The following is a 129,882-nucleotide window of genomic DNA, read 5'->3' as shown; positions in this document are numbered from 1 at the left end:
CCTGGTCTCTCAGGGCTTCCTGTATCAGTCTCTGGCATAGCACTCATCTCTTGGAATTCTCAATTGCTCAACTGTTTTGTTCTCTTCAATTGCAAACTATCAGGCGAATGGCTCATCTTTCCCAGGGCCCTAGGATCAAATATGACAGAGCTCTCTCTTCTTGTGTCTTCTTTTTTTTTTTTTTATGGTTTTATTTTTTAAATGTTACATTCAAAAAATATGAGGTCCCTACATACCCCAACCTGCCTCACCCCACTCCTCCCACATCAACAACCTCTTTCATCATTTTGAGACATTCACTGCATTTGGTGAATACATTTTGGAGCACTGCTGCACCACATGGATAATGGTTTACATTGTATTTTACACTCTCCCCCAGTCCACCCAGTAGGCCATGGCAGGACATACAGTGTCCAGCATCTGTCCCTGCAGTACCACCCAGGACAACTAACAGGGAGGTGAAGAAGGTCAACCACCACACCAAGGAGACAAGAGTGCCTACAACTGCAAGCAAGAGAATTGCATCCATCATCTATGTGGAATCTAAGCCCCCTCTCGATATAGAGGTAGAGTGGACATAACCATCCCAGGGTCCACAGGATGGAGGAATAGAGTATGGATTAGAGTGGACTTACTATTCTACTATGGAACTATTGTGATTAGTAATGGAAGGAATTGTAGCACTGATGTGGAGAAAGTTGCCATGGTAGCTGCTGAGGGTAGGGAGAGGGAAGAAGAGATATGATGTGGGGGCATCTTCTTATGTCTTCTTGAGTGCCTGTTCATAACAGCCCAAGGGGCTGGGAACTCAAACTGAGTCATGCCCTACTGACATAGTCAAATCACAAGCCCGAAATTGATTTCATCAAGTAAACTAAAAAACCTTTGAATTTAATAACCCAGAGAAATAGATTAGTTTACAAACATAATCTTTCTCTTTTAGGGATGCATAAATAACTTCAAACTGCCACACTCCACCCTGTAAATACCAAAAAGACATTACAATGTTCAAAAAAACCTTAAAACCTTTCAGTTAGCAATGCTAAGTACAAAATCACATCACAGTTATAGAAATACAGTTTGTCTTGGGGCAAAGTCCCCTCTGGCTGTAGACTTGTGAAACTTATAAAACAAGTTACCTGCTTCCAGCTTATAAAACTTATAAAACAAGTTACCCCAGAGGGACAGACATAGGATGAACATTTGTATTACTACAAGGAAAATTTGGGAAGGAAACATGAATCACAGGTCCCCAACAGTTCTGAAACCCTGCAAGGCATACTCCATTGGATTTCAAAATCTAAGAGTCATTCTTAAGATGATGGTTTCTTCTCCTCCTTGGGGCCTCAGGGAGACCCACCCTTTCCACAGGCATTCCCAATGCCATTTTCTAGGTTCCACCCTTATTTTCCACCCTTATCTGCATGGCAATCAAGCTCCAGACCTCACCCTCCAAGAGCTTTGGGGTGATGGCCTCACTTTCCCCAATCTCTGGGGTACAGTTTCAACCCCCTTACTATAGTGAGGTGGTGGCAACATTCTCCCGAATCTCTGGCATAGAGGCTCAACCTCCTCAGAACAGTGAGTTGGCAACCTGGCCTTCCCTAATCTATGGGGAACAGGCCCACCCCTCTCAAAGAATAATGGGGTATCAATCTCACATTCCCCAACCTATGGGGAACAAGCCCACCCCTGAAGAAAGTAGTGATAAATATGAACTTCGACTACATGATCAGTTACAGTACTTGTAATGGACCATGTAATGGTCATGAATAGATCTTCCTTTTGTTAGGAGTATGACTGTATGTGTACATAAAACGAATATTTTTGTTTTCTTTCTAACTTTTTCCCTTACCATATGACATAAGTTGTATTAGTTTCATGTTGTAATATTTAAGGATGTCAAGCTTAAGAGTGAATATTAACCAAGGACTTGAACCCTATTCTGGAAGGAATTGGTATATTTCCTGTTGTATCTAGGACAGTTAAGCACTGTTAGGCAGAAATATATATATGGGGAAGCGGATTTAGCTCAACTGATAGAGCATCCACCTACCATATGGGAGGTCCAGGGTTCAAACCCTGGGCCTCCCGACCCAGGTGGTGAGCTGGCCCATGCTCAGTGCTGATGTACACAAGGAGTGCTGTGCCACACAGGGGTGTCCCCCACATAGGGGAGCCCCATGTGCAAGAAGTGCACCCTGCAAGGAGAGCCGCCCCGCATGAAAAAAATGCAGCCCGCCCAGGAGTGGCACTGCACACATGGAAAGCTGATGCAGCAAAATTGCTCAACAAAAAGAGAGACACATTCCTGGTGTTGCTGACAAGAATGCAAGCAGACACAGAAGAACACACAGTAAATGCACACAGAGAGCAGACGATGGGGGGGGGGATAAATAAATAAATCTTTAAATATATATATTTTTAAAAAGAATATATATATGTATGTTATTGTTTTTATTTAGAGACTAAGTATGGTTTAAGGTGATGTGTATGGCTGTCAGGTTGACAAGGGGTGGACTGTGATGGTTAGGCTAATATGTCAACCTAGCCAGGTAATCATACCCACTTGTTTGGTCAATCAAGCACTCGGCTAATTGTACAAAGGCACTTATGGACTTTAATCATCACTGAGCTGATTGCATAGATGGCTGATTACATCTTCAATCAACCAAGGAGATTGCCGTCAGCAATTAGTGATATCTTATAAGTTGAATGCTTTAAAAGAGGAAGTGATTTCAGCATTCTGAGAGAATTCCCAGCTCTACTTCGGACAGTGTCTCCTGGGAACTCATCAAGGACTTTCATCAGAACCCTTGGTTTGCAGCCTGCCTGCAAAAGTTGGACTTGTGTATCCCAATGGTCATGTGAGAGAATTTTATAAAATCTGTCATACTATTTACAGAGTACAATGATGTAAGTCTCCTGTCAGTTGTTTCCCTAGAGAACCTAATACAAATAGTGGTACTAATATCAGACAAAACAGTTTCTTTGAAGGTTTAGGGTTTTTTTAAAATTATTTTTAAAGAGACTTTAGATCATATAAATGTTACATAAAAATATAGGGGATTCCCATATACCCCACCTCTACCCCTCACATACTCCCCCATTAACAACATTGCTCCTTAGTGTAGTACATTTGTTACAACTGATGAACACATATAGAAGCATTGCTACTAACCATGGAATATAGTTTATAGTTTAAACTCTGTCCCACGCGATTTTATAGGTTTTAACAAAATGTATCCATCATTACATGTCATGCAGGCCAATCCCAATGTCCAAAAAAAGCCCTCATGTTACACCTATTCTTCCCTCATCCTCCCCTCAGAACCTCTAGTGGCCACTCTCTTTAAATCAATGATATAAGTTCTTCCATTGCTAGAATAATAATAAGTCTACAACAGAGTAATACTAAGTCTATTTTCATACATTATTCATTCCCCAATCTTGAGAATTTTGGGATGGTGATTCCCACTCTGTTTCTAATTGAGAGTGGGCTTACATTTATTAATAAAAGGGGCAATTCACCAAGAAGAAATAACATAATAAATAGTTATGCACCTAACCTGAGTGCCCCAGGATATATTAGGCACACACTAGCAAAACTGAAGAGAGAAATAGATGTCTCTATAATAAAAGTTCTAGCAGTGTGATCAATTTATGAATTCCAAAGAGATAAGGATTGTGTTTGTAAACTGGTCTGTTCCTCTGAATCTAAAACCCTTTGATTATATTAGAGTCAGCTGAGATGGCTTTCATTAAATTATGTTAAGATTAAGGCTTTGATTCAACCATGTCGGAGGGTGTAACTCAGGTTAAGTCCCCGCCCCCTTGGTGAGCTGATATAAATGGGCACTCACGAAGAACATACAGAAGAAGAGAGAACTTCATCAGTCTTGATCCTGGAGCCCTGAGGAGAGATGAGCAATTTGCCTAATAATTTGCAGCTGAAGAGACCAGAGTCAGGTGAGAAGGCCTGGAAAGAAATGAGCCCTCCAGCCTACAGCTGAGATTGGAAGAAGCTGGGTCACACAGCCTTAAGAGGAATAGGAAAGTTGAACCCTCGCAGAGATCAGCAACAATCTTGCTTCAACATGTGGCAACAGACTGGTGAGAAAATACCTCTTATTGTACCTTGAATTGGACCTTTAATGTCTTGTAACTGTAAACTTTTACCCCAAATAAATACCCTTATAAAAGCCAACAGATTTCTGGTTCTTTGCATCAGCACCCCTTTGGCTGCCTAATACAGTTAGACATTTTAATACACAGTTCTCAGTATTGGGTAGAACATCTGGACAGAGGATAAATAAAGAAAAAGAGCACTTGAATATGAATAATGAACTAAACTGAACAGACATTTATAGGGCATTACAACCCAGAACAGCAGAATATACATTCTTTTCAAGGGCTCATGTATTATTCTCCAGGATAGACCGTATGTTGGGTCACAAGGCAGATCTCAATAAATTTTAAAATGATTGAAATTATACAAAACATTTTCTCTGATTGTAACAGAATGAAGTTCAAAATCAATAACAGATTGAAAAAGGGAAAAATTCATAAATATATGGAGATTAAACAACACACTCTTAAATAATCAGTGGGTCAAAGAAAACATTGCAAGAGAATTCAGTAAACATCTTTATATGAATGAAAAGGAGGACACAACATATCCAAACCTCTAGGACACAGCAAAGGAAGTACTGAGAGGGAAATTGATAGCCCTAAATGCTTACATTTAAAAAGAAAAAAGAGCTAAAATAGAAGACCTAATTGCATACTGGGGGAACTAGAGAAAGAGCAGCAATTAATCCCAAAACAAGCTGAAGAAAAGAAATAAAGATCAGAGCAGAAATGCATGAAATTGAGAACTAAACAAAAAATTGTTTCTTTGACAAGTTCAACAATATCAACAAACCATTAGCAAGACTCACAAAGAAAAAAGAGAGAATATGCAGATAAATAAAATCAGATATGAGGAAGGACATTACCATACCACTGACCCCACAGAAATAAGAGAGATCATAAGAGGATACTATGAACAACTGTACACCAAATAAAACAGACAATATAGATGAAATGGCCACATTCCTAGAAATAAACATGCATCCCCTACTGATCCTAGAAGAAAGAGAAGACTTTAAAAAACCAGTCACAAGTAAAGAGATTGAAACAGTCATACAGTCATCAAAAACCTACCAAAGAAGAAAAGCCCAGGACCAGATGGCTTCACAGATGAATTCTACCAATCATTCAAAGAAAATCTAATACCAATCTTGTTCAAGGTCTTCCAAAAATTGAACAGGTAGCAACACTACCAAACTCATTCTCTGAAGCCAACATCACACTAACTGACCAATATCTCTAATGAATATAGATGCAAAAATCCTCAGCAAAATACTTGCAAACCAAATCCAAAAGCACATTAATTATGCACCATAGTCAAGAGGGTTTTATCCCAGGCATTCAAGGGTGGTTCTACACAAAAAAATCAATTAGTGTAATAAACCACATTGTTAAACTGAAGAAGAAAAATCACATGATCCTCTCAGTGGATGCTGAAAAGGCATATGACAAAATGCAGATGCCTTTCTTGATTAAAAAAAAAAATTCCAAAAGATAGGAATAGAAGGAAGGTTTCTCAATATGATAAAGTACACATATGAAAAACCCACAGCTAGTATTGTACCCAGTGGTGAAAGACTGAAAGTTTTCCCACTGAGATCAAGAACAAGACAAGGATGCCTGCTGTCTCCATTGTTCTTCAGTCTTGTGCTAAAAAAGTTCCAGCTAGAGCAATAAGGCTAGAAAAAGGAATTTAAAAGTATCCAAATAGGAAAGGAAAAAGTAAAATTGATGCCATAATCTTATATCTAGAAAATCCTGAAAAATCCAAAACAAAGCTACTAGAACTAATACACGAGTTCAGCAAAGTGGAGAGATACAAGATTAATACGTAAAAATCAGTTGTCTCTATACACTACTAATGAGCAATCTGAAGAGGAAATCAGAAAAAAAATCCATTTATAATAGCAACTAAAATAATCAAATATTTAGGAATAAACTTAACCAACAACATTAAGGGCCTATATGCAGAAAACTACAAAACATTGCTAAAACAAACTGAAGAAGACTTGAATAAATGGAAGGACATTCCATGTTCATAAACTGGAAGACAAAAAATCATTAAGATGTCAATTCTACCCAAACTGATTTAAGGATTCAACAAAATCCTAACAACCTTTTTGCAGGAATGGAAAAGCCAATTATCAAATTTATTTGGAAGGTTAAGGGGCCTCAAATAGCAAAAACCAAAAAGTCTTCTAAAAAAGAATGAAGTTGGAGGACTCTCACTTCAGCCAGTGGCTGCCATTTGGGCTCCACCCCCAGTCTGATGGGAAGCCAGAACCGAAAATCACAGTGATGGTAGGAACTGGTTTCTTTCACCCAGATCAGCCTGCAGCCCTAGCCTAGGCTTCAGTCACACCTCTGGCAGAGAGGAGGATGGTGGGCCCTGCACCAGCCTATCCAGGTAACTGTGGGTACCTTTGGCTGGCACAAACTGAATAATCAGAAGTCTGCCATGGCAACCACAGTCATCTTGGACCCGCACTGCATAGATTGCAGCCCACACCTGCAGCTCCATCCCTACCCCAGGCAGGGGAAAAAGGAGCGTGAAGCTTCATCGGTCTCTCTGGGCAACTATAGTCTAGACCTGTACAATTTGGATTATTCCACACAGCTGTGACTCTGTCCCTACCTCTGGCAAAGGAGAAAGTTGGGAGAAGCTTCATTGATCCCTGGGACAATGAAGGCAACTTAAGTCTCCACACTTATAGCACCAATTACATCCATAGTTCATACCGCACAACCAGCAAGGGAGAAAAGGCAGGAAGTCCTAAACTAAAGAGAAAACTACACCCAGAATAAATACTCTAGTCAACCAGATGCCAAGACCCCAACAAAAAATTGCAATCCACACCAAGAAACATGAAGATATGGCCCAGTTAAAGAAACAAGATAAGCCTCCAGATGACATAAAGGAGTTGAGACAACTAATTATAGATGTTCAAACAAATCTCCTTAATAAATTCAATGAGATGGCTAAAAAGAGATTAAGGATATTAAGAAGACACTGGATGAGCATAGAGAAGAATTTGTAAGCATACATAGAAAAATAGCAGATCTTATGAGAATGAAAGATACAATAAATGAAATTTTAAAAACATTGGAATCATGTAATAGCAGATTTGAGAAGGCAGAAGAAAGAAATGGTGAGTTTGAAGAAATTACCTCTGAAAGTGAATATATGAAAGAACAGATGAAGAAAAAGAATGGAAAAAAATTGAACAAGGTCTCAGGGAACTAAATGACAGCAAGAGACATGCAAATATATGTGCCATGGGTGTCCCAGAGGGAGAAGAGAAGGGAAAAGGGGCAGAAGGAATATTTGAAGAAATAATGTTAGAAAATTTCCCAACCCTATTGAAGGACATAGATATCCCTGTCCAAGAAGCACAGCACACTCCCATCTGAAAAAATCCAAATAGACCAATTTCAAGATAAATACTCATCAGAATGTCAAATGCCAAAGACAAAGAGAATTCTGAGAGCAGCAAGAGGAAAGCAATGCATAACATATAAGGGATATCCAATAAGATCAAGTGCTGATTTCTCACCAGAAACCATGGAGGCAAGAAGATAGTGGTCTGATATATTTAAGATACTATGAGAAAAAAACTTGCAGCCAAGAATTTTATATCCAGGAAGACTCTCTTTCAAAAATGAGGGTGAGGTTAGAATATTCACAGATAAACAGAAACTGAGAGAATTTCTAAGCAAGACACCAGAATTTCAGGAAATACTAAAGGGTGTTCTAGAGCCTGAAAAGAAAAGACAGAGAGAGAGGCCTGGAAGAGAGCCTAGCAATGAAGATTCTATCAATAAAAGTAATTAAAAGTGTCAAAAGAGTGGGGAAAATAAAATATGACAGATAAAACTAAAACAGTCAGGAATAAACTTAACCAACAATGTAAAGCAATTGTATTCAGAAAACTGCTACTCAATGTTAAAAGAAATTTTAAAAGTCCTAAATAACTTGAAGAACATTCCATGCTCATGAATTGGAAGACTAAATATCATTAAGATGTCAGTTCTACTCAATTTGATATACAGACTCAATGCAACCCTGATAAAAATTCCACCAACATTTTTTTTAATTGAAAACATGAGTATCAAATTTATTTGAAAGGGTAAAGAGTCCTGAATAGCCAGAAATATCATAAAAAGGAAAAGTGAACCCTCATCTCTGGACTTTAAATCATATTACCTAGCTATAGCGGTAAAAACAGCATGGTTCTGGCATAAGACAGACACATAGAGCAATGAAACCAAATTGATGGTTCAGAAACAGACCCTCACATGTATGGTCAAATGATTTTTTACTAGCCTGTCAAACCCACACAGCTCAGACAGGACAGTCCATTCAGCATATGGTGCTGAATGAACTGGACATCCATAGCCAAAAGAAGGAAAGAGGACCCCTATCTCACACCTTATACAAAAATTAACTCAAAATGGATCAAAAACCTAAATATAAAAGCAAGAACCATAAAGCTTATAGAAGAAATTGTAGGAAAATATCACCAAGCCCTGGTGGTAGGTAGGGGATTCTTAAAGGAGATAAGAGGAGGACTGAGATGGACTACTGATGTTTAATGTATGTAGAGGTTTTAATTAGCTTAAATGTAAAAGTGTGGAAGTGAATAGAATGAATGGTAACAAATAGTGAGTAACAGCTAGTTTATAAATGGGGATGTGGCTGAAAATGGTAGTTTATGTATGTAAATACCAATTGACAGAATGCTAGAGAATAATCTAGGAACTGAATAGCACAGTAAACCAAGAGGTGGATGAGAATTGTGGTTGATGGTAGAGATGTGAGTGTCCTGTGTGACCCAGAGCAAATATACATCACTACTGCAGGGTGGTGGGAATGTGGAGAGGCATGGGAAAAATACAACTGGAGTTACCTATGGACTGTAGTTAGCAGTAGTAATGTAACATGCTTCCTCTATGCCAAAAACGCACTGTGTTGATGATCGGGCAGTATGGAGAATGTGTGCCAAATGTCCACTATAGATGTGGTAACAATCAGATGATACTTTATCTGTAACAAATGTTCCACCACAGTGTGGTATGTTGATAAATGGATGTTTGGGAATTTTGAACATGTGCATGATTGTTTTATAAGTTTACAACTTCTGTCATAAAAAATATATTTAAAAAATAATAATAGGGTGGGTTGGGGAAGAAATACACCAAATGCAAGATAAGGACCATAATTAGTAGTAAGATTGTGACAATATTCTTTCATAATCTGTAACAAATGTCTCACGACAATGCAAGGTGTTGGTGGAGGGTTGATGTTCACAACCCCTGTATAATGTTACACATGTTTCCTTTGTAAGTCCACAATTTTACTATACACTCATTATTTATGTATGTTCATATATAAATGATATACAGATAATAGGGTGGGTTGGGGGAAAATACTTTGGTTAGTAGTAACCTTTTGACAATGCTCTTTAATCATTAGTTTAAAATGTTTAACAACAATACAAGGTATTGGTGGTAGGGTGAGTTATGAGAGTCCTGTATGATGCTATATATGTTTGTTTTGTAAATTCACAACTATTATTATTTTTATGTTTATGTATGTTTATATGTGAGTGATATACTTCAATACATTTTTTAAAAATACATTGACCAATGGAACTGAATCAAGAATTCAGAAACAGACCATCACATCTATGGTCAAGTGATTTTTCACAAGGCTGTCAAGTTGCCCCACCTGGGCCAGAACAGTCTATTAAATAAATGCTGCTGGGAGAATTGGATATCCACAACCAAATGAAAGAAAGAGGGCCCAATTTCACACTTTATATAAAAATTAACTCAAAATGGATCAAGGACCTAAATATAGAAGGTACAATCATAATAGTCCTAGAAGACAATGTAGGAAAACATCTTCAACATCTTGTGGTAGGCGGTAGTTTCTTAAACCTTACACCCAAAGCACAAGCAACAAAAGAAAAAAATAGAGTAAATGGGATCTCTTCAAAATTAAATACTTTGTTCTTCAAAAGAATTTGTCAAAAAAGTAGAAAGGAAGCCAACTCATTGGGAGAAAATATTTGCAAACCATATATCCGATAAGAGTTTGATATCTGTGTTATATGAAGAGATTATACAAGTCAATGATAAAAAGACAACCAACCTAATTTTTAAAATGGGCAAAAGACCTGAAAAGAAATTTCTCAAAAGAGGAAATACAAATGGCCAAAATATTAGGGAAATATAAGTCAAAACTATAATGAGATACTACTTCACACGTTATAGAATTGACATTATTAAAACACACACAGAAAACAAGTGCTGGAGAGGATGTGAAGAAACAGGAAGACTCCTTCACTGTTGGCGGGAATGTAGAATGGTGCAGGCTTTGTGGAAGAGTTTGGCTGTATCTCAAGAAGCTGAATATAGAACTTCTGTATGATCCAGCAATCCCATTACTAGGAATATATTCAGAATAACTGAAAATAAAGACACAAACTGACATTTGCACACCAAAGTTCACAGCAGCATTATTCACAATTGCTAAAATATGGAACCAGCCCAAGTGTCCATCAACCAATGAATGGATAAGCAAAATGTAGTATGTATATACAATGGAATACTATTCAAGTGTAAGAAGACATGAAATCAGGATGCCAATGACAACATGGATGAAACTAGAAGATATTACATTGAATGAAATAAGCCAGACTCAAAAGGACAACTATTGTATGGTCTCACTAATATGAACCAAGTATAATGAGTAAACTCATTGAGGTAATGACCTAGTTATTTTAACAAATAAATGGCATGACAAAGGAAGGAAGTTATAAACTGTTATAGGTGAAAAGACACTTAGAGACCTATCAACCAATTTCAATTTGGGATCCTGATTTTAACAAACTAACTATAAAAAACATCTTTGAGATAATTGGGGAAGTTTGAATATGGAGACTAATAGATGATGGTAAGGAATTATTGTACATTTTGTTTGAAGTGATGAGGGCATTATGATTACTTTTTTGAACTCTATACCTGAAATATAAAATTATTTGAAGTATGGAATTAACTTTATAATGATCAAGTGGTGGTTTTAAGGGGGTGGTGAGCTGGGGAAGGAGGGCAGAGAAGTACAAGCTAGTAGAAAAAATGGAAGATCGATGAAACAAATTTGGTCAACTACTGATAATCATTGAAGCCTGGTAAATAGTCAATAGTGGTTCATCATTCTATTTGTCTACTTTTGTGCATATTTGAAATTTTTCATAAGAAGGTTTTCTTTAAGGCACATATTTGAAATGTTTTAAAGGAATGTGCTGATCTGTTTCCCTCATAACTAAAGGGCATAAGAAACTGGGTTAGAATGTAGCCCAATGTTTGCAAATAGAACAACCTGCTGTACAGTGATGAAGGAAGCAGGTTTTAACTAGTTAATAATTGGAATTTCTTTCAAGTTTTATGTTCTACTCGCAATCTAATCCAAATATAAGATAATTTCCTTAAACCTGAATCCTAGCATTCAATTTATATATTCCCATGCTGAAATCAGAAAATGTTGACCATGAAAACAATGATGCTGAGACATAATTGAAATTCTCTTAAAGAAACACATATGAATGTAAAATAGAATGCAAATCTTAGCAGATTAAATGTCCTTTCTCCAATTTATCTATTCTTCAAAATACTTTTGGAACTTTCCTCCTAGAACCATCTTCAGAGCCAATTTCTCAAATCTTGCTCCTTCATTAGTCTAATTATTTATAGCCACATCTTGTAAGTTAAAACTAGACCTATTTTTAAGTGCTTTCCTTCATATACAAGGGTATCACTACAGACACCACTAAGTACATATCTTAATGTTACTGATTTTTATTTGGGGTTGGGGAAATAGATCAATCACATTCTCTGTACACAGTTTTGTTTTTATGTATTGGTTTATCTCGTTCTGTTTTGTTTTTCACAAAAAGGGAGGCCTAGTGGGCCTACTGATGAGGAATGTAGTCATCTAACCAAGTGAAATAACCAGCTCTGATGGAATTTTTAAAAATAAAAAGGATTGAATTTATTTGATTACTAATGATTTATAAGATTGCAATTTTTATTTCTGAGGATTTCAGTTAGAAAAATAACCTAAACAAAGTTGCATTTCTCTTTTTACTTAAATTACTAAAAAGGGAAAACCATGTGCCTTACTCCTAAAAGAATACCTAAAAATGAAAATTCAGCTACCCCTCTACAAAAGGATTAATTATAGCTTCTCCATAAATACCAGGCTCTCATGTGTCATTTTAAGTATGGTTTAATTTATATAACTACATAATAGGTCTACTGGAAAATTAAGATATAGCTATTTTAATTGGCAGTTTATGATCATGTCCTAACACTTTCTAAAAACAAAACTCCACTGACTTCAAAAGGTGGAATCAGCCCAAGTGTCGATCAACAGATGAATGGATAAAAATGTGGTATATCAGTACAATGGAATATTCTTCAACCATAAAAGGAATTAAGCCCTGATATATATGCTACAACATGGATGAAACTTGAAAACACTATACTAAGTGAAATAAGCTAGACACAAAAAGACAAATATTGTATGATTCCACTTACTTGAAATATCTAGAATAAATAAACTCATAGATACAGAAAGTAAATTAGAAGTTGTGATGGAAAGAGGGGAGTTATTGCTTAATTGGAAAAGAGTTTCTGTTTTTGGTTAGGAAAAAGTTTTAGTAAAAGAAGGTGATAGTAGCACCACATTGAAAAAAATAATTAATGCCACTGAATTGCACACTCAAAAAACGATTAAAATGGCAAATTTTATATTATGTATATGTTACCACATACATAAAAAATTTCCATCAATCTCAGGTTTTCTATTCTGTTATAAAATAACAATTAGTTTCTGAGCTAGTATATCTTTCATGAGTCAAAAATTATGAATACATATATGGAAAGAATCTGATCAAAAAGGATTATCAGAAAAGGCTGATTCAACAGCACTGTGGCTTCAGTTATTAGTTAAAAGAACAGATTTGAACCTTAATCTTCTAATCTGAGTCATTCAATTTTTTTTTTTTTAGGTACCAGCTCCAGGGATTAAACCCAGGACCTCACATGCAGGAGGCTGTACCAACCACTGAGCCACATCAGCTCCCAAGCTGGCTTTTTCATTTGCTTGTTTACTGCTTTTTTTGTTTTGTTTTTAGGAGGCACTGGGAACCCAGGACCTCAAGACCTTGGGACCTTCCATGTGGAAAGCAGGCACTCAATAACTTGAGCCACATCCACTCCCCCTGAGTTTGCTTTTAGCTCATTTCTGAAAGTCATTCTATTTCTTGTTCATCTTGTGTTATTCTCTCAGTTGATTTACCATCTGCTCTACTAATATTTCACATCATTTACAAAATTTGATTTATTTTAAATTCCCTGAAGTTGGAGAGATAAATGACATATCTACTTAAAATGTTCAGGGTATTAAAAATTTAGATACCAATCTCCTCCAGATTTTTCATTAGTTACTTATATCTTTTTTTTTTTTCAATTTGGCTACTTTTTCAGCTCTGCCACAACAAGTAAATGAAAGAAAATTTACAAAGTGAATACCATATAATTGGTAATCAGCAATTGACATATGTTCCTATAATTCAAATGACTTCCAAGACTAACTACAAGTAAACTCAAGTTTTCAGAGGCAAAGATACAATGTGTAGAAAATTAAGGGAATTAGGAAGAAGCACCATCATAGACTTGTTTTTTTTTTTTTTATTATTTTTTAATTAGAGAAGTTGTGAGCTTACAAAACAAGCATGCATAAAGCACAGACTTCCCATCCATCACCCCTCATCATGGTCTTTCTAGTACTAAGAAAGGTGATATACCTTAATTGTCATGGTGGCTCTCACTGAACTCAGAGAAATCACTTCATTCTATTGCCATCTATTAGTTTTCCCTCTTTAAAATTATTATAATATCCATTTCTCTTGGGTATGTTGCAAGAATTACCCAATTGTTAGGTTGTAAAGCTCTAAGGAAATTTGCAAACTCTGCTCTGAACATTCTGAGTGTATGCTATCACATAAACACACCATAAAACTGAACATTAACGAATCTTATTTTGCTTCTATTTTGTTCACTGTCTGAGGATATCTGACAGTAGTAGCCTAAAGGAAATAGCATATAGGAAAGTATGTCCAGACTATCCATTTGTGGGAATAAAATATCATTACTCTTCCTCTGGAATACTTTATTCATATACCACTGTGGAAAATATAAATTTAAAATATCTTTTATAATTGTTAGAGAAATATAGAAATATAAAATATTTGGGTGTAATTAATAAATATTTCCTTCAAGATACATTTAACTTCTAATCTCATTGAAGGCAGAAATCATGTTCATATATCTTGTATGCCCCCACAGCAACTGAAACAGTGCCTAGTACATAATATGAGGCTACACAAGTATTTCTTAAGTTGTTCTCTCTGTTTAGAGCTGGAAATAGAAGATAAGTCAATGTTCCTGCTCTCAAAGAATGACTCACACACTATTAAATTGTCTTAGATAACTTTAACACAACCTGCTAAAACAAAGGTATGTACAATATACATGAGAGTGCAGAATAAGGAAGAGATTATCAAGGAATCTTCAGAGAAAAGGTAACATTTTAGCCTCAAAGACAAGTAAGAATTTACCATCCACAATAAGAGAAAACAGGTGGAGGGAGCAACATAAAGAATACCTGATATATATAAAATTCAATGAGGAGATCAATGTGTAAAACACAGAGGAGATGGTGGTGAGTGTGGTAGAAGAGACCGGAAATGTAAACCAGAACCAGTTTGTGGAGAACCTTGTATGCTATATCAAAGAATTTGGAATTTATCGTCTAGAAAAGTGGCCTCCAAAGTGCACTCATTCAAGTAAAATGATCCAGGGGGAAAATCAGAATATATATTTGTTTTCTCTTCCTTTCTAATTTGGGTGCATATTTAAAATTTTTATTGATGGAGAGTACCATTTTTTAAAAGGGGATACCAAGGGAATAAGTAACCATTGAAGGGTTTTGGGTTTTTTTTGTTTCTTTGTTTTTAAGATTTATTTATTTCTCTCCCCTTCTCCCCCAACCCCGGTTGTCTGTTCTCTGTTCTCTGTGTCTATTTGCTGCATCTTCTTTGTCCGCTTCTGTTGTTGTCAGTGGCACAGGAATCTGTCTTTTTGTTGCGTCATCTTGTGGTGTCAGCTCGTTGTGTGTGCGGCACCATTCCTGGGCAGGCTGCACTTTCTTTCGCGCTGGGCGGCTCTCCTTATGGGGCACACTCCTTGCGCATGGGGCTCCCCTACACAGGGACACCCCTGCATGGCAGGGCACTCCTTGCACGCATCAGCACTGTGCATGGGCCAGCTCCACACGGGTCAAGGAGGCCTGGGGTTTGAACCGGGGACCTTCCATGTGGTAGACGGATGCCCTAACCACTGGGCCAAGTCTGCCACCATGGGTTTTTTAAAAGGAATATATCAGAGCCATATTTTAGAGAGATTACATTGAAGTCTATGTAGATGATAATTTAAAAGGAGAAAGTATTGCAAGAGGAACACATTAGAGTGGGAAGAAAAATTAGACTTAATGGAAAATTCTCTATCAAGCATATCTTTCCAAAATATCTTAACACTCCTTTTTAAATACTTACATTAAAGCATTGTCAGAAACAGATGTTGCTCAAGCAGTTGGGCTCCCGTCTACCATATAGGAAGTCCAGGATTTGATGCCCAGGACCTCCTGGTGAAGGTAAGCTGGCCCATATGGAGTGCTGGCCCACACAGGAGTGCTGCCCCAGGCAAGAGTGCCAGCCAATGCAGAGAGCTGGCACAGTAAGATGACACAACAAAAAGAGACACATAGGAGAGACAGTAAGAGGCATAGCAGAACAGGGAGCTGAGGTGGCACAAGAGAATGATTGCTTCTTTCCCACTCTGGAAGGTCCCAGGATCGGTTCCTGAGAATACAAGCAGACATAGAACACAAAGTGAATGGACAATGGGGGGGGGGGCTGGTAAATAAATCTTTAAAAAAAAAAGCATTGTCATAAACTATTTGTGTGGTAAAGTTTGAGTGATTCTCCTTTGCATAAAGTTGCATGCTGAACAAATATTTTTATTAATACTTTTGTGAAAGTAACAAAGACATTAAGGAGAAAAAAATAATCTGTGGAGTTTAACAGGATTCTCCAAGGGAAAGTTCTCCAAATGGTGACATTGTTCATCATGCATAATAATGTGATATTGCACTATTTTAAGAAAATCTCCCAGAGATTTAATACCATAAAATGATAGAGACTTGAGAAATCTACCTGAAGAAATCAACTATCAGATGATTAACTGTGAAATTTGGTAATAAAAATAATAAATTGAACAAAAATTTCACTAACCAATATATTTCAACCATCACCATAATTTCTGATATATTTATTTTAGAGGAAAATCTAGGATAAAGAAAGTTTGATTGTATAGGAACACATTGTTCATTCAAAGATTCCTTTACCAGTTTTCCCTTGTAAATTAATAGCCCAAAAATTTGTTCTTCCATTCAACTTTTCACTTTCATATATTCCTGTCAACTTGAATCCTCATTTCAGTAGATTCACCAAGGACAACATGATGAGGCACTGTGAAATATGATAAGTAAGATGAAAGAACTAGTATTCAGAACTGCTCAGGTTACAATGATAAATAAGAATTGGCCCAGCTTCCAGGAAACCTACAGTTATAAAAAGGAACCAAAAGTTATTTGATAACTGCAAACTACATAATTCCAGACAGAATGCGACATGTCTTTAAAAAAAAAAGTAAAGCAAAAATAGAATGGGAGTTCCTGAGACAAGCTCATTTTCCAAAGCAAGCTTAATAATAATGACTAACATCTATTGAGACTTATGTAGCAGTTTGATATTACTGATGAATTCCAAAAAGAAATATTGGATTATGTTTGTAAACTGGTCTTTTTCCTCTGGGCATATATTAGCGTGTACTGGATTCAGAGATTTTACTTTTACTTGATTAAATAATGATTAAGGCTTTGATTGGGCCACGTAGTAGGACATTGCATCCCCACCCCCTTGGTGGGTGGGGACTCACAGAGAAACCACATTGCAGAGAAGGGAGGTTGGAGTTTTGATGTTGGAGTTTTGATGCTGGAGTCAGAAGCTAGAGCCCTGGGAAGTAAGCACACAGAGGAGATTGGTAGTGAAGAAAGAGAAAAGGCCCCAGGAAGGAAAACTAGCCATTTGCCTAATATTCTACAACTGGCCTTGTGGAGATAACAAAGCAGTTGAGCCAGGAAAGAGGCAAGCCCCAGGAAGAGAGGAACCCAGGAAGCCTGAACACTTGCAGATGTCAGTAGCCATCTTATCCCAACATATGGTAACAGACTTTGGTGAGGGAAGTAACTTACGCTTTATGACTTGGTAACTACAAGCTTCTACCCCAAATAAATACCCTTTATAAAAGCCAACAGATTTCTGGTATTTAGCATCAACACCCCTTTGGTTGACTAATACAACTTATCATCCACCACGTATTGTAATTTATATGCATTATCTCATTCAGTTCTTAAAATGAGGTTACTTCTATTATTATCCTCATTTTACAAGAGAGGAAACTGAGAAAAATGGCTAGACACTTCTGAGGTAGGTCTTGCAAGATAGGACTCTGGCAGGTAGATAAAAGAAAGAACTCTTTCCATGTGAAGCATATGGCAAAAGAATAGTGGGATACAAGTATAGAACCTGCTTAGGAACTACTGGTTTATGTGACATATGGGATAACTCTCTGGGGAGTAGTAGAAGAGCCTAGAAAGAAATGTGGGAGTCAGCACTTACAGGATCTTCTTGAATGCCAAGCTAAGACCTTTAACTCAATATAGTAGAACGACATTGAGGAGCTTCTGAAGTGTTTGAGTAGGAAGAGTGATAATAGAAAACTATATTTAGGAAGGTGAATCTTAGAACAGAAAGCTCCCAAAGGAAAAGTTAGCAAAAATGACACTAGTTAGAGGGCCATGTCCATGAGCTACATGAAAGAAAATGAAAGCCTAAACTAAGGAGGCAGCAATGGGAAGAGAGGGCATGAGTACTAGAGACTGGGACAGTCTATAGCCAGATCTTAATATAGTTATGAAAACAGAGTATATGTAAAAATTTCAAGATCATAAATGGAAAAGTGGACAAAGGTCAGATCAAGAAAGGTCTACCATATGGTACAGGAAGAAACAGATACTGGAAGAATATGACTGTGGTGGAACAAAAGTGTTTCACTAAAAGTAGGCCCTTGAGTGCTGCCAGGACCCCTCCTCAGGCCCAGGTATAAAAGTGAGAGGCTCCTAGTTCTGAATGGCTGTGCTCATTTATAATGACCAATAATCTGTGAGGAACCAGAAAGGCATTAAGAAACTGCCAGGACAGATGTATAATAGCTCAAGCGGTTGAGTGCCTGCTTCCCACATGGGAGGTCCCAGGTTCAGTTCCTGGTGCCTCCAAAAAAAAAAAAACAACAACAACAAGTAAAACAAATGAAAAAACCAACTCAGGAGCCACTGTGTCTCAATGGTTGAGTGCCAGCTTCCCACATACAATGTTCTGGATTCAATCCCTGCCTGGTACCTAAAAATAAAAAAGAAAGAAACTGTGCCTCTCATTCATTTATGTCATTATCTTAAAAGTCTGTTGAACTTGTTTGCTGACTTAGCATATGAGTATATGAGAGGAGTTGAAGCAAGTTGTTTTTTGTAGCATAGCCTGTCTCAGAGTCTAATATTCTTGCAGGAATAGAGGAAAAAGATTCCAAACCTAGGAAAATGGTCATAGTACCATTAGCATAAATAGAAAAGATGAGCAGGAAATGAATTGGGATAGAAGATGTTGAAGACCCAGATCACATTCTTAGCATGGTATAACAGGATCTTTCTGAATCAGACTCTTGCCAACCTTACAGATCCACCTCAATCCATTTTATATGCCATGCCCTAACCAAAGCAAACTCTTATTTCCTTGTATACCTCACATTCCTAGACATTCCTACATCTTTAAAAATGCTGTTCCCTCCACTAGAACGTCAGTATTCCCTATCCATCTTACTCTAACACTGCTCCCTCCTCACCTATTTGCTCCTCAATTCCTTACAATCAACCTCCACTTCCTAATGAAACTTTTTTCTCAAAGGCAGGCACCAATGACCCCTGAAAGGGTCAACTCGGACCAGCAGAATATCTCAATCCACATATAATACCAGGAGTTAAAAATGCTTTTTGACCTGAATCAAAAGGGGAAATGGAAAGGACAAATGAGTTTACATGGCTATGAGTCTCCAAAAAGAGCCAGGAGGTTATCAGAGGGTTTGCCCTTATGCACACCTCAGCAGAGTCCCAGAGACAGATAAAGTAGATACAACCCCAGGTATTGGTTCTTCTGAGGGCTGCAGAGACCCACAGGTTCTATGGTCATGGCAGATGGAGTTCAGTGCCATCTCAGATGGCCCTACTTTGGAGTTTGTGTTTTTGTGTGATGGAGCTGGACTCAGATGTAATCTTTGTTCACAAGCCTGTCCTGTTACTTTTACCGGAACTTTAGTTGGTGCTGGGGTTTAATAGATACCCAAGGGACCTGAATCTCTGGACTGACCATATGATAGCCAGGCCCTGAGCCTCAAGACTTCAGCTCCTACACTCTGGTTTATTGGACTTACCCCACTCAGCTAACATGGAGGTGAAGAAGGTCAACCACCACACCAGGGAGCCAAGAATGCCTACAACTGAAAGCAGGAGGATTGCGTCCAGCATCCATGTGGAATCTAAGCCCCCTCTTGATACAGATGTGGAGTGGACACAACCATTCCAAGGTCCACAGGCTGGAGGAATGGAGTATGGCTTAGAGTGGACTTACTGATATTCTATTCATGAACTATTGTGATTAGTAATTGAAGAAAATGTGGCATTGGTGTGGAGAAAGTGGCCATGGTGGCTGCTGGGAGTAGGGAGTGGGAGGAAGAGATGAGATGTGGGGCCATTTTCGGGACTTGGAGTTGTCCTGGGTGGTACTGCAGGGACAGTTAACAGACATTGTGTGTCCTCCCATGGCCCACTGGGTGGAATGTGGGATAGTGTGGACTGTGATGTGGACCATTGACCATGAGGTGCAGCGGTGTTCAGAGATGTATTCACCAAATGCAATGAATGTCTCATGATGATGGAGGAGATTCTTGTTTTGGGGGAGGAGTGGGGTGAGGGAGGTGAGGGGTATGTGGGGGCCTCATATTTTTTGAATGTAATATTAAAAAAAATAAAGACAAAAAATAAAATAAATCCATTGGTCTTTTCTCAATAGTCTTCTTCCTTAACTTCTCCTGCTGTACTATCACCCTCTGTTAGAACTCTACTCTCTTACATGACACTTTACTCTCCTTGCATTTTCCTTCATGTTCTCCTCTTTGTCTTCTAGCTCAGAAAGATAGTCATGATGTGGAAAAATATCAGGGTGAAAGGCCACAAATCAAGGAACTCAGGTCAAGTCATCTCTATCATCCCCATGAGTACAAAAGCAAGAACTTCTCTTGAAAGCAAAAAGCCAAGACCTGGACTGAGAACTAAAAGGTACTGAGGAAGATCTAGATCAGCTCCTGAGGGAAATTTTACATAAAGTTAATACAGGATAAACAAAAGAATTGAAAGGCTGTGGTAATAACTTATTTGAAATTGGGTGGAATCAACATGGTGGAACCAAATCAGCACATTTGATTATTTTTTCCAACAATGTCTAGAAGGGAAGACAGTAGCCTCAGAGGACCAAGAAAGTCAAGAAATTAAATATAAATAAATCTATGGAGACAGAATTAGATTAGTGTTTGTGTAGGGCTGGGGAAGGATAGAGGGAATGAGAGGGAGGTGACTGCTAAAGGGCATGGGGTTTTTCTTTTTTGGAGTAATGAAAATGTTCTAAAATTGACTGTGGTAATGAATGCACAACTCTGTGATTATACCGAGGGCCGCTGATGGTACACTTTGGATGGATTGTATGGTATGTGAATATATCTCAGTAAAACTGCTTTTTAAAAAAAGAAAGCCAGGAATTATAGGTTGGGAAGTGGATGTGGATCAAATGATTGGGCTTCTGCCTACCACACAGGAGGTCCCAGGTTCAGTTCCCAGTGCCTCCGGGAGAAGGCTAGCTGGTACAGCAGACAGGTACAGCAAGCTGACACAACAAGATGATGCAGGAAAAGAGGCACAAAGAGGAAAGACAATGAGAAATTCAACAAACCAGGGAGCTGAGGTGGTGCAGGTGATTGAGCCCCTCTCTTCCACATGGGAGACCCCAGGTTTGGTTCACAGTGCCTCCTAAAGAGAAGATGAGCAGACACAGAGAGCACACAGCAAATGGACACAGAGAGCAGACAGTTACCTCAAACAACAGGTGGCGGGGGGAGGGACAGGAATAAATAAATAAATCTTTTTAAAAAAAGATTTATATGTTGACAAGATTTGCATTAAAATGCAAAAAAGTGGGATTAAAAAGTGGGATTTAGGCTGGATTGAGGGGGGTAAGTACAGTTGCAATTTAAAAGGGCAAAGGAGCTAAAAAGCTGTAAAGGGATAAAAGCATCAACAGCCTTAGAGTCCCTAAAATTATTTTTTTAATTATTACAAAAGTAATATAAAACAAACAATCCAAATATCTATCTAGTGATGGCTGGATAAACAATTTGATATATCCAGACAATGGAATATTATTCAGCCATAAAAAGTAATGAAGTACTGATTCTTGCTACAATGTGGCTAAACCATGAAAACAGCACCCTAAGTGAAAGAAGCCAGGCACAAAAGACTACATATTGTATGATGCTATTTTTATGTTTTCCCCAAATAGACAAATCCATAGATATGAAAAATAGATTAGTCATTCGCAGGGGCTAGGGAAGGGAGGAATGTGGAGTGACAATGGGTATGGGGTTTCTTTTTGGGAGGTAAAATATTCTGGAATTAGATAGTAGTGATGGCTACACAACTTCATGAATATACTAAAAAACCACTTCAAAAGGGTTGATTTTATGGGAAGTGAAATATATCTCAATTTAAAAAGAAGTAATAGAAGACAAAGCTCATGAATAAGCCCATCACTGAACAAACACAATTAAGATTTGGGGTCTGTCCTAATTTTTTCTCTGCACAAATATTTTTGAATTTAACAAAAATGGAATTACATTGCATATACACACTTGTTACCTAATTTTTAGACCAAACAATCTATTAATAGGAGTATTTTTCAATGTAATTAATATTTTTCTACAACATCAATTTCTAATAGTTGCATGGCATCAATCCCCAATAACTGGACATTAAAGTTGTTTTCAATTTTTAATCATTATAAACAACTGTTCTGAACTACTTTGTAACTAAATAATTGTGAGCAGCTAAAGCTAGTTCCTTGGGATAAAACTTGGAGGTGAAATTGCTAGAGCAAAATAATTGCCAAATAAAAGGGTTTTGATTTATACTGCCAAACTGCCATCCAAAAAATTGCTGTAACAAGTTACATTCTCACCATTTATGTGAATGAGAGCTTATGCTTCCCTTGCTAATAGGATTTTTAAAAATACATTTTTGATGCCTTTAATCATTAGGACACTTTTGATGTGGTTTGTGCAGAAAGGGATTATTTTCTTGACAAATGTCCTCCAGGGGATCAGAGCCCCCTATACTCCTGTAGAAGGGAGGAAGCTCTGAGGAGTGAAGGGACCTAAGAAAAGCTCTCCCCCATTGTGCTTTGCCTGTAGTAGCAGAGAAGTTGGGTGTACATGGTATGGAAGGCCAGGACATGAGAACTCTGAGAAGGAAGATGATCTATTTTGACCAGCCAGACTTGGTGGACTCCCATCCTGATAAAAACCAAGCCTCGAACAGAATTTTGGGTTCCCTTTTATACAGAAAAGATACAAGGGTGGGGAGTTAAATGGTGCTTTTATGAAAGAAAATGACTTTCTTTGTTAGTTAAGTGTTTGTCTGAGTACCAGATAGGTTTTGAATTAACATATTCCCCACATTCCAGGTAAGCATGAATTAACATATCACCTACATTCCATCTGGATGCAAACTTGAATACACATCCTTTCTGAACATTCAAAGTCTAAAGGGCCTGTATTACTTAATTGGATTTCTAGGCACATGTGGCTACAGAATAAGATAATTTTGAATTCATGCACAGGCTATATTTTATTCCCCCTTTGAGGCCAAGCTTAAGTTTATTTAAGCTTTGGCATCACTATTGTCAGAGTCTCTCTGGACTGACTGGTATGTATATAGAGTTTGCACTGCTAAGTTGTTTTCCTGGGACTGGAGTCTTTGCCACGGTTACCAAGGGCAGGGCTGCAGCTTCTCACTGTTGCACATGCACAGCTCAGGACACATACAGCTCAGGTTATCTATGAAGAGATGAACAGCCTCCGACCCATAGCCCACATCATTTTCCCCCCTTATACCGAAGCTTAACTTGCTAAGTTTTGGCATAATTATTGTTGGAGTTATGAGGTGGGTAGTTGTTGGTTGTTTTGATTGATTACTCCACCCATCAATTTTTCAGTGAGGACCTAAAGACAGTTCCTGGGTAGCATACAGGGTTGATCCTGTTTTTAGAAGAAGTTTTCATCCCAGACAGTGGAATCCCAGGGGTGGGTTTCCCCTAGCAGTCATTCTGGGGGTTATTAGTGTCCACGTGGATTTCTTGCCAGGCTGCAGATCCCTCTATTAATTTTATTTTACCCTTAGAGAGTTTACACCTTTAATCTTAAAGGGGTGCTGAAGGAAGATGATCTCTTTTTTATAACTACTTCCTGCTGGTCATGGGTTGTAGTCCTTACCTAACAAGGTGTAAAAACTTTGTTATTTATTTTGACTGGAGGAAGAAGGATCTGGCATTCTGTATGAAGCTGGGTGAAGTTTTCATATGGCTAATAAGATGTTCATTCTGAAAGAAACAAATCCAATTAGAATTTTGGAATACCTGTTTTAAAAAGAGGACATTGGATTATAGAGGTAGACAAGGTTAGGTGCTCATAAAGATGGTACCCCTTTTAAAAATACACACACACATATTTTAAGTTATTTCTTTTCAGAGAGAAATTGTAATAGATAAGAGTATTAGGTACTTAGCTTTGTTTTGAAGACACATTTCAGGCTGTTTAATGGTTGGCACTCGTGCTTTATCAGATGCTTCTAATGAACTGGCACCTTTTGGGCAGTTGGTTCCATTCAGGATTAGTGCACCAAGTTGGAAATTCTCTTAGTTTTTAGCTGTGGAAGTGATCTGAACTACAAAATAAAGTTTTTTACATTTTGGTTTTAATTGTACTATTCCTGGTAATTTTGACTGTTCAACAGGTGACTCATCACTAGCAAGCAAGCCTCGTTTTACTATACAGTAGAGTACAGTAGAGTAGTACGGTGGCTGAGCCTGGTACCAATTAACCAGCTACCTGAAAGCCACTGGTGGCCCCAGCTTTCACCACCTTATTTTATAGACATGTTTATTAACTATTTAGAAAATGAAGTTACCAGGAATTTAACATGTCTAATGTACTTTTTGTACCTGATCCAGAATAGAAAAGATAACATTATAATTATTAAACATATATTTAGAACAAGATAAAAGTACAGCACTTAATATTAATTAATGTATTACTTAATGCATAAGGATTCTGAGTTGCGATTAATAGTTTTAAGCTCCAGGTTTGTAATACCTTACATGTTATCACTCCATAGGAGCAGGCCATAATGCCAATTGTGTTTAAGTTTTACTTACAGTATCCTGGTAATCATGGCTCCACTTAGCATATTCTTCACACAGTGAGCAAGTCGCAGCATCATCGATCCTAGAAAGAAGACAAGAAGAGAGGTTCCAGTATTTCACTGGCCTGGTGCACAGTGCTCTCTGGAACTATGGAACAGTGCCAGTCTGGAGACGATATCCATTGTACCAAGCCATCATTGGCTGCTGCAGGAGTTTGAAACTGCAATGTAGTTTCCATCAACTTCAGGAGCACAACCAGAGGCATAATAAATATTTTTATTTGAGGGGTCAGTGACCAGCCTAGCCAATAACTCACATGGAGAGGTAACCTGTAATTAATTATTCAAGGCCTGGTTTAAATGCACAAGAGAGTTTGACAATGTCAAAGTTTATCCTTTGGTTATATATATATTTTTAAACATTCTTAATGCAACACATTATATATCAAATGACTTTGTTTATTTTTTTACACTTTTACCATGAAGATACTAGCAGGCATTTTACCTTATTAGTAGAAGAAAAAAAAACTAGTTTTCATTGTTAAAATCAAAACGGAAGATTCCCAATAGAATTAAGGTAACTTTTCATTACCATTTACTTAAATATGCACCTTGCGGTGACCTTCAGACAGGTTTTATTATCACAAAGTTATTCTTTGCCATCAATACCAATCCAGGTTTTTAGTTAACAATGGCTTCTAGAACTAGAACCATTTAAATGTTTTCCTTCTGAAGATGTTTTTACAAACTTTTTACAATTGACCACAATTATAGACTGGAAATTTACTCCAGATTACAACTGGCAACCAATGGAATCTACCCCATGTATCTAAGAGAGAGAGGGAGCAGTTTTACATTTAATTTAATTTCATTAAACATGAGCTTACAGTTCCCATTATTTTAAAGATTCAACACATACACTGCTAACTTATTAACCTGGTATTTTATAAACCTAAGAGATACAATGTTAACTCATTAACCTGGTATTTTATAAACCTAAGAGATAATACTTAAGCTAAACAAGTTGAAATTGTTACTGATTAAACAAAGAATGTTTTCTTTTTTACAGGGGCTTAAAACCTTTTGTTTTTGATAATTTTAACACTGTGAATAATTTCAAAGCATACTAATTTTTAGGCTCTAGAATATAAAGCAATTATTTAACCTGTTTTAATTATAATTTAATGAAGATTTCATAGCCTTTTAACAGTTCTGTATATTTAGATTTTACATGATTTTTTATACTATCTAGTTTAATTTGGGTTTTAGAAATATATATATAACTTATATAACTACATATTTAATTTTAATAAATTGAGCAAATAGGCAGACATGAATAGTTTGATACAGAAACACCAATTTATTTAAAACCTCCCTTTTTACTTCTCTGTTTATAATTAAAGAGTTATAAACATGGAGTAAAAAAAGTATGTATATATATACATACAAGGGCTATAACATTTTTATATCCGCAGTCTGACCACTGGTGCACACAGACATAAACCCTCTAATATGACAGGTAACATTACATTAGTACAGATGGTATACATATACACATACACAAACATATAAATGAATTAAGACAACAATCAGAGGAAATGATTTATAGTAATTTCCCCGTGAGGTTTTAAACACATCAATTTATTTAATGAGTGCTTACTATGTATCAGGTACTAATGCAGGCAATGGGGTTGGGAGTGGGGTGGAGGTGGTGACAATGCCTGACAAAATTGCTGTTTGGAGGGAGCCTGGCAAGCATTTGGGCTTCTCTTTAGACTGGAAATAAACTGGGTAGTTTTACCCATTTTTTTTTTCTGAGATGGCCTGGCCTGAACAATGGAGATTACTTAGTAAGGTATGGTACACTGAGAAGAGTATTGCTTATTTTGGAAAACCTGGCAACAATTATTTCTGATTTCCAGTGGAAATGGCAAATCAGAATTAATTTATATTATTTTAAAGGTCAAGGAAAAGGACAGGTTTTCCTTTAAAAGGGTAAAGAGGAAATGAGAAGACCAAAAAGAATTTAGAATGGCACAAAAGTGATATGCACAAACCCCCCTTTTTTTCTAATTTAACTATAAGTTTTTAAAGTTTAATTATTAAGTTGAATTGTTAAGGGATGGGCCAGATTTCCAGCAGTCACAAGGAAATGCAGTCTACAATTACAATCACAATAGTTGAAATCCAGGGAAGTGGGTTTGGCCCAACAGACAGGGCATCTGCCTACCCCATGGGAGGTCCAAGGTTCAAACCCAGGGCCTCCTGATCCATATGATGAGCTGGCCTACATGCAGTGCTGATGCGATGCCATGCAGGAGTGTCCCCCATGTAGGGGAGACCCATGCTCAAGGAGTGCACCCCATAAGGAGAGCCGCCCAGCACAAAAAAAATGCAGCCTGCCCAGGAATGGCGCCGCACATTAAGCTAACGCAAGATGATGCAACAAAGAGAGACATGGATTCCGGGTGCCGCTAATAAGAATATAAGTGGACACAGAAGAACATACAGCGAATGGACACAGAGAACAGACAATTGGGGTGGCAGGGGAAGGGGAGATAAATAAATAAATAAACAAATCTTTAAAAAAAAAAAAAACAGGGAAACGGACTTGGCCCAGTGGTTAGGGCATCCGTCTACCACATGGGAGGTCCGCGGTTCAAACCCTGGGCCTCCTTAACCCATGTGGAGCTAGCCCATGTGCAGTGCTGATGCGCGCAAGGAGTGCCCTGCCATGCAGGGGTGTCCCCTGCGTAGGGGAGCCCCACGCGCAAGGAGTGCACCCCGTAAGGAGAGCCGCCCAGCGCGAAAGAAAGTGCAGCCTGCCCAGGAATGGTGCCGCCCACACTTCCCGTGCCGCTGACGACAACAGAAGCGGACAAAGAAACAAGACACAGAAAATAGACACAGAGAACAGACAACCGGGGGAGGGGGGGGAATTAAATAAATAAATAAATCTTTTTAAAAAAAAAAGGAGAGAAAAAGCAGCAGTCAGGAGCTGCAGAAGGAAAGATTTCCCTTTAAAAAAAAGAACAATAATTGAAATCCAGGCTACATTTACTCCATTGCAATAGCCCCAGCTACCAACTTACATAAATATATATACACATAAGGATACTTATACAATGATTCTAATTCTCAGCTAGTTTTTAGTATGTTTTTACCTTAAGATGAATTGGACACCTTTATTAAGTTACAAGAACCTTATCAGTAATAACCCTGCATCGTTTTCCTGTTGGGTTTTTTTTCTGCAGTATCTCATGACCCTTACTGCTGACTGTTCCCAGCCAAACCATTAAAAAGGCTACCAAGTGATTAGAGGTTTATTGTTTTCAAACAACAGCCTCTTTCCTTAAGACCAAGGTATTTTACCAGTTTACAGCTTTAAACATTTCAAAGCATTTCTACAAAGACTTACAAAAGGAGAGGTTTCCTTTACATCCCGCTTTCCAGGTAGTTCAGTGATTTGATAGGAATGTGGCTTACAAATAAAAGGTGTGGATTCACTGGAAAGGGCCAAGCTGCTCCCCCATCCCAGCTCTCCGCTTTTGTTATGCGTCCTACTAGAGGGAAGAGGGGAGGTAAGGTGATGGTAGCACATTCCAGGCTACTAAAATGGCTTGAAAGAACTTTTCAAATTCAGTGTCTTTCCCGGAGACTTCCACCCTGGCAGGGCTATGATTCAAGTCACTGGCTCCATCAGCCACCCTGACTAACCAGCTCCAATCAACTTGGGTGTGTGGCATGTACATCAACACCAACAATCCCCAAGCTCTGGAGAGCCAAGACAGTAGAGCATGCGCACACACATTCAGACACTGCGGTTTTGCTTTATAAACTACAATCAATTCATTCCTTTGCCTATGGCAAGGGAGGGTTCCAGCGTAACCAAATTTTACCACTTTATATAATTACACAATTCTAACACTAGCATTTAGCAGACAGACAGAAGCACAAAACTTATCAATCTGACTCACAATTTATATATATTTTTTCTTCCGCACGGGCTCCTACAGCCATTACAAACTTTAGAAAGAGATAACACTTAATATTAACATCTGAACAGGCTCTCCTGCTTTCTCTGGCTGTTTATAAAGCAAACTCATTTGCAATTCAGCACCATAACAAAAGATTCCAGCTAGACCTTTCACTTTTTAACTTTACACCCAGACTGAGCTTCACTAGAAAGCCAATTCATTTCCCTGTAACCAAGTTTTTAAAAATCCAGACCAATTTCCAGGATGTTATGACTCAAAGCTATAAACATCCTTTCTTATTATAATCAATACCTCCACTGAGGTATAATTCACTACCTCAGTGGAGACAAGACCAGAACCAGATACTAACATGCAATTAGACAAATGCAAACACCAGACTTTTTCCCCCTTTTCCTCTTCCTTCTGACCTGGAGGAGACAGCTTCTTCCCATATTCTCCAGAGTACTGGGACCTCCTCCTTTAGAGAGTGGATCAGGCTCCCTCCTAATTTTAGAATTAGGTTTTCCCTGCGCTATGCCCCTGGGAGTCTACTTGCCCACCTGATGTGTGGAGCTCCTCGCTTTGTTCTCAGGGGCTTTCAAACTCTCTGGTGCCTCTGGTTTGTCCAGGAGGGCTCCAGTGAATTCTGCAACCTCTTTCTGGACTCAAATGGGGTGTCCAGGGGCACCCAGGGCTGGGTTTCACCTGAGGCCCTCCTGGCCACCTCAGAGACATCGGGAGGCAAATAACCATTGCCGCCTCTGACCTTCTCAGCGTATCCCAGAGAAGCCCTATGTAGTAGCAGAGAAGTTGGGTGTACATGGTATGGAAGGCCAGGACATGAGAACTCTGAGAAGGAAGATGATCTATTTTGACCAGCCAGACTTGGTGGACTCCCGTCCTGATAAAAACCAAGCCCCGAACAGAATTTTGGGTTCCCTTTTATACAGAAAAGATACAAGGGTGGGGAGTTAAATGGTGCTTTTATGAAAGAAAATGACTTCTTTTGTTAGTTAAGTGTTTGTCTGAGTACCAGATAGGTTTTGAATTAACATATTCCCCACATTCCAGGTAAGCATGAATTAACATATCACCTACATTCCATCTGGATGCAAACTTGAATACACATCCTTTCTGAACATTCATAGTCTAAAGAGCATGTATTACTTAATTGGATTTCTAGGCACATGTGGCTACAGAATTAGATAATTTTGAATTCATGCATATTTTATTCCCCCTTTGAGGCCAAGCTTAAGTTTATTTAAGCTTTGGCATCACTGTTGTCAGAGTCTCTCTGGACTGACTGGTATGTATATAGAGTTTGCACTGCTAAGTTGTTTTCCCGGGACTGGAGTCGTTGCCATGGTTACCAAGGGCTGCAGCTTCTCACTGTTGCACATGCACAGCTCAGGACACATACAGCTCAGGTTATCTATGAGGAAATGAACAGCCTCCCACCTGTAGCCCACATCATGCCCAGATGTTCCTTTCCACCCAAAGACTGGATTGGAGGGGAGGGAGATAAGTTCTCATGTGGTCTTGAGCTATAGTGTCCACATGTGGCTACTGAGCACTTGAAATATGGCTGATCCTAATAGAGATGTGCTGTAAATATAAAATACATATCAGGTTTCAAACATTTAGTACCAGGAAAAGAGCACTGTGTATCTCACTAATAATTTTTACATTGATTATATGTCCATTTGATAATGTTTTTGATATATTGGGTATGTAACATATATTATAAGATTAATTTCACCTGTTTCTTTTTACTTTTCTAATGTGCCTATGAGAAATTTTTAAATTACATATGTGACTTGGATCATATTTCTGTTAGACAGCACTGGTCTAGAATAGTGGTTAAAGAAACAATTACCAAGCAAAAAATAAATAACATCAACAACTTCCTAAGGTAGTGTGTTGCCAGAAAGTAGATGGCAGATATGAGGAAGAAAAAGGTGTCATCTTACACTTAAAAAAAAAAAAAATCCCCTTGGGGAAAAAATTATAAAACAAAACAAAACAAAAACAAAAAAACAAAAATACCTCCTATGTGTCTAGAAGCAACCACAGCACAGTAGCAACAAGTACATCCAGCACCCAGATATTGGTTCCTAATACCATTCTCCCTGGAAAAATAGCAGGGACAGAGGAGCTTGGAGAAGATGAACATGAATATCTTGTAACACCAAAAAATAAGGTAGTGCTTAAAAAACACAACAATGGATGTACGTAAAAGTCTTGAGAGCCAAATAAAAGGGCTCCCAATGGCCAAATCTGAAACAATTTGACCAAAAAAATAAATAGCATAGTCTTGGATTATAACCCAGAGTATGAAATAAATATCCATGAGACCATACTGATATAAATAAATGATTGAATAAATGAGGGAGAGTAGATAAATCTCCCATACAGAAGAATTCTGCCCCCTCAGGGAGTAAGACTGAATGGGGGCTGTGAATACTGATTGCTTCCAAAGAGTTCAGTATGGAAAGGGGAAAAAAGGATTACCTTTACACTAGAGTCACCTGACAAGCACTACCTCAGCGATTTGATTAAGTTTATGGTCAATGATAATCATCAGTGATAAGTTCTGTTGATTGCAGGTACCCTTGAAATGATGACAATGGCACTTTACCTCTATAATATTCCTCCCCAAAGTCCATAACCCCAGTTTAACTATAAGAAAAAAACCATAAGACAAACCCAAAATAAGGGACATTCTACAAATGTGCTCAGTACTCCACGAAATTATCAAAGTTATCAAAAAGAAGGCAAGTCTGAGAAACTGGATTCAGAGTCCAGAGTGCTAATCTTTACACCATGGAATATCACTAGTCTGAGACACTGCCACAGTCAAGAGGAGCCTAAAGAGACATGACTATTAAATATACTATGGCATTGTGATTGGGATCCTGGGACAGAAAATGAATATTAGGTTAAAACCAAGGAAAAGAAGAGCCAACAAGATGGTGACAGAGTAAGGAACTCCTAGAGTCAGTTCATGCTACAGGGCAGTTAGTAATCACCCAGAGCTAACTAAAGCACCTGTTTGGGGGTTCCAGGACACCAGAAGAGCATACTGCAACATCTCTGAATGAATAAGGAGGAGGAGACTGCCCATCTGCAGAGAAAATTCGTAAGCAGAGCACTCCACTCTGCGGAGGCCAGTGCCCATTCTCCACTGGTGCCATAAGCTGCCTTGGGAGCTATTCCATGGCTGGAATTGGAAGCTCCATTTCCCAAAAAGGGGGAAGGAAGAGATGATTGGGCACCAACTTCAGCTACTGATTAGTAAATTTGGTGGGCTAAAGTATTACCCTAAGAACAGCTGAAGTTTGAGCCTGTCCAAGTCAGAAAGAGGCCAGGAGCCACCATTTTAACTCTGTCCCTGGCATGAGAGGAAGCAGGGTGGACTGAAAATCACAGTACTTGTAGGGACTGACTTCTTTCCTTCCAGATCAGATTGCAGCCCAGCATAAGCCCCAGCGCCAACTCTCACAGGGAAGAAGCTGGCAGGACCTGCACCATCCTCTCTGGTAACTGCAAGTACATTCAGAGGGCACATACTGAATACTTGGAAGTCTACTGAGGCAAATGCAGTCACTGCAGGGCATAAATTGCTGCCCACACCTGCAGCTCCATCTCCAACCCAGGCAGGGAAGGAAGGGGAGTGAAGTTTCATCAGTCTCTCTGGGCAACTACAGTCTAGGCCTGCACCACTTGGATTATTACACATGGCTGTGGCTCTGTCCCTATCCCTGGCAAAGGAGAAAGGGTGGGAGAAGCTTCATCCGTCCCTGGGGCAATGAAGGCAGTTTGAGCCTCCACAGCTTACAGTACTAACTACATCCTCAGCTCCTACTACACTACAAGCAAGGGAAAAAGGACAAGAAAGCCCTAAACTAAAGAGAGAAACTGCACCCAGGATAAATACATCAAGTAAGCCAGATGCCAAGACACCAACAAAAAATTAAAATCCATACCAAGAAACAGGAAGATATGAGACAGCTAAAGGAACAAGATAAGCTATCAAGAGGTAAAACTGGGCAAAGGCTATGGGGAATTCTCTGTACTCTTTTTGCAACTTTTCTGGAAATCTAAAACTTCTAAGATAAAAAGTGTGGTGTGTTTGGTTTTTTTAAATAAGTACCTTCTCTGGCTCAAACAGACCTTTTAAGTTAGCTGGAATCTTTATTCTCTGACCTATGTCCTCTATAATTTTGCTCTTCAAAGTGTGGCCACCTGGAAGCCTGTTAGTAATGCAGAATCTCCCAGACCTGCTGAATCTAAATCAGCATTTTAAAAAGATCCCCCAGTTGATAGCCTGAATATTCAAGTTTAGGCAATTCTGCTCTATAAGCAGAAACTAGAGTTTACCCTCAGAGAGTTTAAAATCCACATGGTAATTTCAGTAACTCAGAAACAAGGTTTAATTTGATATTTTAACGTGAAATCTCTGCTGGCATCTACAGATCCCTGAAGTTAGAGATACCCTCAGAAATGTCCACACTCCTCATAGGCAAAGGATGCTCCCCTCTGCTCCCACATGAACCTGACCCAGCCTCTTTCTAGGTTTATTGAATTACTGACTTGAGTCCCCCCACCCACACCCCCCATTAAGCACCAAGCTCTCTGAGGTTATCTACCACAATCTTACCTTTCCTATCTTCAGGCCTATGTTACCCATGATAACTGCCAAACTGAAGCCTGTGATAGGGACAGCAGTTCCAGAGCTCCCCACCAAGACAGGCTAGTATCTTTTCCTCAAAACCTGTAAAAGCTAGGAAAATCTGTTCCAGTTTGACATGCAAACACACACAAACACAGTAGAGGATTCCACAGGTTGGACTGCCAATATTGGATGGTTTTGCCTACAAAAGCAGCCATTTTATATAACAAAAACTAGTATGTTTCCATTTACTGTTTTTTCACCTTGAAAACTATTTTAGGTTCTGAAAGGAATTAAAGAAGATCCTAAATAAATGAAAAGACATTCCATGTTCATTGATTGGAAAACTAAATATCATTAACATGTCAATACTGAGTGATTTACAGATTCGTTGCAATCCCGATCAAAATTTCAACAATCTTCATAGAAATTGAGAAGCCAATCATCAAATTCATGTTTTGGGACTGCTCTCACCCACCCCAATCAAGATGGCAAAGTGAGATGCTTCAGGGCTCCATCCCACCACAGAAGCTTTGAACAACCAGCAAGAACTAGCAGAAACCTTTGTCTCAATGTTCCAAAAACAGTTAAAGGACTGTAGTAGCAGGGCAAATACCAAATCAAGGAAAAAAGTCTACCTTAAAAGTGGCATCCTGGCTGGCCACTCCCAGATCTCCTACTCACTGCAGGAGCCAGACCACACTCCCAGCACAAAGATCTCCAGCTCCAAAGGGAGAAGAGTCCTTGTGCCATTACTGTTTGGCCCAATCTATCTGGAAGTGGTCTGAAGTCCTCTCCATCCCAGAACACTGTGAAGAGTAGTTAATTCATGCTGCCTGGAGCAAGGCATTGCTGGGAAAGGACATACATTGCATCGCCCAGAATCATGAGGAAACTGTTTCCTAGGAAACAGGAACATTTATATCTGTGTAAATGGGGGAGTTCCTAGGGCCACAAGTGCATGCCTAAAACAAGAAGCATGCCCAGAAAGGATCAGGAATGCCCCTAGAAGTTGGTCTGGAGACATGCTCTCAACTCTTAAGCTCTCTGTATGGATAAGCCCTGAAGGAGAGCACTCCCACAGGTCAAACCCTCTTTTATTTATTTATTTTATAATGGTCACAACACTAGCAAGATACAAGCTATGAAACAGATGCCTCAGAGCCTAAATTCCAGAGATAAAACAATAAGATATCAAAATGCCCAAGTTTCAACAAAAGATTACAAAACATACATACAAAGAAATAGGAAATGATGGCTCAGACAATTGAGAAAATTAAAGAATTAAAAACCATCAATTGGGAAGCAGATGTGGCTCAGGTGATAGGGCCTCCACCTACCATATGGGAGGACCTGGGTTCAATCCCTGGGGCCTCCTAGTGAAAAAGAAGAAGAGAAAGTGTGCCTGCGCAGTAAGCCAGTGCCCACATGGCAAGCCAAGAGCCCAGATGGCAAGCTGAGTGCCCACATGGGTGCCCGCACAGCAAGCCTAGTGCCCACATAGTGAGCTGAGTGCCCATGAGAGCACCCATGCAGTGAGCTAAGTGCTGGCACAAGTACCTGCATGGTGAGCTGAGTGCCCACATGGCGAGCCAGTGCCCACATGGCAAGCCAAGTGCCTGCGCAGTGAGCTGGCACCCACGCAAGTGTGTCAAACAGCAAAATGATGACACAACAAAAGAGAGATGAAAGAGAGAGTCAAGGTGAAGCACAGCAGAAACCAGGAACTGAGATGGCACAATTGACAGGGAACCTCTCTTCACATCAGAGGTCCCCAGGATCAAATCCCAGTGAATCCTAGAGGAGAAAGATAAGAAGAGAAGACAGGAAAGAGAAAAAGATACAGAAGATCACACAAAAAATGTACACAGACAGCAAAAACAGCAGGAGGTAGGGGAGGCAGGGGAAGAAAAAATAATTTAAAAAAAAAATCAATGAAGAGGAGCAGAACTGGGCCATACCAGAATAAGATCTTTTTTTAAGTGGCCCTAGTTATGCTCAAAGTGTTAAAGGAAAACATTGACAAAGAACTAAAGGAAATCCGGAAAATGACAGTTGAACACAAAGAGAATATCAAAAGAGAGATGGAAATTATGAAAAGGAACCAACCAAACAGCTGAAGACCAGAATAATAGAAATTTAAAATTCCCCGGAGGAGTTCAACATCAGACTGAAGCTAACAAGAAAGAATCACTTAAGCTGAAGATAAGACAACTGAAATCATCCCATCCGAGGAACAGAAGGAAGAATGAAAAAAAGTGAACAGAGCCTGAGGAACTTATGGGACACCATCAAGCATATCACTATATGCATTGTGGAAGTCCCAGAAGGAACAGAAAGAGAGAGAGGTGCAGAGAGAATATTCAAAGAAATAATGGGTGACAACTTCCCAAATTTAATGACAGATGAGATAAATCCAAGATGTTCAACTAACTCCAAAAAGGATAAAGCCAAAAAGACCCATGCCACAACATATTATAATCAAATTGTCAAATGCCAAAGATAAAGAGAGAATTCTGAAAACCACAACAGAGAAGAAACACAAAAGCCTCAATAAGATTAAGTGCCATTTTCTCATTTTCTCTTCTTGTTTCCCATGAAGTAAAGAAGGAAGGAGGATGACATATTTACGGTGCTGAAAGCAAAAAATTGGCAATGAAGAATTCTGAATGTGGCAAAACTGTCTTTCAAAAGTGGGGAGAATTAAATAAAATATTTAAGAATAAGGGAGAGATTAAGACATTTCCAGATAACCAAGAGCTGACCAGCCCTACAAGAGATGCTAAAGAGAGTTCTGCACATTGAAAGGAAAGGGCAATAGACAACAAAGCAAAGCTGCATGAAGAAATAAAGATCTTCAGTGAGGGTAATGACATGGGTAAATAAAAATGCCATTACTATTGTATTTTTGGTTTATAACTCCACTTTTTACTTCCTACAGGATCTAAAAGGCAAATACATAAATTGTAAACAGAGGGAAGCAGATTTGGTTCAACTGATAGAGCATCTGCCTACCGCATGGGAGGTCCAGGGTTCAAACCCAGGGCGTGCAAGGGGTGCTGTGCCATGCAGGGATGTCCCCTGCATAGGGTAGCCCCACACACAAGGAGTGCACCCCTCAGAGAGCCGCCCCATGTGAAAAAAGCGCAGGCTGCCAAGGAGTGGTGCTGCACACACAGACAGCTTACACGGCAAGATAATCTAACAAAAGAGACACAGAATCCCAGTGCCACTGACAAGAATGCAAGCAGACAGAGAACACACAAAGAATGGACACAGAGAGCAGACAAAGGTGGGGGACGAAGGGGAGAGAAATAAATAAAAATAAATCTTAAAAATAAAATAAAAATAAAAATAAAAAAATAAAGACTCACTCCTATGGCCAATTGATTTTTTTTAGGAGGTACCAGGGATTGAACCCAGGACCTCGTACATAGGAAGCAGGCACTCAACCACTTGAGGTACATTCTCTCCCCACCAACTAATTTGTTTTGTTTTGTTTTGGGCGGTTCATTAATTTATTTCTCCCCACCCCCTTGTTGTTTTTCACTTGCTATGTCTATTTATCTTGTTTTTTTTAGGAAGCACCGGGAGCCAAATTTAACATGAGAGGGAAGTGCCTAATCACTTGAACGACCTCCATTCCTTACTTTGTTAGGCTTATCATTATGTTTTCCTCCTTATATCTCCTGTTGCATCATCTTGTTGCCTCAGTTTACCACATCTGCTAGTCGTGTCAGCTTGCTGTCTTCTTTAAGAGTTATCGGGAACCTCTACTCCCTTTGTTGTGTCTCTCATTATGTTTTTTCTGCTTGTGTCTCTTGTTGTGTCAGCTTGCTATGCCTGCTCATTGCACCTGCTTGCAGTCTTTTTTTTTTTCAAGATTTATTTTATTTATTTCTCTCCCCTTCCCCAGTTGTCTGTTTGCTGCATGATCTTGTCCACTTCTGTTTTGTCAGCAACACAGGAATCTGTGTCTCTTTGTTGTTGCGTCATCTTGCTATGTCAGCTCTCCGTGTGTGCGGCACCATTCCTGGGCAGGCTGCTCTTTCTTTCATGCTGGGCAGCTCTCCCCACAGGGCATATTCCTTGCACATGGGGCTCCCCTATGCGGGGACACCCATGTGGCACGGCACTCCTTGCGCACATCAGCACTGCACATGGGCCAGCTCCACACGGGTCAAGGAGGCCCAGGGTTTGAACCGCGGACCTCCCATGCAGTAGATGGATGCCCTATCCACTGAGCCAAATCTGATTCCCCCTCGCTGTCTTTTTCAGGGATCTGAACTAGCAACCTCCCATGTGCAGGAGCCCAGTCGCCTGAGCCATATCCACTTCCCCCACCAACTGATTTTTGACAAGCCTACCAAAACCACTCAATTGGAAAGAATTCGCTTCAACAAATGGTGTTGAGAAAACTCAATATCCACATGCAAAAGAAAGTAGACCCCTACCTCACACCATATACAAAAATTAACTCAAAATAGATCAATGACCTAAATATAAGTACTAAAACCATAAAATTCTTAGAGGAAAGCACAGGGAAACATTTTCAGTATTTTATATTAGGCAATGGATACTTAAGTTTACACCAAAAACTTGTGCATCAAAGGACTTTATTAAGAAAGTAAAAAGATAACCTACAGAATGGGAGAAAATATTTAGAAACCATATATCTTATAAAGGTTTAGTATCCAGAATATATAAAAAACTCCTACAACTTAACAAAAAGACACACAACTTTAAAATGGGCAAAGTCCTAAATTTCAGTAGAGTTGCAACACCTGCTCTCCAGTTCATTAGATTCACAGAGGAAAACTAGCAAGATGATGATGGACATGCCCATCCCAAGGAACAGAGAATGTCTGCAACTGCAAGCAAGATCGTTCTATCCATCTGCCCCATGGGATCTAAGCTCCTTCTCAATTAAAAGCAGAGTGGGCAGCACCATTCCAAAATCCTCAAGACTGGGTAGGAAACAATGGACTAAAGTAGATGTATTTTCAGGACATTGGAGTTGTCCTGTATGACACTGCAATGACAGATATAGACCATTGTATATTTTGTCATAACCTATAAAACTGTGCAGGACAAAGTGTAAAATATAATGTAAAATGTAATCCATGGTTAGTGGCCATGCTTCAATATGTGTTCATCAATTGTAACAAATGTACCACACTAATGAAGGACGTTGTTGATGTGGGAAAGTGTGGGAGGGAGAGGGAGTGGGGCATTTTTATATGTAACATCTATGTAATCTAAAGCTTCTTTTAAAAAAATTTAATTTTAAAAAATTGGCAAAGGACTTGAACAGACACTTCTCCAAAGAAGACAAACAAGTGGCCAATAAGCACATGAAAAGATGTTCAATATAATTAGCCACTCAAGAAACACAAATCGATACGACGTCAAACTTACTAGAATGGCTATTACTTTCCTCCCTCCACACTCACCAGTCTTGGGAGCTTTCCAGTATAAGAATCCCTAACATTTCCTTCTTCTGGAGTCCCCAATGGCCTGTTCTGCATGCCTCTCAATATGGATCCTCCCCTCCATGCCATGCCCCTATTTTGGATGTCTATTCTCACCCAAGACAACCTTCAAACCCTTGTCCTGCAACAGTTTACTGACTGTGCTCCTGAATACTCCAGCAACCTGACGAAAAATTTGATTTGGAAAGCTGAGACTTACAGGAACATCAGTAGAAAGGGATCCGAAGGATTATAACCTGGCTGTGTCTCTAAGAAATAAAATTAAGAGGAAGAGGGAAAAGAGGATTTATTTAAGGACAAAATTAAATCAATTAAAAAATTTATTCTAAGGGGATTTAGAGGGGAGAATTAGTTATATTTGGACTGATAAAGAGGACTAAACTGATGTTTTTGGATCATGGATGGAGGTTCTGAATAAATTCTGGGGAGAAGACAGAATGTCTAGACTATAGAAGTGCTTTAAATGTTTTTGACAGGAAATGGACTTTGGCCCAGTGGTTAGGGCGTCCATCTACCATATGGGAGGTCCCCGGTTCAAACCCCGGGCCTCCTTGACCTGTGTGGAGCTGGCCATGCACAGCGCTGATGCACACACGCAAGGGTGTCCCCCGCGTGGGGGAGCCCCACGCGCAAGGAGTGCGCCCGTGAGGAAAGCCGCCCAGCGTGAAAAGAAAGAGCAGCCTGCCGAGGAATGGCGCCGCCCACACTTCCCTGCCGCTGACTACAACAGAAGCAGACAAAGAAACAAGACACAGCAAATAGACACCAAGAACAGACCACCAGGGGAGGGGGGGGAATTAAATAAATAAATAAATAAATGTTTTTGACAGGTAGCATAGTCTGGTTCAGCAGGATCCTGTGGTATATACAGCATGGCTATTATTTTTAAAGCAGGGATAAAAAGTGGGGGCAAGAACGCAGAAAAATAAGAACCCTCATGCATTATCAACAGTAACGTAAAATGATGCAGCCAGTACATAAAGCAGTTTGGAGGTCTTTCAGAAAGTTAAGTATAGAATTATCATATAACCCAGAAATCCTACTTCTAGGTTTATAACCAAAGGAATTGAAAGCAGAGACTAGAACAAATATTGTACACCAATGTTCATAGCAGCATTATTCACAATAGGCAAAAGGTGGAAACATCCCAAGTGTCCAGCAACAGATAAGTGGATAAACAAAATATGGTATATACATACAATATAACATTATTTAAAAAGAATCAAGTCCTGATACCTACTGCAACATGTTTAAACTTTGAGGACATCATGTTGAGTAAAAGAAGCCAGACACAAAAGGGCAAATATTGTATGACCTCACTCATATGAAATAACTGGAATATGCAAATTCATAGAGACAGAAAATAGATTGTAGGTTACCAGGTACCAGGGATGGGGAAAAGTTAAGGGTAGAAACAGACCTTAATGCTTAAAGGATACAGAGTTTCTGCTTAGGTAATGATGGTAGTGATGGCAGCACAACCACTGAACCGTATATCTGAAAGTGGTTAAAATGGGAAATTTGTTGTATAACAGTACTACAATAAAAATTGAAAGCAAAGCGAAACCAAAACCCCATAGAACCATACAACAGAAAGAATGAATTCTAATAGAAACTGTGGATTTCAGTTAATAATATAACTCGAACAGCACTGGCTCATCAATCATAATAAATGTATCACACTAATGCAAAATGTTTAAAAATAGGGAAAACTGTTGTAAGGTTGGATGTACACGGGAACTATTTTCTATGCAATTTTTCAGTAAATTTTCAACTGCTCTAAAAAAATTAGTCTATTTTAAAAGAACTATTTTCGGGCAATAGGTCACCCCGGGATACAACACCAGGGATATTAATATTCATGGTAATTAACTAACGACAACAAAGTTATACAAACCATTCACTTCCCACGACCCACCCAAGTCTCTCCTTAATTTAAGCGCGACTCAAGCGCAGACTGTCCACCTCCAGGCTCCCACTCATCCTCATTCCAGGAGGGGCAGCTTTCGTTCTTAGCAAAGGGGCACAGGAGCTTGAAACAGTCTTCCTAAAAACACCAGTGACCTAGTAAATCTACAGCCACAAGGGCGAGCTAAGTACAGGCACAACACTCGCCAGCAAGACAGAACTGTGTCCTCCTCACACAAAGCCAAGTCAGCGATGCCCGCACTTAAGATGGCGGCGAGGCGGAGTCGGCGCCGCAGCCTCTGGGCGGAGCCGTGGTAACGCGACTGGGCCGAGGGGCGGGCCCAGTTCCCGGAGCGGTGCTCGTGCTCGCGCCCACCCCGCCCTCGAACCGGAGCCCTTGGCTGTCTGGCTGGTGTCTATTTCTGGGCCAGGCGGCGCGCGCAACTGCTTCCCGAAGACGTTATGAGATCCCCGGCTCGCGGCTTGGCCGCAGACGACCAAGAGGAGGGCACGGACAGTACGCCCCTCCTGCCGGGCGTCCGGCGAGCTGAAGCCGGTGAGCGGCGGGGCCGCCGAGGGGCTTCGGGCGGGCCACCGGGCCAGCGGGCGGCGATCACGGGGCGCGCCGACGTGGCCAGAGCGCCAGCGCACTCGGTTGGTGCTTGAGGGGACCCGAGAAAGGGAACCATTCCGGGCCCCAATAAACCACCCCTGCCTCGGGGTCCCGCAAAACCCTCCCCGAAGGGGTGCGGGAGCGTGGTACCGCTCCGCACAGCTGGTGCTAGCTCCGCGCGGTTTTCCGTAGTGCAGAGTGAGGGACCCTGTGAAAGAGCGAACTCCGGAAGAAACCTCAGATAAGTGAGCAAAGGGTCGGGAAAAGCCGTTGTCTTTTCCGGTCACAGCTATGTTGTGTTCGGATTGGATCTGGGAATTCCTTGGGCTGGCAGGGGAGTAAAAAAAGAACTAGGGTAAACAAACATTTGTGGATATGCAAAGGACAATTATTGCACAACCGAGGGAATATCTTGAATTGTGCAGTAAGGGACTAAAAGTATTGAACGCTTTTTTTCTTCTTCTAGTAGTCTACGATTTAAGTCAGGAAATAATTGTTATCCTTGAGATAGGATATCTTTAGCATTCTAAAGGAATTTGACAAGTGTCTTGCAACAAATAGGAAAGAGGTACTTGCTTCACAGAGCATCTGCCCTGGATTTGGGAGATCTAAAATATTTTGCTATTTGTCATTTTTGTGATGTACTTTCTTTAAAAGTAGTTAAAATTAAAGAGCAAATCAATTAGCATTCTATACTTTCAAAGATGCATACATGAGAAAAAGAGTTGAATGGAAATTTGACTTTTCCTGGCCAAAAACAGGATGTGTGGTGTCTTTGTTTTTAACATTACCAGATGGTGGCAGTAGACATGGCAACATAACTCCGTCTTGCAACTAGGAGCTTGTTTTAGTCAGGGCGAAATGTAAATACTGTACTAAGTTGGACTTAGTTCCATAAATTGATCTTTTTTTGTGACTTATAGTGTTAGTACTCTATAATCTTCTATAAAATAATCTTGTATGGAAATAAACGTACCGTAATAAATAACACTCCTTAGAGACTGTATTCCATTGCGATTGAAAAAAAATTATATGTATAATCGAAACTTAGGTAAATGTTTAGCATCATTAATTATGAGCAAGGGAAATGCAGATTAAAACCTTAATGAGGTTCCATTACACACCCAGTAGAATTGCTGAAGGTAAGAAGTTTGAGGTTACCAAATGTTGACAAAGATATTGAGTAACTAGAACTCCTACAGTACTGGTAAGAGTGTAAAATGGTACAACTATTTTGGAGAACATTTTGGCAATTTCTTTTAAAGTTAAATATACATGGTTATATAACCACATAGCATTATTCTTATTAGTCAAAAACTGGAAACAATCAAAAAGCCTGTCCACAGATGACTGGATAAACAAATCGGTTTATCCATTCAGTGGAATACTACTAGTAATACAAAAGGAACTAACTATTGGTGCACACACAATGGTATATCCATTCAGTGGAATACTACTCAGTAATAAAAAGAAGCGAGCTACTGATACACACAACAATGTAGATGAATCACAAAAACATGGTGATTATTAGTGGATGGATTCTATTAAGTTCTAGAACAAGGAAACTATAGCAGAAGGCAGAACAGTGGTTACCTGTAAGCTAAGGGTATTTGAGAGAATTGACTGCAGAGGGAGACTAGAGAAATATTTGGGGTGATAGAAATATTTTATATGTTGTTTGGGATAGGCAGATGTATATACATCTATCAAAATGCATCAAACTGAACACTTGAATGGGTATATTTTGTATGTAATTGTAAATTATACCTCAATAAAGTTAATGCTTTTAAGAACAATCCCTGCTTGATTCGTGGGTTGAGAGTTGTCAATCTTAGACCATTAGCCCTGTCCTTTATAATTTTAGGTGGTTGTCTGCATTATGGCCATTTCCCTTCTTATTTTCATTCTTTACATACTGGAGAGCAAGTGAAATAGAAATAGCAGCACATTATTTTTGTTCTTTAAAATATGGTAAAGGTTTTGTAGATGAGAAGCCTACCAGTTAGTTACAGGGTATTACATTTGTCAACAATATTTTAAATTCTGTCCCATGTAATCCAAGTGTCTGCGGTGTTGTGAGGGGAGTATGAAAGAAGAGCACCAGGAGAGAGAAGGAAAAGACAAACATGGTTATAACAGGTAACAGCAGGAAGTGATAGGGACTATCTCAGTCACCGTTCCTAGCTTTAGTAATAACTACCATGTATGGTCTAATAGGAAAAACAAGATGACCCTTAATATTTGTTTTTTTTAGATTAAATTATGTTCTTTGAAAGTTTACAGATTTGAGAAGGTGTGGAAGTTTGTTTAAAAAAAAAAGTTCCATCAGAATTTTTTTATAAAGGTTTGGTGCCTGAAGGAGTAAATCTTTAGCAGTCCTTAAAACTTCCCTTTCCATATGTTTACATGTGTTTTCTTTACCTTTCCTGTTTGTTCCTAGAACAAACCAGAAAGAAATTAGCTGTACCTTATCCATGCCTAAATTTTGTTGTCCAGAAGAAAAAGGCTGTTAAAATGTCATTGCTGTACATTTTATAAACCCTCCGATGGGCCTGCTCTGTTTCCTGTCCAGCCCATTTTAGTTAGACTGTCATTGTGAAACCACTGACATTTTCATTTGAAATCTGTGAACCTCCACCTGGCCTATCCTTGGGTGGACTCTGCCTCTCTCCCCACCTTCTTCCCCTACATCCCTGTCACTGGTTGTTTTGTGTTAAACAATAGTGAACAGATTCGATTTTGAACTGGCCATGAGGAAGTGGGTCAGGAGTTGGGTGGGCAAGAGGGAGGGATGAGAGCCATTGGAGAACTGAAAATGAGGGTTTGTTTTTTTTTTTCCTTTTTAACATTTTTTATATTAATAAATGCACTGTAAACAAACCCCAAAAAATATCGTCATAGACCTTAGAGACAACTGTCTGGTGGAACATCAATTTCTACCCAGGCAACTGAGGGCCAGAGAGGTTAATTAAGTTGCCTAAGATCTGCGCATAGCTGTATTGATTAGCCTCACCATTTCCTTGAATTTTAGTCCTAGCCTCCTTCCTCAACACAACACTGCCACCTTGATGTTATATTTGAGAAATTCCTATTTGCAAAATGCTTAATCATTTTTACTTGATCCTTCACAAATAGGGGAGCCCCCACCACCACCATTAATAAGGGGCCATGATTTTAAATTATGCACAGTATTTCTTAAATAAGAGCTAAAATTAGAATATGTTTCTTTAGTGTCAGTAAGAATCAATACCTCTCATATTGATACAATAATATGACTCAGAATTCTTGATAAACTGACCCAACTATGGCTTGCCTCTCAAGCTTTTGCTTTTACTGGACCCAGTGAAATTCAGAGATGCACACCAAAATGATAGGGAATGGAGTGGCTCAATGCTAATAAACAATGGGAAGTCTGTAGGCTTTTCTACCTAATTTGGGTAGGAGGAAGGGAGGGAATTAAGCAAGGAAGAGCAAAGTTACCCTGTACACACAAAAAATTTTCAGTACGCACACTTTCTGTCAACTGAAGGTTTATTTCTCTTCTATAAATGATATGTCTCTTGTATCTGATGAAGTGAATTTTCAAAATACTGTGGCACAAATATGTTCTCATTCATGTAACAAGAAATCAGCATTAGGACTTCGAATGCATTACTTTGCATTTAAAGGCAGAGCTTGCATCTGGAGCCAGAGCATCTACTTGCCAGTCCCAGCTCTGCTTCTTACTAGCTGTGTGATGTTGAGCAAGTTATTTAATCTCCCTGTGCTTTCCTTATGTATAAAATGGGGGGAATAATATACTAACTTATAGGGTTATTGTGAGACTTAAAAGAGCCAATAAAAAGTGCTTGGAGTAGAACCCGGTGGCACTTAGCAAGTTTTAGCTGTTAGCATCATCACTATCATCATTAGTGAGGCCATTTGGCTTTTACATGCCTCATGAGAAGCTGTGCACCACACACACACAAAAAAAGTCCCATTCTTAACTGCCATGCTTTATTAGAACTTTCTAGTTTATAGTAGTGATATTCTCATGCATTCTGTACTTTGTTTTCTTTTTTCCTTTTTTTTTTAATTTTTAAAATTTTTTTTTGTTTTTTGCTTCTGTTGTGGAGGAAAGGATCTGCATTCAAGGTTCAGTTACACAAGGCTCGAGTTTCACAAGTATGCTTTGTGTATAAATATGAGGTATGGAGAGCCAATAGAGAACAGCCATATTACAGAATAAGGGGAAACAGCCTTGGGTCATTGTGTGATAATCGGTTTTAATATTGAAATAATAATATTGATTTGGTGTTCTCACATAATGGGTATTAATTTGGAAGTTAGGAATACATAACAGTTTATCACAGTTAAATTAAAAGTTTAATTATAAGGCAGGGTAAGACTAACCCTTTTTAAAAGCAAAACTTGCTATATCCATTTTAAAGATTTATTTATCCTCCCCCTACCCCCAGTCTGCTCTCTGTGTCCATTTGCGTATGCTTGTCTTCTCTTTAGGTGGCACTGGGAACTGATACTGGGACCTTCCAGAGTGCGAGGAGTTGCTCAATCTCTTGCACCGCCTCAGCTCCCTAGTCTGCTGCATCTCTTATTGTCTGTCCTCTCTGTCTCTTTATATTGCATCATCTTGCTGCACCAGCTCTCCACTCAGTCCACCTTGCTGCACAGGCCAGCACTCCACTGGGGCCAGCTTGCTTCAAAAGCCAGCTTGCCTTTACCAGGAGGCCCTGGAAATTGAACCGTGAACCTCCTATATGGTAGATAGGAACCCAGTTGCTTGAGCCACATCCTACTTCTCCTATATCCATTTTAGATTGAAAATGTTTTTTTCAATGCAGTATTCTGTCCACTGGAACCCACATGGTCCAGTGCTCACCCTCCCCTTGAGAAAAGCGTTGTCTATGTACAAGTCAGTGCCCCTAGACATGGATTCTCAAACTCATTCTCAGCCCTTCACTGTTCAGTACATCGTTGCTGTGACCCATGCCCATTCCTCCCCACTGCCAAACTCATCCATGAAGAATAAATGCCCCTACATCCTGAGGTCTTCACCAGCCTTTCCTCACTGTCTACACTTCCTTGCTGCAATAGAAACAAGCCCTTCTGGTGACACCACTCTCCCTGCTGCTTTCTCTAGAAGTGATGATTTTCTCAGACCGCAGGGCTAATTGATGGCTGGTTGATAACTTGTTCCACATTGATGCTTCCAGACAATTGCCCTTCTAGCCTTCTGCTTTTGGGCTAGACCATCTTTCCCCTTCACTGTTACTGTCATCTACCCATCTACCAGGCACTCCCTTTCATTCACCAGAGGCTTTGCCACCAAACACCTCCCTCTTCCTCACTCTGAGTCTTGGCATTATCTTGGGTATCTTCCCAGTGGCTATCTGTATTAGCCAAAGGAATGCTGATGCAAAGTACCAGAATTCTGTTGGCTTGTATGAAGGGTATTTATTTAGGATAGAAGCTTACAGTCACAAGGGCCTAAAGAGTCCAAATCAAGATTACTTCCTTACCAAACTCTGTTGCCACGTTTATTAGTCAGCCAAAGGGGTGCGATGCAAAATACCAGAAATTTGTTGGGTTTTATAAAGGGTATTTATTTGGGGTAGAAGCTCACAGTCACAAGGCCGTAAAGCATAAGTTACTTCCCTCACCAAAGTCTGTTTCCACATGTTGGCACAAGATGGGACGCACCGTCTCGAGGGTTCAGTCTTCCTCCATTCTTGTCTCTCTCCTAGGTCTCATTTCTTTCCGGGCTCAGCTGCTCTGCTCTCTCCACAAGCCCAGCTGTAAGCTATCTGGCAAATGGCTCATCTCTCTTTCCAGAACCTCTACCTTTCCAGGCTCCAGGATTAAAACTCCAACCTCTCTTCTCTTTGGGGTGGTGTTTCTGTGAGTCCCCACCCACCAAAAGGGTGGGGACTCAATATCCTAATGGTGTGGCCCAATCAAAGCCTTAATCATTATTTAATCAAGTAAAAGTGAAACTTTTAAATCTAATATAATCTAATATGCCCAGAGGAAAAGACCAGTTCATGAACATAATCTAGTATTTATTTTTGGAATTTATAAACAATATCAAACTGCTGCACTACGTGTTGAAGCAAAATGGCAGGCAACATCTGTGAAAGTTCAGCCTGCCTTTTTTCTCTTAAAGCTCCGTGGACCCAGCTTCTTCTGATCTCAGTTGTAGGCTGATATAAGGCTCTTCTCTCTTCCCAGGGCTCATTTCTTTCTGGTCTCAGCTGCTCTAGTGTCTTCACAAGGTCAGCTGTAGACTATCAGGATCATCTCTCTTCCCAGAGCCTCTGCCGTGTCTATTGAGCTGTCTCTATTCTTCTGTGTGCTTTTCTTGTGAGTCTACTTTCATTTGAGAGTCAGTTTTATCAACCCAACGATGCTGGGACTTAACACTGAGTTGCACTTTAATGACATGCATTACTCTTAATGCAATTTAATCAGACATCTCATCTTAATCTAATACAATCAAAGAGTATCGTGCCCAGAGAAACAGACCAGTTTACAAACATAATACCCCTTTTTGGAATTCATAAATAATATCAAACTGCCACACCATCCAACACCATGTCCCCTCAGTTCTCTGGACTCCTTCATGTGTAATGGCTTCTTTCACTTCATCAATGACTCCTCGAATTTTGTCATCTCTCATGACTGTGTTAACCAAAATTATGCTTCCACTGACCCCTCTAATTTTTGTGGGGAAAAGGTCACACATAATAAAATAGAAGAGTAAAATGAACCCCCATGTAACTAGCTTAAATAGTTATCAACTTTGCCCTGTCTTATTTCATTTATTCTTCATGCACACATGCACACACAGCTATTTTGAAGCAAACCCCAGGCATCATTCCATTTCATACATAAATGTATCAGTATACATCTCTAAGAGATGAATCTGTCTTTAAACATACTTGGACAACAAATTAAAATAATTCTTTATCATCAAATAATGTCAGTGTTCATATTTCCCAATTATCTCATAATATTTTCTAGTTCAAGTCATAATCTGAATAATGTATGTATATCTTTTAAATGATATATTTCTTAAATGTCTTTTTTTTTTTTAATGTCTCTCCTCTCCTCCCTGCCCCCACCCCAATTGTCTGTTCTCTATGTCTATTTGCTGCGTGTTCTTTGTCCGCTTCTGTGCAGCACGGGAATCTGTGTTTCTTTTTTTGTTGCATCATCTTGCTGTGTCAACCTCCATGTGGGCGGCGCCATTCCTGGGCAGGCTGCACTTTCTTTCGCGCAGGGCAGCTCTCCTTACGGGGTGCACTCCTTGCGCATGGGTCTCTCCTGAGTGGGGACCCCCTGTGTGGCATGGCACTCTTGCGCACGTCAGCACTGCACATGGGCCAGCTCCACACAGGTCAAGGAGGTCCGGAGTTTGAACCGCAGACTTCCCATGTGGTAGACGGACGCCCTAACCACTGGGCCAAGTCCGCTTCCCTTAAATGTCTTTTTTTTTTAATTTTTCTTATCTTTTTTTTAAAGGTGTATAGATCACACAAAATGTTACGTTAAAAAATATAAGAGATTCCCATATACCCCCACTCCCCGCACCTCACCCCCACTCCTCCTACATCAACAACCTCTTTCATTAGTGTGGCACATTCATTGTATTTGATGATTAAATATCTTTTTTTAATGTGTTTTTTGTTTGGTTGGTTTTTAAGGATATACCAGGGACTGAACCTGGAACCTCTTATGTGGGAGGCAGGCACAAAACCACTGAGCTACACTCATGCCATCTTAATTCTCTTTTAACTTATAGAGTCTCCCTCTTTTTTAAAAAAATTCTTCTTGTAATTTATTTGTTGAAAAGACTGGGTCATTTCCCACAGACCAAATCCTGCTAATTATATCTTTGTGTTGTTGTTTAATATAGTCATCTACCCCATGTTGCCTATAAGTTGGTGATTGGTAGGTCTAGAGGTTTAATCATTGTGATTCTGTTTATCTGTCTACCTATATGCTGTCAAGAGTTCTTTGTACATAGAATTGTATGCTTCCATCAGGAGACCCCTATCATTTTTTGTTTGTTTGTTTATTATTTTTATCCCCCCACTCATCCTGAGATGCCTCCCTCTCTGTCTGCTCATTGTCTGCTCCTCTTCTTTAGGAGACACCAGGAACCGAAACTGGGACCTCCCATGTGGGAGGCAAGTGCCCAACTACTTAAGCCACTTCTGCTTCCTCCTGTTTGCAGCATCTTGCTCATTCCATCTTTATTTCTTCTTTGGACAAATGTCTATTCAAGTATTTTGGGCATTTTTTAATTGTGTTGTTTCTCTTTTTATTGTTGAGTTGTAACATCTCTGTATATGCTGCATATTAAACCTTATCAGACATGTCATTTCCAGATATTTTCTCCCATTGACTCGGCTGCCTTTTCACACTTCTGACAAAGTCTTGTGAGGTGAAAAATGTTTAATTTTGAGGAGGTCCCATTTATATATTTTTTCTTTTGTTTTTGGGTATAAAGTCCAAGAAACCACCACCTACTACGAAATCTTGAAGATGTGTTCCTACATTTTCTTCTAGTAATTTTATGGTCCTGGTTTTATATTTAGGTCTTTGATCCATTTTGAGTTCATTCTTGTGTAGGGAGTGAGATAGGGGTCCTCTTTCATTCTTTTGGTTGTAGATATCCAGTTCTCCCAGCAGTATTCGTTAAGGAAACTGTTCTGTCCCTTTAACATGAATTTGGTAGGTTTGTCAAAAACCAGTTGCCCATAGAGGTGAGGGTTTATTTCTGTACTCTGAATCCTATTCCACTGATTGATGTGTCTGTCTTTATGCTAGTATCATGCTTTTTTTTTTTAAGGATTTTTATTTATTTCTCTCCCCTTTTCCCCCTGTTGTCTGTTCTCTGTGTCCATTTGCTGCATGTTCTTTTTTATCCGCTTCTGTTGTCAGTGGCACGGGAATCTGTGTCTATTTTTGTTGCATCATCTTGCTGCGTCAGCTCTCCATGTGTGTGGCGCCATTCCTGGGCAGTAATGAACTTTCTTTTGCGCTGGGCGGCTCTCCTTACGGGGCACACTCCTTGTGTGTGGGACTCCCCTACTCGGGGGGCACCCCTGCATGGCACAGCACTCCTTGCACACATCAGCACTGCATGTGGGCCAGTTCCACACGGGTCAAGTAGGCTCGGGGTTTGAACCGCGGACCTCCCATGTGGTAGGCGGATGCCCTATCCATTGGGCCAAGTCTGCTTCCCCCCAGTACCATGCTTTTTTGACCACTGTAGCTTTGTAATATGTTTCAAGGTCAGGCAGTGAAATTCCTCCCACAACATTCTTCTTTTTTAGAATGCATTTAGCTATTTGGATTTACTTTCTCTTCAGGATTTGGTAACTGCCCTTTCTACTTCTCTAAAGTAAGCTGTTGGAATTTTGATTGGTTTTGCATTGAATCTATAAATCAGTTTGGGTAGTATTGACATCATCATGATATTTAATTTTCCAATCCATTTGTTTAGGCCTTCATTGATGTCTTTTAGCATTGTTTTGTAGTTTTCTGCATATAGTTCCTGTACTACTTTGGTTACATTCTTAGGTACTTGAGTCTTTTTGTTGCTATTGTAAGTGGAATTTTTTCCCTGATTTCCTCCTCAGAGTGTTTGATACTAGTTACAAAAACATTACTGATTTTTGTGTGTTGATCTCTTATCCTGCCACTTTGCTGATCTTGTTTATTAGCCAAAGTAGCTTTGTTGTACACATTTTAGATAAATTTAGGATCATGTAATCTGGAAATAGAGAGTTTTACTTCCTCTTTTCCTGTTTGGGTGCCTTTAATTTTTTTTCTTGTCTAATTGCACTAGCTCAAACTTCTATTAGTAGTACAATGTTGAATAACAATAGTGACAGTGGGCATCCTTGTTTCCGATCTTAGGGAAAGCTTTCAACTTTTCCCCACTGAGTACAATGTTAGCTGTGGGTTTTTCATATATGCCTTTTATCATGTTGAGTAATTTCCCTTCTATTCCTATCTTTCAAAATATTTTTATCAAGAAAGGATGATGGATTTTGTCAAATGCCTTTGCTCTATTAATTGAGATGGTCATGTGGTTTTTTCCCTTCACTTTGTTAATGTGGTATATGAAGCTAATTGATTTTATGATGTTATACCAGCCTTGCATACCAGGAATACATCCCACTTGGTCATGATGTATAAGTCTTTTGCTGTGCTGTTAGATTTGATTTGCAAGTATTTTGTTTTAATTTTTGCATCTATGTTCAGTAGAGAGATTGGTCTGCAATTTTCTTTACTTGTATCTTTTTCTGGCGTAAGTATTAGGATGATGTTTGGCTTATAAAATGTATTGGGTAATTTTCCCTCATCTTCAATTTTTTGGAAGAGTTTTAACAGGATTGATGTTAATTCTTTTCAAAATCCTTGGTAGAATTCACCTGTGAAGATATCTGGTTCTGGACGTTTCTTTGCTGGCAGATTTTAACTGCATATTTGATCTCTTTAAATGTGATTTGTTAAGTTCTTGTATTTCTGCAGTGTGAGTGTAGGTTGTACATTTCTAGGAATTTGCCTGTTTCATTTAGGTTGTCTAATGTGTTGGCATATAGTTTCTCATAATATCCACTTATAAACCTTTTTATTTGTGTGGGATCAGTCATAACGTCCCCCCTTTTGTTTCTGATTGTATTTATTTGCATCTTCTCTCTTTTTTTCTTTGTTAGTCTAGCTAGGGGGTTGTCAATTTTATTTATCTTCTCAAAGAACCAGCTTTTGGTTTTGTTGATTTTCTCTTTTTTTTTTTTCTCAATTTCATTTCTTTCTGCTCTAATCTTTATTATTTCTTTCATTCTACTTGATTCAGGATTGGTTTACTGTTCTTTTTCTCATTTCTCCAGTTCAGTTAGATCTTTGATTTTAGCTTTTTATTCTTTTTAAATGTAAGTATTCAAAGGTATAAATTTCCCTCTCAGGACTGCCTTCCCTATATCCCATAATTTTTGTATTTTTCCGTTTTCCCTCCCCCCACCCTGCTAATATTGCCGTCTGTGTCCATTCACTCTGTGATCTTCTATGTCTATTTCTCTCTGTTTTTGTCTTCTCTTCTTGTTTTCTCCTCTAATATTCACTGGAATTCAATTCTGGGGACCTCCAATGTGGAGAGCGGTTCCCTGTCACTTGCACCACCTCAGTTCCTGGTTTCTGTTGCGCCTCGCCTTGACACTCCCCTTCATCTCTCTTTTGGTTACATCATCATCTTGCTGCGTGGCTCGCCACGTGGGCACTGCCTCGCAGCCTGGGCACACCTTTACCAGGAGGCCCTGGGGATCGAACCTGGGTCCCTCTGTGTAGTAGACAGAAGCCCAAACACTTGAGCCACATCCGCTTCCCCATATGTTTTGATAAGTTGTGTTCTCATTTTCATTTTCCTCAATATATTTACTGATTTCACTTGTAATTTCTTCGACACGCAGATTTTGTAGGAGTGTGTTGTTTAGCCTCCACACATTTGCACATTTACTCTTTCCTGTCTATTACTGATTTACAGTTTCATTCTATTATGATCTGAGAAGCTGCTTGTATAATTTTAATCTTTTTATTTATTGAGAGCTGCAATGTGACCTATTATTGGGTCTGTCCTGAAGAAAGATCCATGAGCACTTGAAAAGAATGTATAACCCTCTGAGTTTGGTTGCAATGTCTGTTAGGTCTAACTCGTTTATCATATTGTTCAAGTTCTCTGTTTCCTTGTTGATCTTCTGTCTAGTTGTTCTATCTAATGGTGTGAGTGGTGTGTAGGAGTCTCCAGCGACTATTATAGAGATGTCTATTTCTCCCTTCAGAGTTGCCAGAGTTTGTCTCATGTAGTTTGGGACACCCTGGTTTGGTGCATTGATATATTGACTGTTATATCTTCCTGGTGGGTTGTCCCTTTATTAATATATAATGGCCTTCTGTATCTCTTTTAGTTTTTTTGCATTTAAAGCCTGTTTTGTCTGATACTAGTATAGCTACCCTGCTCTTTTTTGATTACTGTTGGCATGGAGTAACTTTCCAACCTCTCACTTTCAGCCAGTTTGTTTCCCTGGGTCTAAAGTGAGTCTCTTGTACACAACATATGGATGGCTCATGTTTCTTTATCCATTTGTCAGCCTCTATCTTTTGATTGGGGGGTTAATCCATTCACATTCAATAACATTACTGTAAATGCATTATTTCCCCATTTTATTCTTTGATTTTCATATGTCCTATCTTATTTTCATCTGTCTTTTTGCTCTTTTAGTTATCCTTTTTTCTTTCTTCTATACTCTCCAGCAGGCCTCTCTCTTGTCTTTTTATTTCAAGCTATATGCATTCCTTTAATATTTCCTGCAAAAGTGGGTTATTTTTTACAAATTCTCTTAGTTTCCATTTGTTTGTGAATATTTTAAACTCACCTTCATATTTGAAGGATAATTTTTCTGCATCAAGAATTCTCAGATGGCAGTTTTTCTCTTTTCAGTTTCCTAATTGTATCATAGCAGGTGTTCTCACCTCCATGATTTCTGATGAGAAATCCATGCTAAGTCTTACTGGGTATACTTTGTATGTGAAGATTTGCTTCTCCTTTGCTGCTCTTGGAATTTTCTCTTTTTCTTTGATGTTTGACATTCTGAATAGTATGTGTTTTGGAGTAGATCTATTTGGATTTATTCTGATTGGGATACACTGTACTTCTTGGACATATAAGTTCATTTCTTTCATGAGACTTGGGAAATTTTCAGTTATTATTTCCTCAAATAATCTTTCTGCCCCTTTTCATATCTCTTCTCCTTCTGGAACTCCCATGACAAAACATGTATGTGTTGTGTTTAATGTTGTCATTCAACTCCCTGAGCCCCTGCTCAATTTTTTCCATCCTTTCCTCTCTTTTCTTTTCTCTCTACAATTTCAGCTGTTCTCTCCTCAGTATCACTTATTCTTCTTTCATTTCGAGCTTGCTGTTGTTTAATGTGTTTTTGATCTCACCTACCATGTCTTTCATTCCCATGAGCTCTGTTACTTTTCTGCTCAGGTTTTCAAATTCTTTTTTGTGCTCGCTCAGTCTCTTCTTGTCCTTTATCTCTTTAGTCATCTCATTAATTTGATTTTTAGAAATTTGTGTGCATTTTATTGATTAGTTGTCTGAAATCCTGTCTCTTCTGAGGCTTTGATTTACTCTTTTTCCTGGGCCATTTCTTTCATTTTATAAATATGGTTTGTAATTTTTGTAATTTTCTTAATATGGCTTGTAATTTTTTGCTGATGTCTAGGTATTTTATTAGGATAGTGATATTACTCAGATGCTCAATTTCTCACTCTTTTGTTGGGTTTTCCTGGCAGGACGCTGTGTGTTACCTCACATCTGATTCTTGATTTTGCCTGTTCTGGGTCTTTAGGATTGTCCTTGTTAGTTGCTCAAACCTGTGCCCAGGGCCCAATAATGGGTTGTGGACCCACTTCCTAGGATCTTGGGGAGGGAGGTTGTAAAGGCCTGAAAAAAGCCTACTTATTTTTCTGCACTTCCGTAGTGCACCAGCAGATGGTGCCCTTTTGAAGCCCTCTCAGTTCAGTGCCTTTCTGGAGCCTGTTTGCTGCAACAAGGACTGAATTCGTGTGACAGAGGTTCCTGCCTGGAGGCTAAGAGCCTCATTTTTCAAACTTTCTCTTCTCAGAGACAGTTCTTCAACCTTTGTTGGCAGCCCCCTCCCTTTAGCCAGGTAGAAAGTAACTCAGTTCCTGTCTGGATCCTCACAACCAGTTCTGGTTGGTAGAGAGGAAGATTGAGAGGGTCAGATCTCTTTAGTCCCTTCCCAGCATCCAAGATAAACAATGGCATAGCACCCCCAGTCTGGAAGGGCTTCTGGGACACAGCAGACCAAATTTGTGGGTCAAAAGCCGAATCAGCCTTAGGCTGTGTCCCTCTCTTTCCCCTTTCCTGGAGAGGTGGATGCCTGGGGTCCCCATTTTCTGTAGCCGTCAACCCTGGGGCCTGATAATTCAAGTGTCTGTGGTGTGGGGGGGTCCCAGCAGCTGGAGCTTGGTTTTTAACCCACAGTATTGCCATCGCAATTGTTTTCCTTTGCCTCTCTGTCCTCTGAGTAGTATCCAGCCTTGCCCTAGTGTCCTAAACCCTACAAGACTTTTTTCCAGGCCATCTGCCTGTCCTCTGGCTATTTTTCTGGGAGAGAAGAGAGTCCTGTGTCTTTATAGTCTGCCATCTTCCCCCTTCTATTTCTGAGCCACAAAAATGTTTATATACTAATTCTCCCAAGCACTACTCTAGGCACTAGAGATATGTAGCAGACAATGAAACCGACAAAAATCCCTGCCCTCAAAAAAAAAATTTTTTTTTAATCCCTGCCCTCATGGAGCTTTTATATTCTAGCATATATTCACCTATGCCATTTAGCCTCGTCCATTTTACACTTTCATCTTTATCTGGGTCAGAATCAGTCCTTCAGTTGATTTTCATACCAGTGAGCTAAATTCCCTTGGCCTCTGCTTTTTTCGTCTATCTCACTGCCAGCTCTCATTTCTCAGGGCCTGCCCCTGAGCACAAACATGTATTCCTTGCAGGTCATACACTAGAGCAGATTATGGTCACCTGTTTTGCATGAGCATCTACTATTTCTGCAAATCCTGTAGGTTTGGCTAGAGTCTCAGACTCCTGTTCTCTTCAGAAACTTTACCTTTCTCAATCCTAATTTCTCACTAATGAAAAATAACCTTGATTCCTAATAAATTACTTAAATTCTTAATATCCAGAAAAAGCAATATTATTAATAATTCACAGTTATTGAAGGCTTACTATGGCCTAAATACTGTTCTATGCATTTAACATCTACTAACTTGATTAAACCTCATAACAATCTGATAAAGATAAAAACATTTAAATGGGTGCCAGGTACCTAGTAAGTGGTCAGTAAATATTAACTATTAATTTTTATTATTAAACCAAATACCCACTATCCCATTCAGCAGTATTAGTTCTTAGAGTTACTGCAGTGACCCATAATCCAGCCATGTCAGATCATTTAAAGTTCCCTGCCCTCCCAGTGTCTTGTTATCAGTTACATACTTCTGTACATGCTACTGCCTTTGTCCAGATTCCCTCCCTCCGTTAACATACCTAGTTACTTCTTGCTCATTGATGAAGATCAGTGCAAATGACCTTTTCTCCAAGAGGCCTTCTGACCTCCCCCACAGACAGATTCATGTGTCAAATACTTTGCCCCCTATTACACACATGAACTTAAGCACTTTATTTTATTGGTATAACTTGTTCCAGGGTAAGCAAAAAAAATGAACTCACTGTTACTGAGTGCCATAGAATATACATTTACAGCCATAGAATATTTCATTTAATGCTAAATGGTGGAATCGCCATTTTAGAGCTGAGAAATCTGAGGTGGAAAACTATTAAATAACTTCCCCTCGGGGACACACAGCCAGTGAAAATCAGAACTGAGATTCATTGCCAGGTCTGCTTCACTCTAAATTAGCCTGTGTTCTTTCAGCTACACCCACTCCGTATTCTGAAGCTTAAACCATATTTTAGAAGCTGATGTTTGTTTTGATGGGCGCTCCATTCGTCATGCAAGCATGATTTTGCTTTGAACTTGCTTTCAACATGGTGGGTGCTCAATAGATGTTCTTGCTCTTTGTCATACAAGAATGGTTTTGTTGAATCAATTCCAAAGAGTATCAAAATTCATAGATTCACTTTGCTGTACTGCCATTCTTTCTTTTTTAAAATGTATATATTTTTTTTTTTGAGAAATTGTGGTTTTTCAGAATAATCATGCATAAAATACAAGATTCCCATATGCCACCATATTATTAACACCTTGCATTGGTATGGAGCATTTGTAACATTTGATGACAGCACATTTTTATAATTGTACTGTTAAACTATAGTCCATGGTTTAATTTAGGATTCACAGTTTGTGTAGTGCATTTCCATGGATTTTTTTATTTTATTTTATTCTATTACCATTTTACAACCTAACATTTCCTTTTTTAACCACATTGATAAATATTACAGTGCTGTTAATTACATTCACAATGTTGTGCTACCAGCACCACCATTCATTACCAACATATTTCCATCATTATAAATAGAACCCTTTATATTTAAGCCTAACTTCCCATTCCCTATCTCCACTCCTTCCCTCTGGTAACCTGTATTCTAGATTCTGACTGAGTTTGCTTATTTAATCATTTCATATCTGTGAGATCATACAATATTTGTCCTTTTGTGTCTGGCTTGTTTCACTCAACACGAAGTCTTCAGGGTTCATTCATGTTGTTTCATGTATGAGAACTTCATTCCATTTTATAGCTGAATAATATTCCATTGTATGCAAATACCACATTTTGTTGATCCATTCATCATTTGATGGACACTTGGTTGACTCTATCTTTTGGCAATTGCGAATAATACTGCTTTGAACATCAGTGTGCGAATATCTGTTTGAATCCCTGCTTTCAATTCTTTTGGGAATATATCTAGTAGTGGGATTGCCAGATCATATAGAAATTCTATACTCAGCTTTCTGAGGAACTACCAAACTTTCTTCCACAAGGGCTGTACCATTTTACATTGCCACTAGCAATTAATGAATGTTCCTATTTCTCTGCATTCTTTTCAACACTTGTTATTTTCTTTTTTTAAAAAATAGCAGCTATTCTATGGGGTGTGAAATGTTATCTCATGGTATCTTGCCTAATTGTTCCAGCTAGGACCTCTAGCACTATATTGACAGTGAAGCCCTCTGATCTGAGCTTTTCTGTGTTGGGAGGTTTTTTTTATTACTGCCTCAATCTCTTTATTAGTAATCGGTTTGTCGATATCTTCTATTTCTTCTTGAGTCAGTGTAGGTGGTTTGTGGGTTTCTAAGAATTTGCCCATTTCATGTAGGTCATTGAATTTATTGGCATACAATTTTCCATATTAAACTCTTCTGGTCCTTTTTATTTCACTGGGGTCAGTTAATGTCCCCTTTTGATTTCTGATATTCATTATTTGTAGCCTCTTCCCCCTCCCCCATCTCTTTTTTTTTTTTTTTTTTTTCCTTTTGGTCAGCCTAGCTAAAGGTTTATAAATTTTGTTGATCTTTTTAAAAGAACCAACTTTTGGCTTTGTTGTTTCTATTTTCTCTTTATTTTTTTTGTTTGTTTTCTATTTCATTTATCTCCACTCTCATCTTTATTTCCTTCCTTCTACTTGCTTTGGGTTCAGATTGCTCTTCTTTTTTTATTTCTTCTGGTTGTGAGGTTAGGTCCTGATTTTAGGTCTTTCTTCTTTTTTAATGTAAGCCTTTAGAGCTATAAATTTCCCTCTCAGCACTGCCTTTGCTGCATCCCATAAGTTTTGGTATGTTGTATTTTCATTTTATTTACCTTAAGATATTTCCTAATTTCCCTTCTGATTTCCTCTAACCTACTGGTTGTTTAACAGTATGTTGTTTAGTTTCCACATATTTGCAAATTTTCCATTTCTCCCTCTGTTACTGATTTCTCATTTCATTCCATTGTAGTTGGAGAAGATCCATTATATGATTTCAATATTTTTTAAGTTTTTGAGATTTGTTTTGTAATCTAAGATATGGTCTATCCTGGAGAATGATCCGTGTGCACTTAATAAGAATGTGTATTCTGTTGTTGGGTGAAATGTTCTATGTATATCTGTTAGGTCTAGTTGGTTTTAGAGTATCATTCAAGTCTTATATTTCCTTAGTGACTTTCTGATTAAATGTTCTATCAATTATTAAAAGTAATGTATTAAAGTATCCTACTAATGTAGAACCATCAGTTTCTCCTCTCTAATTTGTCAATATTTGCTTCATTTATTTTGGGATTCTGCTGTTAGGTACATATATATTTTAATTATTACATCTTCCTGTTGGTTTATCCCCTTTATCAGTTTGTAATGACCATCTTGTAAATTTTTTTAATCAATTTTATTTATATATATTAATAAAACATAGATCAATCCAAAGTGTACAATACTGGTATTCAGTATAATCACATAGTTGTGCATTCATCATTTCAGTCATTTTAGAGCATTTTCATTATTCCAGTAATAATAATAATAAAAACCAAACAAACAAACTCATCATCTCTCAATATGTGTTTCCCCTGCTTTACATATCTGCTATTCTGTTTCCTTCTCGCTAGTATGTTTGTATTTATATTTAGTAAAAGCAGCCTTACATACACAATATCACCTATATTCTTATTTTATATGAAGTTTCACTGTTACACTTTTTAGCTTTCCTTCTAGTAATATACATGTCCTTAGACTTCCCCTTTCAACCACTGTCATCCCCATATAATAGTTCTGCTAGTCAAAAACACCATAATGTGCTCTTACCATTTCCATTCATTTCCAAAGATTTACAAACAACCTTTTAACCATTTCTGCACAGATTAACCCTCAGCTTTCCATTCTCTACTCTCAATCTATTTTCTGGTGACCTATATTATAGTTATTAACTCCATGAAGTTAACAGTGTATGTAGTTCATAATAGTGCAGTCATACAGTATTTGTCCTTTTGTGTCTTGCTTGCCTCATTCAACATAATGTCCTCCAGGTTCATCCATGTTGTCATATGCTTCATGACTTCATTTCTTCTTACTACTGCATAATATTCCATTTGTTTATCCATTGATTGGTTGAGGGACATCTGGGTTGTTTCAAACTTTTGGCCATTGTGAATAACACTGCTATGAACACTGGTGTGCAAGTTTCTATTCGTGCCACTGCTCTCAGTTCTTCTAGGTATACACCTAGCAATGGTAATGACAGGTCCCATGGCAAGGCTATTTTCAGTTTCCTTAAGAACTGCCAAACAGTCCTCCATAGTAGCTGTACCATTCTACATTCCCACCAACAGTGAATAAACATTCCTCTCTCTCCACATCCTCTCCAACGTTTACCATTTTCTGACTTTTTAATAGTGGTGAGTCTAATAGGTATGTGAAATCATGTCTCCTTGTAGTTTTGATTTGCATTTCCCTAATTGCTGGTGATGCTGAACATTTTTTCATGTGTTTCTTCACCATTTGTATTTCTTCTTTGGACAATCATATTTTCAAGTCTTTTGCCCATTTTTTAATCGGATAGTTTGTCTTTTTACTGTTGAGTTATATGATCTCTTTTTTTATCATGGATATTAAAGCCTTATTGGATGTGTGTTTGCGAAATATTTTCTTCCGTTGAGTCGCCTGCCTTTTCATCCTTTGAACAGAGTCCTGTGTAGTGCAAAAGTGTTTAATTTGGAGGAGGTCACATTTATCTACTTTTTCTTTTGTTGCTCATGCTTTGGATGTATAGTTTAAGAAATTACTACCACATACCACAAGATCTTGAAGATGTTTCCCTACATTTTCTTCTAGGAGTTTTATGGTTGTCACTTTTATATTTAGGTCCTTGATCCATTTTGAATTAAATTTTGTATAAGATGTGAAATAGAGGTCCAATTGCTGGATACAAAATTCTTGGTTGGCAGTTATTTTCTTTCAGCACTTTACGTATTTCAACCTACTGCCTTCTTGCCTCCGTGGTTTCTAATGAGAAATTGGCACTTAATCTAATTGGGACTTCCTTGTTCCTAACATGTTGCTTTTCTCTTGTAGCTTTCAGAATTCTCGCCTTGTCTTTTTGTGTTCAGTAGTGTGATCAGTATATGACGGGGTATACTTTTCTCCATGTTTATCCTGTTGTTCTCTGGGCTTCTTGGATGTGCATATTCATGTCTTTTATTAAGTTTGGGAAGTTCTCTCATTTTTTCAAATATTTCTTCAGCCGCTTTCTCTCTTCCTCCCCCCAAAATGACTACATTGGTACTCTTGATGGTATCTCAAAAGTCTCTTAGGCTATTTTTGCTTTTTATAATTCTTTTTCTTTCTGCTCCTCAGCCTGACTCATTTCAATTGTCTTGTCTGCAAATTTGCATATTCTTTCTCCAATCAGATATTGAAACCGTCCTAAGAATTTTTCATTTCAGTTATTGTGGTCTTTAACTCCAGTAGTTCTGTTTGGTTTCTTTTTAAAATTTCTGCCTCTTTACTAAGATTCTCATATTGCTTGTTCATTATTTTCCTGATATCCTTCAATTCTTTCTCTATATTTTCCTTCATATCCTTGAAACATTTTTAAAATCGTTTTTTTAAAGTCTTTGGTATGTTCACATTTGGTTCTTCTTAGATGGTTTTTCTGGATTTTTATCCTGTTCCTTTGGATGTACTTTTTTGTTGCATACTGTATATTTTAATATTTTAGAAGGTTAACTCTGCGATTTGCTCCCTAAGATCTCTGTTCTTGATTTTGTTACCAGCTAGTGATAGGCAGAGATGTTCTTGAGCTTCGGCCCACCTATCGGGAAGGTTTGTCCAAGGTAAATGGAGTATGCGGTGTCCTACTTGTCTTTTTGCAGCCTGTTTTGTCCTGGGCTGGTGCTGGTTAGCTGTTTTGGACTTCCCTGTTTATAGAAGTTTGAGTACTGCCTCTCTTTCTCAGAAGATAGACTTCTGTTTCCTGGATGTTTATATCAAGGAAGCTTTTGCCCCAGGTTGTCAGGTCTATAGTTTCTTTGATTGTCTCAAACTGCTTTCACCTGGAGGGCAAATTCTGGGAGTGGGGAGGCAGACCAAGGAGGACTTTTCCAAATTAGTCTTTCCCAGCTGAAAAAGGGCCAGGGACTCACAAAGAGAATGCAGACCAACTCCAAAATGCCTCGGGAGAAGATCAGGAAGGGCATCAAGAGCTTTTTCCATTGCTCCCCAAAGCTAAGTTTTCTTGACCTGCCAGTAGATGCAGCTCTTCAACTAACTGTCCCCTGCAGCCCTGAGGAAGCACAAATTCTTTAAGTCTTCTCCACTGCCTGTCCACGGCAGGTTGGAATAGTCCCACTCTAAGAGCTGAGCCAAAGTTGCTAATCAAAAGCCGTGATCAGCAGTCAGCTATGCCCAGCCCTGATTTTGGGGAAGTATGTTTTTATGTCCTTTTTTGTCACCAGTGAGCTAGCCAGGGGCTGGATCTCATGGCAAGATGCCAGGAGAGTGGGGGATGGATGCCAGTGCAGAGAGAGCAATTTACTGGTCTTTACTGTAATTTACCATCCAGTTCCTCCCACTCTTCCCTGCCTACTCTACAGTGTTATTCTGGCCTCTGGAGTTTCAAGAGTTGCTTCAGACAGTTCCTGTCTATTTAATAGTTGTTCTGCAGGAAGGACTGAATTCCAGAGCTACCTACTCGGACATCTTCCCATCTTCCAACAATCCCTCCTCCCAGTCTTTTTTTTTTTTTTTTTTTAAGATTTATTTTATTTAATTCCCCTCCCCTCCCCCGGTTGTCTGTTTTCTGTGTCTTTTTGCTGCGTCTTGTTTCTTTGTCCGCTTCTGTTGTCGTCAGCGGCTCGGGAAGTGTGGGCGGCGCCATTCCTCGGCAGGCTGCTCCCTCCTTCGCGCTGGGCGGCTCTCCTTATGGGTGCACTCCTTGCGCGTGGGGCTCCCCTACGCGGGGGACACCCCTGTGTAGCACGGCACTCCTTGCGCGCATCAGCACTGCGCATGGTCCAGCTCCACACGGGTCAAGGAGGCCCGGGGCTTGAACCGCGGGCCTCCCATGTGGTAGACGGACGCCCTAACCACTGGGCCAAAGTCCGTTTCCCAGTCTTTTTTTTTTTAAGATTTATTTTATTTATTTATTTCTCCCCACCCCCTTGTTGTTTTTCACTTGCTTAGTCTCTTTGTCTTCCTTGTTTCTTTAGGAGTCACCAGGAGCCCAACCCCAGGCCTCAGATGTAGGCGGGACATACCTAATCGCTTGAACCACCTTCACTCCATACTTTGTTGTGTCTCTCATTCTGTTTTTCCCCCTACATCTCTTGTTGTGTCATCTTGTTGTGTCAGCTTACCGTCTTCTTTAGAAGGAACCAGGAACCTCTGCTCCCTGCTTTGTGTTCTTTTCTTCTTGTGTTACTTGTGACAGCTTGCTTTGCCTGCCCGTCACGCCAACTCGCTGTCTTCTTTAGGAGGCACCAGGACAAACCAGTGGCCTCCTGTATGGTAGGCGGGACCCCAGTTCCCTGAGTCACATATTCTTTCCCCCAGTCTTTCTTGAAATAAAATTTTTCTGACTGAATAGATTTATAATCAAGAACCATTTTTTAAAAGCTAATAACCATTTATGTTTAATATATCTTAAAACTTTATAAAATCCATATTGGCTTTTTATCTTCTGATTACTGACTCTGCTTCAAAAAGTTAAAGTTGCCTAATCTGTACTTCCTAGACCACATATTCAAGTAATATCACTAGTAACGCGAAGTCATTTTACTCACCTTTTGTTCACTTCCCAAGCTTCTAGCCCTATATCTTATTCACATAATGTGGTATATCATAGTCCAAATCAAACACCACTTGGGAGGAAACTGCTAACATGGTAAAATAAGGTAACTGCAAATAAGGGTAGAATGGAGTAATACAAATCTGAGTAGCATAAAGTTATTAAGAGTAAGAGAATTACTAACACTTTCATCCCTCCCTTTTACTTAACCCCCACAGCTAGTATGCAGTCAGGCCTGTCTTAACCCTAGTTTAAGACACTTCCATAGAAAAGAAAATAAATGAAAGAAGTAAAGAAAAAAAGAAAAAAAAAGACACTTTCATCTTTTACCTGGAAGACTGCAGTAGCCCCTTAAGTGATCTCGAGTCATGATTCTCCACACCACTATGTACTTTTCCCCTTTGAATCGTCACCAACAATCAGATAAGCACTTTAAACCATAAACCAAATCTTGGCATTTCTCTGCTAAAGTAGACAAACTTCGTAAATAGTACCTGGACAGAAGAGACATAGTGTATAAATCTGAATTTTTCTTGAGAAGCAGATGTAGCTCAAGTGGTTGATTGCCTGCTTCCCATGTGGGAGGTCCTGGGTTCTATCCTTGGTACATCCTAAAAACAAAGACAAACAGAAAAACTATCTCTCACTGGGAAGTGGGTGTAGCTCAGTGGTTGAGCACCGTCTTCCCATGCACAAAGTCCTGGGTTCAGTCTCTGGCACTGCCTTAAAAAAAATCTGGATTTCTCTTGCAAAAAGTATTCAGCACATTTTAATTGCCCATGCTTGGTGAGATTATGGGGTCCCATATAGACTTCCATGTAATATTGCCGTACCCAGATAAAATGCACTCTCCTATAGAACATGCCTTGCAAAGTATCCACACTTTCCTTAACAGGACAACTGGACAGTTGGCAGGAGCAGAGGACAGATGTGTCTAGATTCAGGTAATAGGGGCAGCCTTAGAAATCCAGTTATCATAGCCCTGGATCTCTAGGTCCTGCCATAATCCTAATAGCTGCATCCCTGAAAAAAAGGATTCAGGAATACTGAATAAAAAGTTATTTGTAATAAAAAAGATGTAACTCTTGCTTGGGGAAAAAATTGATAGCAATTGTTTAGTGTGTTAGGACTTACAGAAAACTGAGGTGGAACATGCTATATTAATATATACCTAAGTATCACTGTACCATATTCATTAATGTTTCAGTCTGAATCAGCTAAGAGTCACCAAGAGCCTTGTACTCTGAGGTGAGGTCAGTGAAAATACTAGGATCCCTAAGTAGGGGAAAAACACACATATGTATAATGGTAATTTGTCATTACCAAATAAAAGTACATTTATATACATATTTAATTTTAATGTGTCATTACTAAATGAAATAGATATCTTTCAGGTATTTATAAGCCACTCAGTATTTACCAGACTTAAATGTGTACAGACCCTGGATTATGCCAATTTCTCTTTCTCACTGAGGGGTCAGTCTTCCTTAGTATGCTCCCCAAATCACTATCCCATCTCCAATTCTGCAGCCCATTGAAAGAATACTGCACAAGCATAAAATTACAGTAAAAAATAGGTCAGACTCCTCCTCTCACATGAACCTTCATTCATTGGTTCCTCCAACATACTCCACCTTTTTTATTTTAATCATTGCATTAGCTTATTTCCCTTTCTGCTGTAGGCCCTTTAAGCATAACTACTGAGCAGCTGTCACACGTACTTCGCATAAATGCTGCAAGTTTGCTTCTGGATTTTTAAATCCTTTTAGTTTAGGAGAACCTTAAGCCTTATCATGGCTCCTGATTCAAATCCAGCCACTGAGGATACTCTTCAAGGTAAGAAATTCATCAGCAGGAGTTTCTTGCCCTGGTCTTGGCAGTAATTTTTTTTCTGTGCTACATTTACATGAGTTGGCTGCCAAACTTTAGTCAGTAATATATATGATATGGTCTAGTAAATAATCAAATATTTATTGACCATGTTTTAGTTTTTCAGCAATCATGTGCCATTAAAGTTCCTTACCTATTTTTCTCATGCGTTATTTTTATCAGCTGACAGATCAGGGGTTCAGTTTTGATTGTGGAATGGAGATTTTCCTGAGCAAAGTTGATGCCATGTTTTAATTAATCTGTCTTACAGTTCAAGCTCTCATGGTTGTTTTTTTCCTCATGTTTTTAATTTTTATTAAAATTGCAATTATGAGGAATAAACGCTCTTCAATAAATGTTTTTAGATATGCCTAATCTGAGAATATTCTCAGAAAAATATTCACTTGTCTGTGTACTTCTTTCAACAAAGTAACCTATTTTTAGTGATTTAAGACAATATCACCTAATTTATTCTCTTAGTTATTAAGTTTTTTCCCCAATCTTTATTTCAGCTCCAGTGTGCTGTTCTGCTCGTTACAACCTAGCACTTTTGGCCTTTTTTGGTTTCTTTGTTCTCTATGCATTACGGGTGAATCTGAGTGTTGCATTAGTGGATATGGTAGATTCAAATACAACTTTAGCAAATAATAGAACTTCCGGGGAGTGTCCAGAGCATTCTGCTCCCATAAAAATTCTTCATAATCAAACGGTAAGAGCTATTTTTTAAGCAAACATTCTTAATCCTAAAATACTTCCAAGTAAAAATCATTGAAAGGTCTATCTTCATGTAGACTCTGAAGGACTTTCTTTGTGTATTTTCCCAGGAACTGGCTGAGCAGTAACTTATATCTGTAGCTACAACTGCTGCATTGTAATACTTGATCTCTTTGAAAATTATTTCTTCATTCCCTTCCATAAATTTATGTTCTAAAGAGAATTTGGAAAAACCTGTTTGGCATATCAGTAAATCAAATTGTTTTATGTGTTGCTTAATAGTTCTTATAGGACTATTGTTCAATAGCTTTTTCATTTATAGGGTTACTGAGCAGGAGAGCTCAGTTAGATGAAGGATGGAAAAATAAAAACTGATTGATTTCTTCGGATATTCCTTTCCAAAATGTATACATTCCTAACCTAAGCTACTGAAGTAATTTTGCCTGCCCACGTTATAGTGGAATTGATAAATGTGTGTTCATTTGTTCACAAGAAAAAGATAAGCCTTAGGTTTTACACATTTTCAATGTGTTGCTTATCACATTGAGAAACAGTACAGGGAGAAAAGACTGGTATCCTTTTATGGGTATACTTTCATGCATTTTCAGTGCTTACAGAGGAGTCAGATCACACTTGATTGAGTGAGTCTCCTCTTCCATTAGCAAACAGGAGCATTCAGGCAGGGAAGAAAGCTTCTCCCCAAACAAAGATCCGCACAAAATAATGACTTCACCAAAAATCTTTATATTTGACTTTAGTAATGTTGCTGAATAACATATCTGAGTATACCTACTTTCACCATTCCAACCTATAACCTGTATTGCTTGAGAGTTCAGGAGGTCCTAGAATTCTACAGAGAAGGTACACACTGGACTCTAAACAAAGATTATTAATGCTTTGCTTTGTATCTTTCCCTTTGGCAAGTGCTTTTGTTGACTTAGCAGCAGCATATCTTCATCTGCCTTATATCAAATGAAAAGAAATCCTGGAATGATTCTTGACACATTGGCTCTGTTGTACAGCTGCTTGCATTAAAGATGTCATATTAAAAATCAGTCACTAACTCTTTATTATTACCTTACTATGTGCTGCTAATAGTAATAAAAGGCAGTCCCCACTTACATGACGTTTATGGCTTGGTTTAAATTGTTGCTTTTTTTTATTGCCCCATGTGCTTTTTCAAATACTTGGTTTGAAATGGGAAGATATTAATAATCTATATTCATACTAGTAGCCAACACTAAGTGAACACTCGCTGTGTATCAGACCTTATTTTATTTATCTTTCTTGTTAAATCATCTCAGAGCATACATCCAGTAAGTGGCAGGGCTAGGCTGGAACCCAGTCCTGTCTGAACCCACAGCCTGGTTCAACTACTTCAATAGCCTGTTTAATATCTTTCTGAATTAAGGCTATGACTCTTTTTTTGAGTCTTCTTGGTCATGGTTATTACAAAGCCTTGACAATTCATCCCATAGCGTAGTTTTGCAAAAGAACAAACTTCTTAAAGTTTATGATTTTCAGTCTTTCCATTCACTTCCTGGAATTGTGCATCTATATCTGGTGACTGGCCTACCTACTAGAAAGTGTGCATGTTCTCCAATCCAAAACAGTGGTTCAAAATTACACTTAAATGTACTTACATATTAATGAAAGAAAGGAACTGTTCAAGAATTGGGTTTTTTTTCTTCTACTCTTTATAGGGTAAAAAGTACCAATGGGATGCTGAAACTCAAGGATGGATTCTTGGTTCTTTTTTTTATGGCTACATCATCACACAGATTCCTGGAGGATATATTGCCAGCAAAGTGGGTGGAAAACTGCTGCTAGGATTTGGGATCCTTGGCACTGCTATCTTCACTCTATTCACCCCCATTGCTGCAGATTTAGGAGTTGGATATCTAATTGCAGTCAGAGCACTAGAAGGACTCGGAGAGGTAATTTTTTTTCTCTTTTTCCTCTACTTTTTTACTCTATATCTTTTTCTCTTCTTAAAATACTATTCTTTGGTACGAATATGAACTAAAAATAAACATTTGAAGATAACAAGGATTTTTTTAAAAATTTTTATTTAGGCCAGTAAAAAGATTTTATTGGGAAATGGAGGAAAAGAACAGAGCTTGCTGAGAAATGGGAGAGAAGGATGGAAATACACACCAAGATTTGGTGCGGGGTCCTCTAGGCAGAGAGCACGAGATCTGCCTTGTGTGGGTTACCTTTTAAACTGTTAATTATTATTATAAGGGGAGGGGCCTAGCTATTATCAGTTACCCCACCGATAGTGGGGCCAGTGGTGAGGACTGTTAGGAATAGCCGGGACCAAGGGGAGGTCTCGGAAAGAGAAACTGGGACCTCAAGATTAAACCTAAGGTCTCAGCAAGGTCTTGCAGCCAGATTTATTTTTTAATTAGAGAAAAGATTAACTGGAAAATTACCTGAGTAGATTTTGTTGTAAAACTGAAGTGGGAGGACACCAAAAAATTGGAAGCTTAACCCAAAGAACAGAAAAAAACATTTCCAGAGAAGACTTAATAGCTCACACTTTGAAGATAGAAAAATTAAGCTAATATTAGAACAGTTAAAATAGGACCTCCTTATCTCTTATACTTTTGCTTCAGTTCACCTCTGTTCTATCATTGATTGCCTACATCTAAAACACATTTTACACAATAGACTGTCTAATTGCCTTATTTTACTTTCATTTTTTTGTTAGTCATCAAACTTCCTCTTTGTTTATCATTTGTTCTTTTCTTTTTCTGGTCTCCTAATTTAGAAACAAATAATTTATGATTTTACATAACAGTTACTTAGTTCTATAGTTTTTTTTAGCCTTTCTGCTGTTTTTAGAATTGTAACCAATTTTTACCTTTTTTTTCCATTTTTAAAATTTTAATTCCTTATCTTCTCCATTTTTTTTTGTTTCGTTTTTCGTTTTACAGGTCATCATAAATACCTCCATCTTTAATTAGTGATCACTTTTCCTTTCTGACTTTGTTTTTCTACCTATATACCCTGACTGAGCTTTATTTTGCTGTCTCTTGCATTTCTTTAACCCAAGCAAGATGGTGAACTTTGGGTTTAGTATATAGCATGAATGTCGTTTTTGGTAGCATTGCCATTATACTGTATTGGAAAGAACACTAGACTGGAATGAGAAAACCAGAGTTTGTTTTTTATCTAACAGTGAAATTTTAATTCCTAACTACTTGACCTCAGTTCCACCATCTCAAAAATTGGGGTAATACCAGCCCTGTCTTCGGTCACAAGATAGTTAAAGGCTTAGAAGTGATAATGATTGCTAGAGTGCTTTGAAAATTGTCAAGTATTTTTTAAATTTAAAGTATTGCCATTCATATGAATGTTCACATTTTGTCCTTATCAGATAGAGGTCTATTAAATAAATCCTTCCTGATCACAAAATAATTTTCCCTTTAGAACCAGCTCCTCTACTCCTTACCAAATAAAACATACTTAATGGCAGTATATTTTCTCTTACTCAGGTAGTGAATCTTCTTGCTGAATGTATCCCGTTTTTTAGTTTCATATCTGTTTATGCCACTAATTTAGCGTTATAGTATATTTCTTACCCTACTACTGCTATCTCAAATGACATTTTATTCCTAAATAGGATCTGTTATGTTTATTCATAGATTCTATTTTTCTCCATTCCTCCAATATGTTTCCTATGTACATTGTCTCATCCATAACCTTATGCTAGCATCTTTCATTCCTAGCATCTGATTCACCATAAATACAACTACATTGTTTCTAGGTTGTTTTATTTTTTAACTTTTTATGGTTGTAACATATATACAACTCAAAATTTCCCATTTTAACCAGGCTCAAGTATAAAATTTAGTGGTATTTTTTTCATTCACAATTGAGCTACCATCACCAACATCCATTACCCCAACTTTTTCATCCTCTCGAACAGAAACTCTGTACCCATTAAGCAATAACTCCCCCTTCCCTAATTCCCCAGCCCCTGATAACCTGTAATCTCACTGGCTCTATGAAATTTGCTTCTTCTGGATATTTCATATATAAATGAGATGATACACTATTTGTCTTTTTGTACCTGGCTTATTTCACTCAACCTGATGTCTTCAAGGATCCTAGGGTTTTATAATAAAGTTTTCCACAACATAATCTCTGTGGGCATTTCCAAACACCTTAAATTACTCTATAGTGGCCCATCCTGTGAATGTCCCATGATACAGGTTTTTACCAATTCACAATGCTACCCAAATCACCTTCATCTTCCATTGGTGTTTCTTCCATTTTAGTCCCTGAAATAATTAGCAAAAAAGTACAAAGTACTAAAGTGTTTATTCTTCTCTCCATTAATAATGGCAGTAATTACCGTTTATCTTTAAAATAGTCATGCAAAATAGGGGGTATTATCTCTGTTTTACAGATGAAAAACTGAAGTTGAAAGAGGTTAGCTAATCTTCCTAAGGTTGCAATTAGTGAGAGGCCAAGGAGAGCAGGGAATACTCGGCTTTGAGTGCACTGGAACCTTGTCCCTCCCCCTCTCCTGTGGCAGCTCCTTATCCACCGAGAACCTGCTGCCTCTATTGTTCCATTGCCTCTATATACCAGTAATTGGCATTTACTATACTAGTTAGTAGCAGGGGGGAAAATAGGCTATAACACTCTAATTGGCTTCATCCTTTTTTTTTATAGAGCCAATTTTCCAGCTAATTAAGGTAAATTTGAATTTTCTTTCAATATTCCAAAGTATTAGCTTAGTATTTTTAAAGTTATGAACAGATAACATTCCCATTTCATTCAGGCCATTACTAATTTGAATGAATAAAATTTTCCTTGAAAGTGGTTCCTTTACATCACGTTATTCAGTACATTCATTTAGATTAATGGTAGCCCTTACCTTAATAGTTCTTGAGCCAGTTAACAGAATCCATGAATCTTTGTTGAGATTTTTAAAATACTTAACATTGTGAAGACATCTTACTGCATAGAACTTGACTCTAGTTTGATTCTTACCTAGAAAACTTCTTGAACACCAAGTTTACAACAAAATGTGACTGAATTGAAACATTAGCAAAACTACTGTATATTTCATCAGAAACATCTCTTTTCCTTCCTCAGGGTGTTACATTTCCAGCCATGCATGCCATGTGGTCTTCTTGGGCTCCCCCTCTTGAAAGAAGCAAGCTTCTTAGCATTTCATATGCAGGTGAGAGAAATATTCTTTTACAGTTTTTTGCTACAATCTCTTGTTAATATAATTGGAGAAAAAAAAAATGACTGCATGCCGGAATCATGCAAGGGTGCTTCCTTTTAGGAAAAATAAAGGTTTGGGAGTAAAACTTCATTACTAATTTTTCTCTTTGGCACAATACCTTATAGCAGTGACAACTGCTGTCATTAATTGACAACTGTCATTTTCTCCATCTGGCATCATTGATTTCAAAGATTATTGTCTTTTCAGATATTGGTATAGAGATTTCTATGTTTAAAAAATCCAATAGTAGGAAAATTGAGCACTTTTATTCTTAAATTATGATTTCTAGTCTCATCTTCTAATGAGCATATCATGATACTCAACCCCTCTTCATATATATATTTTTGTGCACATTGATGTGCCATCATTTTGATCTACAGGTTATGAGATAGCATGAGCTTTATATGTGAATTGTAATTTAATCAGATTACACAAAAACTGCTCGCCTTTCTTCCATTGACTGAGTGAATAATTCTCAGACTGACTGCTTTTAGATACAATAATATCAAAGAAACCACAGAAAGGCCCCTCTGCAGTGACTTTTAAGGGAAAATTTGAAGGATTTGGAAGAACCAGCCGTGCAAAGGGCAGAGAGAAGAGCATCCCAGCCAGTTAGAACAACATGTACAAAGGCTTTCAGGCAGGAAATAATTTAGAGGTTCAAAGAAATGCAAAACCAGTGCATTTCTAGCAAAACCAGTGGCTAGAACATAGTGAAAAAAGAGATAATGGCATGAAGTTAGAGAAATAGGCAAGAACCGGTCTGGTTCATAATCAGGCTTTCCAGGCCTCAGGAAGGAACGTAGCCTTTTTTTTTTTTTTTTAAGGATACAATGGGGAGACAGCAGAGGTTTTTAATCAAGGGAGGGGTGTGAAACAATTTACATTTTAAGAAGATCATCCTTGTAGCTATGTGGAGATTGACATGAGAAATCCGATGATAAACTCATGAATAAAGTCCAGACTTCTTGAACTAAGGTCAAGTTCTTCATAGTCTTCACCACTTCTTTTGACTAGCCTAAGCCCTGGCACACTGTTCCTGTCATAGAGTTGGTTCTCAGTAACTGTTACAATCTGTTTTTCTAACCTTCTATTTAGTCCCTTCACCCAAGTGAAGTTCCCAAACCACTCTGTGCTTTCCTATTTCCTTTCCTTTGTTCATCCTGTTACATTTGCCTATATACCTTTCTAACCTTATTCCGACAAGACCAGGTCTGACCTTTCTTTTCAAAACCTAGTTCAAATGCTGCTTCTTACATCTTTTCCTGGCCACTAGGAATCAGAAATAATTGCTCCCATATTTAAACTTTCATATTGCTCTGTGACATTTAACACTTTCTAACATGTAATATAAGTATTTATATTTATTTCCATAATCCTGAATCTTGGGAGCAGAAACAACATCTGGTTTATCCTTCCAGGTCCCACCACTGCACGTACATACATGTCTTGCATTTGGTGGTTAAAATGTATTTTATTATATTTTATTTATATAAAACATATGGGGGAGCAGATGTGGCTCAAGCAGTTGAATGCCCGCCCTCCCACATGGGAGGTCCCAGGTTCGGTTCCCGGTGCCTCTTAAAGAAAAAAACAATGAGCAAAAACAACAAGCAGACAACAAGCAAAAAAACAACAAGCAGACTATGAGCAGACAATGAAAAAAAAATTATTTGCAATATTTTTTGGCAAATTAGATTGAAAACTTCATCTTAATTTCATCGAATATGCTGTGGTGGATTGTGTTTATCAGCTTTAGAGACTTTCATTGAACTTGTACCAAGACATCTGAATTTCTAATACATGTAGCATTTGCTAGCTCCTATTATATGGCTCTTAAATTGATTGATACTTCCTAACTCATCAATAGCTGCTGGTTATAACTAATATAATGACATATTAATATATACATTTTACATATTATGAGTTTTCTAGTAAATGATCCCTTAAAAAAAGGGATTGTTTGTATTTATATGGTCACTAACTCAACTCCTACAATATTTGAGTAGTTCTTCAACTACTCTTCATCATCTGTTACCCATCTTCTTTAAGCAGTATACCAATCCCTTTGTTAATCTCTCCCCATAGTATATAAAGTCTTTTCTGTTGTCTTCTAGGAGCACAGCTTGGGACAGTAATTTCTCTTCCTCTTTCTGGGATAATATGCTTCTATATGAATTGGACTTACGTCTTCTACCTCTTTGGTAAGTTTATTAAAATATTTCCCTAAAATATACTGTAATAAATCCCAAATATAATAGTAGTCTAATAATTGGTTAAAAATATATTCCAACTCTTTGAAGCACTCATCTGCTAAGCCACAAAGTTCTAAAACACTGATAGCCTGTTTTCCAAGTTGATAGAGTTAAAGTGATCCTAGTGAGTTCTGTGATATTTACTCAGTATACACTACTGTCAAATCCTGGGCTTAAATGAAGCATATTTACCATCAAAAATTACCCTCTGGGGGGAGCAGATGTGGCTCAGGCCATTGGGCACTCGTGCCTCATGTGGGAGGTCCTGGGTTTGGTTTCTGGTGCCTCCTGGAGAAGGTGAGCAAACAATGAGCAGATGAGGGAACCATCTGGAGGGGGAGGGGAAATAAATAAATCTTTAAAAAATTACTATCTGGGGAGTGGATATGGCTGAAGCGGTTGAGTGCCTGCTTCCCATATGGGAAGTCCTGGGTTCAATCCCTAGTGCCTCCTAAAAACAAAAAGCAAAACAACAAGCAAACAAATGAAAAAACTAAGGGCAGCCAATGTGGCTAAGTGGTTGAGTGCTGGCCTCCCGAATATGAGGTCCCAGATTCAGTCCCTGGCCCTGGTACCTCAAAAAATATATTTATTACTATCTTAGATATTATAAAAATGTATATTTTGAAAATATTTCTTCTCAAAGTAGTATACTCTCATTTGGTAGTTTTTTCTTTTCCTTTCTTTTCATTTAGTTCCAAGGATTTTCATTTCTCCAGCTCATTGGCAGATGCAGTAACTTCTGACACCAACTACAATGCATTCTGACTTAACTACCTGATAAGAAAACTTGAAATAAAATCTAACCTGAAACAATTTTTATATTGTCTGTAGTTAGATAATTTTTTCAAGACATTAAAAAATTGCTTTGTGCATTCTAATTTTATTTAATATTATTTTTCTGTTTTAAGGTATAACTGGAATAATTTGGTTTGTTTTATGGATCTGGTTAATTAGTGATACACCAGAAACTCACAAGACAATCTCCCATTCTGAAAAGGAATACATTCTTTCATCATTAAGAAATCAGGTATGGACTGGGGCACCTCTTAAAGATAATTTTTTCTTCAGAATTAAAATATGATTTTTTTAATATAAATATTTCTATTGTGCATGAGTAGAATAGGCAAATGAAATAAATGTACAAAGTATTTGTTTAGTCCGGGGAATTCATTCTAATTCTATATTAAAAGTATGAAAATTACTTTTAAAAAAGTAATAAAATGACTTAAAAGTTATTTTAAGCCTTTTTGAGTAATGATTATCAACTGAGTCTTAATTGTAATTTCATAGCTACATTCTAAATGTTAGTTTGTTAGAAAACCAACCAGTATGTTTATATCTATATTTTAAATGAGTATTATTTAATAAAGAGTATAGCACATTTATTATGACATAAAAATGCAGGAAACACCTGTTTGCTCCTCTAGAATAGATCATTTAAAGAAACAAAAATTTATATCTTATTAAAACTGGATTTGTATCACTTAATCAAGCACAATAGAAAATCAGAAATAAAAGTCTATGGTAAGACAATATAGTGAATTTTCAACCATGTAAACAAAATATTCGCCTTTTGGGGAGAGTAAAAGAACATAAAATCATTAGGAAAAATGAAAATATATGCATTCTGTTTTCAGCATTCTTAATGGCTTTACAGGCACCTTATTATTTTAAGAACATAAAATAGCTCATGTAAAACTTGCCTTGCCTATTAAGTTACTATGATTAGTATTTCTAGTTTTCTATATATAGTATAACCATGAAATAATTAGAGTTACTGATCAGCATTTCTTTTTAAATTTTGCTACAAATGTCATATGCAGCTCAACTTTAAGAAATATGGCTTTTCTTTGTCTTTGCCAAAGTTTGGCAGAAACTTTGAAACAGAAGAAATTAGCAATTAATAAAGAAAATTATTTTGTTTTGATAGCTTAGTTTCCTCTAGGATGTTAATCAAACGAAACACCCACATTTTCCCCTTAAAAAACAGATTGAGAATTTAATGCATTGGAAACAGTTCTTGCCATGTAAAACCTGCTATGTTTTGTCACGTTTTCTTAGCATTGATGATCAATGGTTTGCTTCTTCCAATGCTTCAGTTTTATCATTGTTTTTATAGATTTTTAATTTATTTAACTTTTCAAAAAGTTTTCTCCACCTTGATATGTGTCATAATCTTTCTAGTATCCAAACCTCTGTAAATTTGTTTTTCCATGTGCTTCAGAAAATGGGATATTCAGAAGCAAGAAGAGTTAGGAGTAGGTTTCAGAGAACCCCATTCTGTATTCTTAAAGCAGATGATGTTGTAGTTGAAAATGCCACATCATAATGATGTGTTACATGGAGTTCTACTTTTATTGCTTGGATCCAAGAAATGGATAGCATCTACTGTACTTCATTCTTTAAACAAACTTTTTTTTTTTTTTGAGAACATGAGAACTTAGTATGTCATACGTTCTTCGTCAGGTACTGAGGACTTGAAAAATGAGTAAGAGGGGAAAAGAAGAAGACATGGTGCCTGTGGGACTTGTGGTACCCAGAGGGAGACACACGTGCATGAACAGAATTTAAATATAATATTGCCTACACAATACAGTGCTGTAATATACACAGTACATCTTGGAACAGAGAAGACAGGAGTTCTAAGCCAGCCTCGAACAGATAGGAAAAGCTTTCTGGTATCAGTGCCCTCTGACCAAAAACAATTAAGAATACACCTATAGTCAAAAAAAGTTGAGTTTCTTGGCTAGTTGAAGTGAGGAAGACAACACACCATGAAGAACAGTTTGAGAGTTGGGAGTTAGACTTGTACTAGGTGACTTTGGGAAGATTTAAAGAACTGATGTTTGTTCTGGATTCAATGCCATCAGAAAATAATGGACATTGCAATGACAGATACAAGCCATTATATATCTTGCCTTTAACCTACAGAACTGTGTGTGAGTTGTAAACTGTAATCCATGCTTAGTGGCAATGCTCCAAAATGTGTTCATCAATTGCAATAAATGTACCACACAAATGAAGGATATTGTTAATGTGGGAAAATATGGGAGGTGTAGGGAGTGGGGCATATGGGAATCCTCTATATTTTTTATGTAACATTTATGTAATGTAAATATCTTTTTTAAAAAATTAAAACATAAAAAAAAGAAAGCGGTAGAAATTCTATGATTGAGTGTTCTAATTTTTACCTTGAAGATTTGTTAAAGCTGTAATTGGGTTTAAAAAAAAAAAAGGCAATTACTCAGCCAGGAGTGAGGAAGTTGTTTACTCCTTTTTGTGATTTACAGTGTTCTTGTTTTTTGTCTGTGCTCAGATGTGGTTATGGAGTAGTCATCTTTTTGTCTTGCTCCATCATGGTAACTGAGTGACTTTTTTTAAGGTCAGTAAGAAAACACTACCACCTACCTGTTAGAGCTAGGCCGATTCAGCTGACAGCAGCTCTGGTGGAAGCTGTATGTGAACAGTCTTGAAAGGGAAGTTGGATTTAATGAGGAAACCTGGGAAAATAAGAGGTATGCAAACATTCTAGGCACAGGAGTGCATGTTTTCTATCAGAAAGTCAGCAGTCAGGTACTGCTGTAAAAGGCAAGGGAAAAAGAGCGACAGGAGATGTAGGAGGTAGCAGGAGTCAGACCATGTCTCATGAAGAAACTTGGACTCTTCCATAGGCACTGGAATGCCATGAAATGTTTGTAAGCTTGTGGTGACAGAAAAGTTTATATTTTTGATGGCTTATGCTGACAGTTGTGTAAAGAGAAGATCTAAGCAGGGCAAACAAGTTCCAATTAGAAGGCTGTTTTCAGTTATTGAGCTAAGAAAAAGTATATTGTATGGTTTTTGTATTTTACTTTTTAATATTTCAAAGGAGTTGATTTAAAATTTGGGTATTTACTAAATAAGGCTGACATTCTATATGTGTTCTAGATTAAATTGTAGGGGTTAAACCACAGATTGAAGCATAAACACAGCTGTAACTTATCCTAATAGTGCTTGTTTTCTTCAGCTTTCTTCACAGAAATCAGTGCCGTGGATACCCATGCTAAAATCCCTGCCACTTTGGGCTATTGTCGTTGCACATTTTTCTTATAACTGGACTTTTTATACTTTATTGACATTATTGCCTACTTACATGAAGGAGATATTAAGGTTCAATGTTCAAGAGGTAAGAAAAAATAATCATTTCTTTTCTCATAGATATATATTTTTAAACTACACATGAATGTTTTTTTAAACCCATATAAAACTTAGAGTTATTTCATTGCTTCCATATTACTCTGATAAACTAAATTTTAGAGACTTCTCTTTTTGGCCTCCCCAATTACTCCTTCTTTCCTCCTTGCGTGATAAGTCTTGATTCAATATGTCTTTTAGTTGGTATTCCCTTTAACTATAAAGGTATTTTTTTTTTAAGATTCCCTTTTTTTTTTTCTTAAGATTTATTTTTATTTATTTCTCTCCCCTTCCCTCTTCCCCCCCTCCCCCAGTCTGCTCCCTGTGTCCATTCACTGTGTATTCTTCTGTGACCGCTTCTGTCCTTATCAGCGGCACCGGGAATCTGTGTTTCTTTTTTTGTTGCATCACCTTGCTGTGTCAGCTCTCCGTGTGTGCAGCGCCATTCCTGGGCAGGCTGCACTTTCTTTCGCGCTGGGCGGCTCTCCTTACGGGGCGCACTCCTTGCGCGTGGGGCTCCTCTATGCAGGGAACACCCCTGCGTGGCATGGCACTCCTTGCGTGCATCAGCACTGCACATGGGCCAGCTCCACATGGGTCAAGGAGGCCCTGGGGTTTGAACCGCGGACCTCCCATGTGGTAGGTAGACGCCCTATCCATTGGGCCAAGTCCGCTTTCCCATAAAGGTATTAATAATCCCTAGTCACATGTCAGGATTTTCAGTCACATATTCAAACAGTACCAATTTTCACTTCTAAAAGGGATAGTAGTAGGAACTGCTAAGAAGGAAGTCCAAGAGAAGTAAGTTTCTTGTTCAAATGTTTCTCTACAGCATTATTTAGGTGTTAGAGGAGCTATAGTTGTAACTCTGTGTAAGATCAACCTTCCTGTAACTGCCAGTCCTTTGGAACTTAGGTTGAGGCTGTTCCTATCATCCCTACACAGACGGATTTAAGGCACATCTTGTCTTTAAAGAGATTGAGAAAAATCTTAAGGAGGCACTGTTTCTAAAGAAAATTGGTGGTGGTTTTGCCTTCAAAATGAAAGATAGATCGTAGACATAAATGTAAGAGCTAAAGCTATAAAACTCTACGAAGAAAACATGAGTATACACCTTTGTGACCTTAGTAGATTAGGCAACAGCCTGGGTGGTGAATATGAAAAATATCAAAAGATATGTGGTGCTTAAAATAACAAGAGTGACTGCACAACTACTTTGACTATATGAACTTAACCAGTTTTAAAAACTTAAGTGGATCCTCAGTCACCTATCTTGCAAAGCATATTGAAAACATTGGCCACATGGACCAGACTTTAAACTTCATCCAGGCATAGCTAAGCTGCAAAGAGCTCTTCTGGCTAATTTTGAAAAACAATATTAGTTACATCAAAATATATCCACGAATTGCATTGACAAAAGTGAGAGTTAAACTAGGCTTAGACAGTACTGTGGGATAGATTGTGAGCAATCTTGTTTTCCTAATTTCTCTGTTAAAAAGAGCCTAACTATAATCTATTACTGCAGTGATGCATTGCATGGAACTGTGCATCATGAAGTTAATATAGTAATTTTGGTTTGGAGTAAAATTGAGATCCATAGCAGGATAAAGAATAGCAGGTTCTCAAAACCACATAAATAAAACTTCTCATTTTACTTATAATGTATATTAAAGATTATTCTACTGATGTTTCAAGTTGAGATTTTTCTTGGGAGAACTGTGGAAGAAATAGTATCAATGGGTAGCCAGTAATTAGTGTTATATACTTAATTGCCCTCATCTATTTTTCATTGACTTCTTTTTAAATGTTCTATAATGAAGGGCTTTAGAGAGAGCAAGAGAGAGGTTTTTTTAAAGATTTTTTATTTTTTATTTATTTGTCTTCCCCTCCCCCCCCATCTATTCTCTGTGTCCTTTCACTGTGTGTTCTTCTGTGTCCACTTGTATTCTTGTCAGCGGCACTGGGAGTCCTTCTCTTTTTGTTGCGTCATTTTGCTGAGTCAGCTCTCCATGTATGCAGCACCACTTCTGGGCAGGCTGTGCTTTTTTTCATGCCGGGCGGCTCTCCTTACGGGGCGCACACCTGCATGGCACGGCACTCCTTGCACACATCAGCACTGTGTGTGGGCCAGCTCAACAGATGGGTCAGGAGACCCCAGGTTTGAACCCTGGACCTCCCATGTGGTAGGCAGATGCTCTATCAGTTGAGCTAAAAAAAAATCTGCTTCCCAAGAGAGAGAGGTTTTTAAAACAAGAATATTTTAGCTTGCAGTTCCATGTGCCGAAAGTCTTTCCTTTTGGAACCAAAATTAAAAGAAACGTGAAGAGTGTTTTTTAAAAATTCTATGGTTGTATAGAAGCCTATTTTAAAAATAGATATTTTTGCTTGAACTTCAATGTATTTATTAATGAAATGGCCTTTGTTCAAAATAAATAAGCAAAAGAAAGTGTACTTTGAGAGACATTGTATTTAAAATTATAATCTCATTAATTAAAAATTTTAAAGCTCCTGATCCTTTGTTATAAACTTGCTTTTTCATTTAAATTTAATTTCATTAGCTACCCTCATTTTTCTTTTTTCCTAGTCTTTTTAACAATAATGGTCCTGGGTGGTTTTTTTTGGTTTTTTGGTTTTTTGTTAGGTACCGGGGCCAAGGATAAACCTGACGTGGGGGAGCTGGTGCTCAACCACTGGGCTACGTCAGCTCCCCCAAGTGGTTTGTTTATTGTCTGTTGTCTCATTTTAGGAGGTACCAGGGATGGAACCCGAGCCTCACTTGTGAGGAGGAGCTCAGCCGTTCAGACTGAACCCACTTCCCCTTATTTCTTAAAACTCAAGAGATAGGGTAATAGCTATTACCCCATTTTGGATATTAATATTTTGGAATCAATTTTTGAAATCAGTACAAGATATATTTTGAACAGAAAGCTAACAGCTGTGGAATATGTAAATGTTGAGGATTTTATAGTAGTTTTAGGTTGTTTGGGGGAGTTGTTTTTTTTTTAAACGTATTATTTTGAAATAACTTCAGACTTACAGGAAAGTTGCCATACTAACACAGAAGCAATACATAAACTCCAATGTACACCCCCAGTGAGATAACCCATATTTACCCACTGTTAGCATTTTGCCACATTTGTTTTATCTTTCTTTCTTTCTATTTTCTGAATATTTGAAAGTAGATTGTATACACTTACATTTACCTTTCCCGAGAACAAGGACACTCACTTATGTAACCCCCTTAAGTACAGCTATCAAGTTGAAGAAATCTAACATTGATATAAAGCTTACAGTTCATATTCCAGTTTTTTGTTTTTTCAGTTGTCCCAATAATACTCTCTTGGCATTTTCTTCCCCACGACTAGATCCAATCCAGGATCCTAGATTCCATTTGTCCTTCTCTTTCATCTCTCTTTTTTTTAATTGTGGTAACATATATACCACATAATTACCCATCTCTACCTCTCTCAAGCATATAGTTCAGTTTCATTAATCACATCCACATTGTTGTGCTACCACTACCACCATCTGTAACCAAAATTTCCCCACCACCCCTAACAGAAACCCTGCACCATTTATTCATTAATTCTGTTGTGGGGGAGTTTTTAACATTAGAACTTAAAGTAGAGAAATTCAGTAACTCTCAGGTGTTAACAGCCTTATCTCACCAGGGGATAAGACCAAAACCAGAAAAGTCACTTCTATTAATTGATAGTTTATTCATGTGAAGAATTCTGCACAAAGAATAATCGATGTCGTCCCACTATGTGGAAGTCTAAATAGAATAAAATCTATTGAGGAAATTATAAACTCCAGAAAGAAAAAAAGTCTTAAGCTACAAATGTAGACTAGAAACTTATAACATCTGAATATAGAGGATCACATACTGATGAAAAAAGTATAAATTCTTGGGAAGCAAATATGACTGAGACAACTAAGCTCTTGCCTACCACATAGAAGATCAGGTTCGGTTCCCAGTACTTCCTGGAAAAGACTGTGCAAGACAGTGAGCTGACACAATGGGCTGGCGTGGCAAGATGACATGGTGAGATGAGGCAACCATGAGGCACAACAAGGAAGCACAATGAGAGACGCAACAAAGCAGGGAGCGGAGGTGGCTCAAGTGATTAGGTGTCTCCCTCCTGCATGGAGAGATGCTAGCTCTTCAGTTCCTGGTGCCTCCCAAAAACAGAAGACCAGCACACAACAAACAGGCACAACAAATGCAAACAACAACGGGGTAGGGAGAAATAAATTAATAAAGTAAATCTTTGGGGAGAAAAAAAAGAAACCAGAGGTGATGTTTTAAAAAAAAAGTAGGGGGAAGTGGACTTGGCCCAATGGATAGGGTGTCTGCCTACCGCGTGGGAGGTCCACAGTTCAAACCCCAGGTCTCCTTGACCCGTGTGAAGCTGGCCCACACACAGTGCTAATGCGCGCAAGCAAGGAGTGCTGTGCCACACAGGGGTATCCCCCACATAGGGGAGTCCCTCGCGCAAGGAGTGTGCCCCATAAGGAGAGCCGCCCAGTGCAAAAGAAAGTGCAGCCTGCCCAAGAATGGCACCACACACACAGAGAGCTGATGCAACAAGGTGATGCAACAAAAAGAAACACAGATTCCCAGTGCCGCTGATAAGGATAGCAGCGGTCACAGAAGAAGACACAATGAATGGACACAGAGAGCAGACAACTGGAGGGAGGGTGGGGAGGAGAAAGAAAGAAATAAAAAATAAATCTTTAAAAAAAAAAAACATAGGGAAGCAGACGTGGCTCAATTGATAGAGCGTCCACCTACCATATAGGAGGGTCCAGGGTTCAATCCCCAGGGCCTCCTGACCTGTGTGGTGAGCTGGCCCACGCACAAGGAGTGCCCTGCCATGCAGGGGCGTCCCTGCACAGGGGAGCCCCGTGCACAAGGAGCACATCCAGCAAGGAGAGCTGCCGCACAAGAAAAAGTGCAGCCCGCCCAGGAATGGCGCCACACACGGAGAGCTGACGCAGCAAGATGACGCAACAAAAAGAGACGCAGTTTCCCACTGCTGCTGGATAATGCCAGTGGACGCGGAAAAACACGGCGAATGGACACAGAGAGCAGACAATGGGAGGGAAGGGAGAGAAATAATCTTTAAAAAAACAAAAAAATAAATTAGCATATCACGAAAGGATTAATTTTTTTTAAAGTATATCTTCTTGAGGACACTTAAATTTGAAATATTAAGTTTTACTGGGAAACGGACTTTGGCCCAGTGGTTAGGGCGTCCGTCTACCATATGGGAGGTCCGTGGTTCAAACCCCGGGCCTCCTTGACCCGTGTGGAGCTGGCCCAGCGCAGTGCTGATGCGCGCAAGGAGTGCCTTGCCACGCAAGGGTGTCCCCCGCGTGGGGGAGCCCCACGCGCAAGGAGTGCGCCCGTGAGGAAAGCCGCCCAGCGTGAAAAGAAAGTGCAGCCTGCCCAGGAATGGCGTCGCCCACACTTCCCGTGCCACTGACGACAACAGAAGCGGACAAAGAAACAAGACGCAGCAAATAGACACCAAGAACAGACAACCAGGGGTGGGGGGGGAATTAAATAAATAAATAAATCTTTAAAAAAAAAAAAAAAGTTTTACTGGTCTCTACCATCAGTGATGCTTAAATGGGATTATTACCAAATTTTAAATATCATTGGTAAAATGCCTTTCTACCTTTAAAGTGTATAAAATGCTAATAAGTCTAGCTGTCTGTCTCAGACTGTAAAAGGATTTTTGTTCATCAAAATTAGACCATTTATACTTGACCTAAGTTTGTGGTAAGGAAAAATTAATAGAAAAAGAAATTTCTTCCCACAAGACTTTTTTTTTCTTTGAGGGTGTATTCTTCGTTTTACAGAATTTGCAATTTCCTGAAAAGTTGACTATCAAATAATTTCCTACAAAGCAAATTGAACATTTCCATGATAACTTCTGTTTCATATCTCCTGGTGTTTTCATTTTGCTCAGGCAGTAATTTAAAGGAAAAGAAAAGGGAAAAAATAGAGGTTTCTGTATCACCTAACTGCCTCTTTCCTCTGCGCAAAGCATGCACTGCGCACCAGGCACCTGGCAGACTTACTGGTGAAGTAGGAACATCTAAGCCAAAGACAGAAAGCTCCTGATACCAAATGTCAAATGTACGCCCTTCTTTTTTAATTAACTTGCAACAAGTTTCATATAATGTGTCTCTTGTAAAACTAGGCATTCCATACTTTGTATTGCTGGTGTTAGAAATGGATCACATAGGCATATTTATTAAACAAACTTTTATTGAGCATCTTTGTGCCAGGGACTGCTATCAGTGCTAAGAACACAGCAGAACAAGGAAGACGTATTCTTCCCTTTGGATGCCTTCTGAGTGTAATGATGGGAGAAGTACAGGGTAATGGGGACACACAATGGGGCTACATAACTGGGAGAAGGAATTCAGGAAAGGCCTTCCAGAGGAAGTGAAATTTAGGAAAATCCTGAATTTAGCTGTGAAAAGTATGTATGTGTAGAGCAAGGGGCCTGTGGAGTTTACACTAGCATGGAGGGAAAGGTAATAAGCATAATAAGTAAATTATACAGTGTATTAGAAGGTGATGAGTTCTGTGGAAAAAAGAAAAAGTAGAGCAGCATGGAGAAAATTGGGGGTGCTGGGAGCAGGTTTCAGTATTGACAAATGATCAGTTGAAATTTGAGCAAAGACTGAAGGAAGAGAAGAGTTAAACAAGCACATATCTAGGGAAAGACCATTCTAGTCAGGAAAAAACAAAAAAAAATCCCAGGGGGAGAGCATGCCTAGCATGTTCAGAGAGGTCATTATGGCAGAGCAGCATAAGCAAAGGGGGAGAATAACAGCTGATAAGGTCAGAGAAGTATTGGGCTAGATCATAAGGAGCCTGGTAGGCCATTGTAGAAATTCTGAATTTATTCCAAGTGAGTTGGAAAGTTATTTAGAGGGTTTTGAGCAGGAGTGACATGACATGGTCTGACTTACATCTTTAAAGGATGATTCTAACTGCTGTGTGGAGAATGGATTGTCAAGATAAAGGTAGAAACAAGAAGTCCTGTTAGGAGGCTCTAGTGGTAATCCAGGCAGATGATAATGGAGGCTCAGATCAGATTGGTAGCACTTGAGATGGTGAGAAATGGTCATATTTTGTGTATATTTTGAAGGTAAAGCCAACAGGTTTTTCTAACAGATTGATTATAAGAAAGAAGTAGAGGAGTCAACCTATGACACCAAGATTTTTGGACTGAGCAGTAGGGAGGAATGAGTTATCACTAAGATGGGGAAGGCTGAAGGTGTAGCAGGTTAGAAAAGGGAAATCAGGAGTTCACTTTGGATCATATTAAGTTTGAGGTGCCTATTAGACTTCCAAGCAGAGTTGTGCAGTAGAAGGCTAGATAATGCATCTGAAGTTCCAGAGAGAGGTTTGAGTTGGAAATATAAATGTGGAAGCTGTATTTAATCTGTGAGACTAGATGTGATCACCAAGAAAGTGAGTGTAAACAGAAAAAAAGGACTAAGGACTGAATCCTACAAACTGTGTCTGACAAAAGAGGTCAGTAAAGGAGACTGAGAAAGAGTGACCAGTGAGGTGGGAAGAGTGCAATACCCTGAAATACTTTAAGGAAAGGGCATCAAGCAGGAAGGAGAGATAGGCAGGACTTAGTAATGCATCTATTATTGTGACCTTGACATTAGTAGTAAGCAGTTTCAGTGATAACAAAAGGGACTAAAAGCCTGATTGTATAAAAGAGAGACTAAGAAGAAAAGAATTGAAGACGGTGCTGTAGACAGCTCATTCACGGCATTTGATTGTGGGCAACACAATGGTGTGGTAGATGTTAGAGAAAGTGGGTTTGAGGAAAGTAGGTTTGTTTAAGGGAGACGTTTGTGTTATGATGGGAATTGATCTAGTAGCAAATATGAAATTGATGATGTGGAGAGGGAGAGGAGAGAGGAACCACATCTTTCAGTAGATATGAGAGAATGGCCATGGTGTGCTGGCAAGGAGGAGCCAGATGTCATGGAAGCATGGGTAGTTCCTCTAGGCTAACAGAAGGGAAGGCAATTAGGTAGGTAGATGAAAGGGAAGTCTACAGAGTTTTTCTTCTAATGGCATCTGTTTTCTCAGTGGAATAGGAAGCCAGGAGGTCATCAGCAAAACATGAGGAAAATAGAGAAGCAGAAGCAGATTTACCAGGAAGCTAAAGAAATGCAAGCTTCATAGGGCCCTCGCCCTTACACAGGCTCCTTCTACTTCCCTGAGAGGAGTCTTAGGAATCTGTTCAAATAATCATATGTTTTTGTAAAACATAGACAAAGCAGGATGTGAGACCTGCAGTCAGTTAAGACCCTTCTCTTTCCTCTCCATTTTCTCCTCCATTCCACTTCACCTAATGTCAGATGGCATTGAAGGAGCAACTGTGAGCATTTTGGAGCTCTAAGAGAAGTTGCATTACAGATACAGTTTGGATTAATGGGATACATTCATGTGGTTGGCAATATAATTAATTTAACATTAGCTGCCTTGGAGTAAGTACCCACTGTGCAGGCTTACCCAACATCATGACATAAAGGTGTAGTAGGTCCAGAAGTTGTTCACAATAAAAACATTTTGTCAACAGGCACTAATAGTAAGGGAGAAACAAGGTTTAAATGTTTAGAGAAGAGCTGAACCAGCTCAGTGCTTGAGTGCTTGCTTCACATGTATGAGGCCCCAGGTTCAATCCCTGGTACTTCCTTTAAAAAAATGTATAGAACTAGAAGCTAGTCTGTAGCAAATTATTCTAATAATTGAACAAGTAAAATTGTATGTGGATGATTCCATTCTCATTAACATCTAATAAAAATGCGCATTCTCTCCTTTCAGAAATACACTCAATATAACCTAGCCATACATTTTTTTCTGTTTTTGGTGAGACTTATAAGAAGTAGATTTATCGGAATTTCTGTGCTTGTTAGGGTACATACCTGTAGCATAACAACAAACAGTAAGTATGTGTGTGTGATGTGTGTTAATGCATCCTAATTTGCTGGATCACATCTTAGCATATCTGACACATCCTAATCTTGACAAATTCTAACCATTTCAGGCAAAATGGTACAAAATATTGCTACCAGTGCAAAAGAAAAAGTCTGAAGAAATAGGGTTCCAATGAGAAATATGCACGTATTCATCAATAAGTTCTGTGTCTATAATATAAAAGTAGTTGGATTACAATATTATTTATCTCAATACAATGTAACAGCAACTTTCAAAAAATTTTATACATACTAATAAAGCATACATTCTGTCTGTCCAAAATGTATAATCCATCCAAAGCATATAATCGGTGATATTTGGTATAATCACATAGTTGTGCATTCATCCCTTCAGTCATTAGAGCATTTCGTTATTCCAATAATAATAATAAAAAAGCTCTACCCCTTAATAATCACCTCTCAATCTCTCTGTTCTTCCCCTGCCATACATAGCTGCTATTCTGTTTCCATCTTTCTAATTTATTTTTATATGTATTTTGTGTAGATGGAGTCAAACAGTATGTAGTACCTTTTGTCTAGTTTCTTTCACTTACTAGATTTCCTTTTTTTTTCCCTTAATGTAAGATTAGTAATATATCACTATACACTACTGTCCATATTTTGCTTTGGTAGTTTGTTTTTAAGATTTATTTATTTCTCTCCCACCGCCCCCCTGTTGTCTGCTCTCTCTGTCCATTTGCTGTCCATTTTCTGTGTCTGCTTGTCTTCTCTTCAGGTGGCACTGGAAAACAATCCTGGAATCTCCACTCAGGACAGCTTGCCTTAACCAGGAGGCCCCAGGAATCAAACCCTGGGCCTCTCATATGGTAGACAGGATCCTATCGCTTGAGCCTCATCTACTTCCCATGTTGGTTATATTTTTGCTTGATATTAACATCTTGTAATGTTAGCATATAGCATCTTGAACATTAACAAAGAAAAACAGTCATATATGCAATATGACCCATATTCATATTTCACATGAGGTTTTGCTATGCTATACAGTCCCATGTTGCATCTTTTTAGCTTTATTTCTAGTAATATACGTGACCTTAGACTTTCCCTCTCAACTGTCATTACCTATATATATCTTAGCACTGCTAGTTACGCACACTATATATAATGTGCTTTCACCATTTCTGTTTCTAAAGATTTACGAACAACCTTTTAACCAATTCTGCACAGATTAAACCTCAGCTTTCCATTCTCTAACTTCATTCTATTTTCCAGTGACCTATATTCTAGTTATTAACCCCGTAAGTTTACACAATATATTTAGTTGATAATAATGCAATCATACAGCATTTGTCCTTCTGTGTCTGGCTTGCTTCATTCAACATAATGTCCTCCAGGTTAATCCATGTTGTTTTATGCTTCCTGACTTCATTTCTTCTCACAGCTGCAATAATATTCCTTCATATATATACACCACGATTTGTTTATCCATTCATTGGTTGATGGACATCTGGGTTGTTTCCATCTTTGGACAACCATGAATAACGCCACTGTGAACACTGGTGTGCAGAATCTGTTCATATCCCTGCTCTCGGGTCTTCTGGGTATATACCCAGCAGTGGTGTTGCCGGGACCAATGGCATGTCTATATTCAACTTCCTTAGGAACTGCCAAACGGTCCTGCACAGTGACTGTACCATTCCACGTTCCCACCAACAGTGGATAAGCATTCTTATCTCTCCACATCCTCTCCAATGTTTACAGTTTTCCAACTTTTTAATAGAGGCCAGTCTAATAGGTGTGAAATGATATCTCATTATAGCTTTGATTTGCATTTCCCTAATTGCTAGTGATGTTGAACATTTTTTCATGTTTTTGCCATTTGTATTTCTTCTTTTGACAAATGTCTATTCAGATCTTTTGCCCATGTTTTAAAATTGGTTTGCTTATCTTTTTATTATTGAGTTGTAGCATCTCTTTATATATGGATCTTAAACACTTATCAGATATGTGATTTCCAAATATTTTCTCCCATTGAGTCACCTGCCTTTCCCTCTTTTGACAAAGCCCTTGAGTTGCAAAAGTGATTAAGTGAGGTGTCATTTATCTATTTTTTCTTTTTGTAATAGCAGTATTTAAATACCTTTGAATTACTCTCATGTTTAGCTTAATTTCAGATTAATATATAATTTTTGAGAGTCAAAAATACAGGAAAAATAGGAGAAAAAGTATTCAAGTGTGTTAGGCAGAAAGTTAATAAAAATGTTATTTTTCTGGATTTGCCTATATTCATATTTGATAGCTTTATGAAATTGGTAACTTGATCCAATTTCTTTCTCATCCTAAATATTGACTTTTGTTTCTAATTGTATATTTATAATTCTGTGTTCTTTTTCTTGAGGAGGGTCCCCAAAATTGTGTAAATTTCAGGCCCCACAAAACCTCGCTACCCTAGGGAGGAGGTGTTGAGGGTTTGAGGCAAAAGAATAATGTGTGATGGGAAGCGGATTTGGCTCAAACCCAGGGCCTCCTGACCCGGGTGATGAGCTGGCCCACGTGCAGTGCTGATGCGTGCAAAGAGTGTCCCCCACGCAGGGGTGTCCCCCACGTAGGGGAGCCCCATACACAAGGAGTGCACCCTATAAGGAGAGCCGTCCATCGCAAAAAAAAGTGCAGCCTGCCCAGGAGTGGCGCCGCACACACGGAGAGCTGATGCAGCAAGATGACGCAACAAAAAGAGACACCAATTCCCAGTGCCGCTGACAAGAATGTAAGCGGACACAGAAGAACACACAGCGAATGGATGCAGGAGAAAAATAAATAAAAGATAAATCTTAAAAAAAAAAAAAATGTGTGAAACAGTCATCTAGGTGAATGAGTCACCCATGAACCAGGGACACTGTGATTGCCTGGCATCATTGAGGCCCAGTTGAGGTTCCTGGTCATAAAGCTATAGGAAGACAAGTAAGCATTGTGTTTTTCTCTGCTCCCATCCAGAGTAGAAGAGTTAAGTTTAACCATGGTGGTGGTTTTACAAGGGGAGTAAGATTAAGTGAGAGAGGAGCAAGGAAGTCGGACCTGTGTAAAGGTGTGATTTTAATAATTGACCTTGGAATGCTACTGACTAATGAGTGGCATGAGAGCAACAAAGAGAGAGTGAAGAGATAGTAGGATCAATGGATTGGAAGACCCACCGTGGCCAGGTGTAGAGAGAATGAGCTGAAAAGATAGGTGGTATTTAAAGAGTAGGAAGCATGAAATTGAAATAATGAAAAGATTGATTAGTAATGGGACAATCTAGGGAGGATTAGAAGGCTGTTGCAATGATCCAGGCAAGATAGGAGGAAGACCTTGGAATAGGGTGGAAGGGAGGAGTCAAGGAGAGAATCAGGATGATTAGGCTTTTTTTTCCAAAGCAGTATACCAACAGACAGTGCTGGGTAATTGGAGATGGAGATATGAGGGAGAAGAAATTACCAATAACAATTCCGAGATGCTGGGTTTTTTTAAAAGTTTGCATGTGTGTGTGATACACTTTCAACTTTAATAAAGTTTCTTTGGGTTATGGTTTCACTTTGCACTGATCTTTTAAAAATAAATAAAATACAGCTTAGATTCTTTAATGATTTGTAAGAATTTATGTAGAGATTAGAAGATTATTCTTGAAATGTGTCTAAGGATGTACATTTGGATAATATAACTATAAATAAATGTGAGAAAGTGATTACTATATAATCAGGATAACAGTTACTTACGTGGAGAGAAAGGGGGCTATGAATGGACCAAAACCATTGGATGTGCTTCTGCAGTGACTGGCAAAGTTCTATTTCTTGACCTATAAGGTATTCACCTTAGAATTAATCATTAAGCTATACATTTGATTTACATGATTTTCTGTATCTGTATTTCATTTTACAATAAAAATATCTTTTATTTATTTTTTTAAATATCTTTTAAACAAGTGAAAATTGGAGACAAACTGTTCAGTGGGGAGAATCCATAGGCTAATAAGGAAGACATCTTTGCCCACTGAAACCATGGCCCAAGCCCGCAGCTCCCACCCAAGTCCCAGAGTAACAGTTGAGATTACCATGAGCAGACTGGACTCTCTGAGCCTTGGTTCCCTCTGAGACAGGCTCTTAGAAACTGCACGAACTGAATCCCTTAAACCTTCTGAAAAGCCAGACTTACTGTAACTGTATAAAAATTTAAAGCACATTGCCCTGTATTTCCTTTCTTGTGGAATAGTGGTGTTGGATGTGTGTGTTGTTTTGTTTCCTCCCACCATTATTAATCCAATATTTTCTTTTTTCCTTCAGAATGGATTTTTATCTGCAGTGCCTTATTTTGGCAGTTGGTTGTGTATGATCCTGTCGGGTCAAGCTGCGGACAATTTAAGGGCAAGATGGAATTTTTCAACTCTGTGTGTTCGAAGAATGTTTAGCATTATGGGTAAGTGAAGTGCATCAGATTTTGTTTTAGTTGACAATTATCTACATGTTTATTTTTGTTCTCATTTAAAACACTATGATGTATTTAATCTCTGTACAAAATCATTATCCTTTTTGAACCATACATTTTAAAGAGTGATTTATAATATCATATTATTTCCACCGTAGTCTTATAACTAGTAAAAATGGCCTACTTTCCTGAATGTCATCCCCAGTTTTTGGATATCACTTAGTTTTCAGCTCTGAGCTTGTGATGAAAATATTTTAAGCCTCCATCCCTCTTCTCAGTGACTACATTTAAAGTCTCAATCCAAAAATATTTACTAAAATAATTCTATCAAATGAGGAGCTATAAATAAAAGAACTCAAAAGAAACCTTAAATAATCATGTTTGTCAACTCTGTTTTTAGAAATACAAATTTTAAAACTGTCAGGTGTCCAGTGACTTGAATCCCTAGAAGTGATTAATGGCTGTAACTTAGTAGTTACATTGTAAAAGGTCCCTGTTTAGGTTAATTCTGTAGAGTACCTATCACTGGAAATGTCCAGTTCTATTGCCTAGTTACTTTGACCCTCAAGAAATTTTTCCATATCTGTAAGTGAAATCCCTTTGATTCAGTCCAATTTTCTCTTTTTTGGTTTCCCATGGACCTGTTCTATCCAATACAATAGCCATTAATCACATGTGTCTATTTAAATTTAAATTAGATGAATTTAAAAAACAACAATTCTTCAGTTGCACTATATATATATAACATTTCCATTACAGAAAGGTATTGGACAGCACTGCTGTGGGCAGAGAGAATAACTGACAGCTCAGTTATTAATTCTCCTTCCTATGTTACTTGTATTTTATGCTTAACTGCCTGTGATGAACTATGTGTTTTGTTAGTGTTAGTTGTTAAAACTGAGATAGGAGAGTGGATGTGGTTCAAGCAGTTGGGTACCTGCTTCCCACATGGGAGGTCCCTCCCTGGAGCCTCTTTTTTTTTTTTTTTTTTTAAAGATTTATTTTTTTATTTATTTGATTCCCCTCCCCTCCCCCGGTTGTCTGTTTTCTGTGTCTTTTTGCTGCGTCTTGTTTCTTTGTCCGCTTCTGTTGTCGTCAGCGGCACGGGAAGTGTGGGCGGCACCATTCCTCGGCAGGCTGCTCCCTCCTTCGCGCTGGGCGGCTCTCCTTATGGGTGCACTCCTTGCGTGTGGGGCTCCCCTACGCGGGGGACACCCCTGTGTGGCACGGCACTCCTTGCGCGCATCAGCACTGCGCATGGGCCAGCTCCACACGGGTCAAGGAGGCCCGGGGTTTGAACCGCGGACCTCCCATGTGGTAGACGAACGCCCTAACCACTGGGCCAAAGTCCGTTTCCCTCCCTGGAGCCTCTTAAAAACAAAACAAAACAAAATGGCAAACAAACAAATGAAAAAACCAACTCAGGAGCTAATGTGTCTCAGTGGTTGAGCCCCAGCTTCCAATCCCTGACCCTGGTACCTGAAAAAAAAAAACGAGATGGTGTGTTTTCCTAAGTTTGCCTAACAGATTTTATTATTTTGTTTGTGTTCTTTGGTTATGTAAATTCTAAATCACATTCTGTGACCTATTGCATCTCTCTAGAACCACTTATTTCAATTATTCTCTTCTTGCTTTTTTTTTTTTTTTTTTAATTCTCTTTTTATTTTCTGGAAGGCTTTTTTTTTTATCCCCACCCCCAAATGTCTCCCTTGTCTGTCTGCTCATTGTCTGCTCATCTTTTGGAAGCACGAAGAACTAAACCTGGGACCTCCCATGTGAGAGGCAAGTGCCCAATTGCTTGAGCCACATCCACTCTCTCTTCTTGCTCTTTTTCTCCAACACTGTAGAATTTTAATAACATTTCATAGTGAGATTTTCCTGTTATGTTTATATTAGTCACATCTCACTTTAATCTTTTCCAGCAGTTATTTTCATGAATTCTATATAATCTTAGTCTTCTGAGCAGTACAGTGTTTCTACAGTAGGTGGCAGTAATGTCCAGTTTGATTTATACTATATTAAGGTACTACAAGCAACTATCAACTTTTTTAACTCTAGGAATGATCGGACCTGCAGTATTCCTGGTAGCCGCTGGATTTATAGGATGTGATTATTCTTTGGCTGTTGCATTCCTCACCACATCAACAACACTGGGAGGCTTTTGCTCTTCTGGATTTAGCATCAACCATCTGGATATTGCTCCTTCGTAAGTACCAATATAAAAATTTGCTCTGACTGACTTTAAATTCTTAACAAGATTTCAATTTACAGAACAATTAAAGCATGAAGTTCTTTTTTAAATATACAATTAACTACCTTCACCTCTGTCCCCAGTGCTCTCATGAGCATTGCAAATAACACATTATAATCTAATTACTAGCAAGAATAGGACCTCCATGAAAGCAGACACTGTCTTATCATCTTCAGGACTTGCCATGGTATTTGACACATTATGGGCAATTATTTGGATGAATGAATGCCAAAGTGCAAACTAATAGATTTGTCTAATTATTCTAGCACCTATGTACAAATATATTTTTGTAGCACTTGATAGCTTACAGATCACTTGAACAAACACTATCTTGTTTTATCTTTAAAATATTCCTGTGAGGAAGGTATACTTGCTCGATTTTATGACACTGTTTCAGAGAAGTTACATGATTTGACCTACACTACATAGCCAAAAATGAAAGTGCCAAAACTGAACCTAAAATTCTTCTTATTAAATCCAGCGTTCTTTCTACAACTACCTCTTTAGAAACATCCTTTGGGCCACATCTAGAATTCTTTTTCACCAGTAGGCAAAAGAAGGTAAGGTAAAGAAGGAGACTGTAAATATTTTAACCCAGAAGATTTGATGTACTTAATTTTTAAAAAGAACAGATATGTATGTATTTTTTAAGAAAACCTTTCCCCTCCCTTCTATGTATTTTTTGCACCAGCTGAACTAAACTATTCTTTATTCTCCAAATATAGCCCCTCTGCACATGCATGCACACATAGGCAAGGCACATGTACTTTCCTACCTTTGACTCTTTGCTCATACTCCTTGTACCTGGAATGCCCACACTCAATTTGGGTTTGTTTCATGATTCATCATGATTAGATTCGGGTCATACATCCCAGGCCGGAATATCTTATAACTGGCCTTGTGATCTTCTTGGGTAATCACATCCAGAGGCCTGAACATTTTAATCTCCCAGTCAAGGTGTCCAGTTTTTCCAATAATTATTTCCTGTTTCCCCCTGCAACTAATAAAGCATCTTTAGGAGATTGTGCAAGTATCATGCTCCACATCAAACTCCCCCTCTCCACCTTATATTATAGCATCCATTGATGATATATGCCCAAGCCAGTTTTTACTATGATGGTTTCAAAATGGTGATATTCCAACCCCACCATTCCTTCCTCATTTATCATTTTCTACCCCCCCCCCCGCCCCCATTTATCATTTGGCATTATCCCTTTTCCCCCATTTATCTCCTTATCTAACTATTATCAGTGCAGACTCAAAGACTTCTGTTCTATTTAATAGGTTATAATTCATAATTGTCCCTTTTATTATATTTAAGGTACCGGTGTCCGGGGATTGACCCAGGGCCTCATATGTGGGAAGCCAGTTCTCAACCACTGAGCCCCATCAGTTTCCCTGAGTTGGTTTTTTCATTTGTTGTGCTCGTTGTCTGTTTTTGTTTTTTTAGGAGGCCCCGAGAACCAAACTCAGGACCTCCCATGTGGAAAATAGGAGCTCAACTTCTTGAGCCACATCTGCTCCCCCTTATTTATTTTCTTGCTCAAATTGTCCCAGATTTTGCCAGGGGACACCCCTTCAAGCTGTGGCCTTTTGACATGCCCTCTGTCCCCCCCTTTTTTTTTTCAGTACTTCCTTGCTGATGGTATAAGAGATTCATATTATCTCTTCCTTGCTCCAACCCTGGAATCCTCCATTTCTCCAAGGAACTCTGGTTCCTTTTAGTAGGAAATGGTGTTTAGAAACCAAGGATCCCAGCAAACATTGTATGTTTTAATTACTATGTTATACTGCCTTTCTTAGAAATCACAATAACATTGAGCATGGGCTAAAGTCAGAGATTTATTTACAAGATTTATGAGAAACAAAAGTCTACAATTTTATCAAATTATTTCTTTTGTATCTTTCATATGTTGAATAACCACTTACTAATCTCTGCTTTAAACCTCATTTTCTACTTTCTTATCTATGGGCTTTTGAAAAGTAATTCCCTATCCTTTATAAATCTATAAAGATACCAGTATAGACTGAAATCCTTTTACAGTGAATTGTAGTGACCCCTTTATTGAGAAATAAAGATTTTTTGAAGTTATTGCAAAAGATGGCAGCTTTAAATGTATATTACTTTTAATGAATGGTATTAATACCAAGCAGAAGTAGGTTCTTTTCTCCCAATACATCTTTAAAGCCAATTCCTGAGACACCAGGGTTTCAAGGAGAGAAAAGGTTAATTTGGTCTAGCAAGCAGAGAAGCACAGTAGGCCTCATAGCCCAAAACTGCCTCCCTGATTAGCAAAAATTCTTGGATTTTATAACATCAGGATGCTAATGGGTAATTGGGGTGGAGTTTGTACAAGTTATTTCATTAATAAACATTAAGAGGCTGAACCAGGATGGGGGTGGATACCAAATGGGTAAATCACAAAGTTAGAACCTTTATCAGAGAACAAGCCATCTGACAAAGGTTAGCTACAAGGTTTTTCATATAGTTATTAGTGGAAAATGGAGTGGTCACCCTTTTAATAGAAGTTTTCATTATAATAGCAGGTACAAGTGGCCATATACAAGGGTAAGATCTGCCTGGAATAACCATTACAATGGCAGGTTTTTAGTAAGAAATGACCACATACAAAGGGTGAAGTCACAATCTAGCCAGTTTCTGTTCTTCAGATATTAATCCTTTTAACTAAATTAAAAAGCATCTGTATAATGTTTCAGTAATAATAATTACTTGTTAATTCTTAACCTTTGGTTACAGTATTACTTTTAAATTCTAGTAAATGAAATATGAAACTTGTTTAGTTATCTTTTCCTTTTTTTATAACCATAACTGTTAGAATATTGATGGGGTCAAATAGGTGAGTTTGTGTGTCTGTATTTAAATAACTGTAAAAAAGTATCTGCATAATAGTGAATTCCACAGGATAATATGTAAATTTATAATTAGTTTTATAATATGGGTTTGTATTAAAAATGTATTAATGTTGGGGAGCAGATGTAGCTCAGTGGTCGAGCACCTGCCTCCCACCTACGAGGTTCCCAGGTTCAATCCCTGGTACCTAAAATATATCTATATATATGTGTATATGTATATATAAATGTTAATACTGAGTTTGAAGTAGAAAGTGCAGTATTCGAGATCAGGAGTAGAAAGGAAATAATATGTAAATGAGGTTTTGCTGGTTAAGACATTTTGCCTACTCACTTTCTCTGCTTTGTACCTATCTCAAAACAATTTCAATAAATATATTTTAATATTCAGTCACATTCTATGAATATTATGCCACATATATAGTTGTTTTCACATAATTGTTTTATAGAATTAATTATGGTATAATGATACATGATAATACCAAATTTTACTTCAATCTAACTTATACCTGGCTAATCTAGTCACAATCCTGGGATGCAAGGACCCTTCCAAGGTTCAGAATCCTACAAAAGTTAAACCGTTGTAGGCCGACACATCTCATCATTATTTAGTAGAGTATGAACTTGACAGTTGCTTATTTAACAGTGGCAAGAACAGTAATATTTTTCTGAGTAATTAGACATTTGAAGGAACAACAATTTGGTTATAAACTGACTACTAGTATCCACTCATTTTAAGAAAAAAATGGTACCTTCTTTAGTTAATTACCTTGTTATATTTTTTCATTAAAACAAATTTAAACTCTCAGCTGGAAAATAGATTCAATTAATTTCAAGCCCATTAGTTACAGTCTTTGCAGTATTTAAAATTTTCAAGTCCAAAATTGTTATCTTTTGTACTGTTTTATATAATTTTTATTTATTTATTTTTTTTAAAGATTTATTTTTATTTATTTAATTCCCCTCCCCTCCCCCGGTTGTCTGTTTTCTGTGTCTTTTTGCTGCGTCTTGTTGTCTTGTTTCTTTGTCCGCTTCTGTTGTCGTCAGCGGCACGGGAAGTGTGGGCGGCGCCATTCCTGGGCAGGCTGCTCCCTCCTTCGCGCTGGGCGGCTCTCCTTACGGGGCGCACTCCTTGCGCGTGGGGCTCCCCTACGCGGGGGACACCCCTGTGGGGCACGGCACTCCTTGCGCGCATCAGCACTGCGCATGGGCCAGCTCCACACGGGTCAAGGAGGCCCGGGGCTTGAACCGCGGACCTCCCATGTGGTAGACGGACGCCCTAAACCCTGGCCAAAGTCCGTTTCCCTATAATTTTTATTTTTAAACCAGAAGTTTACATTAATACCTGTTAAATATAAAACTTTTTTAAAATATGAAGTTATTGAATTACATTTATTTTAACAACATAAAGACTTGATAATCATAATAATAAAAAAAATGCTGCAGTGCATATGGGAAGTTAATTATGGTGAAAAGACTCTGAATATATCTCTGATCATATCTAGCAATATGATCATGTTTTCACACACCCAATATTTAATTATTATGCATGAAAGTCTTATGACAGGCCTTTTACATAGAGTGCACCCAGTAAATATTTGTTGAATGAATGAGTTTTAATCACAAGACTAAATGTCTAATGTTGGAAGTACTTATAAATATACTGGAAATTTCGGACAAAAAAGAATTTAAAGGTGAAGAATTTGCAAACCTTAGAAGCTAGGAAATGTTTATTGAGTATACCTCTTAGTATGTTACGGCCTCAAGGATTTTAACATATTCACAAAAGAAAAGAATACTTGTGGAAAGCAGACTTGGCCCAGTGGATAGGGCGACCGCCTACTACATGGAAGGTCCACGGTTCAAACCCTGGGCCGCCTCGACCTATGTGGAGCTGGCCCATGGGCAGTGCTGAGCGGGGAGTGCCCTGCCACGCAGGGGGTGCACCCTGTAAGGAGAGCTACCCAGCGCGAGGGAAGGTGCAGCCTGCCCAGGAGTGGCGCCGCACACACAGAGAAGCTGACGCAATAAGATGATGCAACAAGAAGAAACACAGATTCCCAGTGCTGCTGGTAAGGATAGAAGTGGTCACAGAAGAACAGAGCGAATGGACACAGAGAGCAGAGAAGTGGGGATGGGAGGGAGGGGAGAAAAATAAATAAATACATCTTTTTTGAAAATTTAAAGAAGAGACACAGATTCCCAGTGCCACTGATAAGGATGGAGGTGGTCACAGAGGAGCACACAGCAGATGAACACAGAGAGTAGACAGCTGGGGGTGTGGGGAAGAGATAAACAAAAAATAAAAAAATAAAGGCACTCATTATAAAAAAAAAAAAAGAATACTTGTGAAACATTAATTTGAAGAAAACTTTGTTAAATTACTGATTGAAAAATCACATGCAAACAACTGAACTGATGAAGAACTTCTTGAAAGTTGAAGGAATAAAAGCTTAAGAAACCATTTCTTTGGAAGAGGATAGGAAGAAGCCTATTTGTGCACAGTGACATAACATACTTGAAATTTACAAAGTAGGTACTAACCATGGTTACCCAAAAGAGGATTCAAGAAATAGCAAATAATCAAAGTACTGATTTTTTTTTTTTCATTTTGCTTCTGAGTAGATAAAAAATATGGAATCTGGAAAGGATTTTCACTTCGAGCAAATTAAACAAATTACATTGTTCGACTTTGTAGGTTATAGAGTCTTAGAATGTTAGAGCTAGGAAGAACGTAGAATAATTTCCTTCATTACTGTTCAGTGTGGTTCAGTGGTGACAGCATCACCTGGGAACCTGATAGAAATGCAGACTCTCAGACCTTATCCCAGGCTTACTGAACTAGAATTTGCATTTTAAGATCTTGAGGTGATTTTCCTGCACATTCATCTGTGAGAGGCACTCACTGGTCTAGTCAAGCCTTCACACTCAAACAACAAACATTTATGGAGTACCTGCTATATGTTTAGCACTTTATACGACCCTAAAAAAATAAGTATCACCTCCTGCTTACAAAGAGGTTAGTATAGGTCAGAAAAGAAACAAAAAATATACAATCGTAGTATATTATGATGATTCATTCTTTCAACTTATCAAATACTTATTGAGGACCTACCAAGTGCCAGCTAAGGAGCTTTTAATCTAAGGTGGTAGAAGAAGAGAATCACAAATAAACAGACTTTTTTAAGAAAAAGTAAGAGTATAATAGGGGAACATAATGTAGATTAGGGAGTAAGGGAATGTCCTCTAGGAGGAGGTACTGTTTAAGCAACAGCCTGAAAAATGAGTAGGAAGATGTTAACCAGGCGAAAGGAAATAGTTTTCCAGACAGAAGAATTTACATGAGAAGAAAAAGAAATTGATGTGTGTTTTAGTTAACTGAAGGAAAGTCATGTACATCTGAGAGGCAGAGAAAGAAACCACTAGTATAATAGCAGGAAACTAGTCTGGGGAGTAGACGAGCCTATAGTAAGCATTTTATATTTTATTCTGGGTGACACTCTCTATATTTTAAGATCACTTTTGTGAGTACAAGTTGAGGAAACCAATTAGGAGGCTTTCCAGTAACCTAGCTGAAAGGCGACGGTGTCTTGGAATGGTGTTTAACAGGAAATAAAAAGAAAGAAGTCAGTAGGTTTGCGATGTTTTTGGATTACTATAGATGGCAATAGGTTTGAGCTGAAGAATGAGGAAGATATCAAGAATGATGATTCCCAAGTATGTTGCATGGGGTAACTGGGTAGGTGGCTGTTCCCCTTATTTTGAAATCAGGATGCCTGAAGGAAGAGTCTTGGGAGAAGATCGAGATTTCACACATGCTGTGTTTGGGCTGTATGTGAAAACACCTAGAAAATATTAATTGTGGGCAGTTGGATCTTTGGAACTGGAACTCAGAAAAGAGATCTGAAGGAAATGAAAATTAGGGAGTATTATGTAACATTTCACTGTATTTAAAGCCAGGGATTGGCTGAGGAGGGAGGGTAGAATGACAAGATTAGAGATTCAAGACTGAATCTAGAGAAACCTCGACATTTAGAGGTCAGAAAGAATGGAGGTAACCAGCAAAGGAAACTTAATAAGGAGCAACCAGAAGAGGTAGCAGGAAAATCTAGGATGTGATGTCAAGGAAACCAAGAGAAGAGAGGAGGATGTTCCAAGGAGAAAATAATAAGTATTAAGGTAGAAGTTACAGGGAAGCGGACTGGCTCAACTGATGGAGCATCTGCCTCCATATAGGAGGTCCAGGGTTCGGTACCCAGGGCCTCCTGGCCCATGTGGTGAGCTGACCCACGTGCAGTGCTGCCACACACAAGGAGTGCCATGCCACATCAGGCGCCCTGCATAGAGAGGCCATGCGGAAGGAGCGCACCCCAAAAGAAGAGACACTCCGCACGAAAATAAAAAAGCAGCCCACCCAGGAGTGTCGCCGCATGCACAGAGAGCTGAGCAGCAAGATGATGCAACAAAAAAGAGACACAGATTCCCAGTGCTGCATGACAAGAATGTAAGTGGACACAGAAAAACAGGAAAAACAACAGTTAGTCAAATAATAGAGGGGGCTCAGGACGCCAGGGCATGTAGTTCCATACAAGTAGAGTATTGGGTGCAAAGTTTGATAGAAAAAGAGATGAGCCTGGAGAGGTAAGCAGGGGCATAGCATGGAGGGATAATTAATTTGTACTTTATTGTGTAGTCAGAGGGGAGGTTTTAAGCAGAGGTATCACATGAAAGATTTTAGTTTTGGAAGTATCCTGGCAGCAGCATATAAGACATATTTTTAGCAGGTGAAACTAGGGCCAGAGAGGTCACTCAGAAGGAGGTTATGGAGTAATCCAAGCATTTAGTTATGGGATTGGCATAAAGCATTGTGGGATCAAGGAAGCTACGAGGAAAGGGTATTTCACGAAGGAGAGAGCAGTTAAGTATTTAGAGGTTATGAACAATATGTTAGGGAGGGAGAGGTATAAAATCAAGAGCTGTTAAGGCTCTCTAAAAGAAACAAGGGCTTCTTGGAGAAAAAACTCTTCTCTCATTTGACAAAATACAAATGTTTTCAAAGCCTAATGAAGAATGAAGATATGTTAAAAAGAACATAGGGCATAGTTGGAGGAAATTACACGAGCCCAACTTGAAGTGATTCACAGTCACCAAATTTGGGACAATTTGAGCATCAAAAGGAATAATGACAGTGCAGGAGTTTAACATATGGGGGGAAACAGTTGGTGAAATTTAAATGAGTCTGAGTACTAAAGGGTAATAATAATCAGTGTTAATTTTCTGATTTGGGTAGTTTTATTGTAGTTATGTTGGAGAATTCCATGATTATAGGAAATAGACACTCCAGTATTCAAGGATGATGGGGCATCAAAACTTTACTCTCAAAAGTTTTAGGAAAAAATTATTTTTATTGTAATTTCAACATGTCTATAAGTTTGTTTTTGTTTTGTTTTTAAAGATTTATTTTTTTATCCCTTTCTCCCATTGTTATACGCTCAGTGTCTGCTCTCTCTGTCCATTTCACTGTGTGTTCTTCTGTGTCTGCTTGTCTTCTCCTTAGGCGGCACCAGGAACTGATCCTGGGACCTTCTAAAGTGGGAGAAAGGTGCTCAATCTCTTGCGCCACCTCAGCTCCCAGATCTACTGTGTCTCTCCTTGTCTGTCCTCTGTATCTCTTTTTATTGCATCATCTTGCTACACCAGCTCTCCACACGGTCCAGCAGGCCGCGTGGGCCAGCTTTCCGCTCAGTCCAGCTCACACTGCACAGGCCAGCTTGCCTTCACCAAGAGGCCCCAGGAATCGAACCCTAGACCTTCTATGTGGTAGACAGGAACGCAATTGCTTGAGCCACATCTACTTCCCAAAATGTCTATAAGTTTTTTACTATTTTTCAAAAATTAAAAAGCTTATACCTTTAGGGAACCAAAGTGGGGATATAAGGATATGTGAGATGTAGGAGTGGGGCAGAAGACTGCTATTTGCTTTATTTTTCATTGTGTACTTGTATTACTTCAATTAAAAATGAAAAGAATTGGGTTTCCAATTCCAATTCCATATCTACCTCTAAATGTATTTTGTGTTCCTATTCAATAATATATTTTAATTATTTAAAGTAGCTTTAAGTTTACACTGAATTAAGCTAAAAACATGGTATAATGACTTAAAGATCAGAATACTATTATATATTTCTATTTTATACCAGTATAGATAAAATTATTCCTGACCTAAAAAATAAAAATCCATCAATTCTTAGCGATAATCAATAATAAAAAGAGATGAGGGGAGAGATAGCTACAGGGGAAGCTTTCCTATAAAGAATAACTCCTTCTAATAAGTGTAGAAAAAAATGGCAGAATTAGAAAAATCACCATTTCTACAACCACCAAACTGAATAGTTGATTCAGACAAGGAACGTCAATGGATGTTAAATTCATCAGATGACCAAAATATCCATGGAGGTGCATGAAACAAACAGTGAACCTTAAGTTAAACCATAGAATGTAGTTAATAGTGTAGTTATAAAAATGTGCTTTCATCAGTTGTAACACATATATCACAATGCAGTGTTAATAATAGTGTAGTATATGGGAATCCTGTATTTTATGAATGACTTTTCTGTAAACCCACAACTTCTCTAATTAAAAAAAAATCATTGGTTGAAAGGTAATTGGAGAACATACTATTCATATAGTTTGAAAATATCACCTTATAGATTTTTACTAATTACATATGGAACAGGATTCCTAAATAAAGAGACCACTACTACCAAGTGATCAAACCTAGCATCAGCAGTAATAGGACAAGCTGATATTATGTGCCTTCTGATGTGATGAAATGAGAAGTACATATCACCTAAACAGTACTTTTGCCCAAAAAATTTAACTTTCATTATGGGAAAACAACTGACAAATCCAAACCACAGGGCATTATACAAGACAACTGGCCTGGGCTCTTCCAAAAAATAAATGTCATGAAAGACATTAAAGGACCAGGAGACTGGTCTAGATTGAAGGAGATGAAAAAGGCATGACAACGAAGTGTAATATGTGATCTTTAATTGGCTCCTAGATTGGGGGGGGACAGGGAAATAAAATAGCTATAAAGGACATTTTTGGTATAGTAGGGAAAATTAATCATAGAATGCATATTATTGTATCAGTGTTAATTTTTTAAAATACAATGATGGTATTGTAATATAGGAGAATGTTCTTGTTCTTTGGAGATGCATACTATAGTATCTAGTGGCTACATGTCCCTATAACTGCAATTTTCAAATGGTTCAGGGAAAATTGTATTTATATACATACAAGTGACAAAATATTAACTTGTGATAGTCTAGGTGAAGGGTATTCAGTTATTTGTTGCACTATTTTTTTTACTCTTTCTATAGGTTTGAAATTTTTTTCATAAAAAGTAGGTTAAAATCACCATTAAGCAAATGCCATAGGAAAAAAATGTTGTAGATAAGATCTACCAATGGATAGGTGCAATTTCAGGTTAAATGGGATTTCTGTAGTCTCAAAGTTTCTCTTCAAGATAATTATCAAATAAAAATGGAAAGGTGGAAATGTTACAGTGGAGAAAATAGACAGCAATTTAACCAAGTGATCAGGGTAAATATCACCAGTAAAAAGACATAGAAACATCATGAATCACTTGATATAATGCACTGAGAAGGATACAACATCACTCCAATCATGAAAAAATATTGTATTGTTGTAAACGATAAGTCTGAAGAATGGTCACAGAATAGAGGAGACTAAGAAGAAATAACAACTAAATGCAATATGGGGTGGGGGGAGGGATGTGGCTCAACCAACTGGGCTCCCATCTACCTTATAGGAGATCCAGGGTTCAATGCCCAGGGCCTCCTGGTGAGAGCAAGCTGTCCCATGCGGAGTACCAGCCCACGCGCGAATGCAGTCCTGTGCAGGAGAGCTGCCCTGTATGGGAATGCTGCCCCATGCGGGAAAAGCCGCCCCGTGCAGGAGTGCCAGCCAACGTGGAGAGCTGGCACAGCAAGATGACGCAAAAGAGACACAGAGGAGAGAAAATAAGACATAGCAGAACAGGGGAGCTGAGGTGGCACAAGAGAGTAATTGCCTCTCTCCCACTCTGGAAGGTCCCAGGATCTGTTCCTGGCGCCACCTAATGAGAATACAAGCAGACACAGAAGAACACACAGAGAATGGACACAAAGAGCAGACAACAGGGGGAATGGTGTGGGGGGTGGGGGGATTACAGAATTAAAAAATAAATGCAATATGGGATCTTGGATAGGACCCTGAAACAGAACAAGGACATAAAGAGAAAATTTTGATGAAATTTTAATAAGAGCTATTATGTAATTAATATTTTAATGTTAATGTGGTGGTTTGAAGCTGTGTATACCCCAGAAAAACAAGTTTTTAAATCTAATCCAGGGAAGCAGATTTGGCTCAACTAAAAGAGTGTCCGCCTACTACATAGGAGGTTCAGGGTTCAAACCCAGGGCCTCTTGACCTGTGTGGTGAGCTGGCCCATGCACAGTGCTGATGCGCGCAAGGCATGCTGTGCCACACCAGTTTCCCCAGAGTAGGAGAGCCCCATGTGCAAGGAGTGCGCCCCTCAAAGAAGAGCCACCCTGCACGAAAACGCAGCCTACCCAGGAGTGACGCCGCACACACGGAGAGCTGGTGCAGCAAGATGACACAATAAAAAGAGACAGAGATTCCCGGTGCTGCTGACAAGAATATAAGCGGACACAGAAGAACACACAGCAAATAGACTCAGAGCAAATAACTGGATAACTGGGGGGGGGGGGGGCGAGGAAGGAGAGAGAAATAAATAAATAAGTGTTTAGGGAAGCAGACTTGGCCCAGTGGTTTGGGCGTCTGTCTACCACATGGGAGGTCCGCAGTTCAAACCCCAGGCCTCCTTGACCCATGTGGAGCTGGCCCATGCACAGTGCTGATGCACACAAGGAGTGCCGTGCCACGCAGGGATGTCCCCTGCGTAGGGGAGCCCCACATGCAAGGAGTGCGCCCTGTAAGGAGAGCTGCCCAGTGCGAAAGAAAGTACAGCCTGCCTAAGAATAGTGCTGCCCACACAGAGAGCTGACACAACAAGATGACACAAGAAAAAGAAACACAGATTCCTGTGCTGCTGACAACAACAGAAGCGGACAAAGAAGAAGACACAGCAAATAGACACAGAGAACAGACAACCAGGGCGGGGGGAGGGGGGTGGTAGAGAAGGGGAGAGACATAAATAAATAAATCTTAAAAATAAAATAAAAATAAATGTTTTTTAAAAAAACACAGATTCCTGGTGCCGCTGACAAGAATGCATGCACAAGCAGACAAAGAAGAACACACAGCAAATGGATACAGAGAGCAGACGGGGGGTGGAAGAGAAATAAACTTTTTAAAAATCTTCAAAAAAAAAATCTAATTCATTCCTGTGGTATGAGCCCATTCTGGGTAGGTCCTTTTGATGAGTCTGCTTCAGTTCAGGTGTGGCCTTCCTCAATCATAAGGGTCTTAATTGTCTTACTAGAGACCTGTATAAGAGAATGAAATTCAGATAAAGAAAGCCATCAAAACAAGAAGCTGAAACCCAGAAGAAAAGGGAGAGACCAGTAGACACTGCCATGTGCCTTGCCATGAGACAGAGGAGCCAAGGATCACTGGCAGCCAGTCCTTGGGAAGAAAGCACCACCTTGATGCCTTGATTTGGACATTTTCTGGGCCTCAAAACTGTAAGGTAATAAATTCCCGTTGTTCAAGCCACCCCATTTCATGGTATTTGCTTAGAGCAGCCTAGGAAATTAAAACAGGTAATTTCTGGAGCAGTGTGAGGAAGAGGCAAAAACAACCCCTGGGCCAACCAAAGTCTACGTGCCATGAGGCACCCATATCCTGCTCCCAGCACCATGCCCATGAGAAGGGCTGAAGGGGACATTAAAGGAGATAAGCCCAAGACAAATGACAAACCACAGAGAAGATCTGCAAAGTTATCTGCCAAACCTGCTCCTCCAAAGCCAGAACCCAAACCTAAAAAGGCCCCTGCAAAGACGAAAAGAAGGTACCCAAAAGGGTAAAAGGGAAAGCTGATGCTGGCAAGAATGGGAATAACCCTGCAGAAAAAAAAGAGATGCCAAAACAGACCAGACACAGAAAGCTGAAGGTGCTGGAGATGTTAAGTAGTGTGTATATTTTTTATAACTGTGTACTTCTGGTTACTATAAGTGTGGAATATTATTTTTTATCAAGTTTTATATATATGCAGGATTTTGTTTAATTTTTTATTTTAAGCCTTGTTAGCACACAGAACACTTAATTGTTTTAGAGGAAAGGGTCAAATGTCACTAATGGAATGTCTCCATAGCTGGATTGATACGGGAGAAAACACCTTTCCCCTCTAGTTTTTAGAGAATTCCTCTTTATTCCCAGGAGAAGGGATTCCCTAACAAGCAGGAAGTAACTACAGAAGAATGGTCATTGATTGCCCTTGGGGTGGGGGGGGTGGGGTGGGGGGGCGGGGAACCAGAGGAGAACCACAGCGTGGCGGACAGACAACATGACTGCAAGACCTTGCTGAGTCCTTGAGTTTAAACTTGAGGTCCCAGTTTCTCTTTCCAGGACCTCCTCTTGGCCCCAGATATTCCAAGCAGTCCTCACCATTGGACCCCATCATTGGTGGAGTAACCAGTAACAGCTGGGACTCATCCCCTTAGCATTAGCAAGGGGGAGGAATAATTAACAATTTAAAAGGTAACCACACAAGCAGAGCTCACACTTTCTGCCTAAAGGAGCCCACATTAAATCTTGGTGTATATTTCCATCTTTCTCTCCCATTTCTCAGCAAACTCTGTTCTTGCCCTCATTTCCCAAATTAATTCTTTTTACTGGCCTAACTGAAAAAAAAAAGAAGAAACCAGTGATTTAAAAGTGAGATCCTTAGACCTTCCTATTACAGTCATCAGGAGTGCTTGCTAAAAATAAAGCAGAATTATTCATTATAGGACCAGGGAATCTGCATTTTATTGCTCCTCCAAGTGGTTCTCATGAACATTGGCTGTGGTTTGAGAACCACTGCCAATAAATGACTATTTTAAAAACTATTAACTCTGAAGGGAAGGGAAAAAACCTAAAAATGGACACATGTTGATAAAAGAATTTTTTTTTTTTTTAGATGAGAGAGACTTGAAAATGTTAATATGCTGAGATAAGAAAGCCAATAAGGGATGAGAGGTTAAAGTTACAAGAAAGAAGTGAAAATTACTAGTTGCTAGAAGGCAGGAAAGTATGAGATCTAGAGCCCAGTAGAGGGATTTGCTTCCCCCGCTCACCCGCATACTTTTTTTTTTTAGCTTTATTTTTAGAGAAGTTTTTAGTTTACATTTACAAAAAAATTATACCGGAAGTATCAGGAATTCCCATATAAACTCCCCACACCCACATACATAGCTTTCCCCCCCATATTTTTATGGATGACCCAATATATCTTTTTTTTATTAGAGCAGTTATAGGTTTACAGAAACATTATGCAGAAAGTAGAGTTCACATATACCACCCTCACACAGACACTATTTTCCCTATTATTAATAGTTTGCATTAGTATGGTACCTTTGTTACAGCTCATGAAACACTAATTATGCCATTAACTTTAGCCCACTATTTACCTTAGGGTTTACTCTTTGTATTGTATAGTTCTATGGGTTGTGTGTGTTAACTTTTATACAACTTTAAATTTCCCTTTTTATCTCTTTTCAACTATACAATTCAGTGGTGTTGCATACACAAAAGTTGTGCCTCCATCCCCAAAACTTTTTATCACCCCAAACAGAAACTCCATATCAATTAAACATTAACAGCCCATTCCCCTTCACACTTGGCCCCTGGGAACCTGTATTCTAGTTTCTAACTTAATGGATATGCTTATTCTGTTTATTTTATCTAAGTGAGATTATACACTATTTGCCCTTTTGTGTCTGCTTATTTTACTCAACATGATGTCTTCATAGTTCATCATGTTGTTGTGTGCGTCAGAACTTCATTCTTTTTTAATGGCTGAATAATATTTAATTGTATGTATATACCACAATTTGTTTATCCATTTATCTGTTGATGGACATTTGGGTTACTTCCACCTTGTGGCAATTGTGAATAACACCATTCTCACCATTAGTATAAAAGTATCTGTTCAAGTTCTTGGTTTCATTGGGATTGGCAGTTCATCAGGTAATGCTATACTTTTTGAGAAATCGCCAAACAGTTTTCCACAGTGGCTGCTCCATTTTACATTCCCACCAGCAATGTATGGGGGAGTTTCCATTTCTCCACATCCCCTCCAACACTTGTTATTTTTCATTTTTTAATAGTAGCCATTCTGGTAAAAGTGTCGAAGAATTTATGGCTACATTCTGCAATTACAACTCTCAAATTTTCATCCCATTTATAAGCAACTCTTTGAACTGATCTTACAATCTTGCTTCTCAATTAAAAGCTAATTCCTCATCAAAATTAAAAACTTTTGTGCATCAAAGGACTTTATCAAGAAAGGAAAAAGATGACCTTATAGAATGGGAGAAATTTGGAAGCCATATATCTGATAAGGATTTAATATCTATAATATATAAATAATTCCCACAACTCAACAAAAAAACAAAATTTAAAAAATGGGAAAAAGTCATAAATAGACAGTTCTCTAAAGAAGATCTACAAATGGCCAATAAATACATGAAAAGATGCTCAACTTCATTAACCATTAGGGAATTGCAAACCAAACCATCTCATACTTACCAGATGGAAGACACAAACATAGAAGTAACATAGTCCCTGCTTGCATCTGTGTGAACTTGTGCTGGTTTGGGGAGTGTTGAGGTCATGTCATAAAGCATTTGCTGAACAACAGCTGGTGGGGCTGGGCTTCAAGCCACAGTTGGGTGGTTGAACACTACATCTTAAAAGACCCTGGTCCAGACCTTGATTTTTGTGAGTCTTGTAGGTCAAAAAAGACATTATTTAGATATGATCTGAAGCTAAACAGTTTAGTAACATTAAATTTGCCAGCAAGTAGTTCTAGAAGTTAAGATAATGGTAAGGGCCAATATGCTTTTTATGTATTGAAGACTTTGCTGTAGTTGCTCTAAACTGACTTAGACACCAGATTTATGGTCGTGACCAACATATATATGTGAAAAACTTTTTAAATCATACAGCTGAACAAATGTAAGGTAACGTCAAAGCCAAAATTATTTCTATTACTTTTATTTTTGATTCAGCCATTCAGACTAGCTTTCAACTTTTATTTTCCAACTGAATTTCTTAGATCAAAGCATACTTGTTGTTTATAGTTCCCTATGTCTTGTTTAACTGGATAGTTACTTTTATGACTGTGTTGACCTTTCATTATGTTTTGTCTTTGGTTACAACTGAATGCCTATTCAATGGATAATGTTCTTCTAATTAGAGTAGAGAACATTTGAAGACTACAAATCCTTAAACACACAGCACCAGTGCTTGTGATAAAAAAGTAAGCATGAAAAAAAATTGTCCTTCCCACAGATTGTTTAGCAAACAGTATGTTTTAACATGTGGCATTACAGAGTATAGCATTGTAATATTAAGTACTGATTTGTATTAAAATTGAGTAACATTTTATATGGCCTTTCTTCATCTATAAAAGGAAAATAATAATCCTACCTCCTGAGGTGGCTTTTATTATTAAAATGGGATAATACATATTAACCATGCCGGGCATACAGTTGTTCAATAACACGTCAGTTTTCCTATTAACTATCTATGTGGTATTTTTCTGAGCCTTTTCTTCCAAAGCTAGACCCAGAGATTTCCTGTGGACAACATTGTTGCCAAATTTAAGGGAATTGGATAGATATTCAACTGTTAATCCTGCAGAATTCTAGTACACCAACAGCAGTGACTCTAGACTGAGTCTGTACAACATGGTTTTCCTCCAAGCAGTCATCAATCTTTCATGGCCCTTTCTGGCCAAGTGTAATATAACTACTTGAATGAGCTTCTGGGTGCTGACATTTAGAATTTCACAGCATTCATCTGCACTTAATATCTGTCACTGAAAAAGGCTTGGCAGCTTTGCAGTCAGTTCCTCCTACTGCCAACGTGTTAATGGTTTAAAAAAAAAAAATACAGATCCTGCCAAGCTTGGTTAATTTAAGATACATTCTCAAAGAGGATAAGCCAAAAAGACCTGTGCCTCCTGGTTTTGTCACTGTATCCTGTATAAATAGATTTTGAATACATAGATTTGTGATAATTACAGATAACTCCATTAGGTTCAGCAGAATTTTTTTATTTAAGCACCTTTTCATATCTAAAGTGAGGAGAGGGATTTCAGATCATTAGTCCATAACCCAGGTATTGAGAGTCCTAAAACTAATAGAAGTTGTATTTATCCCTTAATATATGGGCTAATAAAACATCAATTTCTTTAATTTTTACTTGAATTTTATTTTACAATAATACTAATTGTCTCATGAAAAATAAAATCTCTAATTGGATTTTATACATCTAAATATTTTTAAAAGCAGTAAATTAATAAGTGCCATTAACTTCATTAACTAAATTTTTTATAACAACTCTACCACCAACTTTAAATTATCTTGACAAAGTAGCTAACCTAAATCAGATCAACTCTCTAGGATCTAGAGTCTAGATCTACCACCAGTATATAGGAAATACAGGGCACTGGTTATGTTAAATGATTCCCCAGGAAGAGCTGTTTTAGCTCAGTGGTTAAGTGCCTGCTGCACATGTGCAGGTCACGGGTTCAATCTCTGGTACCTCCTAAAAAAAAACAAAAAAACAAGATTTCCCAAGGATGCTATCTACAAAATCTAGAATGTAGTAATCTACAGGACAGATATCTCTTTAAGTTTCTTCAATTAGAGAGCAATAAAAAGTAACAAACCAAAGTTGGTACATCTGCATATCTGGGCAGGGGATATATTGAAGTTCTCTGAATTGGTTTTGTATTAATTTTACAACATGCCCATATGCTTGAAATTACAAAAAGTTTAAAAAAATAAATAAATAAACCATTGATGCCTTCAGCAACTTGTAAATGATACTTGGTACCTAAGTATGTAATCCAAAAGGTTACATACTGTATGATTCAATTTATAAAAAAATTTGAAATAAAATTTTTGAAATGGAGAACAGGTTGCGAGGGGTTAGAGGGAGTGTGTGGTTATAAAAGGGCTACACAAGGGGTCCTTGTTGTATTGGGTTTTGACTGTGGTAGGTGGAATAAAAAAACCTACACAGGTGGTAAAATTGTGTACAACTTACTACATTCACATGTAAAGAGAAGTAAACCTGAGGAAACCTGAATAAGAGCTACGGACTGTATCAATGGCAATATACTGGTTGTGACATACTATGTTTTACAAAATGTTTCCACTGAGGGAAACTGGGCAAAGTGTACAAGGGATCGCTCTGCTTATTTTTTAAAAAAATTTTAACTCATTTATCTGTATTATATCTTACAACTGTCTGTGACTCTACAATTATCTCAATAAAAATTTCAATTAAAAATAGAGATTTTGTCCAGGTGAATCCTAGAGGAGGAAGACAAGAGAGAAGACAAAAAGAGAAATAGATATAGATCACTCAGTGAATGGGCACAGACAGCAAGAACAGCAGGGCAGGGGACGGGATGGGGAAGGGGGGAAAAAAAGGAAGGGAAAAAAAGATTTTTGACAAAGAGAAAGATGGAGGAAACCTATTACTTTGATACCTATCAACCAGTTTCCAGGTATGACTTTTCCACTGGATCCTATTTTGAACAAACTTAAAGAAAAAAGAAAAAAATTATGTGCTACAATTGAAGAAACTTGAAAACAGATTGGATATTTGATAATAATAAAGTGTTAATATGGATAAAGTTATATAAATAAATATAAAGTGATATAAATAAAAATATGAATAAAGTGATAATATGAATAAAGTGTTCATTTTGATAGGTGAACAAATTTGAATTCTCAACTTATAAAGACATATATGTACACTGAAATATATACTACCAAAATGATGAAATGTTGAGGATTTGTTTCAAAATAATCTGGATTGGGGAAAATGGGTACAAGGATACATAATAGGTTGGCCATGAATTGATCGTTGTTGAAAATACATGATGTCAAATATATTTTAACAGGGAAACGGACTTGGCCCAGTGGTTAGGGCGTCCGTCTACCACATGGGAGGTCCGCGGTTCAAACCCCGGGCCTCCTTGACCCGTGTGGAGCTGGCCCATGCGCAGTGCTGATGCGCGCAAGGAGTGTCGTGCCACGCAGGGGTGTCCCCTGCGTAGGGGAGCCCCACGCGCAAGGAGTGCGCCCCGTAAGGAGAGCCGCCCAGCGCAAAAGAAAGTGCAGCCTGCCCAGGAATGGCACCACCCACACTTCCGGTGTCGCTGACGAAAACAGAAGCAGACAAAGAAACAAGACGCAGCAAATGGACACAGAGAACAGATAACCGGGGGAGGGGGGGAGTAGAATAAATAAATAAATCTTTTAAAAAAATATATATATATATAAACATGCAAATATTAAACAATATTCAAATAAAATGTATCATTGTATTTGAAATTTTCCATTAAAAGCTTTAATTTTTTTTTAATATGATTTATGTCAGAATGAAATGACTTGACTTACACATTAACAGGAATTTCCTGATTTAAATTTTGAGAGATAAGGGAACATGTCTTCATATTGTTTTCTTCAAAATTTTTAAGTTAAACTTTTACATGGAAACTTTTTTTTTTTTTAATATGTAAGCCCTGCCTGGGATCCAGCAGCACAGCCTGATCAGGAATCGGCACCCTTTAGAGCCAAGACCCAAGTAGAGGTCAGAGCTCATCTGCTTGGGACAAAGTTCCAGCAGTCAGTGTGGCCAGAGCCCTGTGCGTCCATGCATGGGGCTACAGCCACTGTGAGTCAAATTCCACCTCTCTTTGGTCAGATATATTTAATGAGCTCATATTGTACTGGGCACTGGAAATAATAGGGGAATAAACCATGAGTTTGCAGTGAGACTGTGGAGTCAGAATTAGCAAACTTGAAGAATTAGAAAACATTTGAATGAAATTAACACCACTGAATTGTATAAAAATTCAAACATGCACACATAATATTGGCTTTAAAGACTATAACAACTCTGAGAAGACAGAGCTTAATATGAGCTAAACTAGATAGAGAAGCCTTCATGGAAGATGTGCAAGTTAGTGGTTTGGTTGGAAAGAGTGTGAATTTCAGGGAACAGTGTAGTATGAAGTAAGATAAATAGCAATGAGCATGGCAGATGGAAGCAGCTGGAACAAGAGCTGTCTATATCTGAAGGTGTGTATTGTGTAGGACTAGGAAGTAGGCTCCGGTAGATGGACCAGAGCCAGGCCATTGCAAAAACCATCTTCATAAGATTTTAGTAGGAGAGGAGTGACCTAACATAACTATGACTATTCAAATCAAAGTATATCTATACACTCAGAAGTAGTTCATCTATCAGTTAAAAATCCTTAAAAATGGTTATACCATTAGGTGCTGTTTCTTGATCTGAGTCCTACTGACATGGTTACATTCACTTTGTGAAAATTCATCAAGCTGCAACACTTAATGATTTGTACACTTTTCAATACATGTATATTAAGCTCAAAAAAAATATTTTAGTATACTTAGTGGGGTATGAATAAGCTCAGGTAGAACCACCATATATATATGTTGCATATATGCATCTATGAACCCATGGACAGTAAGGAAAGTGATAATCTATCACTAACTTGCCCAAAGTCATACAGGTGGTTAAATGGTAGAACTAGGTCAGGAATTTAGGTCACCTGATTACCAGTCCAGTATGCATTTCATTCTTTTTAGGATAGTACCTACCAGAGATCTTGGCTATGGTAGCCTTCCTTAGTCCACATACATTCCTTACTCATGGGGAAAAAAAAACATTAAATCATTAGCATTTCTTAGATGCAGGCAAGATTTCTTTAATGATTTACATCTAAACTTAGATAAAAATATTCCACTCTCCTAAGATTTACACTTAAAATAAATCATTACATTTTAGGAACATTTTCCAAGCTAATTAAAAATGCCTTTTTTTGTCATACACACATGCATACGTGTAGACCCAACTTGTCTACTTCTGGGAAAGTACAATGATTTAGCAACTAGTAAATATATTTAAATAGAGCATGTAAATTAGGAAGCTGTATGTTCAATATGATCCCACTTCTATAATAATATGTTAGGAATATACACATACAGAAAAAAATAAGGATATTCACCAAAATACTGTTGTTTGTCTCTCTGTAGATGAATTATGGGTAATTTCATTTTCTTCATATTTTTTGTGGATTTCTTTCCTTTTCAACCATGAAATAATTTTATCAGGAAGTAAATTCCTTTTTTTTTTCACTTTAAGCTTCCTATCAAAGCCAGTCATATCTCAACGCTTGTCCATAATACTATAAAAGGGATCATTTGCAATGGCCATGTTTCCCTATATAATGTTAGAATGCTAATTAACTATTGAAATTCAAGTCTTTCACCAACAAAATATTCAATCCTATTTCAGTAAGACGTTTCATGTAGGTATAAAATTTCACAAGAACTCAGTCTTGGAGTGCTATAGCTATCTGTTGAAGAAGCTGCCTGAATGTGCAACAAAATAATAAATCTCTGTGACAATGTTTCTGCAGGTATGCTGGTATCCTCCTGGGCATCACAAATACATTTGCCACTATCCCAGGAATGGCCGGGCCCGTCATTGCTAAAAGCTTGACTCCTAATGTAAGTAGATAACTTGCTTATAAACTGAAAAGGTTTACACAGCTCACTAGTTGCTGCACATCTGTGTCAAAGTTGAATATATTTTAATTAAGGGTAAAATTCTGAATGTTTATTCTTGTGCAATTCTTTATAGCAACAAAAAATGTAAACACCTTAATGGACAGTGTCTTTGTTTGCTAAGACTGCCATAACAAAATACCACAAACTGGACAACCTAAAACAACAGAAATTTGTTGTCTCACAGAACTGGAAAAGGCTAGAAGTCTGAAATCAAGGTCTGTCAGCAGAGCCATGCTTACTTCAAAGACCTTAGAGGGAGAGCAGATATGGCTCAAGAATTGAGTGCCTGCTTCCCACATGGGAGGTCACGACCTTAGAGGGAGAGCAGATATGGCTCAAGAATTGAGTGCTTGCTTCCCACATGGGAGGTCACGGGTTCAATCCCTAATGCTTCCTGAAAACAAAAACAAGCAACAAGCAAACAAACGAAAAAACCAACTTAGGGGAGCCAATGTTGCTAAGTGGTTGAGTGCTGGCTTCCCACATACAAGGTCCCAGGTTCAATCCCAGGCCCAGATACCCCAAAACCCGAAAAAAAAATTTTTTAAGAAAAACCATAGAGAAGAATCTGTCCCTTGCACTTCTAGCTTCTCGTGATTTACTAGCAACGCATGGTGTTCTCCTTTCTGTCTCTGCCTGGGTCCAAATTTCCTCTTCTTAAAAGAACCCCAGTCATATTGGATTATAAAGTAACATTCAGAGGTACTGGAAATTAGAACATCAGCATGTCTTTTGGGGGGACACAATGCAATCCATAGCAGATGGGGAAGTATATTCTCAAAGAAAACTATTTGGGTTTTAGACAGAACAACAGAACTAAATGAAGATCTTGTAACTGAAACCACACACTCAAGAGTTAGAAGTTGCAATGTTATACCAGATAAATCACTTGTGCCTTGGGTTGGGATGAATAAAAATTGGCAATGTAAAATTTAGGAAGAGGATCCATAAAGGTGAAGTGTCAGGAAATCATTTCACAGTGAATGAGAAACGGTTATATAATTGAGAATATTTAAAGAAGCAGAAGAGGGAGCTGGTATAGTTCAGTGATTGAGCACTGACTTGCCACATACACAGTTTCAGGTTCAATCCCCAGCCCCAGTACCTCAAAAAAATAAATAAAAATAAAGAAGCAGGACACCTGAAAAGATATCATGGGTGTCTTTATATATTTAAAGGGTTATCAAATAGAAGACGGCGACTTACTCTTGGCAGTCCACAAAGACATATGGAGAGAAAAATTTTCTGTTTACTGTATGGAATGGACTGCCTTATGAGTTAGCCCTGAAATACTTTATAACATTTGTTCAACAGGCATTTCTTGAGTGCTTGTTATGTGTTGTATATCAAGGATCCAAAGGCAAATCAGCATAGCTTCTACACTTGAGAAATCCATTATTTAGAGATTATATTTAATCAAATAAAAAAAGCACAGTGTGACAGAGACTGCAGTTAAAATGCTTACAGAGTGCTATTGGCACAGAGGAGGGAGCAACCAATTTTACCAGGATGGGAGAAGAGAGAAATGATCCCTACAGGAGTCTGCCAGTCAGTGAGGTTGGGGATGGAGGAAGGGAAGACGGCACAGTGCTGCTAGCCAGCAGGGTGGACCCTGGGTTATATGGCCTGAGGCTGGCAGCCAGCACTGGCCAGCTCAGTAAGCAGAGACTGGGTGTTACACAGAGGCTATTGCCTCCACTGTGCAAGAAATCAGACTGACCTCAAAAGCCCCTTCCAACTCACATTTTTAACTGTTTAAAAAAAGTCTAGGGGAGCAGATTCGCTCAAGTGGTTGAGCACCTCCTTCCCATGTGCGGGGTCCTGGGTTCAATCCCTTGTACCTCCTAAAAAAAAAAGTCTAAAGGACTGCTGAAATATATTCTTCAGGAGGTTGACTTAAGCCTCTAAAAGAGACTTAATCTTCTCCCTGTTTTGTCTCTGTGAACGAATTAACATTATATCTAGTCCTTAGAATTTCAGAATATATTTTCAAGCTTTCTTATTGTCAGATATGCTGATTTCAGACATACCTGTCCTTACCACAGATAGTTTCCTGTTTCTTCTCCCCTCCCACCATTTCTAATTCCCTACTTAAATGAATTGGTATTCCTGTTATTATTTCCTCTCATTTACTAGAAAGGAGATGTTTGGGAAGTCGCTTTTTTCTTCCAGTTCTGTTTATCAAGATGGACACATCAGAAAATTTTAACCATATCTTTTTGGAGTGTTATGGTAACACAGAAACCTAAGTTAATACATTATCTTGTATTCATTTCACTTATTATTGATAATCCTAGCACTTCTACTAGGGAAATATGAATAATTGATTTAAAGTCTTGAACTTTTGTAAAAAGTGGAATCTAATCTGGATTTTGGATGTTAAAGCATTTGCTTAATGTTACTAAAAGTCTATTATTGGGTTGCAGATATAGCTCAAGTGGTTGAACACTTGCTTCCATGTATAAGGGCCCAGGTTTGATCCCTAGTATTTCCTAAAAACAAAACAAATGAACAAATTATAAAAACCACCCTAGGGGAGCCGTTGTAGCTTAGCAATTGACACTGGCTTCCTGCATAACAAGGCTTCCTGCATTCAAGGCACTAGGTTCAATCCCTGGCTCCAGTACCTTAAAAAAAAGGGGGGTATTATTTTAAAGGGGAAAAGGCACAAATTTGCCTTTACAATTGTGATTGCTTACAATTAAACTTTACTCCACTACCTCAGAAACTTTGCAGGAAGAGTACAAATAAATGATGAAATAATTAAAATTGAAAGTGTGTCTCAGGTTCAATTTTCTTACAAACAAAACAGCATTCTCTAACAACTGGCAGAATCTTTGTTAAGCAAACAACATCAACAGAAGAAAAAGAAAAAAACACTGGGAGCTATGTGAAATTTCTGGTACAGTTGGTGAATTTTAAGTCACTTATTGCCTCTAAATAACACTGTAATATTATTTTATTCTGTTAAACAAACAGAGAAGCTTTGTCTTAGAAATTCTAAGAAGCTGTCTTAAACATTTCTTTCTGGTATAAGATGTAATTACTGATTGGCCCCTTATCTAGAATTTTTTTTTTTTTAAGATTTATTTATTTATTTAATTCCCCCCCCCTTGTCTGTTCTCTGCTGTGTCCATTTGCTGCGTCTTGTTTCTTTGTCTGCTTCTGTTGTCGTCAGCAGCACGGGAAGTGTGGGCAGCGCCATTCCTGGACAGGCTGCTCTTTCTTTCGCGCTGGGCGGCTCTCCTTACGGGGCGCACTCCTTGCGCGTGGGGCTCCCCTACGCGGGAGACACCCCTGCGTGGGGCTGCACTCCCTGCACGCATCAGCACTGCGCGTGGGCCAGCTCCACACGGATCAAGGAGGTCCAGGGCTTGAACCGCGGACCTCCCATGTGGTAGACGGACGCCCTAACCACTGGGCCACGTCCGTTTCCCATTATCTAGAATGTTGACACATCATTTAGAATATCTAAATAGTGACTAAAATGCTGTTTTCTATTTTTTTCCCACCAGAAGACATTCGTTTCAGACAGATATAACTTAACTACAGTGGTGCTCATTTCTTTTTCCATGTTTTCCCTTTTTTCCTAATTAAATGACCTCATACTCCCAACCTAATGCCTTCCTTTTGTCTTCCTCATTGCCAATTCTTTTTTTTAAATGCTACAAATTCAGCACTATGGTAAAAATCTAAAAAGTGGTTGTTAAAATTAGATGACCCAGAAATTTAGGTAACTGCCTAATGTTTTTATACCACTGAATTATACACTAAACAGTTGTGTTTTGTTTTGCTGCTCTCTTATTGATAAACCCTAGGCATGTCCTTCCTGCCTGGTGTGCCATTCAGGATCCCTGCCAGATCTTTCACCATGGCCAGGCCTCCCTCCAACATCGCAGGCTCTCAGACCTGAAGTCCAAAGACCATCTTGTCACCTCATCACCACTTGGACCGCTTGATACCTCCCCCCTCCGGACTTGGCATATTACTTTAGGTTCTAGTAACATGAGATCCAAGACATGCCACACTTTTTATTTTTAGTAAACTTCTTATTGAAATATGTATTTTAAAAATACAAAATTTACATTTATAGTTTGACAGACTTTCACAGAGTTAACGCATCCAGGTAACCAGCACCCAGTCAAGAAGCAGAACATTACCACCATTGCAAGGCCCTGATGTACCCCTTCTCCTCATTCCTCTCTCGCCCCCACCAAGAGTAACCGCTATCCTGACTTTTAACACCATAGGTGAATTTAATCTGGTTTGAACTTTATATAAAAAGAACCATTCAGCGTGTACTCTTTTGTGTCTAGCTTCTTTTTCTCAGCATTTTGTTTGTGAGACGTATCTATGTTGTAGTCCATTCTCATTGCTGTATAGTATTGCACTTTACTATTGATGGACATTTGGGCTGTATCCAGCATGAGGCTTTTATGAAAAATGCTACTGTAACAGTCTTGACACCACCCTTTTTATAAACTGGACTGCAGTTTTTTATCTCCATTTTTTTTTTCTTTCTTTCTCTATAGAACACTGTTGGAGAATGGCAAGCTGTTTTCTGTATCGCTGCTGCTATTAATGTATTTGGTGCAGTTTTCTATACACTGTTCGCCAAAGGTGAAGTTCAAAATTGGGCTCTCGATCACCATGGACACAGAAACTGAGGGAACCAATAAATAATCCTGTTTCTATTGATGTAATTTTATTTCATCATGTATCCTAAAAGTGCCTTTGATATTTTAATGTATAAGCTTTCTATATATAAGAAAAATTGTGCTCATTAAATATTTGGGCTTAGAATCATGAAATGTCTCTAGTTGCTAGATAAATAAAATTAGCTATACTTAATTATTAATTATATGCTCAAACTTATACTTCAAGTTCACATACTTGCTGCAGGTCAGAATACATTAAGTATGACTTCTATTTATTTTTAAGGGCAATATTTACGGGTTAAGAGCCATACTTAAGGGTATGAGCTGAAATGGACACCCAATACCTTGGCTTAAATTAAGCTAGTTAATAATTCTCAGTATTGGTAAACACCTGTTTTTGTCCTACTTCCCTCATAAAAACCACTCCCTGACGCTTAGGTCTCAAGTGTAGCATCTCCTAGAGCTGCCAGCCACTGTAAAATTTGACTTGACAACTGGACCAAGGGAAGCATGCCCAGGCACTGCCAGGCATTCCTCCCTGGCTTTACCAGAGGGTAGCATCCAAGCCCAGGGCGAGTGCCACATCTGTGCACGGTGCTCATCCCCTCCTCCCAAGGCTGAAAATCCCTGGATCTACAGGAGCAGGGAGATCCAGCAGCCATGGTCTTCTACACCCTCAAACCTTCCTTTCCCAGCACACTGAAATTTTGATTGGCATGTAACCTGCAAAAGAAAAATGTGCTGCCCAATTAATTACAAATAATAATATCCTTGATTAAAACTAGCTTCCTGTGGACCAGAGTATAAAATTCTGAGTCCTGTATTTTTTTAAGCTATACCAGAATCAAAAAAAATTTTTTTCACTTTTTCATCAGTCTGTCTTCAAGTAAGCTCTGGTTGCAATTTAAGGTTCAAGTGACTTTTAAAGGCCACATTACCTGAGACCAGTGAAATAATCATCTTTACTGCTAGTTCCTGTAATTAAATTTTTCCATGTCGAGCATTCTTTGAAGGCATTATGTGATTTAAAATGTGTATTGTGGGGTTTTTTGTTCATTCAACACTATAACATTGTAAGTAAGAAAACTGCTTAATATAATATGATGTGAATATTTATTAAATTCATTTTTAAATTTGTAAATAACTTTTAAGTTGCTATGGTGATACTGCTTTTATAAATCATCACAATAATAAACCTTTTTATATTGATTTTTGGATCTGACAGCCCTGTGATATTTTCTAATGTCTGATAGTGGTATTTAGCATCTTTTCTGCATCCTTCTTAAGCCTCCAGTCTTCCTCTACATGTATTTCTCCCTCAAAGATAATCCTTCCACCACCAGGCTTAGGAAGCATAGGCCTTCCAAATGATGCAGCATCAGAAATCTATTGCCGGGGTAGCTCAAGCACTTAGGCGCCTGCCTCCCACATGGAGGTCCCAGGTTCAGTTCCCAGTGCCTCCTAAAGAAGATGAGCTAATGCAACAAGCTGAGGAATGAGCAAACACAAGAAGGGAGCAGATGTGGCTCAAGTGATTGGGCATTTCCCTCCCACATGGGAGGTCCTGGGTTTGGTATCCAGTGCCTCCTAAAGACAAGCTGATGAGCAAGCAGACACAATGAGCAGGAAGCAGGTGTGGCTCGAACAGTTGGGCACCCGCCTGCCACATGGGAGGTCCCGGACTCAGTTGCCAATGCCTCCTAAAGAAGATGAGCAGATGGGAAGTGGATATGGCACTTACCTACCACATGGGTGGTCCCAGGTTTGGTTCCTGGTGCCTCCTAAAGAAAACAAGCAAGACAGTGAGCTGGCGCAGCGAGATGACGTAGCACAAAGACACAATGAGGAAAACACAGAGATACAACAAACAGGGAGCAGAGGTGGCTCAAGTGATTGAGCATATCCCTCCCCACCCAGGAGGTCCCTGGTTCTGTTCTGGTGCCTCCTAAAAAGAAGACACACATAACAAGCAGACACAGAGAGCAGACAGTGAGAACAAACAATGAGGAGGAGGAAGAAATAAAAATAAATCTTTAGGGAAAATGGACTTGGCCCAGTGGTTAGGGCGTCCGTCTACCACATGGGAGGTCCGCGGTTCAAATCCCGGGCCTCCTTGACCCGTGTGGAGCTGGCCCATGCGCAGTGCTGATGAGTGCAAGGAGTGCCCTGCCACGCAGGGGTGTCCCCCGCGTAGGGGAGCCCCACACGCAAGGAGTGCGCCCCGTAAGGAGAGCCGCCCAGCGCGAAAGAAAGAGCAGCCTGCCCAGGAATGGCACCGCCCACACTTCCCATGCCGCTGATGACAACAGAAGTGGACAAAGAAACAAGACAACAAGACGCAGCAAAATAGACACAGAGAAGAGACAACCGGGGGGGGGGGGGGGATTAAATAAATTTAAAAAATCTTTTTTAAAAATAAATAAATAAATCTTTAAAAAATAAATAAATAAAATAAGACAAGGAGAGACGATGAACAGACAGGCGAGGGAAACATCTCCAGAGGGGGCAGAGGGGAGAAGAAATCTATTGCCATCAGCCCGCCCTTCCTAGCTCTGGAAAGGGTTCATTCTTCTTGCTAAAGTATATACCTTTATCATTGATTCTATCCTTTCCACCTCCTAAGATTCTCCTGGGGATGTAAAAACACATATGTACAGAAGATCTCTAGAATAATACTTAATATCCTGGAAACTGGTTAGAAAACAGACAACCAGGAGTGAGGAGAATAATTAATTTTCACTTTACCAAAGATGGCAGTATAACCTAGTCATATAAATACATCTTTTAAAATACAAAAACAAAAAAAAATGCTTGCTCAAATTACTGTCATAACCAACTTTTCACCTTCCTGCTGGCTATCTTTATACCTAAGATGTTTAAATCTCCCCATTTCCTTCTTACCCTCAGCAAAACGAGCTGCTCCTGCTGCCTTCCTTAATTCTGTTTTGTTTTGTTTTTTAAAAAAAAGCGCATGTCCTGCATCATTTGGGCTTGGACCTGGAATCCTTTTTTTTTAAGTAGGTAGCGGGGATTGAACCCAGGACCTCGTACATGTGAAGCAGGCACTGAACCACTGAGCTATCCCCGCTTCCCTGGAATCCATTTTTATTCTCCCTCCTCCCTAGTCTCTCATCTCTCATGTCTAATCAGCCACCTGTCCCTTCCATTCCAGTTTTCCGAGTCTGGAATTTTTTTTTAATCCCCCTGCCATGTCCTAAAGGAGATCCTTATAGCCTTTGTTTCCACCTGGAATATAAACTTTCAAGTGCCTTTATTCAAATCCTCTTCTGTCCCAATTTCCCACTACTGCTGGGTTAATCTTCCCAAAACACTTAATCTCCCTGACCAGGGTGCTTCCCCAAAGTGAACTCCATGCCTTCTCTTTATCTACCCAAGAAACTTCAACCCAGCAACCGTGCCTTCCTCTCTTCCTAAGCCCAACCTCCTTCATCCTCGACTCCATCATACTTTGTTCCAGATAAATCAGGCTACTTAACTCTTCCTCACACCTGCTCTCCCATCTCCCATCCCTCTCCATACCTTTACTAATTTCATTCTTCGGGCCAGGAATGTCATTCTTTAATCCCAACTCCGTCATGACCCTTGATCTAGATGTGGTTTATTCCTTTGATCCACTAAAAGAACATACAATGTTATTTGTCATGTCTTTTTTCCCCTTTACCTTGAACTCAAGGATGTAGACTCAGTTATGAGGAAGAGATCATTCATTCAACAAATACTGAGTAGGCAATAAGGATACAAAAATAATGACGCATTTGCCACAGCCCACCCTGGAGGCCTCTGGAGCTCAATCCAACTCCTTCATCCCTTTTCTCCTCCAGGGCCTTCTTTATAATAATACTTATAACTACATGTTTGTGTTTATCTCCCCTTTTAGATTAATCACAAACATCTTGAGGGCAGGGTCCATTAGATTCACCTCAACCTCATCTCCATAACAATGTGCTATACACATTTTAGTTTCTTAACTAAGATTTAGTAAAAAGCCCTTTAGCTAAATGGCCTATATTGAAATATTTTTAGCTTGCATAGTGTTTTTTTTTAATTGTATGTTGTTGTCTTCAAAAGAAATGAAAATTTAAATAAATGCATAAACGTGCTGACACCTTTTAATAAAGAAATGATATGCTGAATTCAAAATGTTAAAGTGAGATATTGGTAAATGGTTTTGAAAGTATTTGAGAATAATTTAGTTTTATGTAGTTAAAATAGTTCTAGTTTTGAATAAATATTTATTGAGCATTCATTATGTGCCAGGCATTGTTCTTTGCACTAGGCTACAACAATGGGGGGGGGGGGACTCCCTTTTCTCAAGGAAGTCACATTCTTATTTATCAAAGCGTTTTCTAAATACGTTCCAGCCTTTGAAACCTTTCAATGCAAAACGTCATTACCCACCCAACAACCAAGTCCGGTGGGAATGAGTGTGCCAAATAACTTTAAGAATCAGATTTATGAAAGAAATTGAGACAAACGCTGAAGTCAGCAGATCGTGTTAACCATTGTAACGTCTCTTACTTCAGCCTTTGTTTCATTTTCTAGAAATCAGAAATAGAGATGTTTGAATCTGGACGCTGTTGCAAAGTAGATGACCCAGTCTTTTCTGTGATGGTGGCACGCTACTGTTCAAAATAAAATTCCCCAAATAAAAAAATACTGAGGTACTACTCAAATCTGAAGGCAAGAAGAGCTCTATCAGAAATGTCCTGATTCTGTTCAGTAAAAGCACATAACTGCCTCGGAAGAGCAGACAGGAGGCAAACGTCTAATTTCAGTGAAAGGATAAATTCTCTTTCTCATAGAAATGTAAATTAAGATGGATTACAAAGCCTTTTCAGAAGCCTCTGCGTTTTAAAGCAACATAAGCAAAAAAGCCATTAGAGGATAGTCTAGAAAATACCTTCTAGGGGCTCTGCTATGGAAAGCTGTGAACACAATATGGAAAAGAAATAAAATGTAACAGGTTTTCTGCCACTCTTTCTCATGTGCAGAGATTAGGAAAAACACTAGTAATTTTCCAAGCTCCTGTTTACTTTCACTTTATCTTGATTGGGGGGGAGGGCCGAGGAAAGGGAGCGTCACGTCCTCCAGCGGGGCCTGCAGCGCGCAGCCCGCGGGGCGCCCCCCAGCGGAGGGCGTTGGGCCGCCGCCTGCGGGGGCCGCGGTTCCCGGGGGAGGCGGCGGCGAGGGGGGAGGAGCCTTACTCTCTTAAAAATAGCGTCAGATCCTTTCCTCAAGCACTCTCTCGGGCGGTAACACCTTCGGAGAACTCTGTCAGCGTTTCCACCGGGGGCCTCGCCTCTCAGCGGATCAAGGGCGCGTCAGGAGTCCCTGGTTTTGAGCTTTATTACAGCTGCCGCTGCGCGGCCTGAAACTGAAGCTTCACGCAAAGTTTGGTTGAGATTGAAAGCTGGGACGTATTTTAATACTTGTAATGGTCAAGAATTGTTTTCTGTAAAGTATTGATATGCTGGTAACAAAAATTGAAGTCTGTATTTCGTATAAATTACCTATGCAAATCTTTTATAATTCACTTTTTTAACAACGAGAGGATGCTTCAGAGCCCTGCAGGGCTGTGCGTTGTTACCTATTATCGGTGCTGGGAAATTTATCATGGGGCATTCACAGTGGTTTTTTTCCCCCGAACCATGACCAGCTCCTAGAGAAAATAACGGCACTTACACAGCACTGCCTTATATACTACCTCATTTAATACTCACGAGAACCCTACACAGAGAGGAACCAGTACTACTTAGAGCCGGGATCGCAGTGTTCATCTGTGTGTTCATCAAGATGTCTTTGGCCCTTGTCGGGACCCGAGTCAGTAACGTTGGTTCCCAACACCACCTTCAACCAATTAAGTCAACTGGTTCAAACTGTCACTAAGGTGAAAAAAAACCTGTACCGATTTCTGTCCCTAGCATAGATTGAATATTGTTTGAATGACGAAAATTTTCTTATTGTTTAAAAAAAAATCCTATGAGAACCCTGTGCACGTGGTACACTAAAGAGTTTTACTTCTCCCAAGATGAGTTGTAAAATTACCCCTGGGGCTCAAAGCAACTCCAGTTGGGAATTTAGTGTAACATTATCTTAGCTCCAGCCATGGTTTCGCTCAAAAGACCAACTTTCCAACTAGGTTACTGAAAAATAAACTCCCAAGAATAACTGTTGATGTTACATTCTTGCCTCATGAACCTTGTAATTTCAAATTATGGGGTGGGAGGCAAGGATTTCGGGGGACAGAGAACTTCATTTCCCAATGGGAAGGGAAGTTCAGAATGCAGAAGGAAAATAAGTCTAGAAACCTCAGTCCCAGTTTTCTATACCTCCCCTCCCATATCTTCCTCATTATCTGCTTGTGAGACAGCCACCCCTCACAGTTGGGGGTCTCTAACCATCAATCCTTTTTAATCTCAGCTGATAGCAAGAATGGTAGCTACAGAGTAATTGTCCTGTTCCCCTTACCATTCTCTCTCTTGAGGAGGCTTCCTGGGGCACCGTCCTCTCTGCGCTTGCTTTTTGACCCACTCTCTAAATCGGAGCCAAAGGAGCTGACGAGGGATAATAACGAGCTTCTTTCCAGACATAAACGGGCCAAAGGGGCAGCCACGCTTCTTGTGCCTGTATTAAATCTTCTGAATCTGAATTATTTCACTGTGAGCCTGAGGAGGTAGAGAAGGAAAAGAAGGTAGTATGCAATGGATTAAACCAGGACTGAGAATGTCAAGTCGTTAAACTGGAGTAGTTGAGGAAACAGTAGAGAGATGTGTTCAAAATTGAATGTAGTAAGGTGTTGGTGGAGGGGTGATGTATGGAAATTCTGCACATTATGCATGATTGCATTTAAGCTCATGACTACTTCTCTAATACCTAGTAATAATAGTATAAATATAAATTAAAAATCCAATATAGGGAAGTGGATGTGGCTCAAGTGATAGAGCTTCCACCTACCGTGTGGGAGAACCCAGGTTCAATCCCTGGGGCCTGCTGGTGAAAAAGAAGAAGAGAAAGTATGCCTGTGCAGCGAGCCAGTGTCCGTGTGAGCGTCCGGCATGGTTAGCACAAGGGCCCTTGCAAGTGAGTCACACAGCAAGATGATGACACATCAAAGGAGAGACAAAGGAAGAGTCAAGGGGAAGCACAGCAGAGAGGCCGAGAACTGAGATGGCGCAATAGACAGGGAACCTCTCTCCACATCAGGAGTCTCCAGGATGGAATCCTGGTGAATCCTAGAGGAGAGAAAATGAGAAGACAACACAGATAGCAAAAACAGCAGGCCAGGAGAAGGGGAAGGGGGGTGGGTATGAATAAATTTAAAAATCAAATGTAATTTAAAAGGCACAAATAAATGAAAAGATATTCCATGCTAGTAGATTGAAAGATAATATTGTATATAAGTTTGCACCATTTAAACATTAACTCAGAACTTCATTCCTTTATACAGCTGAATAATACTCTAATACTCCATTGTGTGTGTGTGTATACAATTTTTTGCTCATTCATTGATTGATGAACACCTGAGTTACTTACATCTTTTGAAAATTATGAATAATGCTGCTATGAACACTAATGTCAAAATGTCAGTCTGAGACCCGACTTTCAACTTTTGGGGGTATATACCTAAAATTGGGATTGCCAGGTCAGATGATAATTCTATATTTAATTTTCTAAGGAACCACCAAATTTCTTCCACAGCAACTGCACCATTTTACAGTTCATCAACAATTAATGAGTGTTTCTATTTCTCCATATCCTCTCTACCACTTGTAATTTTTCCTTTTTTAAAAAAACTAGCCATTTTAGTGTGTATGAAGTGGTATTCCATAGTGGTTTTTATTTGCACTTCCCTAACAGGTAATGATGTTGAGCACCTTTGGATGTGCCTTTTGGCCATTTGTACATTTCTTTAGAGAAATGCTTTTCAAGTCTTTTGCCCATTTTTTAAATAGGGTTGTTTATCTTTTTATGTTGTTGAGTTGTAGGATTTCTTTCTATACACTGGATAGTAAACCCTTACCAAATACATGTTTCCAAATATTTTTTCCACTGTATAGATTGTATTTTTACTTTCATGATAAATTCCTTTGAGGCACAAAACTTTTTCATTTCGTTGGAGTCCCATCTATTTTTTCTTTTGTTGCTTGTGCTTTGGATGTAAAGTGTAAGAAACCATTCCCTAATACAAGGTCCTTAAGATGCTTCCTAGATTTTCTTCTAGGAGTTTAATATTTTTGGTTCTTATATTTAGGTCTTTGATCCATTTTGAGTTGATTTTTGCATAAGGTATGAGGTAGGGGTCCACCTTCTTTCTTTTGCAAATGAAAAAAACTATTTCTTGAAGAAATTATTCTTTCCCAATTCCGTAGACTTGGCATCCTTGTGAAATATTAGTTGGCCATAAATATGAGGTTGTTTTCTGAACTCTTTATTTGATTTCATTGTTCTATATCTCTGTCCTTATGCTGGTACCATGCTTTGTTGATTACTGTGGCTTTGTAATATGTTTTAAGATCAGGAAGTTTGAGTCCTCCAAATTAGTTCTTTTATTTCAAGAAGGCTTTAGCTATTCAGGACCCCTTACACTTCCATATAAATTTGATGGTTTGTTGTTAGAATTTTTATTGGAATTGCATTGAATCTATAAATTCTTTGAGTAGGATTGATATCTACACAATATTTAGTCTTCCAACCCATGAACACAGAATGTCCTTCCATTTATTTAGGTCTGCTTTGGTTTCTTTCAGCCATATTTTTTAGTTTTCTGTGTACAGGTGCTTTACATCTTAATTAAATTTTTATTCCTAGCTATTTAATTCTTTTAAATGCTATCATAAATGGAATTTTTTCATGATTTCTCCTTCAGATTGCTCATTACTAGTGTACAGAAACATTACTGATTTTTGCATGTTGATCTTGTACCCTGCCACTTAGCTGAATTTGTCTATTAGTTCTAATAGCTTTGTTGTAGGTTTTTTTTTCAGGGTTTTCTGTATATAGGAAATGACATCTACAAATAGGGAAAGTTTCACTTCTTCTTTTTCAATTTGTATGCCTTTATTTCTTTCTCTTGCTTTAACTGCTCTAGCTAGAAATTTCAGTACAATATTGAATAACAGTGGTGACCGTGGGAATCCTTGTCTGGTTCCTGATCTTAGAGGGAAAGCTTTCAGTTTATCACTATTGAGTGTGACATTAGCTGTACATTCTTCATGTATGCCCTTTATTATGCTGAGGAAGTTTCCTTCTATTCCTGGTTTTCTAAGAATTATCAAGAAGGGCTGCTAGATTTGTCAAATGCCTTTCTGCATCAGTTGATATGATCATATAGGTTTTGTCCATTTGCTGTGTGTTCTGTGTCCGCTTGTGTCAGCGGCACCTGGAATCTGTGTCTTGTTTTTCGTTGCGTCATATTGCTGCATCAGCTCTCCCTGTGTGCGGCGCCATTGCTGGGCAGGTTGCACTTTTTTCGTGCTGGGCGGCTCTCCTTACGGGGTGCACTCCT

General features: G+C 38.6%; 1 protein-coding gene and 1 long non-coding RNA gene across 4 annotated transcripts; one reads left to right on the top strand and one right to left on the bottom strand.

The window, feature by feature from the left end:
* Positions 1 to 13,875: 13,875 nt before the first annotated feature.
* Positions 13,876 to 41,361, bottom strand: LOC131280404 (uncharacterized). Of its 2 annotated transcripts, none has more exons than XR_009187952.2 (4): positions 40,991 to 41,361; positions 24,966 to 25,035; positions 24,025 to 24,475; positions 13,876 to 16,118 (listed from the first exon to the last, which is right to left on the bottom strand). It is a non-coding gene; the product is annotated as an uncharacterized lncRNA (long non-coding RNA). The 2 variants fall into 2 exon arrangements; XR_009187951.2 differs by having other exon boundaries at positions 41,012 to 41,259.
* Positions 41,042 to 121,566, top strand: SLC17A5 (solute carrier family 17 member 5). 2 transcript variants are annotated; one of them, XM_058307043.2, is made up of 11 exons: positions 41,042 to 41,557; positions 66,378 to 66,574; positions 68,283 to 68,516; positions 71,692 to 71,779; positions 73,945 to 74,031; positions 74,994 to 75,112; positions 78,092 to 78,250; positions 91,560 to 91,692; positions 93,760 to 93,907; positions 115,548 to 115,638; positions 120,231 to 121,566. In XM_058307043.2, the coding sequence occupies exons 1-11, from the start codon at positions 41,464 to 41,466 to the stop codon at positions 120,363 to 120,365; spliced, it is 1,485 nt and encodes a 494-aa protein (XP_058163026.1). In that variant the 5' UTR covers positions 41,042 to 41,463; the 3' UTR covers positions 120,366 to 121,566. The 2 variants fall into 2 exon arrangements, with proteins under 2 accessions (XP_058163026.1, XP_058163025.1); XM_058307042.2 differs by having other exon boundaries at positions 41,340 to 41,557; positions 119,517 to 121,566.
* The last annotated feature ends 8,316 nt before the right edge of the window (positions 121,567 to 129,882 follow it).

Source organism: Dasypus novemcinctus, chromosome 11 (assembly GCF_030445035.2).
Source record: "Dasypus novemcinctus isolate mDasNov1 chromosome 11, mDasNov1.1.hap2, whole genome shotgun sequence".
NCBI classification, from domain to species: Eukaryota; Metazoa; Chordata; class Mammalia; order Cingulata; family Dasypodidae; genus Dasypus; species Dasypus novemcinctus.
The sequence above is the reverse complement of the archived record's forward strand: the minus strand, read 5'-3'. Positions and strand labels throughout refer to the sequence as shown.

Bases quoted from the DNA above. Each gene is read 5' to 3' on its own strand.
- SLC17A5 (XM_058307042.2), top strand. From the start codon at position 41,464: ATGAGATCCCCGGCTCGCGGCTTGGCCGCAGACGACCAAGAGGAGGGC. The intron at 71,780-73,944 runs GTGAGAGAAATA...GTTGTCTTCTAG, and splicing joins TCTTAGCATTTCATATGCAG to GAGCACAGCTTGGGACAGTA. The intron at 93,908-115,547 runs GTAAGTACCAAT...ATGTTTCTGCAG, and splicing joins CATCTGGATATTGCTCCTTC to GTATGCTGGTATCCTCCTGG.